This window comes from Setaria viridis, chromosome 5, assembly GCF_005286985.2.
Source record: "Setaria viridis chromosome 5, Setaria_viridis_v4.0, whole genome shotgun sequence".
Taxonomy (NCBI): domain Eukaryota; kingdom Viridiplantae; phylum Streptophyta; class Magnoliopsida; order Poales; family Poaceae; genus Setaria; species Setaria viridis.
In genome coordinates, this window is record NC_048267.2 from 7,615,558 (window position 1) to 7,755,539 (window position 139,982).

Consider the following 139,982-nt stretch of genomic DNA (forward strand, 5'->3'; position numbering starts at 1 on the left):
ATTTACTCTTTCCGGCAGGTTATGGCACCCATGCAATGCAAGTGCTCTCTCTCTCAAGTGGCCCGGGATAGTTTGTCCTGGCTACCGTGTGGGGACCAGGCACCCCGTCTGTGCCGTCGTACTGGGAGTAATATTTTGGTTCACATCGGGGCATGCATGTCTACGTAATCTATTATCATCCCTCTTGCATTGGTGTGATATGGAGGGGGTGTTTGGTTCCACCTTTAAACTTTAGTAGCAACTTTTAGCTGCTAAACTGTCAAACACCCTTGCTAAAATTTGCTAAAGTTGAGTTGCTAAAGTTTAGCACTTTAGCAAGTTTTTGGTTGCTAAAACTTGCTAAAAGGTGGGCTGGACAACCTATACCCCTCATTTATTGCTTGTCTCCCCCTCCTGCGCACCTTTAATAAAGGTAGATAGGTCTTTTTACAGCTCATTAAATGCCTTTTAGCAAGAGTATCCAAACAACTTTTTGCTAAAGTTTAGCAACTAAAGTTTAGCAAATTTTAGCTGCTAAACTTTAGCAAGAGTAACCAAACAGGGTCGACGTCTCGTAGACGTTAATTTGTCTGATCCGCAGTGACACGGCTGCAGGACATAAGGCAGTTAGTTTGATAGGGCTCCAGCTCCGACTTATCCTGCGGCTTCAATTGAAGCTTTACTAAAAACGGCTCCACTCCTTAAGTATTAGAGGAGCCGGAGCCATTTATATGGAGAAACTGCAGCAAAAAAAAAAAAAACTCCTCCAGCTCCTTCTCACTATCAAGCTGGCCGTTTCTAGCCACCGTATATGTAATTGATTTCCTCGGTTTATTTCTCCTTAAATATTTCCTTGGCAGCTTGCTGCCATGGTTGCTCGGATATATTTTTACGTCATGCAGTAGAAACTGGTACACCGTACTTCTTCACTATGGTTGTTCAGTCATCGTTCAGTCAAGTTGACGAACCCTACACCGTAGTTTACCATGCAGACTAGTCAAATTAACACGATAAAATTGAATTACAACCCACATAGATCGAACTGGTAGCCTTACACAAGATTCACCAAGTTCCCTATAGGAACCACTACTCATGGCAGTGGAAAATTGGCGAGCTCGGTAGGTTGTGTTCCTTGTAGGTGGAACCTTCCAATCTGGATTTGAATCTCCAACTCAGCTTAAGTGCTTTCATTTATACCTAATTATTCATTCAGTCGCAGGTGATGCCTATTATTGATAGTGAGATAGTTTTGGCGACTTTGTCAATCTCAATATGTGTCAGACTATAGTCTTTGGTATCGCATAAAAAAAGTGATAGTACTAGTGTTGAGGCATGTGGATATGACTTAAAGCACACAACGCAAAATGGTCTAAAAGCCTAAAGAGGAATATGTATGAAAAAGGAGGAAGAAGATATACTCCACGAAACCAAGATACAAATGCAACCGAAAATAACTGCAGATACATGTACTGGAATTTGAGCAAGTACCAAGTGGCATCCAAACATCAACATCAACGCTGATGAAACGAAACCTCACAACATTAATGTACAGATGCCAAACTGAAGGTCCTAATGAGCATGAAATAACAGTCCCTGCGTTTCTGTGTAAATAATGCAACACAGGCAGCAACATAAATAAACACAAGCAAACAAAGGTACAGTTCAAAACGGAAACATTAATCTATTCAATATAAGCATACACAACCACCAAGGACGTCATTCATACCAGAGGAGCAAGCAAAATAGTAGAACAAGCCGCATCATCCCAGTATAACCTTTCTATTGGAACTCCGCCGCCGCGACGTTGATCGCCAACACGATGGAGTCCGCCGGCACCGCGGTGGCGTTCGCCGCCTCAAACTCGTCACAGGAATCAGGCGCCGACGAGCTGGCGGCGCTGCAGCTGCTGTCGCGCCAACCCTCTCGGTTCAAGGGCGTCGTGCCGCAGCCGAAGGGGCGCTGGGGCGCGCAGATCTATGACCGCCACGCCCGGGTGTGGCTCGGCACGTTCCCCGACGAGGCGATCGCCGCGCGCGCCTTCGACGTGGCCGCCATCCGCTACCGCGGCCGCGACGCCGTCACCAACTTCCCGGAGGAGCGCGCGTCCGCCGGCGAGCTCGCGTTCCTGGCGGCGCACTCCAAGGCGGAGATCGTGGACATGCTCCGGAAGCACACCTACGCCGCTGATCTGCGCCAGGGCCTGAAGTGCGCCGCGGCCGCGGCATGGGCGCGCGCGCGCAGCCGACGCCGCCGTGGGCTCGGAAGCCGCTCTTCGAGAAGGTCGTGACGCCGAGCGACGTCGGCAAGCTCAACCGCCTCGTCGTGCCCAAGCAGCACGCCGAAAAACACTTCCCGCTGAAGCGCGCGCCGGAGACGGCCGCCGGCAAGGGCGTGCTCCTCAACTTCGAGGACGGCGAGGGCAAGGTGTGGCGGTTCCGGTACTCGTACTGGAACATCAGCCAGAGCTACGTGCTCACCAAGGGCTGGAGCCGCTTCGTCCGGGAGAAGGGCCTCCGGGCCGGCGACACTGTAGCCTTCTCCCAGTCAGTGTATGGGCAGGACAATCAGCTGCTCATCAACTACAGGAAGACGCCAAGCTGGGAGCAGGATGAAGCTGCGGCCCACGCGATTGCCGTTGAGGCCCGTAGCATCAAGCTGTTCGGCGTCGACATTGCCGGTGGAGGGCGAGAGGCCGGTGAAGGGCATGTCGAGGTCTTGGAGAGATAGCACATGAATTTGACAACATCAGCCTTCATCATCTTCCTTAAGCTAGCTAGTGCGTGATCGTGTACATATGGTACCTTCTCCAACTTTTCTTGTTTGTTATCCATCTATTTGATGGCAACTACTTCAGATCTCGTTATTAGGTATCAAAATTAAGAGAGAGCTAAAGATTAGATTCCAACTCTGCAACGCTTACTTATCCTGCTGCTTAGATCAATTCCCATCTGGCGGATGATTGTGTTTTTGTTGTCCTCATAACTATGATTCTCTCAAGGTTGGTTCTGTTGCAAATGACTGTTTTGATGTTCCACAGTGCGCACAGTTCCAATCTTAGCAGCCGGGAACGTGGAACGTGGCCACGTTCCTCGTTCAGAGGAACGTTCCGAGAACGGAACAAATTTAGTGTAAAAATCTTTCATAAGTATCGTATCATGTTCTGATAACGTTCTGGGAATGGGAACGCGAACATGGCTGCTAAGGTTCCAATACCTATTGTGTTTGTTGTGAGTTCGATCTGAATCAAATCAATAACAGATCATGGAATATGAAGCGTATGTATGTCTTAGGCATATGCTACACATCAGTCCAAATGACTTCTTCTGACATTTTTGCTTCCAGCTGCAAGTGGGCTATTAATCCTGCCAGCTTGAGCAATATATATGGGAGCTAAGCAACCCAATGCCCGCACTAGTGGCGTAGCTAGGAATTTGCATATTGATATTCATTGGTATTCCCCTCCGCCTAACCCGCCTCCACGCCTCACTGTCGCTGGTTGCCTTACGCTGCTAGCCCTAGCCGCCTCCCCTCCACGGAGCGTAGCCGGGAGCAGGCACTTGTAGTGCCTGCACGCAAACCATGTAGCACTCGCGGCATGCACCAGATGATGCATGCGGCGGGTCGGGTGCTGAGTTGTCGAATATGCCAACGCGCTGCCGCCAGCTGCCGAACTGGGCTGCTGTTTGGTTGGCACAAATAAAGATAAGTACGAACTCCCTCCGTCTAATGAAAAGTGCAATCATATCGTTTGAAAAATAAAATCCCACAAAAAAGTTCAATCTTAGAAAATGGACCGCAACGACCCACCTAATTATTTGATTTGCATGTCAAAATTAACTTCTGGATAAATTTTAATTAGGAAGACTGCTTAGTTGCACATGACCAACAAATAAGGGCGTGTGATTTTTCTCACACTACCACTAATCTATACACTAATATATCTGAGATAAACTAGGATTGCACTCTTCATGAGATGGAGGAAGTAAGGGTGCGTTTGGTTTGAGGGACAAAGTGGGACAGGACGGGACGATCCCACTTCGTCCCATGTTTGGTTTGGAGACAGGTGGGACAGGGACATCACTACGAGGGAATATACCCTCCAGATGCGGGATGCCCCCATCCCACCAAAACGAGCGGACGGGGGCATCCCACTTCGCCCCCGTCACGCGCCGTCCATCCGCACCGGTGGAGGGGGCGAGGTTGGGCGGGGTGGAGCCGCCGGCGGAGGGGCCGGCGCGGGCGCGCGCGGCCGGCGCGGGTGAGCACGGCCGGCAGGCGCGGGCGAGCGGGGCCGGCGGGCGTGGGTGAGCGCGGCCGGCGGGCGCGAGCTCCACCGCGGCCGGCGCGCGCGAGCTCCCCCACGGCCCCTGAGATTCGGCGGGCGGCGGCTCGAGGCCGGCGAGGCCCGATTCACAGGCGGCGCGCCCGAGGCAAGCTCCCCCGGCGGCGCAACGGCGAGCCCAAGAATAGTGCCAAGAGTGGAACCGGGGTGGAGGAAGAAGATACCTGTTAGTATGACAGGTGGGCCCCACGAACGGTGTTAACAGAAGAAGAAAACGGTGCTCGTCCCGTCTATAGCAATCTCTCCAACCAAACAAAAAATTAGGACGGACCCATCCCATTCAACCAAATAAGAAATGGGATCATCCCATCCCGAAAAACTAGGACAGGACCGTCCCGTTCTACATTGTCTCCCAACCAAACGCACCCTAAGTATATGAGTGTTGTGTTAGAATATTTAATAAATGAGAGAACAAATAATTTTGATCATGATTAAGCTACTAATCCATTATTTGTGCTACCGCAAGCCCATGGTCCAATAATTTTGGACATAAGTATTAGAAATGTTTGAAAATAATTAGGACCCATAGATAATAATGAAAATTACTACTTTAATATCTCTCTCATTTGATAAATATTATATGATAATACCCATATAGATGCGCACTATACACTTTTCTATCCATTTTCTTAGTTTTTAATGTATATTAGGATATTCTTTGTAATGGCAAATATGGATAATTTGTATGTATATTTAGGATCACTATATATTTTGTGTAATTCAATAATTGTATATGGGTAATTTATATGTAAAATTGATTTATATTATTTTTATAATGACACAGGTGGGTAATCTAGATAAAGACTATGAGGTTACTTTATGTTATTCTTCATAATGATAGTGATGGGTAATTTAGACGTAAACTTGGGGTTTACTTTAGAGTATTTTTATTAGGTAGCTGTGGATAATATTTTATAAAAAATATAATAGATCTAGTGTCTATGATAATTAGAGCTTACTAGATTGATGGTTTGATATTTCTGATTTTTATAAAATTTCTTTTAGAATTTATCTTTATTTTAGCACTCTCGTGAGAATTAACCTTGATGCTTAAAAGGAGTCTCCAATTAATATAGTAAGACGTGCCCTATTTTTATGAATTTTTAATACTTATGCCTATATAAATCATTACTTCGTGTGGGAGTATGGGTTAACGACTAGTTACACAAAATTGAGGAAGAAGTATCGGGTGTAGTTCTACGAACGGTGATGGAATTTCTATCACCGGCATATATCCGTGGAAGAAAATGATTTGATCACTTGATCTATAATAATCCACTTTCTTTCGGTGTTCAAAACCACGATACATTGGACTAACAAACCGTGAGAGATGAGCCTTTTTGTTGTGTTTTTTGTAGCAGGGAATGTTGCGCGGCCAAGAAGAGCCTCTGTTGTGTTTTGATTCCGCGAAGGACAAAATCCACGAATCAATCATGGCGGCTTGCGCACGCAGCTACCATCCCCTTTCGTTGTTGGGCGTACAACCATCGTGATTTCTGCCGGCAGCTTGCCCTGGGTGTGTAGGAAGATGGGCCGTGCCCGTGAGACGAGTTGGTGGTGGACTGGTGGTGTTGGGCCGGCGCAAGGACAAGTCAAACCACCAGAGTGATGGACAAGACAGTGCAAGAAGTTCATGCGCCGAATAGAGTGATACCACTACCAACAAGATTACTGCCGTACTGGGAATTATACCACCAACTTTGTTGAGACCCATATAGACATTGGAGTAGACACAGCTATGGTAATTCTTGTTGGAGTGATTTTTTTTCCTTAGATTTGTTTGTTGCTACCAAAGTGTGCATACCGCACACACAGACAGAGCCACGTCAACACGGGCTGGGTTTGGTGTGCCTAAGAGGCACTCTTGTTGGAGTGCTTTGCCTGATGCATGACACACATCAATGACTGCTTTGATGTTGTAGCCATAAGCATGCATCAGGATCTCTTGATTATTCTCCATCTTTTGTGGGTAGATTAAGAGCTGTTCGTCCTTTGGAAATCTATATCCTTATTATCGGTTATTGCTCGGTGGTTAGGGCTACTGCAAGTTGAGACCCACATACACAACCCTGTGGATGGTGTCAGCTGTCAAAGATTTGTATAACAACATCATATATGGAGACACTTTGGAGTAGGGACACCTGGGACCGATCTACCACCTACTAGTAGGCTACTATACCTGAAGACGTACAAGCATGAATGTTGCTGAAACACATTGACACATTGTGGTGCTACCATGGCAGCTTTTCTGTTTTAAATCAGATACTAGGTGCGAAATTCCTTGATCAGACAAAGAAAGGGGTATCCGATGCTAGTATCCGGACTAGACGTCCATGCACTAGACCCTAGGAAAAAAGAGAGAGACAGAGAAAGTTTCCACAGAGAATTAAAGGAATGCGCATGGAGTGTTCAGACTATCTGTGAGCCCCATGATTATCGTGCACGTCCCACATATAATGCTCCGAAAGTGGTGAATAATAATCAATTTCAGATACCAGAGGGTGGTTAGCAGTGGCTAGTCTCAGCTGCGCCGGCTCGTGTGTCATCAACTCATCAATAATAATCCAACTTGCCACGACCGAGCAAACCATGCATGCCCTGACGAATTTCGACTGAAAAACAGTAGGCGTTGCAGTTGTTAAACGAAACCCGGACGTACGTTGGCCGCTGTTCCAAACAACTGACCGACGACTGCGGTCGTTTCGTGGAACAACGACCAGGGTCAATCGGGATTCTCCGCAGCTAGCGCATGCATGGCCGCCTCGCCGTGTCTTCAAACCGCGTGCGCGCACGCCGAGACGACGACGAGTTCGCGTCAAGCACAAGCAGCGCTTGGCGTGGCTGTTGAATCGACCCTGGTCGAGGTTCCAAACAACGACCGCATGCACAGTAATTAGAGTATCTTCTATTTTGCTCTGCGTTTGTTGGAATGAAGTTTGGTTTTCATCATCAGTAAGAAAGGGACCGCACGCACACGGGACATACAAATCAATCGCTAGCTGCGAGCGCTGGCGACGTCGACGGCCGCACGCACGCAGCTGGCCGGATGATGAGCTGAACGGGAGCGCGACCCGCCGAACAGAGACCAGGTCGTGGCACCTGATCACCTCGCTGAAAGCTCGACCTCGCGGCAGTCTGAAGAGATCGACGACGGGCGACCTGGGCACGCGGCCCAGGGGACCTCAGGTAGCTGCGTGCTCGACGTCGCGCATTCATGGGCGTCCGTTCTGCTGTGCCCGCTCTCGACCAGGCCCAGCTTTAGCTGCAGGGCAGGCGCAGTGACATGGACGCCGGCGATCGACCCGGCGTCTCCAGATTGGTTCCTTCAGTTAGCTCGCACTAACTAACCGTGACCATCTACATAAATATCAGCCATCATTGTGGCGCGAGCGAGATCGAGAGCTGCAACGCTATAATTGGGCTTGGAGGGATCGCCGTCCGTCCTCGGTCCCGTCCATCCCCTCCTACTAACTCTTCTGTTGGAGACATGTCGAGCGTGCACGGATGGCTCCGTAGACTTCCCGGCACCTAGCTGTGTAGTGTGCACTGCATGTACACACACACACCCTGCTCTCTCACATTGCTCTCTCAAAACAAAGATCAATCAGTAATAACCAGCTACTACTAATCTACTATAACACGAGTATCGCATAACACTAGCAGCAGTATGTTGTATAATACTTGTATATATACAAGTCTGAAGTTTAGCACACACGATCTGCACGAACAGATCGGATGAACATAAAAGAGGGCTACAATTTGTATGCACAGCTGCCGATTGAATTCGCAATGGTCCAGGAACAGCTTAATACTGTCGTGAACCTGGACCTCAAGGCATTGCTCCCTCCCTCTCGATCTCATCAGATCAGGGGGTGCTCATGTGTGTGTTTAACACCCACCGATGCATGTATACCAATGGTCCTTGAAGCAGGCATGTGCCATGGCAACGCCGGTTTTATGGCGCGAGGGACCGCCGCCGTTGGCACGTCGATCTTGCTTCAATTCCTATTGCCAGGGTCAATTTTGTTTGGTGTATGCAGATGATCTTCTTGGTTCTTCCGGTCCTCCGTTTCAACCAAAGGACAATCTTCAGTTAAATGGCAAATTAAATTTCGACAGTTGCCGAGAAGTCGCGTAGATTCGGACCAGCCAGCATTGGGGTTAGGTTACTCCACAGCATCGTATTACTGCATATTAAACCGGCGATTGAAGCAAGATTTTGCTGGCATAGAGTTGAGGAGAAGAGGGGAAAAAACTTATATATTCGTGGTGATATGTCAGTTTCATTTTGTGTGAACTATGGATATGTCAGTTTCATTTTGTTTTCGAAACTTCAGAGTGTGTTTCAGATAAATTTCCCGTTTTCACAATTTATCCTGTTTCCATCACAGATGCAAGAGAAGGGGTGACTTACCAGATGCTGATGCATGTGGCAAAGTTTGGTGACAAGGTTACAAGGATGCTACTTTTGATGCTGTACCAAACGCGGTTTGGCCTGGGGATACAGTAGTTAACAACCTTAACAGTTTGAGGACGCTAGCAAAAACCCAAATCGCACCACTCAGTTTAGTTTCCTGTACTCACAGATAAGAAAGGAGATACGAATAACAGAAGTGCTAGCTGGAGCATCCAGCAAACTGCGGCTAGTCTAACGACGCCGGCCTCGTTCCGACAACGCTGACCCTCCGCAGACAGAGTGTGATGCCGCGCGCCTGGAAATGGATTGGCTATCGGACACGGCCGACCTGATATCCACTTCAGGGTACCTTTAAATGCGACCTGCATGACTGCTGCTCACCATGATCCACCTCAAACACTGTTCTTGCATGGCGTCTCTTGGACGGTGTGTTTGCTCAGTGGAAGCTACGTCAGCACCATATCTTCTCAGTGGCCTCACTACGGGAAAGCTAGAAATTGCCAAGTGTATCTTTTTTGCCGAGTGTTTTTTTTCGAGCACTCGGCAAACAAGCTCTTCGCCGAGTGCCAAGCTAAAAACACTCGGTAAAAAAAATACACTCGGCAAATCGGGGTTTTGCCGAGTGTCAAAAAAACACTCGGCAAAGAAGGGGGTTTGCCGAGTGTTTTTTTTAACACTCGGCAAAAAAATATTTTTTTCCTCTTTTCACCATGAAATTTTTTCTACTCCCCACATACAACATGTGGAACTCCATGTTAAAATTTGGTATATTTTTGGATTTATTTGCTATATTTATTTAATTAATTGCATTTCAAGGAAATTTTTGGTATAAGTCAAATTTGAACTGCAAGTGATTCAAATTATGGAACAAAATGAGTAGAAATTTGATATTCATATTATTCGGCCCAATTTGAGACCTGACCCATGAAATGACAAGAAATTTCGAACATCTTGTTCAGGAAACACGATCACGAACGTGTGGCAGTGGTATTTTTAAATTATAAAAAAAACAAGCAAAGTCTGAAAATCATGAGATTTGTCATGATGTGATGATATCATAGGTGGAGGCTGTGGAAAAAAATTGAGAATATTTTGCACATTTCGTCACGTACGATGTTTACAAACCGAAGCATCTCAGAAGAAGAATAGTAACGTTGAGAAGGATTACATAAGATTTGGAGTCAAAATGACGGTCGAGTTTTGATTTGACTACAAAACTTTTTGTATAGTCAATAGAGAACATATATTGGTTCATGTGAAAATTTGGTATTTTTTTGAAACGGTTGGATATTTTTTTAAATTTTTTTCAAAAAAAGTTTGCCGAGTGTCCTACGTTGGACACTCGGCAAAGAAACCCTTTAGGACACTCGGCAAACCAGACGGCCCCCCACTAAACAACACCCCCCACCCCCACGCGCAGACTCCCGGCCCCCACTCTCTTTCCCCACCCTCCACGCGCAGACCGCTTCCCTCCTCCTGCCGCCGCCGCCGCCGCACGCGCGCCCCCCCGGCCCCCTCCCCTCCCTCTCCTTCGGCGGACCCAGGGCGGCCCCGGCCCGCTCCCCTCTCCTCCGGCGGACCCCTCCCCTCCCTCCCTCCGCCGCCGGTCAGATCCGGGCGGCTCGAGGGGAGGGGGCTCCGGACGGGGCCAGATCCGGGCGGTGGCCGCGGATCGAGGGGAGGGGTCTTGGCGGCGGCGCGCCCCTGCCCCTCCCCCACCCCTCTCCGGCGGATCCGGCGACGCCGACCCTCCCCTCACCGGATCCGGCGGCCGTGGGCCTCGGCAGCTGGAGCGCGTCGGCGGCGTAGACGAGGCAGGATAGTTCGTCCACCTCCACCACCGCCGGCGACGGGTTACAGGTACCCCTACTACTCCGAGCTGGGTTCGGTCGTCGACGGCGTCATGATGGTCGACGCGGACAACTTTTGGAATGTCGTCGACAACTTCTGGGTGCTGGCGGTGGTGGCTGCCGTGGCGGCCGGTGGTGGCGGAGCTGGCGGCCGGTGCTGGCGGCGGCGGCGTAACAGGGATTTTTTTATTTTTTAAAAAAATTGGATGCCGAGTGTTTTCTGGCCACTCGACAACTACTTTGCCGAGTGTGCGATACAAAACACTCGGCAAATCCAGGTTTGCCGACTCGAAATTTGCCGTGTGCCGTTTGCCGAGTGTTACACTCGGCAAACGGTTCGCCGAGGGTATTTTGCCCTTCGCCGAGTGCCCCTGGCACTCGGCAATTTTTCTGTCTCCCGTAGTGCCTGTTCGCACTAGACACGATAGGTATTCATGGTATACAGACTGGCGAAGCCAGCATCAAAATGATGGTGGTGCACGACGCAAACTACATGAGAAATTTCCTTGTGGTCTATGGTGAAAATTAGTCAACTTAATAGCAAAAGTTTGATGCACCCTGGTGCCTGCGCACCATGGTAGCATAACGTGGCTCCACCGTTGTAACAGTTAGGTCAGTCTCAGTGCACATTTTCATGTGCACTGTTATCAAGATTGAATACTTGGTAATTGAGCTAGATAGATTTTATGGGGATGAAACTTCCCTCTCATCTGATGAAACTCCCCATCCTATCTCCTCATAATGACCCTGCCAAGTCAATAAAATTGCTGACGTGGCATAAAATTTAATACTCATGAAACTCCATAAAACTCTCCATTGAGACTGGCCTTATATAGACCACACATGAAGTATCGTGCATTCCACCAACTAGATTTTTTCAATACACTAAACTACTCCCTCTATTTCAAATTATAGGCCGTTTAGCTTTACTTGGTTCATAGATATTCTTATGCATCTAAATATACACTATATCTATATGCATAGCAAAACATATGCACCTAGAAAAATCAAAACGACCTGCAATTTGGGACAAGCTAATTGCATACACAATAATTCATACAGCACATGCACGCAAAACCTTTAGTGATACTGGGCAGATGGATCTTAATATTGGCAAGGTCATCACAGACATGACATTTTGCTATCGGCAGCCATGTCGCCTACGTAGGTGTAAATGTGAACGCAGTCGTAGACTTTTTTTTGAAATAAAAAAATAAACATCCAAATGGCATTAGTTGACTCCAACCTGACAAATTCCACCATAATGGGATGGATATTGAGGAAAGAAGGAACTCGACAGCCATCATACTTGCGGTTGCGGCTATGTGGGCTTCCAAATGTGCCCCCCAGAGTGATGTGAGGGAACAAAGGGAGAGATCTTGGGCACGTTTGGTTTCAGAAGCAATCTTTCCTCGCCTTGCTTGCCTGAGAAAGCTTGCATTGCCGGCGCCGGCGAGCCAAATTTGCTCGCCTGGAGAAGCAAGCAAAATCCTTGCTAGCGCAAGCCCCAAGGAAGACTTGCTGACCATCCAAACGTCTACTGTTGTCCAATTTCTAGCAAGCAAGGCTACACAGTGCATAGCAAAGCTTCCAAATGGACCCCTTGTCATCAATGGGTTGTGCTCCCTTCTTGATAGACAAGATATAAGACTGGGTTTATCATAATAATATTTTCATCTGTTTGGCTACAATCACCAGCTATTTGCTCTATTTTGTGCATGCAAGCATTTATTATTCTCATTTTTCTTTTCTATACCAATCCATTAACTCTTGTTTGTTTGGAGAAGTCGTGCTCTATAAACTGCATAGGTTGTAGACTATGCGCCTTTGACTATCACCTTCGAACACCTCAACTATCTTGAACAACATGTTTCAAGACCAGTTTAACACCTACATCACATTGCATTAGTTCACTCTGACGTCGATGGTTTCTTCGGCATTCCTTGTCATTGCTAGAGGTTACATCATCACCATCATCAATCAACGAGCTTTATATTGCTCCGCGACCTGTCTTAAGGGCATGTTTGGATACACCCTCATAAACTTTAGGACACTCATAAAGTTTAGGAGCTAGAAATTGATATTCCTAAAATTTATGAGTGGGCTGTTTGGATGGAATCATAATCTTTAGGATGTTAGAGGGGAAATGACTTTTGTACCCCTAATTACTCCATCCCTGCTCCGTTTCTAGCGTCGTGGAGAGAGAAGGGAGGGGCAAGAGGGGTAAATGATGGGTTGGGGACCACTTTTAGGAGAAAAATAAACCATTATGATGGTTTGGTCCTCCTAATGAAAAGAGCACTCCTAAACATTATGAATGCACTTTTATGACATATGTTTGGATGCACAAGTCATAAAAGTGGACTAAAAGTGAAATCCTAAAGATTATGAGTGTGTATCCAAACAGGCCCTAAGCCGCAAGCTAAACCTACGGGTTCCTAACATGGTGGAGTAAGAAACATGTGTATACTCCCCTAATGACACTTATCTCCATCAACTTTTGCTTCCATAATACGGGTTACAGGGCCTCTCTTTTTTGTTGCAACCACTTCGGTCATAACAATCTGCTGGCTTTCTCTTTTTCGTTGCACTACTGCCTTCCAACATCGTGACCTGGACTTGCATGTTTCAAACATACTGCAACATCTGCATTTTCTTGTACCATTTTCACTACTTTGTCCCTAGAAGACTAGTGCAATGGCAAGACTAGAAGCTCGTTGGATGGTCAAGTGCAGCGGTGTTGGCGATGATCCTTACCCTGGTGCAGCAACAAGGTGTGGCTCCCGTGGTGGCTGGTGTTAGTAGGTGAGAGGTGGCTCTTATGGGCTGGAACGGCGATGACAGATCATGCATGCATGTGGCCTTGTTAGTACGGCAGCGATCTCCTATTGGCGACGACTCACCGTGATATTACCTCCACTGTTGGTCTAGATATGCGATAGCCAGCTCGGTGCGGCAATGGTTGCCCTCGGCGTGATGAGGGTTTGTGGATCGTTGGGGGTCTTTCGGGCGAAAACCATTGGATCCTTGTGGTGTCACGTGCCTTGTTGGAGGTATTACTATGAGTTCCCTCTAGATTGGTGGCATCTTTGGATGTCGCATCCCTCCCTAGAGGCATCGCTGTGGAAAACCACCCTTCCTATTGTGTTTGTTCATGCCATGGGAGGTCTTCGTCTATCGGTGCTTTAGTGGTTCGATGGAGTTTGTGTTGTAGTGGTGGTTGATCAATCCTCTCATATAAGATATTATCACCTTTTTCATTTTCTTTTACATTTAATTATGTTTCTTTATATTTTTCCTTTTTTCCTTTGATTTCCATAAGTTAAATGGTTAGATCTCACCTCCCCAATGATGACCATTATGTGTTACACCCTAAGCATCAATACCCCCTCTTGTGGTCGACATCGCACCTACTTTAGAATGAGCAACGGTGTTGGCTAATTGAAATGACATCCCTTTGCCATCTAAGAACTAAGACCGATGGTTGCCCTCCCCCTCACACCCCTCGCCACCTATCCATGCTTGCTTATTTTCCTTCACCTGAATAGTCCAATTATGATCTTGTATGGGTTCTTATATCTTTCTTTCTTTTTAATCATAACTATATTTCCCCTTATTTATTATATTTTCCATGAAAATGCTATTTGGATTGCATCTTTGGTCTCTATTGTACATAAAGTGTGTAATGAACTTATGAACTAATTAAATTATGTTCTATCTTTTATAATTGGCTATTTTTTAGTAATGGTAAATGAGATTAACGGAGAAGCAAGTACGATGACATTTTGGTTAAATTTTTTTTCGTAGTGGTACAAATGGGGAATTTATAAGTAACTATATGGGCCTTTTTTAAAAAAAAATTCATGGATGGCAACGGTAAGTAATCTCTAATAGGAATAGGGATATTTTATTAATACTTTGTAATGGCGGCGATGGATAATCTGTACTCCCTCCGTTCCAAATTTTAAGTCATTCTAACTTTCTTGGAAAGTCAAAGCATCTCAAGTTTGACCAAATTTATACAATAAAGTGCCAAATAAATACTATCAGTTTCTTCATTAAATATATTTTCATAGTGTATCTATTCGGTGCCATAAATCTTTGTGATCCTCTCTATACTTTTGGTCAAATATAAAATGGTTTGACTCCAAGAAAGTTGAAATGATTTATAATTTGGAACGGAGGGAGTACATCTTTTTCTCTAAATATGTGGTATTTTATAGGCTTGGAGAGCAAACATAGATGAGAGTTGAGAGGCTTCTCTTAGCTAACCAATTATACTAAAATAACTGACGAAGGACCAAATTCACTGGAAACTTGTGTACAAATCTAAAAAGGACCTGCAATCAGAGGGATGGGAGGTAATAATTATTGACCTGTAAAACGTACATGGCGAATAACACGGACGCATATGTCCTCTAGTGCCGACACACCAAGAGACAAGAGCAAGCCAGCGGCCCCATGGCCGATCAGCCTGCTGCCTGCCTGCTGCAGCCTGCAGCCACATTTGTCAGCTACCTCTGTTGGCTGTTGCTATACGCACGTCTACTGCCCAACAATGCTCAGCATCAGCTAGCTAGCTCCTCGTTGTGGGATCTAGCACATTACCTTTCTCAAGCACAGTACGGAACAATGCATGGCTAAAGAAGCCAAGGCTCTACGAGTACCAAAACTAGCAACAGTCTTTGTGGTGAAGGAGATCGATCGGGTACATTTTGCCCTATCTTGGCAGCACCGGCAGCGTCGCATTGGTTGACACTATTCTCGTTTTGGTATCTGTGTGGCTATCGGCATTGGTGCCTGCAGTTCATGCACGCTTCCAGTGGCAGGCACGCCCTGCTTCACTTTGTACGAGCGCCTGGTCTCCGTTGATCTTTCGTTCATCATAGGCCGGCCTGCGTACGTCCCTTGTCGTTAGCTTCAGGCTTTGGTATACCATGTGGGTACTCTCTCTCTTTTCTCGGACCACCATTTTTGGCTGCATTCCATATACCTGCAGCTCGTACTACCCTGGCCTGCTGCATGCGGCATTTTTTCGTGAGATATAATGAATTGTACTGCATGTGGTCTTTGGCGCATGAATGTACTGCATGTGCATGTGGTGCCACTGCCACCCTGACTGTTTATCGGTCAAGAGGCCATTGCCCCTTCGAGTGCGCAGCGACCTTAACTCCAAGCCCAACCTAGGCCAGCACGTTGTCGACAGGAGAATGTAGATCCCCAACGGTTAAGGTGTTACGGACGGTTACAAGTTAACCTCTGTCGAATGACCAGCGTTACTAATAAGTACTAACCTGTGTCAAATTGACCTTTTACTCAAATTTTGGCCAACAATGTTTATTTAATCAGTTACGAACCAAAGAGACGGAGAGAGTAATAGTTAAGCTAAAATCTTTGCGTTGGATCCTATGTCAGTGGCACTAGCCACCTTGTCCTATACTCCTATACAAAGCTCCACCACCCCTAGCTTAGATGCCGACCAGTTGGATTTGGACACTATTGGTTCAGAGCAAACTCTTCACCGAACACTTAAAGAAAGCACATATGAATGGGAAACAAAACTCTCTTAGGATTTGTATTTCTCCAAAAATGTGTCCCCTTCTACAGTAGGGGTGCCTTCCCTTTTATAAGGAAGCCAACCGACTTTTACATATCAAATTTACCCTTATTCAACCACTACATTTCAGGAATATGTTGTACATTTTGGTAAAGAAAAAATCCAAATCCAACTTGTACACCCCAAACAGGTCATGCGTTACATGCCACCCTGATCATGTTTTCAACGTGACTCTTTTCTTCTACACCTTCACCTGGACGACCCCTAAGCGTGTGTTGGATTCTTGATTGAGAAGGTGCCCAAGACCTTCGCATCTTTCCTCTGAGTTTGCCTATTACCTTCGCTCCGCTTGACTAGATCCATGCTTCCTGCAATCAAACAAAGACAGCGAATTCCACACCCTAGCTGATGACCCGTCGAAGGTCACCGGCAAGCGAATGATGTTAAAATAGTCAAGGGTGAAACTTGATTCGATAAATCTAGTGGCGGCGGCGGCAGTGGCGCAGGAGTAGAAGCGGCGACGCGGGAGCGGTACGGGCTGCGGCGACCTACGGACCTGCGGCAGGAGTGGACGGGTTGCGGCTGTGCATGCTTTTTTTAATCGAAAAATCAACTGTGCTGGCGGGTCATGTAAGGGCCCGCCAACATAAATGGAATGTGTGCTGGCAGGTGGTTATGCCACCCGCCAGTACATAGCGGTATGTGCTGTCAGGCGAGCACCCGCCAGCACAGACTTGCTAGCGGGTTCTTGGCCCTCCAGCACATAGCCTTTTTAGCCGCCAACACAAATCTTTTGTGGCCTGGTGTATCTCAAGGATAACAACACTTACTGTAATAAAATCATATGAAATTCAAAATTACCGCACATGTGTTGATTGATACTGTCGTTTGCGGAGACCAATTAGACCGAGATAATTAATATAATGTAATAATTAACTTTTGGCCCAAGGGGCCCGTCCAGGCTGCTATATATAATCCTAGCAGAACATTTTGATCCCCCTCAAAAAAAAAAGCAGAACATTTTAATGCTGACCGGTCTGTAACGATGTGCACCCGGTCGAAAACGGAAAGGGTTAGTTTTAATCATATCCGCTGGTGGCATGCTAAAAACGCCATGGTATATGATCCCTAGCCGCCTCTGTAGTTAATCATATATCTCCGGCTGCATGCATGAACGACAGAAAGTTCTAGACGTTATCATCATACACATGGTATTATAGAAATGATCAAATGAAGCAAAAGTTTGGCAGGGAGCGTGTGGCGAGCTGGACTCTTGACCTTGAACTCTCCAGCCGCGGCGTGGGAATTTTGACACGAGCTAGAAAAAGCGACCGCTTCAACGCTGGGATTTTTTTTTTCTTTTTGATTCCAAGTCCAATCAAGAGAAGAAAGGACGCCAGGAACCTGTGCACACATATGCATGCATCTGGAGAAAGTTACAGCGTCAGCTAGCTGCAACATACCATATCTATAGCTCATCGCTCTGACGCTCCTAACTTTGGGATTGACAGTTACCCATAAAATAAACAGAAAATACATGCATGATTCGGCACATGGATGGATGGATGGATACATGAACGTAGTGGCCTAGTGGGAGAGGTCGTCCGTCTAGAAAGTCATCTCTGCATCCATGTCCATGCCCATCTGAAATGGACCCGTTTCGTGGACACCAAAAACACAAGGCATTCATTCCGGTGGACGAGCCGAGACCATCTCTTTTGTCCATGGTGCTACTGTAGTACTGTGGACCACTCATCCACTCACAAAATTATGCAGCAGCTTCTTGCAGCTGTTTTTCAACACCCGGGTTGTGCGGCGTTAATTTTTCTTAAGCTGTATGTTCCATTTGTTTAATATATTACTGCTCGTGCTGCAGTAAATTCAGGACATACAAATATAATGCATGCAGACAAAAGCAAGAAATTAGTTAGATTTATTTCACCATGCTTATATTATTACAACAGCTCATAAAATAGTAACAGAGAGAACTCTACTAGCTAGCAGTACTAGATTGTACATGAAGTACACGGCTAAGTGCATGCGTTAACTATTTCAGAACGTTTGACTCGAATCACATATGTAGACACAGGATTACGCATCGTACATGTATAGTATACATGGTCATGAATTTTCTTTCTCCAAATAATCATAACATCGACATGTAACAGAGAACAGTTTTTAAACAGAAAACATGCATGCATGTAACAGAAACAGCTGCTGCATGCCGACTTGTTGCTCTCATCAGCAGCGCAGAGAGAGAGAGAGAGAGAGAGAGAGAAGGAGGGAGGGAGGGAGGGAGAGGGAGAAGGAGAATGGACGACCTGTTTCGTTTTCTAGCTTGTTGCCAACAGGGACAAGTTGCATCGCAAGAGGGGCCGAGTACTACGGAAAGGGGCACTCCCTTTCGCATTCAGGGAGGCTCGCAGCAGCTTGCGTGCCGTGCCCCAGAGGTGGCGACAAAACCATGCTCTTGCAGCTTGCATTGCTTGGGGACCTCCAATTCATCCTCCCCAGCGCGCTTGTACGCTGATTCGATCCATTGCGGCGTAGCGCCTGCACACGGTTTGTCAAAGGGAATATAAAGCACGTTACGTCTTTTCAGAAAAAAACGAGAGCGACACTGTAGACGCAGACACAAAAACGGCATGCAGCGGTGGTTTTGTGTTTGCATTGCTTTGCCAGAGATTTCAGTGAAGGGCTTGGGAGGGATCAGAGAGGCTGCATGCATTGCCGTTGTTTTGTCCAAGTTGCTCGGTCGAGCATATGGTTTTCTGCTGCGTGCTTTCAGAGTGTACGTTGATAGCTAGCAAAACATGAAAACAGTACTGCAGTTCATCGCAACTTGACTAGATGAACATGCCTAAGCCTCTTTTCGGATAATACATCTAGCAAAAAAATAGTGCAGTGTCATGATACAACACTTATGCATGATTCTATATGATACAACGTTTTACAGCAGAGAAATAGAATAGGACTGTCGGTCTGTCATAATAAATCAGTCCTGATCCTTCCTGGTAGCTTCTCAGCGTGAAAAGTCAAAAGCTCAAACAAACAGCAAACTATTGGTGCAGCTTCCGAAAAGCCAGAAGCTCAGAAAAGCTGAGTTTATATGGGAAGCTGAAAAGCTCAGCTTCCTGAGCTTTTCGTAGAGTTTTAAGCACAGAAAGCTAAACACATCTTGTAAAAGCTAGTGATGGCTTTTCAGAAGAAAACGCCAGCAGCATCTTTCAAAAAAAACTCAAAAGCTGCAACTCAAACAAACAGGCCCTAGATATCTATAATTTTATCACATCCCTTATACTTTCTTCATTGTTCTATGTTCACTAACGGACTAGGTTCTACTATCGTGTGATGCCCTCGGCATCTTACCGTGTATATGGCAAGAAAATGCCAAATATCACCACTTGTTCTTACAGCCCAACCTCGTACTACAGTCCAGCTGCATATGCATAATATCTTTTTATACTTTTGTACTTTCTCCATATAAATGGTTAACCAGGAGATGATACTTTAGTTTGCAAAAGCTCGTAAGATTGTCTAGAAGAGCCAATAATAGCTTTTAAAGATATGTTTGGCTTTCTGGGCTTGAAAAGCTACGAAAACTAAGCTTTCCAGCTTTCCATATAAACTCAGCTTTTCTGAACTTCTAACTTTCTGGAAGCTATATGAGAAGTTCGTTGTTTGTTTGAGTTTCTAACTTTTCACGTCGAGAAGCTGCCTAGCTCAAACAAACAGGGCCTCTAGCTTTATGAGCTCAGAAAGTTATGAAAAGCTCACAAAATTGAGCTTTCTAGCTTTCCATATAAACTCATATTTTTTGGATTTCTAGCTTTCCAAAAGCTGCACGAGAAGTTCTTTGTTTGCTTGAGTTTCTAGCTTTTAACATTGAGAAGCTACCAAGAAACCGAAACAAACAAGCCTTAAATGTATCTAGACTATTAAGGTGGTATCAGTGTGTACTACCTGAAAAAAAATCAACGAAAGCCAGTTAGTTAGGTTCGTTATGGTGCAATATATTAGCCAACACAAAAGAAAATAATTAGCTCAAGCTACTTTTCTTGTGGTAGGGGATATGCCCATCAACGACGAGATGCTTGTGGTTCATCAATCTCAAGATTAATCTACTCTCTTGAAGGTGTTCATTGCGATGTATTCTTTTTTTTTACCAAAGTTAGCAGGGAAGCCCAACATATTTTTTATAATTTTATTTTATTTCAGACCCATTTAATTCACTCCCACTGGAAGTCAAGCCTGTACCTACTAGGTGCTACTCAGGTGAAGTGTACTCCCTCCGTCCCTAAATAACTGTCGCTTTTGGTTTCCGTGCTGCAAGTTTGACTGGATTTGTAGAAAATAATTGCACCATTTGTATCTTCAAATAAATTTATTAAAAAACTAGATTCAAATATCTATCTAATGATATTAATTTTGTATCATAAATATTAATATTTTTTATATATATTTAGTCAAAGTTGTTTCTCGGGAGGAAAATGACAGTTATTTAGGGATGGAGGGAGGGAGTATTACGTTTTCAAAAGAAAACTAAGACCGCGCATGAAGGGTAATATTCCACTAGAGAAACGCAAATGGTAAATTTTAAATCAAGGAGGGGTTTAGAGAGAGATGGGTATATACTCTACCCAGCGTAATACTAAAAAAAAAAGGCTCATTCACGCATGCATGGATTAGTGGAAACTTCCAAGGAGCTTGCCTTTTTTTTTCCACAGAAAACGTCTCAGAAGCAAAGGAGCCGTCCATGTGTGCGCAGCGCACGACGTGAGGACCCGAAACGATAAGCATCAGAAAATAGCAGCAAAGGGTAGACGACAAGACGCCCAAATGGGCACGAGGCGACAAAGCAATGCTATAGAGGGAGGTAGGGAGCAGTGGGCCCGGCCGCCTTTACAGGGGAGCTCAAGTAGCAACCCTCTCTCTCTCTCTGAGAGGCTTCTGTCACCTCATGTGATTGCTGGGATGGCTCCTCCCCCACCACTCTCCCTCTCTCTCTCTTTCTCCCACTTGGCCATGTTGCTCCGTCAAATGCTGGGCGCACACGCCCTACGCACCAAGGCAAATCCTATTATCGTGTAGTACTGCAGTCGTTAGTTTAATTTGAAGCATTTTTGACAGTATGAAATAGGAAATATCTAACAGAGCTATCGTAGTAAATATTTCAACAGGACAATAACTATCAAATTCTACGGCATAAAAACATCAAACAGACCCTAATATTGTTGATCCCACCTAACTGATATCAAATCAACGGTTCAGACAAATGTAATCGAGACATCAAGATTAGAAGTTCGGATATCGCGCCTCGTACTTATCAAATAATATCCACACATGTTAATAATTTACCAAAATACAATTATTTTATCAGCATCTACCCCATGTTATAAAAAATAATCTAAGGATTTAGAAGTTCATTTACTTTATTGATATTACTGTGACACGTGGGCTCACATAACTTAAGGCCATGCACGACACGAGCTCCTTATCCTCCAGCTTCCTGAGAAATTTCCTGTTGGATAGGAGTAATTGATAAGTACAAAAAGAAGCCCGGTTGCCAAAATACTTGGTGCACCCTTGTTTCTAAGAATCTTCTTCTCTGTCACCCACCGAATTAGTCAGTTGACCTATGTCGCGTCTTTCTTCCATTCGCCGAATCCAGCGTGACCACACAAATTTTTTCTAATGTTTTTCTCTCTTGTTTTTGATGAGTCACGATGACCATATATACCTAACTTGTATTTCCCCTAAAATCCCAGTTGGATTTAATTACCGCGGTATCCAACAAATATATTTGGTTTTTTGTGAGCCCGGCGTCATAATCAAGTTGCAATTTGATCAACTTGTACAGAGACAAAGGATGACGTTGCGCGTGTATTTCCACAATGACGACACATCATGACTTCGTTCATGCACGTGCAAGTCAACAACGATTACACTACACAATCGTAGTACTTGTTTACGTCACTGTACTGGCTCTTGATTTTTAGGCTAATGATGACTTTACTGCAAAATAATCACAAAAGCATACTACTTTGCTACCAAAAAAATAATATTTACTCCTACAAGATGGAGATCATGGCAAGCAAGGTTGTTTTGTTTTTTTTTTTTGCTTTGCTTTGTTTGAGTGGCCGGGCAAAGATGACCACATGACAGTTCTTGTCTCTCTGTCATGCACGTATAGCAGGATCACATCCATTCCCACCCACTCTTCAACCAAGTGGGAATTTACTGCATCGAGGCAGGCAAGCACCCCCTGTGGCCTAGGGCTGCTGTAAATACTCTCATTTTAACATTAACTTAATATTTATTTCATTGCAGACACAAGTTAACTGCAGAATTTTCTTCTTTTTTTCGGAAGTTGCTGTGCATGGCCGCTCTCGAAATTTAAAGTTTTAGTATCTAGTATGTGCTCACTGTAGCTCTCAGCTGAATTTGGTGGCGAGTGCCTTCACGAAAAGAAGCTTGGTCTGAAGAAAAGTCCGCACTCTTTTCTTCCTCTTGGTACCTTGTACTAATGTGAAAGCATGCCGCACCAAGACTTGCTGAAAGATTGAAAGTCCTAGCTTGATGGACAGAAGAGAGCATGACTGAAGACCGAAACAGAGAAAGAAATTAAACTGTGGTTTATCGAATATATCTCAGAACAGCTTCGCAAAAAATTTAAAAATAACACAGACTAAATTAAAATGCCAAATAAATATATATAAATATACTTTTTTAGGGAAAGTTGCGAAAACACCACCTAGTACAAGTCAGGAGGGGTTTCCAAATAGACACGTACACATCTCAATTTCTTACCATTCTAGTAGTACTCCTACAGCTTTATATATTTTCATATTTCCCTTCTACACCTTAGACATGGTAATAATTTATTTCTTTTTTAAAAAAAAATAGCGGACGACAGTAAAGAGTATGTATTGATGCACAAGAGGGGGTTAGTACTGTAGGTATAGTTTGACTGCACCAACACCTGACTCGTCGTGCACAACATGAGGATGAGGAGATACTAGAGATTTTCAGTGCATGAGTAATAATTGTACAAAAGCCAAATCACCCGTGAGACTATGCTACAACTACCTCGGTTTGGCATCGTCAACGGGCACAAGGAGGGCATTTTGAAACACTTGAAACTTACAGGTGCTAGACTGTAAGGAACCCCAAACCTGCAAGTGGGGTATTTGCAATTTTCACTACTTTTTTTTTTATGTAAATACATGGATATATACCAACTGTGGTAGCTTTTACTCTTTGATTTCTGATGTGCGTGTGATACAGCACGATATGCATGCACATCAAGTACATTGCACCAGTCGTACACGTCCACATCCGCATCCAAGTTGAGAAAATAACAATAGACAAAAAATCCCCCAACCACATGTGTGCCGTACAAAAAAAACACATGTAATATACGGAGCATTTTCTGTTTTTTTGCAGGGTAACGTAATAACATGGGAGACAAGCAAAATCCACACACACCCAACCCGACTTTTTTATTTGCAAGGAGCATAAATTGAATTAGCCAACTACCTAGCCTCGTGCCCTCACAAAGATGTATGTGTGTGTGTGTGTATACATGTATCCGCACACATGTGCATGCATCCAAAATAGAAACATACCGTTCGCTATATATATAGACCGACGCGCGCTCCCCACGCCCCACTCAGCTAGCATCCTCCATCATCCATCTATCCAAGCAGCATCTACATCATCACAATTCACAGCACACACCCAGCCCTAGCAAAGCCTAGAACACACAGTAAAGTCTTATCAATAATTCCTCACTGTTTCTAGCTAGCGGCGAAGCGATTACTACCACAGAGGCCGCAGAGGCTGCCTGCAGGGGAGGAGTACACAGTACAGAAGCAAGCACACACGCCAAGAAACCAAAGCGAGGAAAGCAGCCAAAGACACCGGGGAAGCATCGAAGCTGTAGCTCATCATGGGGATGGAGAGCATGTGCCCCACGGCGGCGGAGGGCTCCTCCTCCGCCGCCTCCTCCTCCTCGCGCTCCACCGGCGCGTCCACGGCCACCACGGAGTCCGGCGCCGCGCAGCAGCAGCAGCAGCAGCAGCAGCCCCAGGCGGCTGCGGCGGCGGGCGGCGGGGAGGCCTCGCCGGCGGACGAGCAGGCCGTGACGTCGGCGGCGGCGGCGGTGGCGCAGGGGTCCTCGCGGTACAAGGGCGTCGTGCCGCAGCCCAACGGGCGCTGGGGCGCGCAGATCTACGAGCGCCACGCGCGGGTGTGGCTCGGCACCTTCCCCAACGAGGAGGCCGCCGCGCGCGCCTACGACGTCGCCGCGCTCCGCTACCGCGGCCGCGAGGCGGCCACCAACTTCCCGGGCGCCGGGGCGTCGGCGCCCGAGCTCGCCTTCCTCGCCGCGCACTCCAAGGCGGAGATCGTCGACATGCTCCGCAAGCACACCTACGCCGACGAGCTCCGCCAGGGCCTGCGCCGCGGCCGGGGCATGGGCGCCCGCGCCCAGCCCACGCCGGCCTGGGCGCGCGCGCTGCTCTTCGAGAAGGCCGTCACCCCCAGCGACGTCGGCAAGCTCAACCGCCTCGTCGTCCCCAAGCAGCACGCCGAGAAGCACTTCCCGCTCAAGCGCGCGCCGGAGGCCACCACCGGCGAGGGCGTGCTCCTCAACTTCGAGGACGGCGAGGGAAAGGTGTGGCGGTTCCGGTACTCCTACTGGAACAGCAGCCAGAGCTACGTCCTCACCAAGGGCTGGAGCCGCTTCGTCCGGGAGAAGGGCCTCCGAGCCGGCGACACCATCGTCTTCTCGCACTCCACGTACGGCCAGGAGAAGCAGCTCTTCATCGACTGCAGGAAGACCAAGACGGCCACCACCGACGCGGCGCCGGCGCCGGCCGCCGCGCCGGCGGAGAAGCCAAAGGAAGCCCGTGTAGTAGTCCGGTTGTTCGGCGTGGACATCACCGGAGACGGGTGCCAGAAGAGAGCACGGCCGGTGGAGATGGCGTTCGAGCAAGGCCAGGAGTTCTTGAAGAAGCAATGCGTGGCTCATCATCGCTCTCCTGCCCTAGGTGCCTTCTTGTTATAGCAGCGATCATATACATAGTATTGATCTAGTCCTCCCCCTTTGTTCTTTCTTCGCCAGTTTGATCTCGAATCCGGTTTCTAGTGTCTGTTCTTCGTCTTTGCAAAGAACTTGTTATGTCAGACTGCAAGACGAGTTGTATGTACACCATTAGGAAGCCTTGGAGATGGTAGTAGTAAATTAGTAATCCTACAAAATCATGCAAGTTTCTGCCCATCATCGAGAGTACAGGAATAATAAGTTAATTCGATATGATGCACTGTTGGCAAAGATGTGATTTCTTCCTGTTTTGCTGATAGATTTCACTCTTGGCAAACAAATCTAGCATGGTTAGCTTTGCTGTGCATGAAGTTGATGTTGCACATTTGTATACATATTAACTAATTAAGCAATAATCAAAGTTAAAGATGCAAAAATCTCATTTGCATAATGGAGCAAATTATGTAGTAGGAACTCAGAGTTTTACATAGCAACATTGGAATCTCTACTTGATGTTTTTGCGCCAGTTCCACTTATAATTGTGATAATTGTGCGAGATTGATGTGCGTGCTTTCAGTCAAAGTGAGTACTAATAGATCGCTGCTCGGCTGCTGTTTTGTTGATTCAAAAGGATGAAGAGTCTTGGTATGATTCGTAGTTGGGTATGATCGAACTAAATATCACCCTATCAAGTTTTTTTCAACTCCATTTTCTTTCATGATCATAGTTTGAACTCCAAAAGGATACATCAGCTGTTCCTACGTACCGAAGTATATAGTTCAAAACTCAAATGTTGTTGATTGTTTTCTTTCTTCGAATATGACTTTCTTGATTTTTCTTGTATCGTATGTCAGCTATCCTTTTGTTTCGATTTGTTTTAGAGACTCCTTTAAGATTTCAACATATATCTGTGTGCAAAATCATGTACTATTTGTTCATAGTTCATACATCGTTAGTACTTAGTAAACCCCCCAGGAAACGCAAACCTACAGTAATGTTTTGAGTTATGCTCCATTGTCTATTTATTACACTATCTATTGCACTAGTGTGGTTAATTTGAATTATCTGATATTATGATCTCTATATCTCATTTTGATTCCATATATTTGCAAAGAGGATATATCTTGGGGGACCACGGTGAAATGCTTATGGTATAAAAGGGGGAAGTCTATGAGGGTGAACTGTATAGGTTTATTCGTGGATGTGTCTATCTAAGTGATAAATGAAAGAAAGAGATATTCTTCCCTCTTCCTTTTTTTTTAAAAAATGTTTGGGGAAGTAATTTGCTCTTCACTTGTGTTTGTGCAAGAGATGTAGATGATTTAGCCTTGCATCACTATATAGACTTATTGGCCTCAACATACTGAAAATAAACTATTTACACTAAAGCCTCTCCCTAAAAATAAAGTGACTGCCTTTAATTAATTTTACGGGCAGTCGAGTCGTATTCTCAAGACCTAGTTACAAGTTATGAAGTATGGTATACACTATTTAAGCTATGCTTTTGAAGTTATATACTTTATGCATAGTAATGCTTGATGCGGGCTTCTGTTCTGATGGTACCTACAGAATCTATTTTGCATTCCTTCTTAAGTTAAACAGGCAGGAAGAAACAAAAAAAAACTGCTCATAGTTATCGTTCATCAGAGATGGACTTATCTTCTTATTCTGAACTCACCAAAACATAATTCTACTAATTTTCTGTACGTGTATCATTCCATTCAGAATATTAAAATTTTGAGAAACTAATCTTTTTAATATTTACCCTTTTCGATTGGCTATTCCTGCAGTCTACATGGGAAAACATTTCTTCAGTTTTGCTGACAAAATTTTCTGCGTCTACACTTTGTAAAATCAAGAAATTTTTACTTATGTTATCCTCATCGTTGTGGCACCAAGCCTCTTAGCTTTGTCGTGCTAGTGCAGATGCATACATACACATATAGGTGCATATGACAGTCACGGCAACATGGGTGAGGAGCCAATAATATACTACTAAAATTTTTCACTCTCTCTTAAAAACAACTGTCAAATACTCAATTTCCATGTAAGGCCATGTCTAAAGTTTAACCCCTCTTCTATTAATAGTAGCTATGGTCAGTTTAATTTCCTCTTGACATGCAAAACCACAGTATAAGTTCAAGCAAAACTTGAGATTATGTGGAAGACCCCACAAATCTAAATGTAGACAGATAATTCCCCGGTAGATCTTTTTGTGCTCTCCTGGTCAGAGGTTTAATCTCAACATTGTGATCCTTCGTTTATTTTTATAAGGCATATTTCGACAACTATCCAAGCCATGCTTTGACTAATAATTAATCTAAAACTTTTTAGTTATGTGGCACGAAATTGGTATTATTGGATTCGGATTTAAGACCACTTTCTAGTTATTATGATTTTTTTTTAACTAATAGTGTTTGTTTGGCAAAGCTCTTCTTGCAAGTGATTCTTTGAGAGAAGTGATTCTCTACAACTCTCTAATCTATAGGTTTAATTTTACAGAGGAAGTGATCATGTGCAAGAAGTGAATCAGAAGAAGCTAATTTTTTAGCTCTTAAACCCTTTCATTTCAGAGAATCACTTTAAAAATTTATCATAGAATTACTTCTTTATAAAATATCATTTGGCAGAGCTCCTCTTGCAACCAGCCTGGAATCTACTATAGGATCCCTACCAAACATATCGTTAATAGAACATTATAGAAAGAATTTGTAGCAAAAAATCATTTTTGCTCGGTCAAAACTATGGCCTATAAAAACAATGAGGCGGGCAAGGGGGTAATACCAGCTTTAATTTGCAGAAATTTTCTTTAATAAATTGAATAGACTGGATAGAGATCGATATAAATCATATTGATTAATGCCTTGCTTATCAGCTCAACGTCCAGGGTTGTCCAATATCTCAGCAAAGACAAAATGAGGGCAAAACGACAAGGTCCACTACTCACATCTAAAAATGGACATCTAATTGTAAGTATCAATATATTATAGCAGGAGGTGTGTTTTATGCATTTATGCAGGAGCTAGCACGCTTTGGCATTTCAAGTTTCTTTTTTTATATAAGAAAAAACAAGGGCACACATGCACACAAAGAGTGAGCACATTGTATTATATCATGATTCACAAAATCTCAATTCTTACATGGGGTTTTATGGCTAGCAGGTTGGTATTACGATTATAGGCAATAAAATCTGCAATTAATTTTATTCCCCTAGTAGTTATAATTCCATGGTTTCGATCTTGCCCATCAGGCTCCGATCAGAATTACTAGAATCTGCCGTCTGGGGAACCACAAACCAGCTGTCATGATAGCTTCAGTTGACCAGCAGTAGGTTGCAGAATCGGGAGTGTTCTGGTCCAAAAAGCTCGTCAAAATTGGCAGAGAGAGGCCGGGCACCTGTTCATCATTACATTGCTGAGACACACAGACACCAGCTAGTGTATCACTTGCTAGTATAAAATTAGTCACTCAATCGATGTATTCAACGTTAGCTTTCTTGCTTTAATCGTATTAAATCCTGTAAAGCGAAAAATCGAAGCATATGTTCATCATCGTCGAGTGAATCGATCGACAAACAGTAGCATTTCACATTCATATCACTCCTTGCAAGTGTGATGCCACTTGCATCCACTATATATCCTGCAGGCCAACTTGCACAAAGAGCACGACATGGCTGGGTAGCTAGGTTCATCGCACTGATCGATCAAGTACATTGAATATTTCAATCCTGTTAAGCTGGGCAACAACTGCTAGCTTCCTGCAGTATTTGTACGGAGTATTTGCTATCTCTAGCTCTGTACGAGTCGCATCAACTTTAAACTCCTTGTCTGGAAACATTAAGATTAATACATGGTCCAGATTATGATATTTCCTCTCTACTAATACGCACTTCGAGGGAGAACACATACAGCCATCTGCTTGTCATCTTTCAAACAAAGCAGCTTGCTTGCGACAATAGTTTACTGTGCATGCACATGTTGCACATTTTGAAATAATCCATCTCTTGTTTTTTTTGTTTGCATTATTGCGGCATATCATATAGTTGTCCAAGCAGGGAAGCACCTACCGATTGATACTCCATGCATGTTGAAAAGTCCAAGGATCTAGAAGACGCGTGGCGACCATCTCAGAAACATTCCTCAGGTGACCTAGGCCCCAGCTGACGAAGAAGCATAGATTCCGACGACCAAATGTGCTTTATATATACCAGCATGGAATTAAACACAATGTAGAATCAAACCAATACGTATATATACGCGTACATGTCCAAATAAACACTAGATATCGGTCTGCGTGTATCTATATGCAGCTAGCTTGCTGTTGTCGATCGTGTACTGACAAAATTATTAATGACGAACTGATCGTCAGCTAAGTGCCTGCACCTGAACTGCAAGCCCATGCATCATGCATGTGTGTGCAGTCAGTGTCAGTGCATCTGGACATGCACTCTCGCTTGCTCGCCATCCATGGCCGGCCATGGCCGTCTGCAAGTGCGTACGGCTGGAGCTTTTTTTCCACACACACACTTGAAGTCACCTCACCTCCGAGCAAACGACAACGCTGCAAATGTAGGGCAACGCATGTGTCCTTTCGCTTCTTGTTTTTTGGTATCGCCAGTGCCAGCAATGGCAACTAGCTCACCAAGTTGGGACGGAGGAAGATGGCGAGACTTTTCCTTCACCGTCGTCGCTGCGTCTGTGTTGTTGTTGCGTTCTTCTTTCTTCTTCGTCGTCGTCGTCCTGCCCCTGTTTGCAAGTTGATCGAGAGCACGCGAGCGAATGGCGCCGTCCACGCGTTCTTCTGTTCATTCAGCCACCATCACATTCCTGGTGCAGTCAATGGTCAATGTTCATAGGAATGGCATGTGCCTACCATTGCTACCAAAATGCTTGCAATTTTTTTTTCAATTACAAGATCACAGCGCACAGGCACATCCATCACTACACAAGATCACCACAATTTAACCACTCTCGTGAGTAAATTATGGCACTAAGATTTGGGACCTTAGTGATCATCAGTAGAGCCGTACCCTCACGTCTCCACCACTATGTTTCTCCTAAGAAAATGCCAAAGGTTAGTCCGTTCAAGCTTTATGTGCTTTCAGTTCGCTATTTCTGGTCTTAATTAGCTTTTACGTAACAATTGCATTATAAAAGTGTAGCTTCTAGAAAAGGGGATAAAGCAACTAACTCTTATATGCTCACAAAACTGTGATCAAGCATGGATGATGTGTGCAGATGCCCCCATAAACTGTAATAAACTGTAATGCTCGATCAACATCTGACTCGTCAAAGACGGCTACCATGAACACGAGGCGGGATGAACATTAGATCATTTTGTAGATAATTATATGTATATGAACTCAGAAAACAAGTATTTTTCCCAATGTTGGTATGTGTTTGTTAATTTCAATATTTAGGTTGTACCTAACTTAGACCAATCTAGATTAAAATTAATTCTATAGATTATTAGTTGATCAAGCTGTTGGAAATCGAACTCGAAAACTATTTAGCACTACTGCTACGAGCTGACATTCTCTTATTTGTACTGCCAAACTCAGTTTAGTCTTGAAATTACTATGCCTCTACTTTTCGGTAGTTGCTAGCTCGTTCCGTTTGAAATTAAAAACGCTTATTTTGTCGTTAGGAAAAACTTGTGACCAACAGTTACTCTACATCAATTTCATGGCATAAGGTTGATGTCATTAATTAATCAGGTTTGTATTCAAAAATATTTCCTTACGAGCATAGTTTTTATCACAGAAAATTAAGAAAATAATAATAGAGTAATTCTTGGTCAATGTCTTGTCGCAACGAAATAAAATACGCCTTGTAACAAAACATAGCGAGATTGACCCGACAACGGATTTATGGCCCGCTTGAAGCTCCGGCAACAGGGAACACTCAACTAGCACCCCAACTACGACCACACCCCCTACCTTGTCCACAATACCGCGGCCTGACCACGAGGGAATGGATGGATCAACCAATGGAATCCACATCAGAAATTCGAATTTGGACTAGGTAATCTGAAATTCAGAATGCATGCATGGCTAGCTGAATCGAAGAGACAGTCAAAGGCAATGTGGATTGTGGATAACCACACACAATAAGCCAGCCAGCCGGCCGGTGTTGCAACTTGTGCGTGCCTTTCCAAGGGCGAAAAGAGACCCTAGAGCAGCACATAGCTGATTCGGCCCGGCAGGACACCCCCCAGAACACACGGTTTCCGACCGGCGGCCGGAGCTTGTGCCAACAAGTGGCCAAGTGACCGGCCGGCGGCGGCGGCGGCGGCTCAAGTTTCCATTCCGGACAGCCAGCCCTCTTGCTGTTGCTGAGCCTTGCAACTCAGCATGCAACTTGGACTGAGAAGGGCTGCTACTGGGCAGTGGGCACGCCTAGCCTAGCTATCTTGTCCCTAAGCTGCTGCGCACCGCCTTGTTGCATAAAGTTGCATGGTTTAAAGAACGCAGGATGCCACTTGCACATAGTATATGAGTACGCCTTTGTTTCTTTATCTTGATCCCAAGTGTGCAAAGTTTTACAAGGTTCATCGGATCCGGCTCGTGGCTGGACCTGATCCACGTCAGGGTGCGTACATGTATGTCATTTCTGTCGTCGATGGCGTACGCAATGGGATCGATCGACGACCGGTCGCTCCTCCTGCGTCTCATTCCTTACTACATGTACTGAGTAGTTATATATGTGTCAAAAAAAATTTACAAAAAATTACTTGTGCCTGCATGCATGCAGGCATGAGTGTCAGAGAGGAAAACTCTGCTGTTCATGCATTGGTTGGTCAGGAAGCTCCATGCATGCATATGCAGATGGATCATGGATGTGGTAGTGGTCCAGTGCACGGTCGTGGTGTCTCGCCAGGCACCAGAGAGAGGAGAGGACAGTGGGTTGTAAGATTTCCGTTTTGGAAGTGACTTCTCTTGGGCTTGTCTTTGTCTTGCGCACATGTACCTCGTGCATTTGTTTTTGTCTATTTGAATATATACGTATGCATATATGTAAATGTACATTTCTCGGTGATGCGTGCGTGAGAGCGATCACAGGAGACCGACGGGCAGTACTACGTACGTAGTAGTTGCTTGGAGCCTTGGTGGAAAACACTATCATGCACACGTCGTCGTTGGTGAGCTTCATCGACCTCTGCGATTTGTTTATCGTACACCAATCTGGAGCGTGCCATTGGCTGGCGGCTGAGCCTATTTTTGGCACGTTGTGGAAGAATTTGCACGATGGAGAAAAGAATAAGAGTACGTGGAAAGTCCGGATGTTTTCCACGATACAAGACTTGGCACTTGTTTGTTAGTAGGTTTAAGACCTAGCTACTTAATTAGTTTCTGCCGAAGATGAAGTCTGGAAAGATGCATGACCACCAACTGCAATATAATAGATGATCGCCTTTTTAAAAACGAGTCAGGTGACAAGGATGCAATCGCTCTACATCTCCCCCGGCCGGCACCAACTTGGTGATCAAGGTGCATGAATGCACTTGCTGGTGCACACGCTGCCAGTTTCAGTCCGTCTCCTTTCCATTGATTTTTTAAAAGAATTCAAAACGTATAATTACGTGTGAGATATTGAGATGTACTACTAGATTTTGCTGGACCTACGTACGGACGGACACGCAGGTGCACAGTTGGTCAGGCACACAATATGCATGCGTGAAAGCATCGACGACGGTCGACGCCTACCCAGACTGAACCTGCTTTAGGGTGTCATCAGACCAAAGAGGGGGGGGAAAATCAAGACACTGAGCAGGCTAGGCAACGGCCGGCCGGTTCTGTGTGCCGCGTGCGTGCTGCTAGTAGTAGTTGTGTAGTACGCTGTACGCGGCTAGCTAGTGCCGTCAGAGAACGTAACTGGCGTACATGTGAGGTGTGTTACACAGCCTGATCTTTCTCTGTTCACGCCCGTACGTATCGTACTATACCTGGAAGCAAAGGACATATAGATGGCGTCCGTCCGATTACCCGTACCAAAGTTCACATGACGGATCCATCGTTTTCTAGCTGCTCTGCTGCTCCCTGACACCATGTGTGCAAGGCTTTTATTCGTCCTCTGAGCTCTCTGATTCTGGGAGCCGAAGACCAAGCTCAGCTTGCGTCTCTGCGTACAGCGTACAGTCTTACAACTGCATCATCACGGACACCGATGTATCCAGCCAAGTGTCGGCAATACACGCAGGATGCCAACAATTTTTCACCGGATCTCGTTACAGCCACGGCGACTCAGCGTTGCCCGCATGAGCAATGTTTCTTTCTCTTTTTTTTTCTTTTTTTTCTTTCTTTTTTTTTTTTTGCGAATCACGCATGTACAATGTTTCAGAAGATAGAAAACCACTCACTCTCGAACCCGCAGCAAAAGATGCATCTTCAGCAAGAAAATCTGTTGGTTTCAAGACACAATTGTGCAGTGGTAGCAAAGATCAGATAGAGACCCAGATAACTCAAAAAGAAACACTGATGAAGTTCCTGTGAATAGAAGTATCACTTTTCAAGCCATGGCAAATAAGTGAACTCATTTGAAGGTCCTTTTAGCCTGTGCTAGTGTGCTGTGTGCCTGTGACAAGTTTAGGAAAAGGCAACAGCGCCAAAGCATTCTAACGATATGAGAAAGGAAGCATGGTTTGGCCTTTGGCGTCATTAATTGGTGTATTCAGGGAGCGAGGGAGTCAGCAAGCAAGTTTAGGCTGTTTGTGCACGCGCTACATACATGATCACGAGCAACTATGCATCCAGCCAGTGCTGACAGTAACCCATGAAACAACAATTTGTCACCAGATTTCATTACAACCACAGCAACTCGCATAATTGTGTAGCATCATGGGGGCATACAATGTTTCAGAACACAGCACTTCTCTAAACGTTACATGTACTATGCTCAAAACAAGCCTAATGATTCCAGATTCCAGTTGCAGAACTTTGGTACACCAACCCAGTCTTCCTGGATGTAAACATTTTAAAATGAAGAAATAGAACACCCATCTTCCTCTCAGAAAAAAAGAAAGAAAGGAAGGAACTATGGTAGCAATCAGATCAGGTAAAAAGATTCAAGACCATTCAAAACTGCTGAAGTTTGGGTAGTAAAAAATATACAATCATGCGAGCCATGCCTGGGATGTGCAGATTCAAGCTGTGCTAGATGCCTCAAATAAAACGCCAGAGAATTTTTTAAAAAACTCGCCTTTAGTTTATACCTCTAATAAAATGGCCCAGTAGGTAAAATCAAACTAGCACAAGAGAAACTCGAGGAAAATAAGAAAACATCTATACATTACAGGCTGCACCACAAGGACTCCACGTTAAGAATTATTATTCCTTAATACACCTGTGGAAATATTCCAAGTATGTGTAAAATTGAAATAAGTTGACAACAGAGGCACATCCATAGCCCAACACAAGATAAAGCCACGGCCATGATCAACCTTTGTTGGGCTACCGAATGTACAATCCTGTGAATCGAACTTGCATCCAGAACAATCAAAGTCATAAACAATATACATTTCTGTGGTGCAGCTGTGCATGGGTGAGTGTCCGCACACGATGTATCAGCCCTCCTCGCCAAACTCCTTGGTGAACCTCTCGTGCACCTCCAGGTCCTTCTTGCTAACCGTTGGCCTCTGCCTGGAGAGGACCTTCTCAAAGTCCGTCCTGGAGATTGGTGGTGGAAGAATCTACGTCCGAAACACAGCAACTTAAACCCAATAAAACTGGGAGGGCCTATCTATTCTCTAACACGACAATGGAAGAATCGGCAGCTTTTATTACCTTTGCAGCAAGGCCTTTGGATGCAAGCTCCTGCATGGTGGTCTGGACGGCACCCGGTTGCTTTGGTCCACAGGGCATCCACATGTCACCGTCAGCCTTAAAGAAGAACATGGCATCCTGTGTTTTGCGCACAGGTTCAAATAACACATCCTTCACCTGTTGATGAAATGCAAGCATAAGATTCCATCGCATGATACAGTATTGACGGATGTGAGATAGATACTTACACAAACAGCAATATCTGAACCAGAAAATCCGTCTGTTCGACGGGCCAAGCCCTCGAAATCACTTTCTGTTAAGCTGTGGGGTGTGTCCCCGAGATGGACCTGTATGAATTGAAGGTTCCAAATGTTAGCCAAGGATAGTCATCGCCCCTATAACAGGACAAATTTAGTTACATGGCATTGGACAACTGTCTGTTAACCTTGAACATATGCTGCCTTGCTTTCATGTCAGGTAGCGGAATGTAGATACGCTTGTCAAATCTTCGCCGCACAGCCTGAAGCAATGAATGTGTGTTAAAGAACCAAACAGTGCCTTACAAGATACTGGTTTTTTTTCCCCTTTTCTGATGTATAAAGCTGTAAATAGCCAAATTTGTATTTGCTACGTTTTTCGGTTACCTGGTCCAGAGCATATGGCGTATTCGTAGCAGCAAGAACAAGAACTTTATCATCATTATGGCCAACACCCTGGAATTTAATAGACACAAGTCAGTTTGACATTAAAATGGCATACCATCAAGTTCAGAGATTAAGAAAACAATTCCCTAAAGAAACAGAGAGGCAGCATGTTAAATGATTTTAGTTCTACTTTTTTGTTACATTTAAAAATCTATAGTCTACATTAGAAGGCTACCAAATGCACTGCATATGGTGGTCAGATAGTGTATTAATAACAGAAAAATATTTAGAGTTTCATTAAGACGTCGTAAACACTCATTGGATACACTATCATATATTTTATTGAAAAATGACAATGTGGCAATGACATCTACAAGTGCTAGAATCCAATTTAAAGACACAGTATGTGAGTATACAGCATTCAATCAAGCAAAATAATGTGCGTTTGAATCTGGGAGACAGAAAAGGTAGCTTATATTCATTTCGAAGTGTGATTTTGGGTCCAGCTGACAGTATCAAAATCATTTGCACCCCCCTACTTCGCACATACTACTCAGTGTTTAGGACCAGTTATCCCCCACTGTTAAAACTTGAAAGGTGGTAGCTGACTAGCAAAATCTTGACCCAATAAGCTTTTGGTAAGAAATCTCGAGAACCAACAACTTGGCCCAAAAAAAGAGAAACTTTCTTCTTTTCCTTTAATTTTTCCATGTAACAGTGAAGGTAAACTGCAATATCAATATATCATTGCTCACTCATAACTCTAGAAAATGGCAATAAATGCAGTGGCAGATCTTGATCCCAAATTGAGGGGGGCCGAACACACAATGGAGGGTGAATAACACAAATAAGAGGGGGCAGTTTCAGGCAATTAGACCTAATATCTAAGGGGGCATGTCCCCTATTGGCCATCACTGAGCTCCGCCCCTGAGTAAATGCCTCGTAATAATAATTTATATACAGCTCCCACAGACTTGGCCGATTGCTTGCAAAACATTCTCTTTTTTCCTCCTTTCATTTAAATATTACAGCATTTCTATAGTCAAACCAGTTTGCAATATTAAGAACTCACCTGCATTTGCACAAGAAGTTCAGTCTTGATTCTCCTAGAAGCTTCGCTTTCATTGCCTTCTCCACGTTGACCGCATAAAGAATCAATTTCATCGATGAAAATAATTGAAGGGGCATTCTCACGAGCCATTTGGAAAAGGTTCGCAACTAATTTCTCACTTTCACCCATCCACTTTGAAACCAGATCTGATGAAGATATACTGCAAGTAGAGCAACAAAGTGTGAAATATCATAATGATGAAAAACAAATTTATAGTAAGAAATCAGTATTGTTAACATCCATAGATCAATCAAGTACAAGAAACAAAAATGCAAGTTCGGTCAGACTTATTAACATCGTATTTGTAACATGCAAACAAACATTACACTTCCTTTTTAATAAATTTGAATGTGTTACTAATATACTGCCTTTTTTTACAAATATAGGGCATATAGGCTTTTTCTCCAATCTTCAATCAAATATAAATATTTATCTCTTTTGCCCATTTGTCCTCCCTTTCTTCTCAAGGTGTATTAATAACCATTCATAATAACAATCTACCATTATCCAAGGTCTTAACACCAGGGATATATAGTCTTTTACCTCCATCAAAATACCTGTGTTACATCAAAATACATCTTATACAAAAAATGGAGGGAGCAAAAACATTTTTCAGTCCAGTACCAGTAACAAACTAATGTGTGTCTGGTTACGGTAAATACTACAAATGTTGTTCCTTGTACAAGGAACATATCTCCAACTACACAATAGGAAGATGATAACTACGAGTTTCTGTACATTCCATATCACTAATAAAGTGATAATAAAAAAGCATTATATTTAAAAGATGTGGGGCATGCCTTCAATGTTCAAGCATCATGGTGCATGACATATTGGTCACCGATGATCACATGCCATATTTTGGCTACAATGTTCAAGATTGAGCTACAGTACCTATATGTCACCAAGAAAGATAGCCAGCAGGTATAGACCAAGATAATTTAACAGTATGGGTTTATTCAGATAACCCATGCTACAAATGGTATTATTAAAGTACCCAAAAAGGATACATAAGCATGAAAGCAGGACATCAATACAACCAATTCTAACGTAACTCCGTAAGACAAGCACTGGCAGTATATCAAAGAAACCACAAGTGGATAGTATAGAGCTGTAACTCATTTATTCCCTTTCAAACGATCATATGTCATTGCACCTGTCAAATTGTAGACCTTTGAGCATACCATAAAATGAATATTCTACACATCAAGCATATGCACGAAAAGTGAAAGCTCTCTTGAACTTCGGGATGCTGATGAAGGTACTCAATCTACATATGAAAGTTAAACTCAAACCAAATACATGAGCTGCTATCATAGGGCACACCTTTCAAGAGACAACTTTCCTAGTTTTGCAAAAGTTATTTGTTTTTGAGCTAGAAGCTCTCTTGCCTGCATCAAGCATCAACATGCAATTTTCAGGAATAAGGCATCTGCCTTGAAACAATCTCATATATACACGGTGTTAATTTAACAACTGGGCAACAATTGTCTCATAACAGAGCTGATGCCATAATGTAGTAGAGATTTATGAGTCAAATTATTTAATAATCATCACTATCTAAAAATGTCATGTGCGCAAGAGTATAACAAATGAGAATTTGAGCCAAGAAAAAATCATCACAATAAATTGTAAGGCGTGATATAGTTCTTCAAATTGGTTGCAGGTGATAAACTACTTCAAAGATACATGCTGGCAACCTTTTAGACACCCCAAAATAAAAGATGCAGAATTGCATATTCTATTTTCTTTATTCCTTTATTATTAGGTTGGAGCTGCATGATCTTGTTCACATATTAAGCACTTTATATTTTTGACAGTTTTATCGATATGGTGACAAAATCTTATGTTGTACCATTATCCTCCATGATGGAGCTAACAGACAAGAAGGATTGTGTCATCACCACAAAAGATGTAAAACCAAATACATTACAATGCAAACCACAAGCTTATACGGTCTATATAGTATTGCATTGTGAAACTATAGCAAGTTGCAATAAAAGGCTCTGTACCCAACTTCTTTCAGGTAAAATAAAATAATTAGCAATCTTTTTCTTTGTGAATGCCTATACAAATTAAAAGTTTGTATAGTTCATGCGAAACATCGCACTCTTCTCAAACAAAATAAATATCGATTCTCTATCCCCTACAAGCTAAGAAAAAACACTTATATGCTGATGACTATAGGTACTCAAGAAATAGGTAAAGAATGCCTAAATTATTAATTTAGGCACAGACACTCTACTAGGGATGCAAACAGTAGTGCTGAGCTATAAGGTAAAAGTCAGTTGGAGTTCAAGAGGGGTCAAAATTCCGTTGTCACTGACACACTATGTAGGTGAAACATGTAAGATAAAGATAGAAAATAGTTGAAGGAAGCATAGCAAGAGATGCACCAAAAGTCTCCAATGGTTTGAAAATTTCAACTCGGAAAATATGAAAATAGCATGCCTCACAAAGAACAAAATAAAGGGAACCAGCAGGCAATTATGAATTATCTACCTGAAAAACGTTGAATCAGCTTCCGTTGCGACAGCTTTTGCCAAATAAGACTTTCCTGTTCCAGGGGGGCCATACAAAAGAAAAGCCCTCCAAGGCCTCCGCTTGCCTACAGAATAGCATTCTGCATTAGTATATACTAGTTGACAACACAGATGTCTATACTACCTATGAGTTCATACTTCATGCATACGATATTTTTTCATCGTCGTGTATCATAAAAAACAAGGACACACCAGTTAACAGTAATTGAGAGAACAGATACCGAGAAAATGCAAAGAAAGAAGCATGAACAAAGGCAAATGACACATAAGCAAACAAACAGTTCACAATTGAAACTAAATTTATCAGAACATGCATTTCTAGAATCGAGTAGTCTGAACAATTATGAATCAGAACTCTGCTGCAAAAATAGTAGGATAATCGTAGGAATGCATATTGTCCAAATAACATATTTCATCCCTCTTGAATTGAAAACCATCTTTCAATGCACACTTTTAATATCAAAAGGGTTGTGGTTTTACTCCTAACTGATTGTGGTGTAGACGATTGAGGAAGATTGAGCAACCAAAAAATTAATGATGGAATTTGTCAAACTTTGCTACAGAGACATAGCCTCTAGAAGTGGTCTCTGAAAAATGTTTGACAGCCTAAATCATCATCTAAAAATGAAAACCATAAACTGTAGAACCCTTATCAATCGACATCCAATAATCTATATCGAGTTATCGACGCCAGCTAACGATATTAACTACCTAACAATGCATAATTGGATCAACCCTAGATCACCCAATCCATTTTAATCAGGATAAAGATCTGAAAAGCCTATGCGGCACCATAGTGATTGACACCTCCAAATTTTTATCAGGATCAAAGATAAAGATAACGCTTTTAGGTGCAGCCGCTCACCTGTGAAGAACTGCGGGAACTTGACAGGCAATATGACGGCCTCCTGCAGCGCCTGCTTGGCGCTCTCGAGGCCGGCGACGTCGTTCCACTTGACGTTGGGCTTCTCGGTGATGATGGCGGAGTTGAGCCCCGCCCTCAGCTTGGACTGCTCGGAGTCGTCCCCGCCGTTGCCGCCGTCCCCGTCCTTGCCCTTGGTTTTGGGGCGCGTGGCGACGGCCGCATCGCTGCCGTTGGCCCCGGGTCCCGCGCCGCCCTCATCAAGGACGGCCCGGATCTCCTCGGCGCGGCGGAGGTACTCGGTGAACTTGGCGGTGATTGCCTCCCTGATCTTGGGGTTCTTCTCGTACTTGAGGTGGGTCTTGAAGTACTCGAGCGCGTTCATGTAGAGCGGGAACGCCTTGACGTAGTTGCCGGCATTGTCCTCCTGGACCGCCTGCTTGACGTACTCGATCGCCTGCTCCTTGAAGTTGCTATACATCGGGGGAGGGCCAAAAGGCGCCGCCTTGCGGCGGGCACCCGCGGATCGGAGGGGGGATCGGCCGGATTAGGCACCGCGGCGGCCGATTCGGAAGGGAAGGGGAGGGGCGGCGGGCGGTTGCTTGGTGCTGGGGTTTGACGCGGTGAGGGGAAGACGGGATGCGGAGGGAGGAGGAAAGGGGAACGAAGACGAGACGAGTTGGGCAAAGGAAAAGAAGGGAGAAGCGTGTTTTGGCTGCGATTTTTGTTTTATTTAATTTTTTCTAGCTCATTGTGGAGGAAAAAGAAAGCTGCTGATATTTTGCACATAGGTCCCTTCATTATTCGGCTTTATGAGATGACTCCTTTCTAGGTTGTAACTTCTGTTAGTGCCAACAATTTATTTATTTCTTAAAATAAATGGATATTCGGTTTGATGCAAAAAATAAATGGATATTCGGTTTGATGCAAAAAATAAATGGATATTCAGTTTAACTAAACTCAAATAAATGGATATAGCAGCATCTTAACAAAAAGGAACAGGTGCATCCTAATAATTTTTTTAAAAAAATAGTCATTGCAACCTTACGTTTATCATTTTTTTAAATAGTTTTACGGTATCATCATTGATTAGTATGGGTAGTGTGGCAAAAGTTGTCCCTTGTATAAGACGGGTTACCATAAAAATTACCATATGCAATTATACTAACGCCCCTAAATATTCTTCTTGTGTATTTCTAAGCGATCATAGCCCAAGATTTTAAGTTCACACATTGAAAATGAAGATTAGCAATCCAGCTCCAATCCTAGGTGAATAACAATACAAAGAAAGCTAAAGATAGTACGAGTGTGGCCATCCATGGGAGTTCTTACCTTGTTTTTAAGATGGCTCGTCGGTTTTTTTTTTGGCGAAAGGGGTCAGAAGCCATTTGGTTAAGTCGTAGCACAGAACAAATCTCTCGGTTTTACATTAGACACCCTAGAGAAGAAAGAAATTACAATGAGGTGCGGACCCACTACTTCTCCATTGGTAAACTTTGCAAACAAAACCCTAACAAACAAAGAAATCACTTTCTTGCTTCTCAGGATCCGCTGCAGCGTCCTGGTGTGCTCGTCACTCCTCTACTCGACGGAGAAGAAGATGAAGAGCCCAACCTAGAGAACGGAAGCCACCACCAAGTAATCCAAGGAGACAAACTTTGAGTCGCAAATCTTCTCCCCTCTGGCGCACATCGACCGTCATCCTTGACTCCCCGGCGAGGCACAGCACCAGCGCTACCGACGAAATCAGTAGCACAGGAAGCAAATCCACCAAGGGATAGGAAGGACTTCCTTTCATAGAAGAGAAGAAGGATACAAAACTCTGAGGTGGATCCATGGACCGGTCGACGCCACCGACGACGCCGTCCTCCACATCACCTCCGGGAGGAAAACTAACCTCCATGGACCGCCGCCAAAGAAGAAGCTGGCGCAGCCGCCACCAACTCCGATGCCGCTCCAGAGGAACAAAAGACCCGGCGCATATCTCACCCGTGGCACTAGGAGAAGATGAAAACTCACTCGGTCGTCGCCGGCGATGTTGAAGAAGCACTTCCTCCGACCGCCACCGAAGCACCACGCCTCGCAGTCGCCGAAGCAGAAGACATCCAAACCGTCGCCGGATTCAAAGCCGAGGAGATAAAAGGGCCCATCCAGCGGCGACACTGAAGAGAAGATCGATCTTACTCTTTCTAAACCTAACCTAGACCTAGAAAGCCGGAAGCTGTACATCGGCCGCTAGATCCGCAGCTCTCCATCACCTCCGACGCCTAAAAGGCATCCGGACGCGGTGGAGAGCTGGCGATATCGGCACCGGACGGCGAGCCGCCTCTGTTTCGCCTTTTTTACTGTAGCAAGGGGAAAGGTTGAGAGACAAGATAAGGACGGGCGATGGCTCGTGAGTTTGTAGCATGTTTTTAGCGAAATCGTGAAATATGCCACATTTGTTCGCACTTTTTGCTACAGCTTTTGTGAAAAGACCTAAAAGCTTGGACAAACACCATACAGTTGGACCTAATTTATCCAAAAGCAGGGGCATCATTGGAATACTAGACAACGGGAGGTGTCAGCATGCAAAGCACACTGATAGGGAAAGGGCCTTCAGTACCGGTTCCTAACCCCACTTTCGTACCGGTTGTGCAACTGGCATTGCTACTTCGGTACTAAGGGGGGGCCTTTAGTACTGGATCAAATACTAAAGAGGTATTAAAAAATAAAAAAAATGAAATCCGGCCGAGCGCCCGATTCCTCCCCCGGCCGTTGACATCCGCGGCCCTGTTGGAGAGGGAGAGGGAGGGGCGAGCAAATATGTGTCCCGCGCGCCGCCGCACCCCGCCTGCGCCCCGCCACCTCCGGGTGGCTGCCGCTCCCCCACGCGCCCAAGCACTGCCCTGCCCCTTGCCCCGCTGCCACTCCTTACTACCAGTGAGGGGCAAGCATAGGGGGAAGGGGAGGGGCAACAGAGGGGAAGGGGGAGGGGGCGGGGGCGGCGGGAGAGGGAGGGAGCGGCGGGCAAAGAAGAGAAGTGTGAGAGAGGAAGATAAGGTTGGGAGAGAAGAGATAAGCAGGACGGGAGCAGGTACGGGGGAGATGGATAAGATTGGGAAGTCTTTGGTATCGATTGTGAGTTCCAACCGGTACTAAAAGGTGTCACGGGAGCTCCTGAGGTAGATCCGATATCAATACTCACATTAATACCGGGTCAAAAATCAATTGGTACCCATGTTCAGTTTTACGTAGCGGCAGAAAACAATCCTCCCAACGGTGGACGTACGTGCCCATTCCGGTGGCGTGCTCCAATAATTTAGACCCGTCGAATTAAGACTTGGCATGGGCCCCGCTTGCCGTGTCAGCGAGCGACGACGCTTCGGAGGAAGAACGGCGGCGGCCGCGTGACAGCGACGGTGGCCACGGACCCGGCCGCGCCACTGGTCTGGGGCGGGTCACCCTAGTACTCGGTGCTCACTGCGGTAAACACTGGGTGGTGTTTGGTTGGGTCAATTTTGGGTGCGATCCGATCACACTGTTAATGAATCGTGTTATATTTTGTTTGGTTAGACTGGTCCGGTATCAGGTCTTATGTAAACGAATAGCAGCCTAGAACAATCGCGATTACGATCCTTATCCAGCGACATAGGATGCTGTTACCGCTGCATATATAGGATTCTCTCGCGTCGTTGCCTTCTAACACGTACGAGATCCCCTTCCTCGTGCTAGACTAGTACCCATGTGAATGACGAAGATAGAGGCGGCGGCGGCTTCAAAAGCGGCAGCCCTCGTTGATGCCACAAACAGCGGCCACCGGCAGCGCTCATCAAGGACTAGAAACAGCGGGGCTTCAACAGCGCTCTGCAGGGTCGACGTTGTATCCTGCGGCGTCACTTACCCATGAGCAAGCGGTGGAGAGGACGACGAGCACGGAGTGCACTAAGACGCGGAGCTGAGGTGGCCATGGCGATGCTAGATTCGTGGTGGTGGCTGTGGATGATGCAGTGTCCAGTGCGGCCTCAAGCAGAGGTTGATTCTTGCGTCCAGGGCGGCTGAGGCGTCGGACCGCGTTGGGTGGCGGGAGCATGCGGCGGGGTTGCTGGGAGCCGCTGGCAGGCAGCACTACCGGAGACGAAAACGACGAGGTCGCTGTCGCACTTTAACACACTCCTATTCAATACCGTTACATTAACGAAGCCAAACAAAGCAAAGCAAGTAATCATCCATGTCTTTTCCGATACCGCCGTGACCTGAGCCCGTTAAACGTTTGCGCTAACAGTCATTGAAACAAACGGCACCTAAGGGCTGTCCATTACCTTTATATGGACGAGAGGGAGTGTGTTTCCGTGATTGCTAAAAGAATGTTGGTAATAGAGATGGAATTGGTAATCTGCTGGAGCACTCCAATTACTTAGAGCGTGCTTGGTTGTGGACAACACCCAGCCACGCCATATGTAGCGACTCCACAGACTTGTGGCAGACTTTTTGGCATCACAACCACGACGAGATTCCCTCCTCTGCGGCACTCATTTCACTGTAGTGCGTCTGATCTTATTAATCGACCAAATGCATAGATCTCGGTGGCAACCACAGCTGTGGCGTGGCAAGTGATGGCTGCAAGCCAAACACGCTCTTAAACGATAGTTTTCTGGTATTGGTGATGGATATGAATAATTTTTTGGAGATACTCTAAACACCTCTCTTAGACCAAAGAAAATACGAACATATGAACTTGAGAATACCGTATATTGTTTGATCAGCATGTGCAAAAGCATCCCTAGACAATACTACAAACACCCGTGTGAAGCAAATTTTATCGAAGGCATGCATACCAGTGAGGAGGCCGATGCAATTTAAGATTTCGTTATGGGTGCCTAATACCCAGACACGGAATGTCATTTTCTCGATGGCTCTACGCTTCGTTCCAACTCCAGTGATTGATGGGGGTGCGGAATGCCTTCGCTAATGGAGGGAAGAAAGGTTTTGTGCCGCTGGTTAGCTAAGGTAGCTACACCCACCCTGTTGATGCTATTCATCTTTGGACTTGGCTCATAGCATTAAGTACTAATCGGTACTAAAATACTAAGCATTAGTACATGATCAAATTTATGTCTAAATTTGACCGATATATATATGGGGATGGAATGTCGTTTCTCCAGTAATGCCTTTCCTCCCTGGAGAATTGCCACTTTATACAATTCATATAATATCTCGAAGTCACTGCTTCTTCTTTTTTGTTAAACATATAATATTTCGAAATCCTATGAGCATTTCAGAAATATTAAACCGGCACGCTCAAAGTCACTGCCTCTATTGCGATAGGCTTAAGGATTATTACTTCCCACAAATCTCACGACCATAGACTCTCCTCCACGAACAATTGCATGACTTTGGCAATTCGGCTATCTAATGACCTACCAACAGGAATCATGGAATTAGTACGATCGATTTGCATCATAGAGTTCAAAATCATAACATAGAACTGAGAGTCTAACTACCATGCAATGCTCCTCCCGATAAATGGAGCTGCTACTGGAATGTAGTACGAAGGGAGGAATTAGAGTTCCACGACGCGAATCCTAACAAATGATACGATATATGTGCTAGAGTAATTCGAATGCTTGCATGGTCAATCATCTTCTCAGTACTCCCACTTGCGCAGATCCATGCCTTCCGGCGGGCTGGGCTCGATCTTCTTGGAGCCGACGTCCTTCCAGTTGGTGGACAGCACCGTGCCATTGGACTCTTGGAACGACTTGGTCATGGCCCGCCGCATGTCCTCGTCCGCGTTGCTGAAGATGTCCTGGAAGAACCTGTTGGCCGCCGCGTCGCCGTCCAGCTTCTCCTCCTTCTCCGCCTTCTTTACCTCGGCCTCGATCTTGTCCCAGTCCTTCCTGCCCTTGGACGACGGGTACGACGGCCTCCGGGCGCCGCCGGCGGCGGCGGGGCTGCTCCCGCTCGGCGGCGCCGCGGCGATGAACCTGGGCTTGTCGATGAACTCCAGCGACGTCCACGTCGTCCCCGGCTCCGCCTTAGCGAGCCGGACCTCGATCTTGGTGGAGAGGACGGCGAACCGGCACTTGTCGGGGATGATCTTGCCGAACAGGCGGGGCTGCAGGTGGTACGGCACCTCGCCGGGGACCTCGACGGAGACGCTCAGCAGCTGCTCGCCGAACTCCACCGCGACGTGCTCGGGGGCCACGCCCTTGGCGAAAACGGTCACCACAACCTCCGCCGCGCTGTTGTAGTAGTCGTGCCTGTACTTGGGCTTTTCAGCAGGAGCGGTGGCGGGCACGGGCGTGGCGGCGGCAGCGGGGCTCGCATCGGTCTCCATCGGCTTGGGCGCCTTGGAGTCGATCTCCTTCATCAGCTGGGCGAACCGCGCGTCGTTGGGGGCCAGGGCGGCGCCGGCCTCGACGGCGGCCCGGGCGGCGTCGTACTGCTCCAGCTTGACGCAGGCGTGGGCCCTGCGGAGGTGCGCCCGGGGCATGGCGGGGTCGAGCTCGGCGGCGCGGGCGGCGTCCGCGGCGGCCGCGGCGAAATCTCCCATCTTGATGTAGGCCTGGGCGCGATCGGCGTAGAGCGCGGCGGCGGGGGCCCCCGCAGCGATGGCCTGCGTGTAGAGCGCGGCGGCGAGGGCGAAGTCGTCGTCGAAGAAGGCCTCCTTCGCCTTGTGCTCCAGCTCGGAGGGTGTCGTCGCCGCCATGGGTGCGGGGTGCGGCGGCGAAGTCGGCGAGGCTTGATCGAGGTAGGATTCGATGGATCGCGTGTTTGCCGAGATATTGTTGGTCGCTGTGGTGGGTTCGTGACCACGACGTCGCTTACTTGTAGCCTGCAGGCGCCCACGGTTTGGTTCGTGCACGATAGGAACACGAGTCCGGGTATATTCGACTTGAAGTCTTGCCAACTTCAGCTTATTCATCGCAAATTCCTTTCCTTCTTTTCCCTGCAAATTTAATTTGTAAATAGTAACTAAGAAAAGAGAAAGATTTTGATTTACGGAAAAAAGATTATAACGAGAGAAAAAATCCAGCTCTCCGGTGGATGCTTTTTTTTTGAATATGTAGCAGAGCTGCGTATTTTTTATTAAAAAGAGTGAGGAATAAAACTTAGTACAACGCGGGTCTTTCGCACGCACACACACGATTAATAGTTCGTTAGCTATTACATAAATGATTAACAAACGATTAGGCAAAGTCGAAGCTCACTATCAGACTAGACCGTTCCTTGAGCTTCTGATGGCACCGGCCAGCCTAGGGTGGACAGATGCTTGGCGCCTGGTAGACCGTTCCGGCTCTCTGGTGGTTGCCAACCTTTGCACCACCGGACTGTGAGATGAGCCTATCCAGGTATCCGTCCCATCCACCCTCAGACCTCAGTACAGGCCCTCTCGTGGCGCCCGTACGCCGGAGCATGCTCTCCGCACCCGCCGCCGGTGGGCCCTTCCGCGGAGGAGCTCTCACCAGGAGGCTCCGTCCGCGTTCCAGCCTGGCGTCGCCGCCGGCCTCCAGCGGCGGCGAGCCTGAGTATGTTTCTGAATTTCGCCGCTCTTATCCTGAATCTTTTTACGGCTATTTTTTTATTCCTTTTAGTGAAGGAAATGTGTGTTCTACTGCAGAAAGGAGAGACTTTTGCTTGTGGAGAGGTACCGGGACGGCGTCACCAAGAGGTTTTCACTTCTGAATTCTAGATTTTGAGAATGCCATCTGATTTCCCTATTGTACACCCGAACTCGCAAATACATTGTCAAGTGCATTTTGTTTTTTGGAGACAATGAGTTGATCAATTAAGCCAAATTTCTCATGTTTTGATCGATGTGGTGGGTAGGTATATGTCGGATGGCAATTCTAAGCTACAAATTCGTTCGGAGAAGCATGAATCTCCGGTGAATGCAGTGGAAGATGAGAATGCAGATTCTTTGATCCCCCAGGTTATTAGGGACTTTGTACTTCCAGCAGGGTTTCCAGGTGATCCTTGACATCTCTATGTGCTCTGTATTCTCATCCATATACTTGACAGTTACTCTAGCCAATTGTTTCATTGTGAAAAATTCAGCTTTAAAAGCTAGAGGAACTAGCCAATGGAGTGAATCTGTCAGTTTTGTATACCGTTTTGGTTGAGAGGTTTGGATATCAGTTTTGTCAATTCAGTGCATTATGAGAGTATGATACATCACCATTGTAGTCCAAGTAAGAAGCATAATAGCAAACGCTGGTATTTTGGTACTGTGGTACATCAGAGAGGAGGAAGGAGGGAGGGGGAGGGGGGTGGCGCTGACTTTTGACCCCTTAATCCTTTAATCATAAACGGGTAAACAGATTGTCTATTTATAGAGAGGACAACTTGATAATTTAGTGAACTATAAATGTGATCCTATATTCCTATCCTTCCTAACTTACAAGAGACAGCTGCTTTAATAAAATGTATACTTCCTAATCTAAAAGGTAACTTGACTTGAATTCAAGGCGACCATGCAAGCATGATGGCGCCTGCATGCTAGGGTTTGGGGTGGCAACAGCAGCCTGCCAACCCTAATGAGCCAATGTTATGTGCCTGCTGCTCCTGGCCCATACATAAACTATGTCTGACACCGACAGATATGAAATTATATACCAGCTGGTAAATTGACACCTTTTGGTTTTTTGTTTCTTTATTTTAGGGTCTGTTACGGTGGACTACCTGGAGTACATGCTATTGCAGTTCCCAACAAATGTGACAGGATGGATCTGTAATGTACTGGTTACATCAAGTCTTCTGAAGGTACTCTTTAATTTGTTAGCCAAATAGTCCAATTATGTGAATAATATTTTTTCACTGAAGCGTGTTATCAAAGAATGGAGAAAATTTAACTTACTACAGGTATCTTTTTCACATGTGACAATCAGATTTCATTATTAGTGTAAATAACACTGTCCCTTGCCCCTACAGTTTTTGCTAAAAAAAGATTTCATTGTTAGATAGTTAGGGTTAAGCATATGCTCCTGAGTCCTGACCAAGGGGGGCTGTACTCCAGTTTCAAAATGGCCTTACTTCCCATTTAGCTTTTAAGGCCCCCTTTGGCAGGGCTTCAGCTGCGGCTTCTCCACCAGCAGAAGCCGAAGCTCTGCCAAAGGGCCATCTGCAAAGTGGCTTCAGGGAAGAAGCCTCCCGAAATCCGCTCTCTGGAGCCATTTGAGGGAGGGGGAGCTGAAAAAACTAGCTCCCCGCAGCTCCCGCCCCAACCCACATCCCCAGCAGACCAAAATACCCCTGAAGTTGGACGCAAGTACAGGGAAATTGCCACTGCCTCACCTGGACGGTTGGACGCCGCAGCCATCGGTGTGGCCCCGCCCAACCTCGCCGCTGCAAGAGGTCCCACGTGCTTGCCGCAACATGGGCGGTCGGCGATGGGCGCTGCGGCATGGGGTGGAGGCGGCCGGCGCTGCGACGCGAGGTGGAGGCGGCCAGCGCTAGGAGCGAGGTGGAAGCGGTGCAGGGGAGGAGGTGCGGCCGGAAGGTGCCGGCGGCGCGGGGGAAGGAGGCGAGGCGGGGGATTGAGCAGAGGGCGACGGCGAGGTGGGGGATCAAGCGAGAGCCGAGCAACGGGGAAAAGGAGGGCAGGAGGCGGCGGAGAGAGGAGAAAAAATAAGGGAAGAAAAGAGAAAAACGAAAAATAAAAATAAAAAGGATAAGAGAGCACTGTAGATATTTCATTGTTTTTATCCATGTTACACAGCTAGGAGAAGCCGTTTTGCCAAAAGTTTTTCCATCCAGACAAGCCGAGCCAAAAACAGCTGCTTCACCAAAGAAGTCACAGCCGCAGCCGTTTCAACCACAGCTGCAGCCCTGCCAAACGGGCCCTAATTATAGCGTCACACTTGTTTTTCAACTCGTGTTTCGACCAATATCTTACTTATCTAGTTTTTGAAGTATACTCTTCAATCATAGCCTTATGTCACCATCACTGATTAGCTAATTGTAGATTGGTACAGGCTGTAGGTGTGGGGTCCTTTACAGGAACTTCAGCAGCTGCATCTGCTGCTGCTATCAGGTCATAATCCTATTTGCTACTTATATAGTTATGTGTGTTATTCAAAAGTAGAAACGTTGGAGCCATTTGTTTGGAGAAAAAAAACTTTATTGTCTTTAGCTGCATTTTGTTCTATTCTTGTTTGGTTATGTTAATTATACTCCTATAGACCAGCAGAATGAGTTTATCTGCGTATGACCACATATGATAGGCATATAAGCACATGAAAACAAATGCAAGTAGATCATTTCATCTTATGAGAATAACTAACTTTAGTCCTGTTGATTCAAACCTTAGATGGGTATCAAAGGATGGCATAGGAGCCTTTGGGCGTCTTCTCATTGGTACTGTTATTACGCTTTACCATCATTTCAGAATGTACTGTCCTGGAAGACTTATGGATGACAATATTTAGGTGGACGCTTTGGAACACTTTTTGATGATGACCCAAAGAAGTGGCGGATGTATGCCGATTTCATTGGAAGTGCTGGAAGGTTGCCACTATGTTGCTTAAAATAATAAAAGCAGATCTTCAAAACTGTGTTCAAATAGTCTAATAAAGAAATGAAATTCACTCATAATATTATCTGTAATTTTCTTCTTAATATATTGATGCGCAGCTCTCCTGCGTGTTCAAGAAAAAAATAATATTATCTGTAACATTTTGCAGCATCTTTGAGCTCATGACTCCGCTCTATCCAGGTTACTTCCTCCCACTTGCATCATTGGGGAATCTTGCGAAGGTAGTCTGAAAATACATTACTCTCTTGATTTAGTTGGGCAGTAGCAGACATTTAGTGATCCTATTGGCCTATAAGATCATTGACCCCAGATTTTTAAGCAGGCCGTAGCAAGAGGATTTAAAGATCCTTCCTTTCGTGTGATCCAAAATCACTTTGCACAATCTGGAAATTTAGGAGAGGTTGCTGCAAAGGTACCTGCTGCATTACAATACTTTTCTGATAGTTAGCTGTGTCCTAATATCTTCTGAAATGCAGCATTGATGCTGTCACACCTTTTCATCTGATTTAATCAATTTTGTATAATGTTACTTTCTCTATCGAAAACAGAAAGAATAATAGAATCACTAAAAAGTTCCTTTAGACCTGATGATAAAGATGCCTTAAAACTCTTTTTTGTTATGTACATCTTTTCCTGTTCAGGATATCTGTATAAGAGATCTTGCAAATATTTATGCGAAATTTCTTTTTAAGAAACGATGTTGTACTTTCAGGAGGAAGTATGGGAAGTAGGAGCTCAGCTGTTAGGCCTTTCGATCGGTGTACTTATTATGGTATATAGATCATTTAAGTTATATTTGTTATTTATACTGAAATACCTTTCAGTATGCCAACCTTATCATCAGTTCTGTTATTGCACCAAAGGAGACATTTGCCATTATTCTTTTTATCCATTTACAGTTGCTGTTTTATGCCAGGATACAGCAGGTGTAAAGTCATCATACTTAACTCTTACTTCAACATGGCTGATTATTCGTCTTCTACATCTTTGGCTGCGCTATCAGTCCCTATCAGTTCTCAAGTTCCGCACAGTAAGGTGCTTGACCCAAATTGTATTTTTCTTGATGAAATGAAACAATTTAGATAGCTGTTGAAGATTTTCATGTTTTACTGCATTTTCCATATACATTAATGCATTATAGAGACGGTAGCACCTGTGAGTATTTTATTGATCACCTTTCTTCCTCTTCATGGTAATATTGGTAGATAAACCTAAAACGTGGTCGGATTCTTGTGAGATCACATGTTGCACAACATACAGTTCCTGGTGATATTTTCTTCTCTTGATTATTATGACATTTTCTTGATCATTTTTTAAGCAGTTCTAGTAACTTATTAATACTTGATGTATTTTGTCTTGCTATCTTAGGTTATGTTGTTTGCAATGAGGAAGAAAACATTTTAACATGGGAGAGATTCTTGCATCCACAAATTTTTTTTGGTGTGCCCATGGAAAGAATGCTTGGTGGCAAGGGATCCAGTGACAAGGTATGGATAAATAATAATTGGTTCTGTTAATTTTGTAGATTCACTTTTTCCAGCCTTGGCTTTACAATCCATAGTTGGGCTTCCTTGGGAAGGAGTTAATTAATGGGGATGACAAGAAATTATGTCTGATTGAATGTGTGTTCAGTCGTAGCTAATGTTTTAGGACTCACTTTAGAGCTCAGTTTGCAATCGGCCAATGCATGGTATCCTCGTTTCTTTTCTTATTTAAAGAATAGGTGTTTTCCACCCCCAGCCTCGTCCTGATTGACATTATTTTCCAGATGGTTTATATTACTTTTTTGCTTTCCGTGCATTGCAGATTTCATTGATCTAACCTTGAATCAACTAGAAATTGGTCAGAACATCACCACCTTTTGATGAAAATGTGTGGTTTGTTCAGTTAGTGACCTTTCGTCATTGGATCATGCCTTGTAATCCACTGAAGTAATCTGTTTCTGTGAAAGAATAATTTTACTGGTGGTGAGTACCAACAAGAACCAGTAACTTGTCTGTAACTTAGTTGAAATCAGTAGTTGTAACTGGTAAGCCATAAGCTATCCAGAAATTTATAGCTACAACCTGTTTCATAATCCAACTAATGGATTTTTGGTATCACTTGCTCATGCATTTTTCAAACCTGCACACTCTTGAATCTGCAATGATGTGTTCACCATGTTATTTAAATTATTCGGTACAAATCTTTTGAACTCATGGACAGGTGAATAGACTATTGAAGTTGTACAAGAATGAGAAGTATGTTCTCTTTGTTGAGCAGTTTGGATCAAGAGAGCCAACATTTCTTGTTGCATTCAAGGTGATTTACTGCTGAAAATGCCATATAAATAGTTGTCCATCAGATCAACAAATGCATATCATGTATCTGCTTCACTTATTTTCAGGAGGCGGCAAACAGCATGTCTGTCCTGAGAAGCCTCTGGCAGGCACATTGGCTTCAAAAAAATTGGAAAAACCAGGATGAGATTTTCTCTTGGCTAGAGGATAGCATTCTAGCATTGGAGCATGGATTTACTGACTTCCTCGAGCAAATGGAAAGAGCTGGCTGGGATCAGAACCAAATCATTCTGAAAGTGCCAAAAGAACCTGTCTTGGTATTGCAACACCTGGACCAAGAGGTTTAAGATGCTACTGTGGCCTAGCAATTCCTCACTGACATACACTTCAGATGGCCCCAATGATTGCTAACCATCCACTCCAGTAGTTGTTCAGTTCTTAGTCGACAGTTTGTTCCTTTTAGTGGTTTTAGGGTTCAGCCCGTGCTAATCTAGGGACGATATTGAAGTTTCCTTTCCAAAGCATGATCTTGACCTGCTGAATCAATTGCAACTGAATATTGGCCGAGATTCTCATGCGGCTGATGCTTAGTGATCTAGCAATTCATATTGTAAAAAACTATGTCTGGCACATGACCAGATGTTTACACTTCACACTGTCAAAATTGGAAATACCATCACAAATGCATCAGCTGCTTTTGTTATTCCCTAGGAGCTAGCAGCTCCGGTCAATTGTGCCATGTTATGCAAAGGCTCTTCCACATCGCCTATCCCCATGACTATTCGATCTGATGCATCGGTTATCCTGTCATACACGACATGATCCTATAAGTTCCGTCTTTTAGAGAAGCAATGAAAGTGTTGTTACCTATCACTTTGCACCTATCACTTTGCTTAAAATTCTATTTATGTACTCTATAGTTTCTCTGCGCGCACATGGGTAAAATAGGCACTCAAGAAAAAAAGTAAGTTCTTCGCTTGTCAGCATGGATGATTAGTGGACAGACATTTTTTTTAAAAAAAATAGTGCACCGATAAGTATTTTATGAACATAAACTGCATTCAGCCAACTGTACAGGAGCATTTATATATTGGATGAACCGTTAAAAGCCAACATTGACCAGTGACCATAAGCATGTCAGAATCCAAAAGCAACAGAAACCTACTTATAGAGCTAACTCCTTGGGGGCTCCTTATCAAAAACTCCTTGGGTGCATGCAGTAGATAACTATGGGTCTTCAGCATCTTAGCTAGGGGCCAAGATGGTACAAAAGATGAAACGAAGGTTCAACAACGGCTGGTAAGTGGCCGATTTCTTGTCAAAATTACTGAAGCATGAAGTACACCAAGTATCAGACTTTGGATTTGCCTTTTCCTTTTGCGGTGTGAGTGAAACGAGTCTTCTTTGCTTTCTTGTTCTTTCTGCCAGAATCGCCATCTGAGTCGTCATCACTACTATTGTCAGGCTTGCCATTTGATTTCTTCCGGGAACCTGATCCATATACATATTCCTTGGCCTTCTGTTTGGTCCTTTCTTCTGTAAATTCATCTTCAATCTTTGGTTTCCAAATGAAAATGGACCTGCAAGGACCATCTTGTGAATTGTGGGAGGGAAAAAATGATCTAGCACTGGATAGTGATATTGGGCACTAATACATCGATAGGCCTACCTTGAGCTTCCTGTTGCCAGGATGTCATCTTGCGGGTGTAGCTTGTTCACTGGGCTGATTGTTGTTATGTCAGGGTCCATCACCTCAGCCAGAAGCTTCCCAGAACTGGTATCTATGAAATCGATGGGATGCAGAGCAACACCGTTGTAGTTCTCACTTATGTAACGGCCAATGACTGCAACTGTTTCTGTGTAATCCTGCAGAGCATTACCATTCCATTCAAAATTGTGCACAGCTCTTGCGAGATAATAATAAATTTCAAAATATAAGGAAGTTTAGTTATAGCTGAAACCTTTGGATCCCACTCAGCTTTGAAGGGTGTCAGGTGACGATTGAAATCATGACTGTGCACAATTTCTCTACTTGGGGATTGAAGATCACCGAAAATATAGTCCCATACACGAATACGGTTGTCCTGACATGTTGTCAAGATCTTATTCCCACTTTGTGGAGAAAAATAACCTGAATTAACCACCCGTCCATGAGCAAGGCTGGCAAGGGGCGAGTTCGCTTCAAGCTTCCTTGTATCCCAAATACGGGCCTAATAATCACATAGATGTGGAAATATTAAATATGAAATAAGAAAGGGGGATATGTACATACAACACACTCACATAGTGATCATTCCCACTGCTCAGAAGAACTTCAGGTCGTGCAGGGTTGCAATGAAGGCTGGTTACCTTGCTACCCTTTTTATGTATAAGAGTTGGATGCCCAATTCTAGTCTTTGATCGTCTATCCAGGCTGCAAGGATTAAAAAGCTTACAACAGAATGTCAAGGCACATTTCATACATGCAAGTGTGATAGTTTGCAACAATATCTCTGAATTCAAATATAAAATAATCACTGATCACAAACTTTTTGGAATTGAGCTGCCAAACAAATGCATCAAATGGATCACAGCAACAACTCGAATAATTATTTTAAAGGAAGCTGCATGTATAGCCATATTCTGCACTGTAAGGTATAAATCTCAGAAAGGTACCACCCACTTCCTAGAGATACTCACAAGTAAAGAAAACCAAAGTTATCTGCCACCAAAAGAAGACCTTTGTCAGTGTTTAAGTCCATCCCATATATCATGCGCCAAGAGCTTGGACCCTGTTGAGAGCAACAAACAAGGATCAGTGTTTATTAAAAACAAGCGCACAATGGATGCAAATTAATTCAGATAAATGCTATCTAATGACTGTGTAACTACAGTACAAAATGTAGTATATAAACTGAAAAATAACATCTTTATAACTTCTTTTGAACAATGTATAATCCATAAAATCTTGACTCAAAAGTAAACTTACATTCCAACCATTCGGGTTGAGATTTAACAAGGAGGAGCCAATGCCAGTATCCAAGTCTGTGCAACTGATAGTACCATCAGAGGAAGCTGTATATAGTATTCCATCGTTGGAGGTATCAATCCTGAATAAGAACAAATCATGTTGCAACTTTTTGCCCTTGCAAGAGAAAGACTGATAACAACTATCAAGGAATACTCTTACTTCATACTGTTCAGAATGCAGGAGTGCACAGAATCATATGTAATCTTCTCGTGCAACTTAACATAATCCCAAATACCCAGAAGCCCTTTCTGTGTGGAAAGAACAAAGATCCATTAGTACTTGGCTACATGTTCCTGCAATATAGGAATTTTTGCACACTCGCAACGCTGAGATACTTGTAAAGAATTTAAGAGGGTAATGAGGTTCAACAGTAGGAGCGCACTGCGCAATACCTTATCTCCTGATAAAAGAACATTGTTCTTAGTTGGATGAAATTCCAAGCAAGTCACACGTCTCTGATGAAATTTTATGTTTCCACACTCTAGTTGATTGGGTATCAGAAACTTGGGCTTAACCTAGCATTGCGAAAAAGGGGAAAACTGACAAATCCGGTACTAGCAAAAAAGAGTAATATGAAATGTTGCAATTGACAACAATAAGAACACAGAAGATTAGGCATTAGTCAAATCTCACTCTGTACCATGGAAATCTTGCCCTTGACTTGGCTCTGAAAGACATAATCTAATGAAGTGTTTGTATTCCTTCTAGGGGCTGGGATAACTCCATGCTCCATTGCTACTCTATGTGGGCAAGTCAAAGTTGTATGACCTGTTCATAGTGCAAGTGACACAGATAGAAAACCAACACCCATGTCATTTTCATCTAAGTATACATGATCCCTAACAAATGCTGTGGACTCATACTCCAAGATTCATTTGGTAATGTTGATAAAGCTTCTGAATCATAAGTAAAACATGTAAACTTCTATGAGATATTCGAAGGAAGAAGCTTCAAATTTCCTGCCTGCAGAAACACAAGGAAATAGGACTATGTGCTGGTTCATCAGTGCAACTTCTTTAAGATTTTTTTGAAACAAATAGTTAGCCTAAGCTACTTTCATGACATGAGCACGAGTTACTTAAACAAGAATCGTTTAACAATGATAATTAGCATGTAGCACGGATGCTAATTCATAAACAAGTCCTTGAACAGCCCCATCCACACTGAAAAAACTGTTTGTCCATCCAAAATTAGTGACTCTTGTACTCCAAAAGCAGAAAGAGATAATCACAGCACACATAGATATGAGAACCTGGCATTTTGCATAGGAAGCAAGGCTTCATGGGGCAGTCGATGTACACGGCCCCCTTGAACCCTGCCTCGTGCCCTGTCCTTTTGCACACCTGCAACCAGACACAAAAAAGAATAAATGAATTGAAATGAATAAAAAAGGGTATCACAGACACCATATAAAAGGAAATATTTCCAACAAAGAAGCACGAATCATTTCCGAAATTCAACAGAAAAGAAAACACCTTTATACATGCCAAAACCATAAATAAATTAGTTTAAAAAAACGATTGCAAAATGTAGCGGCCATTTTCCATTATTAGACACCAAGTAGTCCAAGTCCAACAGGTTATCAACGAACTAGCAGATTTTCGTACTCCAAACTAAGAATTAGGCGGAATCCCCAAATCCCATTTTGCGTCGAGAATGAGAGGCAACTTGCGCTCTACAAGACGGCCACAGCGAGCACAAGAAAGAATTCTCTCTCTCAAAACTTCAAATTAGACTCCAAGCATCAGCAAGGATCCTCTTTCTGAAACAAATGGAGATGACATAGCAAAAATACGAGGGGAAAGAGCAAGAAAATCTTGAGATTCGTTGCACCGGCCAGTACCTTGCACACTTTCTTGAGGCTGATGGTGATCGGGCCCTTCCTCCCGCCCCTCTTCTCGGGACGCTCCTTAGCCGCGGGCTCGGCAGCCGCCGCCTCCTCTTCGACCTCCTCCACGTCGTCGTCATCGACTTCTTCTCCGGACGCTTCCGCTTCTTCTTCCTCGTCTCCTTCGTCGTCGGAGGATGAGGAGGAGGTGTCTTGCCGCTGCTCCTCTTCGTCGGAGGCCTCCTCGACGGCGCGCCGCCCGCCGCTGCGGCGGCGGCGGCGGCGGTTGTAGACGAACTGGGTGCGGGTTGTGGGGCCCATGCGTCGGCGACAGAGGCGAAGCCTCGGGAGGCGGGAATGGGGAGATGTGGCGAGCAACGGGGAGACGAGGCGGTTGGGTTGGGTCTGGGTCTTTGGGACTTTGGGGTTTATGGGTTGGCGAGCAAAACAACCAACCCGTGCAACTTTGTAAACTACGAATCAGGATTACAAGATGTCAATCTAATGAATGAGATGAAAGGTAGGATTATTTGCGCTTAAACCCTTCACTGTCGGCCATTTTGCCAATACCCTTGTTGCCCGCGTCTGTTCCCCCATCACCAGACCCTTCCGTCATCGAGTTTGGTGGCATCGCGAATCGTCCCATAGGCCGCCGCCACGCCCGTGCTCCTTGGCGTCCCGTCGGATTCCACCACCCCCACCTGATCCCCATCAGATTCCGCCGCCCCCGACCTGATCTGGTCAATCCCGTGCGTCCGGCCTGGTGCCTATCACCCCTGCCCGCTTCCTGCCGAGCCTGTGCTTCTCCGCGGCAGCGCCGCTCACTCGGGGCCAGGAGGAGAGCCTCTGCCTGCCGGCGGGCAGCGGACGAACGGGACCCAGAAGGTGCTATTGACTGGCCATCCATTTTCCCTTGGGATGCAGCTTCACTCGTTCGTTCTGGGTCCCGTTCGTCCGCTGCCCGCCGACAGGCAGAGGCTCTCCTCCTGGCCCCGAGCGAGCGGCGCCGCCGCGGAGAAGCACAGGCCTCGCAGGAAGCGGGCGGGGATGACGGGCACTAGGCCGGGTGCACGGGACGGACCAGATCAGGCTAGGGGTAGCGGAATCCGACGGGGATAGGGCTGGGGTGGCGGAATCCGACGGGACGCCAGGAAGCACGAGCGTGGCGGCGACTTATGGGGCGACTCACAATGCCCCAGACTCGGCGACGGAAGGGCCTGGCGATGGGGAACAGCCAGGTATTGGCAAAATGGCCGGCGGGTGGGAGGGCTTAAGCGCAAAATAGTCTCATCTCTCATCTCATCCATTGGATTGGCATCCTATGTTCCTAATTCGTAGTTTCCAAGATTGCACGGGTTAGTTGGTACCTTATGGGTTGGCCAGAGATTGCTACTTTGCTTTGATGTTGGTGCGATCAAATGGAAATGAAGCAAGGAAAGAAAAAAAAATCAGATTTTTCCTTTCTTTTTTTTTCCTGCGAGAGTTTTGTTTATGATCAAAGCCAATAGAATAATTTCATATACTACAAATTTGCATACTCTAGATACGCATATTCGATCTTAAGAACTACTACATGCATATTCTCTTAGTCTTTAATATCTTTTTCTCATAATATTTGATTCATCTTATTCAATAATTTATTTAAATGTATGAAAAGATAAATCGTGTTACTTTTGATGATAAAGTAAGTTACAAATAAAAAATATGATACTTACATAATTTTTTAAATAAATAAAATCAATGGTTTATCAATTAACTACATTCATTTATCATATAGGAGTAGATGTCTTATTTTCATGCGGATTTCAACTGAGCAAGCCAGGCATCCATCAATTAATAGAAATATATATATTAGAAATGGCTAAATAAGGCTGAGATAGTCATTTGTAGGAATGCAAGTTATATATATTTTGGGTCATTGGATCGACCAAAAAGTTAATAAAATGAACTAAAATAGCATTCTGCGTAAATAATTTTGGGAGGAGAAATAAATGACATGCTATCGTAATTACTCAGCTGACCAGAAAACACTATTGGGTACCCACATGCATCCTTAGTCATTTGTAAACTTCTTAGTTTATGTTGCAACTCTAACAACATATTCTATTTCGAACCAGAGTATTCGAATTGAGCCATCGGACAGAAAACTGTTTTAATGCAGCGTTGAAAGTTAAAGACGTACTCCAGTGATCTGACTGGTGCAACTCATTGCCACGACCAGCTGCTGCGCACCGCAGGAATGAACGCCTGCACTGCAAGACTGCAATTCTGGTGGTCAAGAATCGTGACCCGTATTGATGTTGTGGTCAGCTTAATGCTGCTTGTAAGGGACGTGTCACGTGACATTGTGGCCTACAATGGCCTAAAGAAGTACTCCACTTTTCTATTGCGCCTTTTTAAAGGACGATGCAATTCGGTGGGTATGTGCTCCGGCGGGCATCTTTCCCCTATCGACACGTATGGGGGATGGGTATTGTTTTAAGGCTAATGACGAGAGACCATCTGTGTTGTATTAAAGCAAGGGACCAAGGTACTTGCGCACGATTTCTTCCAACTTTGTTTTATATTAAAAAAAGTATTTCGTGTTTTTCTTTCTCATAAAGAACTCACAGAGTTAACATTTTTGCATTTATCAATTGCTAAAAATCTTTCATCCATCATCACCATTTTCAGGGGAAATATTTTTCTCTTACATTTTTAAACAAGTAACAATTTTACATCATAATTCTTAGAAATTATAAATTCATATTTTTCTAGAAAAAACATGCATGCATGTGAACTAGTTCAAACAAATATCAAGCACTATCAAGCATGTTCATGCATACACCAAAAAATTGCAAGCCACTACAACAAATCACCAAAAAAGTTGAAGCATGTTCATGCATGCACCAAAAAATTGCAAGTCAGTGCTAGTATCCCACACTTTAACTTATCTTTTTATGGATAGGTTTGCCATAGCAGTTCAGCAAGCAAAACTTAGCGCATAAGATAAAAGGCTCTGCTCTCACAACTCACAAGTTCACACAGCAAGCAGCAAGGCATAAATAGCAGTCTCACAGTTGATAGTTCATAACAGCTAGCAATAGCTTAGATTTTTGAAATGACAGCAGCAGCCAACACGTCTTCACTCTCAACAGCCTGAAAAAAATATTGTAGCAACTCAGGAAACAATATAGTTGATCAAAATTCAGAACAATGATTACAGACAATGAGAAGTAGTTCAACTTGAGAGTAAAATGATATAATTAAAAATCTGAAAGGAAAAGGGAGTCACCTAGTTATCTGACAAATCCACCCTGCCACTTTGATGTCCAGCATCAGCAGGAGCACCTGCAACACAATGATTATCAATGTAAATGAATCTGAGCATCTAAAACTAACTAGATGATGTCTAACTAACTAGCTAATATACCTTCTTCTCCAGCTATATCATCAACACCAAGGCCAACAAAATCATCAAGAATTGAAGATACATTACTTTGATCTGAAATAAACAGAAAAAAAACATGGGGACATGGGTATTAGCAGTAACTAATCTCAACCAGACATACAAATGTACAGTATACAATATAGCAGTGACATTACCAATTCGTGCCGCTCTTATCCAATCTTTGCTGCAGATTAGTGCCTCCATGTCAAGGGCGTCGAGCCCCCGACTGGCCGGACCGCGACTACGCAACTCGTAGCCGGCGGCCGTCTTCTCCGGTGAGGTTATACCCCTCAACCGTAGGCTTAACAGAGAAGGGAGGATTAGGAATATAATTCTTGCTTGCTCTTTGTCCCGCGATTACAGGAATATATATATGGCCAATGGTCCAAACTAAATGGAGAAGGTTCTCCTTGATTGTAAGTTTCCTAATCTAAGTTTCTATCTTTAGCCGCTAGAGTTGGAGCCTGGCATAGCCTGCCCGGCGTGCTCAGCTGCCCGGCGTACGTCGCGGGCGCGTCTGCGTCTGGCGTATGTGCGGCCGTACATGACACTCCACAGCTTGAGGGTCCAAACGACTACAATATTTATGAACAATTCTTCCTCCAGAACAAAAGGCTGATTCAGATGCTACTGTGGTTGCAGGAATAGCCAAACACATCCCTTGCAACTCGAGCAAGGATAGGATATTTTACACCATGTGTCTTCCACCAGCTCAAGATGTCAAAGTGATCAGCTTCTTTCAGTGAAATGCTTCCACACTTGCGAAGTTTTCAGCTTCCTGGATCTGACTTTGGGGGTTTGGGTGTCTGGAGTTCTTGTAGTTGGAGACTTGGTCCCGATCTCAGCATAACAAGCACAAATAGACACAAATAGACCAATGTCATGGCTATCTGACAGTAATCCTAGTATAGAACAACCACAAATATGACTTGCAAAATAAATATGAGACCTTAGAAAGCTATGTACCACAGTTGCAGAGTTGCAAACGAGCGCCTCCATCCTGGATAGATCCATCACATGCTGCAGCACCACACACAAGTATGCATGTAAGCTTCCATTCCCTTGCTGCCTAGATTTCAACAGACTTGAGTGAATCGAATGGAAAAGGAATCGAGGGCATGCTTACCAAGTTGCAGACTTGCAGATCTTAACTGCCTCCGTGGGAAGAACCGTTGCTGTGGGAGTGGAGCTGCTGCCGCCGCCTGCAGTCGTGGCCCTGGGAGTGGGAGGTGGAGCTTCGCAGTGCTGACCGGCGACCGCCGAGTAGAGCGACGATAGGAGCAGCAGCAACGGGGCACCGTCGCGCCGCCGCCGCCGATATGGTGCGGTGCGGGGGGCCTGTCTCGCCCGTGGGCAATTTTGGATGGAGAGGAATGGAGAATGGGCAGGCTGCGGCGCTGCGCTATAGATAAGACGCGCGGGGGATCGATTTTGGCGCGCGCGGGGGCTGATTTGGATTCGCGGGGAGCCGGGGACTGATTTTCGCGCGCGGGAAGTCACGGAGGCGCGGGCGGCCTGGCTGATTTGGAAGTCGACGAGACATTTTGACATTTGATATCCAGTTCGTAAGCTTTCAAGATTTTGACACTCATATTACAATGATATATGGAGTCACTATCTCGATTATTATGAGTTCAAAAACCCTACATGAATGTGCATAAATCTATCTCGATTATTATGATAATTTACGAACGTGCCCTATTCAACCCTCTGTTTTTGTTCTGGCTTTAAATTACAGAGGAATGATATGACCTGTTCTATAAATTTTGATGATAAAAATTACAAAATGGTACGGGGTGAATGAGAGCCACAAAATATTAGACAATGTTGGGACTAATTAACATACAAAATAAAACTGAGATAAGATCCCCGATAAAATGGGTAGGAATGTATCACTATAACAACTAGGGAAAGCATGCATATGAAAGGTTGCCATTTAGCTTGCTGCCGCTTTATAAAAATTGCAGCTCCTCACCAACAGGCAAGGATCAGATGCTGATAGCTACTGCTACTGAGCTTAAGACCAGCAACCTGACACAAACTAAATAGAATCTATAATCCGCACAAACTAAATAGAGAACGTGCTACTATCGAGTAGCAACTACCAACTGAAGTAGAACACAAGCTGTTGCTGTTGTTTCCTGCCATCAAGAATTATAACGGATGTTGCTCACTGGAATAAAAACACAACGTCGGATGACAGAGGTAAGAGAAGAAACAAAACGCTTCAACGACGGCAGCAGGCAGGCTGCAGAGCCGGAAGGTCCTTCATACCACCATATCGTATCCATATCCTCTCTAATGGCGACCAGCACCCTGTCCTCTACGATGAAGGATCCTGTGTTCGCAAAACGAGACACCTACGGACGGATTTGGTCTCCTGCTACCTCGACGGAAGTACCCACGCAGTGTTGAGAACATCACGCGTAGGATATTCCTTGTAAACATAGGATGATTCAGTGGTCACGTTTTCTTGAACACCAGATTATCCTGTATCAAATATAATTATCCGATGTGTGTATTTTAATCAACTTGGACTCTATGAACAGCTTGTTAAGAGCTCTTCAAAGATGAGTTTCCTAAAACTACACATCGCTAGGCATATGCAATCTGCACATTCCATCTCTGAAAAAGTATGCACCTATCTGACAAAACCGTAGCAGGACTGCAACAAGTTCAGGGAGGATGAAATGGAGCAGAGCACGGATCCAAGCCTGCAATGCAAATTTGATAAAGAAAAGTTAGAGAGAGAGAGAGAGAGAGAGAGAGAGAGAGAGAGATTACGGGGAATCACACTCCCCCTGCAAGGCACGAACAAATGTCATGAGAAATGCATCCTGTGCGTACCAAATCGAGATAGAGGAATGGGTATTAGGGAAATCACTTGCCTTTTCACCAGCGCACAGCGGCAATCGTTTGCCCACTGCACAGCGGCATGCTTCTTTCCGACGGATAGCTGAAGCACGCACTGATCTTTGTTTCTGAAGCGTATTCCCCTTCACATCACATAAGAAGCTCAAAAACTTCAGTGATATCGCAGCCCATAAGCATGGCATGCAGCGGCCGGAAAGATGCTGGACGATCGTGTTAGAATGCATTGGTCCTTCACAGAACACGGACTACTCCTTCCTCACAGCGTGCCGCATCACATGCGAGCAGCATTTCCTGAGCAGGACTGAGTATATTCTAGAATGCAATGATAGGGAAGGGTCGAAACTTAGAGCAATGGCCCCATCGCCTCATGAGGTGGTTATAAATTGGAGGACGGAGCTGTTTCTGGAAAGAGGAAACCGGCAGGGAAGACAATCCGGTGTTTTTATCGTTTGTGAGAGTAAAAATACAATCGGAGGATAATCCGGTGTTCTATCCTTTTAGTGTTAAAATACACTTAAAGGATAATTTGGTGTTATATCCTCTTAGTGCAAAAATACCCCCATTGCACTATGGATCACGTACAAATATGCTAACCATCTGAACCGTTCAAACCTTAATTTGAATCAATTAATTAGCGGACTGAGTTCAAACGTACGAGGTAAACAAACACAAAGCTGCCACAATAGGGTCCATATATGATTGGGTCCAAAATCATTGTTTCGATGAAACATAATTAGGCCAGCAATAGGCTCTGTTGTAACAAATATTGGATATTGTTGTTGGGCCAAAAGATTTGTTGGGTGAAAAGGGGCTAGGATGATGCGCTGGGCTCTCATTCAATTGGGCCTAAAAATGGTTAGTTCCAAATATATTTTGGGCTAAAAATAACCCAACAAAATTAGGCTCATAAAGTCTCTTACATGGAAGTGGTTTCAATTTGTGATGAACCAAAATCATTGTAACAACGCTGCCACGTCGGAGCCACGTTAGATTCTTGTCCAACGTGGTGCAACCTGGGAACAGTTTTATGACAACTTGTGCGACGAATTTCCATTCATCATTATCTCAGTGACACACCGAAATAAGGAACGTCACTAGTCACGATTTATGACGAAAAAACACGTTTATGACACTTTTTGGTCGTCATATGTCGGCAGATTTCTTGTAGTGCTTACATAAGAATGATTAGAAAATGTGTCCCCATAAATAAGATTTTCTGTTACAGTTTTCATCAAAAGCTAACATACATGCACATAGACTCACATCTACAAATCACAGACAAACTTTACGCCAAGAGTGTAACAGCTGCCATTTGAGGCATTAAAGTGACTTTGAGAAATTGGAAGCAATTCAAGAAGAAAAGAAAAAGAAATTGGCCAAAAATCAAATTCGGGTCAAATTTGGCCGAAATTTGAATTTTGAATTTGAAATTCAGAAAAAATTCGACAAAAATATGAAATAGAAGTGTAAGAGTGACTAGAACTTAGGGACCAAAAATTTGGAACAAGATTTGATCCTAAATACTCAGAAGAATTGGAGAAAGAAAATGAAAACTGCCCTTACTGTTCACCGTCCCAAAAATAGAAGTTCAGAAAAACAGCAGCAGAGTCTGTTTTCAAAATTAAATTCTGAGGAAATCTGCAAATAAATGCATCAGGACAACTACACCCTATTGAAGTATGAACTTTGGGCTACACTATTCGGGTGTTGTTGGCCAGGAACAGTGAAGGGAAGGAATTCAAATTCAAGCTCAAAGTCGGCACTTTGTCACTGCAAGAGACATCACTGAAATTGGTTAAGTCTGAAAACAGCCGCATAGTGTCAACTTTGGACTTGAATTCAGAGCAATGTAGATCAAAAGGGGTACTTGTTCATGAGCAAAATGGAACCTTGGGATGTTGTAGAACACCTTTAGGAAGAAGTTGGACGGAAGAACAAGAATTGGGTCATTAAATTGGTTCCCCAAGTGAGATCGACACCACTGTCAGTAACTGACGAACTGAAACTCGAAATTTAGTGAAATTCAGTTGAAGCCGAGGAAAGGATCCAAATTGCACTGTGTTGAATGTTTATCTCGGGGTAGAACCAAAATAAAAGTTGGAGAATTCAAGATTATCTACAACATTGGTTAAAACACCTATGCACCGTTGGATTGAGAATCGGCCGCGGTGGAACTCTGAAGATTACGGGCGTTAGAGAAGAAAAGAGGAGCGGTGACAGAGCAGCAAGACGTGTCGCCGCCGCCGTCGTCGGTCGCTCGCCAGCGCGCTTAGCTAGGCCACCTCCTCACCACATAAGCCTACGGGTAGGCCACGGTGTCGCCCATGCGCGCGGTGAACGCTTGAATATCTACCGCTCCCGCGCCGCCGTTTTCACCGCCGTTCTTTTTACCGCCGCCAGCGTCTCCTCTGTCAAGCACCGCCGCCGAGCAAAATTCCACCGCCACGTCTCACCTCCCGTCGATTCCTCTCGCCCACTTCTCCACAAACACCCCAGCTACACCCCAGCCAAGTTGCCATCCAACATCCATGCCAGAGTAACCGTGCTCGCCGTTGTTTCTGTCCGCCGTCGTCGCGCCGCCCGCTCACAGTGAGCACCACCTTGCGCTGCTCCCCTTCCTTCTTGAGTAGTCGTAGGCAAGTCCTTAGGGTCCTAGGATGGTGTAAGGGTAGTTGTTTGAGTGGTTTGTGCCGTTGTCGTGAGTAGCCACGACCGGCCGAGGGAGTCGCCGCCCGTCGCCGTGGAGGGGATGGCTCCGGCCATCTCCCGGGGAGCTGTCGCTGCGCACGGGTGCGTGAAGGTGTAGGGGTGATGTCCTTGTCTAGCTTCGCCGCCGGTGGGGCGCCGGCCGGCGAGTCGCGCCGCCCCTGTCGTGGGCGCGTTTTAGGCGGGAGGAGGAAGAAGCGCCTGGGCGCTCGGGCCCGCGCAGCAGTGAGAAGGGAGAGGGGGAGAAGGAGGCCAGGAAGGCGCGGCCGGTTGCTGGGCCGCGGCTTGGAGGCCCAGTAGCACGCGCGCGGTCGGCCGAAAACGGAAAGAGGCCGGGGGCCCAGAGCAGCTAGCAGGCCGGTCTCGCGGGAGAAGAAGAAAAAAAGAAGAGTAGGCCGTGGGCCGGTGGCGGGCCAGAGAAAGGGAAAGGAGAAGAGAAATGGCCCACGGGGCCCGTCAGGGGGAAAGGGGCCGGCGGGTAGGAGAAATAGGAGAAAGGTGGGGTCCGCGCCGTGGGGCCCAGTGCGCGTGAGAGAGGGTAGAGCGGGGCTGAGTAAGAAAAGTATTTCCGGGTGATTTTCGGGAAAAATTAGATTCCTTTAGAAAAGTAATTAGTTTAAATCCGTTTTACACCATTTTAATCACAGAAATTTCTAGGAGTGTCCAAAATTAGTGAAACCAATTTTGTTAGGCTTGTTTTATTTTCCTTTATGCATTAAAATTTTTACACCCTAGAAAAATAATAAAAATTCGGGTATTTATTTAATGCCTTCCTTTAAGGTAATTAAATAGATACTTAATATTTATAAAATGTATAAAATATAATATTTTATTAATCACAAATTATCCTTAACTCATAAGAAATTAGATTTTCAAGTTAGAAAATAATTATAACTTTTTTCTAAAGATAAAAGAAAAAGCTATAAGGAGGGTTAAATAAGAAAAATAAAATTGTGGGTTAATCTTTTTGGGTTTATGTGTGTCGGCTTGCAACTTTATCACGATAGGTTGTATAGTCCTTGTTGGCTTGCAACTTTATCATGAAGGAAAGTTGTATAGTCTGTATTCAAAATGTTGCATTTCTAACCCCTGCATGTATTATGCCATAGATCCCGAAGCACCAGAAGGAGAATATTGGGAATTTTCAGAAGGACCTTCGGAATCCGAAGAAGTTTTTGAGTTAATCCCCTGTGAAGCCCACCCGTCAGAGATTACTAACGTTTTTAACGAACAAGGCAAGCCCCGGTGCATTTATACCTATCTATTTTGGAGTCGTTATTTCATGTGTCTAATTATCGGTTATTTGATATATGTATGCACTAAGTCTAGGAGTTGCTTGAAACCTATTCTTGTGTATGATCATGCCTTGTTTTAAGGACATCTTTGCCACTTGTTCAAACCTTAGAAGATACCCAAGTCTAGAATTGCTTACTTGCTTACATGCTTGGTTTACCAACCTTAAGGAAAACTTTTAAGTCATACATTTTGCTTATGGAAGATAATTTTTGAAAGTAAAAGCGGACAGAGGCTAGAGATGTAGTTCTGTCTGCTAGATTAATTTGGTTAAGGCCCGATTCGTTGTCTTAACCTTTGATCAAGTGATAAGCATCTGATCACTTACTGGGTATGGGACCAGTAAAGCCCAGTAGGTTAGTAAACTCTATGATCAGGAATACTTCGTACCCGCGCTTGGCGTGCTGGAGATTGGCAGGGGTGTAGCCTGAAACTCACATGGTGATCGGGCCAGACGTGGGGTCTCATGTGGGGGTGCATCCCTGGGTCTGGGTAGTCGTATTCCTAATCATTGATTTTGCTAATCAAGAGGTTGTTAGATACGACCTGGACAGTCGTATACCACTGGTGATCAGGGTATTCTCCTGCAGGATGTAATTAGATCCGGATCGCCGCAATTCTCGGTTATGAATGCACTTGATCACTGTTGAGCATTGTAGTATCAATTCATGCAATATATATATATCCTTCTGTTAACATTTGATGTATGACTTAACAGCTATGGTTGTTTTTACTTCCATTATTATTTAGAATGGTTAGGTAATAACTTAACCTAAATAAAAGATAAAACTAAGGCATTACTCGTAGTAAGTTTTTTTTTTCGGCAAAAGTTATGTTAGCCAAACACACTCAAAAGCTAGCATGCATTCCAAAGAAAACTATTATATTGGTTAGTCGGGTAAGACTTGCTGAGTACCCCGTACTCAGGGTTTTTCCCTTGTGGCTATCTTTCAGAAGCTCCACAAGAGTCTACAGAGGAGGAGATCCCGAAGCCCTAGGGTATTGACCTGAGTCTCACAATGCCCTAGAGAAAAAGTTTTACTTGCGCATCTTCTCCCGAACTGTTTGTGTTTAAATCTTAGAACTCTGTCTAACACTGCACTGTTAAGCTTATTTCAACCTATGTTCTGTAATAACTCGTACCTTTTATATTTATGTAAAAATGTAATATTTGTTGATATTATCCCATCGCGGATATTATCCTGTTGTATGGCTATGAGACTCGTCGTGGATCCTTCGAGGCGTCCTAGGGACACTCGACGGACTACCGGACTTGTGCTGTTTTAGGTGCGTTTCGGATAATCGCTGTTCCGACAGCGATTAGGCGCACTTAAACCAGCTTAAGTTGGGCGGTTCCGCCATAAAGAGATTGATATGGCATATCTTAAAAAGAAATTGATAAAGTTACTAAAGAGACGTCTCATGTTAATAGACACCTCGTGCTGCTAAAAGAATAACGTCGTTAATTTAAAATAAATTAAAAAAATTCGAGCACATGTTCTAAAATAAATTTAAAAAATATGAGCACATGTTCTAAGTGGAGGACTTGAACCTGGATAAATAGGTTCCACGTGGAACCTTGAGCTACGTTTAGTTTGCACTTGTATGACTCCTTTACAAGCGCAACCAAGAATGTGCATTACAAGAACCATTTACGGTGACGGATACATGGTACCTCAAAAGGGGCTCATATTCTCCCTTGTCTCTTATCATATCTCTCCTTTATTCATGACTAAAAAAATTGTGAGGATGGTGCAGTGGACCCACCCCTATATTTATGTAATCTAAGTAGTCAAAAAACATATGAATTTTTTTAGATTCATGGTTCGTGAAAAAAAAAGCATGAACATGAAACATGGGATTGAACTATTGGTACGGCAATACACTCGGTTGTCTGTTAGGTGTTTGGATGCTTTATAAAAAACAAACGCGTGCGTTCGTACGCGCACACACAAGAATGATAGATGTAGACGTAATAAGAAAGGAGATAGAGTGGGGCTGTTCGCTTTAGCTTATAAGCCGGCTGAAAAGCTGAAACGGCTGATTTATTGTGAGGGAAAAATACTGTTTGGTCGGCTGATAAGCCAACTGAATAAGCTGAAGCGAACAGGCCCAAAAGAAGATACATAGTAGCACTCGGATAAATATTGTAAACACTCCTTCATAATTTCTGTGTTGTTAAGGGAGCCTCATTGTCCTATCTCGCGTACAACTAACTAACCTAAAAAAACTCTTTTTAGAATTTAAAAAAATCACCTAGAGCGTAGAGGAATATGGGTACATGTTTGAATGGAATGGGCTAGAACTAAATTTTAGCTAGTCTAAACTTTAGCTTTAGCCCATACATGTTTGGAGGCATCACTAATGGATATAGCTAAAGTCTACAAAGCGTCATTTTTATCCTTACTTTTCTCTTTCCCTCCATAAAGTTAGGGGTATTTTAGCGGTTTCCCAATATACTAGTTCCACCCATTAGCTCCTCTTTCCTAGCTATTTCTTTTTTCACTTTTTGGGTTTTGGCTAAAATTTAGCCCGTCCAGTAGCCCTCCTATTTGGATGGGATGTTGCTAAACTTTAGCTCTTAGGCCATGTTTAGTTTCCCCCAAAATCCCAACTTTGACACTATGCAAAAAGAAGATTCCCCATCACATCAAACTTGCGGTACATGTATGGAGTACTAAATGTAGACGAAATCAAAAACTAATTGCACAGTTTTGTTGTACTTTGCGAGACGAATCTTTTGAGCCTAATTAGTCAATGTTTGGACAATAATTCACAAATACAAACAAAATGCTACAGTTGCGCATTTATGTCAAACTCCCAACTTTAGTACTCCCAGATTGGGAACTAAACAAGGCCTTAGATTCAAACATGGCTTATATCCTTTGCCCTTTAGATTTTTTTGGTGCCCACTTTTTTACACAAAGTGTGAGTGCAGTTATCTCTAAGTTATATTGCAAACGTGACGTGTGTGCTCTTAAGCGTGAGTATGAGATGTAGTGATGAATTGATGACATTTTTATGTGCAATTATGAATGTGCCTCTATACATGTAAAATCAAGGAAAAATGGCCCGAAAACATAACGATATGAAATTCAAAATTTGAAACTAGTGTCAGAATTCGAAAACAACAGTTCACCAGCCATTACAAATCTCCGTGACAATTGGATAACACTTACCCTCATCGACAGAGCCAAGTAGGGGTGGAACCGTGGCAGGGGGGCATGGCCCCCATATGCTCAAAACACTTGCACTAAAAATGTATAACTTGTATAGAAAATTAATCGAGTTTGTATTGTTTTGGTCTTCATATCTTAGAACCTTGCTTGATCTGGCTTGCTTGGTCTCCCTATCAAGACAACTTATTCATTTAGGTGTCTGTGATGCATGACCAGGTCAGCACATATCACCTCGAATTCACAACCATCCAATTACGGATAGCCGTATGACTTTTATTTTTAAAAAAACCTTTGTACTTTAGCGAGATCAATCGTTGTCCGAGCAGCAATTGACCTTGTTTGTTTTATACGTACAACCCTAAGATCCAAAACATTCCAATCCAAAGAAGAGAAATTCTAAAATCGTGTCGTTCTTTCATAAATAAACCCCCCGTCTGTAATATTTACGGAAACCCCCCTTCACCAATCACCACCCGAGCCGTGCCGTTACAGTAATCCTGGCACCGTCCCGGCTCGTGCGTACCCTTGAGCCTGACGGTACCAAAATACAGGACGTCGCCAGGTGCACATCGCGCAGGACCAGACGTACCCTATCCACGGACGGTGGACCATCCGGCTGCTCTCGAACCGGTACAGCAAGTTGAGCGGCCCAGGTGAAGGTGGTGGCGTCACGGGTGGGCCCACCCCGCGTTTTCCTGTCGCCTCGTCAGCTCGGCTGCTTTGCCTTCCTGACGGAGCGACGGGAAGGGAGGCGAGGCGACACGTGAGCGCCGCTGGTTGGGTGAGTCCGGACCCACGCATCAGTGGGTGGATGGATGGATTGTAGCTGCATGCCTGCGTGTCAGTGTAGCATTTTCCCGCTGGCGTTGATGGGACTGGAACTCCGTTCGACGAGGGCGGAGGGGGAGAAAGGGGATCGAATTCTCTTCGCGCACGCGCTGACGTCCAGCCTTGTTGCCGATTTGGCTGCACGTCGTTTTCTGCTCGATTTTTTTTTTTGCTGGAACGATGGACATATAGTTGCAGAGTATATGCGGATGTTATCTTATATTTGCTGGAACGATGGATCTATTTTGTTTCGTGTTAAAATACCCAGACCTGACATATAAAAAAATAACCTTAAACCAACACTTATTCTGTGAATGTGAGTATGTCCCTACGCAAGTTATTCTATCCATTAATATTTATTTGGAAAACTTCACTCTTTCTTGTTCTCTCCAAGTATATTACCAGTGTCAGTACTGCTAGCAATGTAGTAGTACTTTTTCTTACTGTGTACTAGTAACTCAAGAACACCAACTACAACAATAAATGTGTGCAACATTTTTTGTTAACAAGTACAATGAACCATACACGTTAACAAAAGAGTTATCTCGCATGATTGGCTGCATCGTCTCATGTAGGATAAGTTTTCCGTACTAATCTGGTTCCTTTTAGGTTCTCCTGCAATGCAAGAAAGGACCTCATCCTATATGAGACAGGAAAATGAGGTAGTACAGAATACGGGGAACTTCTGGAGTTCTGGCTAACTGGGACTTGGAAACCATCAGGTGTTGATTGGAGCAAAATCATTGCGTTCTTGCCGCCTTCATCCCCGGAACTTCAGCAGTTGTAACCACCATTTGCATAGTTTATTAATGATTAGAAATTCTTCATTGTCCAGTCAATGCATATTCAAGCATAACGAAAGAACACATAAATAGACGTTGTATATTTGTATGACTCGAATTCAGCACAATACCTTCGGCCGTCGCATTTCATAAAGTAAGGGATACACCTAGAATTCACACGCGAAATCACCAAGTCAAAGGACCAGCTACACTTTCTTCCTAAAAATGGAATAGTTTTTCTGCTACCACACATTGTACTCAAACAGTTTTTGTGCATACTGCATTTACCTTATCTGATATCTACCAACTAGATTATTTGTTGTGGAAGGGATAAATAATTCAGCACATGGTTTCCCATGAAGAGAAACAAAGGAATGCTTCGAGTATGAATAATTCAACTATGAAACGTCGTTGTTACTTAAAGCTCCTTTGGAATTGAAGAGAAACACATGAATTTTGGAGGATTAGATTACTACAGGAAATTTCCTATGATGCCCTTAGGAACAAAGGAATGCTTCCAATAGTTCCTTTGAAATTCCTACGAATTGTGCTATTCTAAATGAATTTTGGAGGAACCTAAACATGGATCCAACCTCATTGTTTCTCTACGTTTTCTATGCGTTGCCTCTAAGAGTTTTTTTTTAAACTTTCATGTATTTTACAATTTTGCAGGATTTGAAGTGACAGGATATTATGATCCTACACTTTTCTTATTTCTACCTTTTAGGATTCCTCGATTCCAAATGATGCCTTAAAGGGCTGTTTGGATTGCGTCGTTGCTAATCCCACAAATTGTTGGCGCGAACTATAACAGTTTGTCCGCGTATCAGCAAGAAAGCTATTGGATAAGAGGGTATTAGTTTGGACTTGCCAAACTAGAATCAATCCCAACAACGCATCAAAGGAGGCCCCACATAAATAAAAAAAGATCCGCGCATAAAAAAGCTCGGATGTGTCCACTACACATGTAGCTTTAGCATTTACACCTATATGATAAATCATTTATTATTTCTCATTCGAGCTAAAATTAACTCAATACATAGATCTCTGAACCACCTCACACATTATTAAGAAACTCTGTTGTTATTTAAGTGACTATATGAATTGTGCTGCTTTTAGTCCCGTCAAATCGTTGTGTGAGCAATAACGGTTTGCCTGCTAATCAGCTAGAAAAACGACGTGATAATGGTTTCTTGGTTGCGGCCAAAAACTACAATCAATTCAAATAGATGCCAAAGAAGGTGACGTAGCCCAGTATTTTTAGCCTCGCGACACTCAAAAGATTGGGAGACAGTTTTGCATACCAAAAGCTCAGCCGTGTCCACTACGCCTGTATCCATAGCATTTATGCCTATATCACACGGCATTTATTAACACTCTACCTCAGCCCACAATAAAAAAACAAGAGCGCACAGAGACAGAGACAGACATCACTACATCAGTCCTCCTCCCCCAAATCTCCCATCCGCAGTTCAAAATTCCACCCCAATTCCAATTTCAAACCTCAATCCCCCTTCCTGAGTTCCTTCCCCGTCACAGCTCCGTGTCCATCCTCCATTCCTCCTCCAATCTCCATCGCCATCCCCAATCCTGAGCTGAAAGCAAGGCCAAGAGCATCATAGCAGTGAGCAGTCTCGCACCACGCGAGAGGAGTCCAGGCCACCACCACGAGACAGGGACACGGGCGCCATCCCCATCCACCACCACCCTCCCCAGCTTCCGTTTGCTTCACTCCCACTGCTGCTCCTCACTCGGCCGCTGCACCGCCCGCCAGCGACAGATCTCGCCCGCCGGAACCCTAATGCCGTCGCCGGCCGCGCCGGGGGAGTGACGCCGACGATGCAGCGCCGGGCGGGCATTTCGGACGGCGAGGCCAGGGGGCGCACGCTGGGCGCCGTCATCAAGGAGAAGGATGAGGAGCTCGCGCTCTTCCTCGAGATGCGCCGCCGCGAGAAGGAGCGCGGTGCCGCGGCGGACCAGCTCCTGCTCTCCGGCGGCGCCGCGGCGGGGGACGGGGTACTGCAACTCGACGCGCTGCCACCCGCCGGTGAGAGCTACATTTCGGCCCTCTTCGTCGGGCCTCCCGCGGCCGTTCCTTTTGCATTTTGTTCCTGCTTTGACGGAAACCCTAGCTTGCTCTGATTTGAACTTGTGGTTCCGCGTGGCCGTAGAACCCAAGCCGGCGGCGTACAAGGTGGCTGGTGTTGGATTCAGGAGGGCGCCCGGCGGAGCGGATGACTTCCTCAATGCGGACGCCGGCGACAAGAACGATTACGACTGGTGGGTGCAAAGTTCCGAGCTTTTACTCGTATTACCTAGTAAATTCTAAATTTCTGTTGTTTCCTCTGCGGTAGATAATTCTGTGTTGTGTTGTATGCAAATCTGCTCTGTTGTGTTGTACCCACGGGAATGAGAAAACAGCGACCTTTAGGGGGTTGAGAAATTACAAGTTAATTGTATTTGGGTTCTAGCATTCTGGGCTTCTGGCTGATCTCATCCGATGCTTCATTCTTCAACGACTGATGATTGTCGTAGTGCCAAACTCCATATTTCCTCTAATTTTGCCTTTGGTTTCATCCATCTCAATCTGCTGCCTGTGCATTTTATCTGTTAAATTGTTGACAGCGTACCCACCATAAAGTTTGTCTTTCATGAAAATTTAGTGATGTTAGTTAGAATTCAGTTGTTGTTGCTTGGAAGGTTGGGTCATGGTGGTTGTTGGAGGTAACAGTTGGATCTCTTGTCATCCCTGGTTGCTGCTCCTTTCTTTGATTGCTTGCCTAGTTAATGCACGCTCATAAAGTTGTGCTATCTGTTTCTGGAGTTATGAATCGATCGATTAAGTTTCAATTGGTTTAGTTCCTTCTCTTTGCTTTCTGGTTGGTTAGCTAGCTAATGTGTCTCTAGCTTGCTGTGTTTCTTGTGAATTTGGTGCTTTTTTGGTACATGCAATAGTTCTGTATTGGACATATTTCGGCATTGGATACCTTAAATCCTGTGACCTACGGGCTGCCTCTCTTGATCCTAGCTGATTTAAATTTATTTGGTTGGTGTGGTTTGGCTTGCATGCTAAATATCTGTCGTTACTATGGGTTCTATTAGCAGTAGCAGGTGTGAGAAATTTAGATGGCTTGGGGATAATGACACATATTACTTTTGTGTTGGTTTAAGAATTTTTTTCTAGTTAATAGGGTATAGGATTTCTAAGTATTTAAATCATAGGTGGCCATGTTAACACATGAAGACAATTTCCTTTTGTCAAGAGTTTGACTATTGGATTGCTTGCTGATGTGTGGTTGGTAGGGGGCAGGTAGACTATGTAATAGTAAGTTCACGAGACGGGATATTTTCTTTTTCTTTTTTGTTCTTGTGTGGTTTGTAGAAGTGCTGGTTGTTACTTGATTTGGTTAGGGTGAAGTTAATCTAAGTGGGTAGGGAAATGAGTTAAAGCGACTGATTAAATGGGCTTGTGTTTGTGCTGATTAAGTCAGCTCTCAGATGTACAATGACTTATTCCATCTAGAGTTCACATTATCGGACTATGTACGGGATAAATAATTCTTTTGCGACATGAAAGTATCTTTGGATCAGTAAAAGTGATGTCTTATTTTTGTCATCTACTATATCTTGATCTCACTCTTATGCTATGTTCATCAAACACCACTGGAGATCTCTGATCTCTTATACTAATATTTTAATACTTACTGCTGCATCCTAAATTTTATTGGAGGTCACTTCTGATCTGCAGTTTCGGAGTTATTATATAACCGTCTCACAATGAAGTTGTTTGCTTTCAGGCTTCTGACACCACCAGGAACTCCACTTTTCCCTTCTCTAGATGTTGAGTCGAAAAGGTCCCCAGTGAGCCAAGTTGGAACGCCAAAGACTCGCCCAACTGCCTTAAAATCAAGGGTGGGTTATCTGAACATAAGCTACACCTTGGTTCTTAGGAGTACAAGATTATTGCATTCAATACTTCTAAGTAGCACATGTAAATTCAGCGAGATTTCACCTCTTGGTGGATATGAAATGATACTTTCTAGAGAGTAACGTCACAGGATATTTTTTAGGTCATTTCAGATTCTGTATGGCACGTAAGCTCCCCAAAAATGACACATTGTCTTCTGGGCCTACCATAACAGTAACCTCAAAGATACCATTTTATTATTTTTGTTGTTATCTGACATGAAGCCTTTATGGTGACCACTGTTGTCTAAAAAGGTCTTTTATTTGGAAAGTTCAGTGATGAATACTATCTGCGTTGGTAATTTATGTCTTACTAGAAATTCTTCCAGTAACCTACCTATGTTGTTACATTACTTTCCTTAAGTATGATAACAAGTAAATCATCATATTCATTACTTCCTGGTATATCTTCTCATAGTATGTTATTTCAGTTGGCCAATCATCCAGATCCTCCAACAAGAACCAACCTCCCATTAAGAACAGCGTCATCGAACAGCTTGAACTCAGCTGCTACAACACGCCGACCATCATCGTCTGGGGGGCTTACTTCGAATTCATCAAGGCCTTCAACACCAACTGGACGCCCTGCACTGACAACTAGTACCAAAGGTTCAAGACCTTCAACCCCCACTTCCCGGGCAACTGTACCTGCCAAAACTGGAGCTTCTGTCCCGAGATCATCAACACCAACTTCAAGGTCAACACTTCCTTCAGCCAGGTCAACGACCCCTTCAAGCAGGGCAGCTGGTCCTGCTAGCAGGAATCCAGCTCCTCCAGGCAGAGCATCTGCGCCTGCTAGTAGATCATCAACACCTACTTCAAGATCATCAATACCTGCTACCAGGTCAACAACGCCTTCATCCAGGCCCTCCATACCAGCACAAAGCAAGCCTACATCAAGGGCATCAACCCCAACAAGGCGACCTTCTGGCCCTTCGGCCCAACATGGTAACTCGGCTGCACCGGTTAGATCCTCCTCAATCTCCAAACCAGGTTCTACAATGCCTAAAGGTTCTCCAGCAAAAACAACAGCACCAACACCTTCAAGAGGCAGTTCACCTACTGTCAAATCAAGACCATGGAAACCATCTGAAATGCCTGGCTTCTCTCTTGATGCGCCTCCAAACCTAAGAACATCGCTACCAGAAAGACCGACCTCTGCCACCCGGGGAAGACCTGGGGCACCTAGTTCTAGATCTTCCTCTGTTGAGAGTGGGCCAGCTGCTCGACCAAGACGGCAATCTTGCTCTCCTTCCAGAGGAAGGACATTAAGTGGCAGTGTACCTTCAGGGAGCTCCATGCCTGCAGTAAGAAGATCACATCTCAATGGAGGTGACAGTGTGAACCCAGTTCAAATGGGTAACAAGATGGTTGAAAGGGTTGTGCACATGAGAAGGCTAGTTCCTCCAAAGCATGATGATCAAAGATCCAGCCTCAACAGCATATCTGGTAAATCGTCAAATTCTCCAGATAGCTCGGGCTTCGGTAGGACATTGTCAAAAAAATCACTGGATATGGCACTTCGGCATATGGTATGTTTCACTTTTCCTCAGATTAGTTAATAACAGTTTCTGTGTTCAGTTGATTGAACCTGAGGTTTAATTTGTTTCTACAGGACATAAGGCGCAGCATTCCAAATAATTTAAGGCCTCTTATGACAACCATCCCTGCATCATCTGTCCATAGTGCACGATCAGGATCCACAAGGAGCCGACCGATGAGCGTTTCAGACTCACCTCTTGCTACAAGCAGCAATGCCAGCTCGGAGCCGAGTGTCAACAACAACCTGATGTGCCTGGACAGTATTGATATTGATGATGAATTGTGCAGCGATAGAGCAGGACCCTATGGACGGTGATTCACTTACATTTCCAAAAAGCATAAAGGCATGATCCTGATGGAATTATTTGCATACAGAATATTCAGAGCGGCAGGGTAGTGATGTTCGCCAAGACTATCCGAGTATCCAACGAGCCCTATTATTCTATTATATGTAGGTTCTTTGAATGTCCAGTATTTATCCAGTTCATTCATGTCATGCCATACGCTGCTCCATGTGCAATTTCAACCCTGGACCTTTATATGCTAGTGAAAAGTGTCATTTATGTGATAATTTCTTGAGCACTTTACCGTCTTGAATATGCAATTTGTGCTTAATGACTTCACCCTGGTAGTGGAACATGTTCGACTGGTTAAACTGTTTTGTGTTCACCAACCTTTTTTTTGTGTCGGCAATGTAATTGTCTGTCAGATAGAGTATGTTGTTAACAGAGATTGAGTACTAGCACTGCCATAATTCTTAAGATCTATGGCACAATGCATTCCAGGTCTGCTCATAGCCAAAGTGCTGCAGAATCTTGCGTTTGAATATGATAACATACTTTGGCTAGGAACAGGAATCGAATATTGATAAGCCGTAACTAGAGAGATAACAGTTACAGCCAAAATAACATACTTTTATACTGTTCTACTCTGATCAACCTACTAAAACACAACTGGCAAACTACGGCAACAAAAGCTCCTGCTTTTATTTGCTACTACAAGAGCAACTGAGCAAAGATGGCACAACGGAATTCAGAGCCGAGGGTTACATCTCAGAGATACAATTGGAGGAAGAGAAGCCGGTGAGTAGCAACTATTTTTTTCATCCTTTTTTTTTTCAGAAGTCAAAATCAATATCGGTTAATTGTGACGGGTCAAAGGGGAATGGGTAGGGCAGGCATATCAGGAGCCCAAAGAGCAAAACAGCGATGCCGATGCCGATGTAGTTATTCTCAGGGTCTGTGATTTCCTCGGAGAGAGGAGCGATTGGACCCCTCTGCAGGAAGAAGATCAGCACCACCCAGTAGAAGGCCACATCATTGAAGAGTGCTGCGATCCCAAGCAATCCAATGGTGAGGCTGCTGAGCCGAGACGATATCTGGCACAAGTTTGGGTTTATCAGAAGCACCAACTATGAGCTAAAATGCAAGCCCTTCTCAGATACAAGCCTATGAGTAAGAAGGAAAAGCTTTTCATAGCAGCATGTTACCTTTCTTCCCCACATGGCAAATGCTATTCGGCCGCCATCAAGCTCTCCAGCAGGGATGCTATTGATAGCATTGATCAGGAGACCAGCCCACGCCCATAAAACAAGTGGGTTTATGGATAGCTGTGTTCCTTCTTTCAGAGCATCCCCAAGAAGAAGCTTTGCTGTACCAAGGAAATATTATCTCTTTAACAAAAGATTACACATAACCCAATATATTCTTGCAAAATAAAACGAGTGCAGGCAAGTACTACTGATTAATGAACATTCAAAAATAATTCCTTGTGTAGCTATGAGCTTAAGAATCATGATCAAATGCTTACCGAGGCCACCAACAAGAAATGATTCATGAAAGACAGTTGGATCTATTATGAGGCCAAGGCCATCACTTGGAGGTAAGATGAAGCCCAACAGCAAAAGAACAAATCCAAGGGAGAACCCTGCCAGTGGTCCAGCGGCTGCTAGCTTCAATAGGTCCTCACGGTTGCGGACAATGTTGATAATCCTGGTAATGGCACCAAAAGATCCTATCTACAACAACAGAACAACACAAGACTCGTTATGGCAAAATAAAGTACCGATCGACGTGACTAAGTAACAAAGCAAACATGGATGTTTTAGTCATGGCCGAAGGTCAGGTTATGCAGAAAAGCACACTCACAGAATAAAACTGCCTTAATAGCAATAATAACTCTGAAACAAAGCTAAATTAAAAGGTTCAACAATGCTCTCGTAATTTCTTCCTTGTAATTTCATGATACATTCACTTTGAAAGATGGAACTACTTTGTGATAATTAGATGATTCATTGCTTTGGTTCAGTTGTGGTCTTGTAGATGAGTTCTCTTTCTCTGAAATAATCTTGGAGACAGTTTCATAAAAAATTTGTAGACAAGCAATCTTTCTTTACCTGCCAGCTAGGAACAAAATATGGCACTCCAAGCTTGATTCCACTTTCCCTGGCAGCAAGGATATGCCCAATTTCATGGACCCCTATTATTAGTCCAGTTACCAGGGCACCAGATAGTCCATCTTTTAACAATTCAAGGTTGTCAAATGTTGATCTGGAAGATAAAGATTTATAAGCTGATGCCATAGATGAATGTTTGGATTAATATGACAAGGTATTTGGGAAATATATGTTTTCCTTCAAACAGGAAAAACCCACAGCAATCTGTGGCTAAAGGTATAGCAGTAAAAGCATACATTATTCACATGAATCACAATACAGAACTAATGCAATGGAAAATGTAAATGTCACATGCATTAACGAGTCAACACAGAGCACATGCTTCAGCATCCTGCTTAGTGTATGGAGGTGTGCACTATTTGGCCCCACATAAGCCTAAGCATATGTAGTAATTCAATGATGATGCAAGCTAGAAACATAGAATGAAGGAAAGTGGTTAAATGGAAGAGGAACCTCGTACAGCAAATTGTCCTGTAGAACAGGTACATTTCGAAGCAGCAGAGTGAAGATGGTAACTAATCCAAATGAAGCAGCAGCAAACCATTCTGGGACAGCTGAGCATTAAAACAAAGTATTAGGCCCATTCTAAGCACTACCAACTGCACTGAAGGTACAAATAATTTTTGCTACCTGTAGTTTCAGGTTGTAATGTCTGTCTGGGTATAACGACTGCAACGGGCTTCTCATCCTCTGGGTTGACGAGAAGAAAAAGCTTATATTGATCACCAAATTTGTTCTGTTGATAACCACGAGTCAACATAAGTAAGATACTAATAGACTTCGAGAAGCATGGATTTCCGAGGGCCAGCTTTGCAAGCATCTGATTACCTCTAGCCGATTTGTAATCTTCTCGTAACTCTTGGCAGGTTTACCACGCAAATTCCCCTTGAACAGTACTCCACCCTTACACAGACAAGTGAAGGTGGTAAATAACATTTACTCATTCCAAATAGGAGTGTTAATCAAATACACAATTACTTTAAAAGCTTAGGCATATTCTGCAGAGCACTTGGCTTAGTTAGCCCAAGTGCAGGCCTGCTGGTAGCAGTATGCATCAAAATTGAGTATAAATGTAGCTCAATAAACACAAGTGGGTAAGGAACTATTGATAAATTCGATTTATATAGAAGGAAAACCATGACATCCCAGCTGTTCACCTCATAAGGCTCCTGACTTGTCACAAAAAAAGTGTCAAAACCAAAAACTTGATCCTTCAGAATGTCTATTGTAGCCTTGGGAATCCTTTCAGCATCATCAAGCTGTTGCTGAAGATAATTCATATTAAAAAAGAAAGACTATATCAGCACCTCATCACACTGCAGAGTTCAGAGATATGAAATGGCAAAAGAGAATAATAGATATTTTATCTATTTATTATTGACTCTACCATCGAGCTAATGATGAAAAAGCAGGCAGCAGGATCCATCTCTCAGTTTCAGCTCCCACTCAACTGATGAACATGTACATCGATTAAATGATTACCTTCATTCCTGGCAATGGAGAGCCGCTAGCGACTTCAACAACTTCCACATTCTCCTATGTTTAACAGATTATTAGATATTCCACGATTACATTCTAAAATGTCCCATGAGATATTAAGTTGGTGGGCATAAATTTAAAGCATACCTGCATATCATTGGTGGTAGTGGCATCTCCATCAATGTTCTGAGCTGCATCACTGGAGCTCAGCAGTTCTGCATTCGTGGTTTCATCTTTCTTCTGGTGAGTCATGGGAAAGCTAAATATTATAGTTCAGTTACGCGTTCATAGCAAGGTCTAACAGTAACAGGTAATAGGGAAGTGACTGCGCTACTTTAAGTACAGGGCAACTGGAGCCCAGCACACAAGGGAAACCTACTTTGTCATAATACAAAATTAATTTGAACAACTGTAAGTAAGGAGCGTACATTGTCTATGTTGGAGTCACTTTTTGCAGGCTCATTGACTTCTGCAGCACTATCAGCCGAAGGTGATGAAGCATCATCTCCAAACACTTCTTTCTCCTGGAAAGAAAGGCCAAAAATATTAAATCCCTGAATTGCTGCAAAGTTTTGGCTTCGTCAGCAATTCTAGATTTTATCAAGAGGAGCTTCTTTGCTCTTAGTAAAACTAAACGGGCGGTTGAGAATCTGAGCCTCAGTGTGCTACAATCGAAATGCGATACATTGCTCATATGCGCCCGCTGAATTCGACAAGCGGAAAGGGGGAAAAGCTAGTATGTACCTCGTCGTCGCCATTGCCTTCGGGCTCGGTCTCCGTCATCGCTTGGCACGCAACCCTTCGACTCTTCAGCCTTCACAAATGGATTGGAAACAACCCGATTAGTCTAGCTCAGTCCAAGGTCCCCCCACCCACTGGCAAAACCAAGAAAGTTAGCGGACCTGTGCCCAGCAATCGGGAGGCAGCGGAGAGCCAGCGTGAGGCTGCGTGCGCGCCCAGCACAGCCGCTCGTCGCCGGCACGGTGGTAGAAGCGAGCAGGAGGCGGTGGCAGCACCCGTACGCCCTGGCGGCTGCCCGCGACGGCGGCGAGGAACTCATGGCGGACAGGCGGTGGTGAGAGTGGAGGAGAGGAGAGCGCGCGCGGCGTGGCCTTATCTCATTCCTTGTCGGAGGGAAATCGAAAGATTTTCTCAAATTCTTTTATGCGGCGAGGATGTCACGCCGCACGAATCTTAAAGCACAGGCCACTCATGTAGTTTTGCCCGTCGATAGGGGCGTTCTTGGTAATCGCCCCGTTAGCCGCTGAAACACGACGAGAAGAGTAGGGTTGCGCCGCCGCCGCCGCCGCCGCCCGCCGGAAGAAGAGACCACACGCTCCCAATCGCCGCAAGCGGGAGATGAAGAGCTTTCCGGTGGCCGGAGGCCGCAGTGTCTCCCTCGCCCTCTACTCCGACGTCTCCAACAGCCGGTACGGACACGCCTCCGCCGCTCCCCGTTCCTCTTGTCCTGTTTCGTCGCCACTTGTCCCGCTGTAACCATCAGCCGTGCCGTGTTCTTACTTTCATGTGTGAAATGCGCCTTTGCGAACTCGCTGAATATATCTGGTGTTGAACATCTCAGGGAGCTCCTCGACTTGATGCAGTCAGGGAAGCTGGAGCCGGAGGTCGCGTTCCTCAACGCATCACTGGTGCGTTACCATTTACGTACCAATTTCCTAGCTGGATTTTATCAGTAATGATGTTCGAGGCGCGTTCTTTATTTCATTCTGACCAATGGCAGGTGCCGGATGTGTTCCCTGTTCTTGCAGCGGCGCACAAGGCGCTGCTGTCAAAGGCGAGGGAGTCTCTGACCACAAGGACTCTGCACTCTGAGCTCGTCTACAACTACTCCGGGTCGAAGCATGTAATTGATCTAGCAGCTGTTTCTTGCTTTTGCATTGTGAGGTCGGTCCAATGCAGTATGTTGATGATTTGTCGGTGATTATTGGTTTCAGATTACGGAATCCCTGAAACGATGTGGGATCTCTGATGACACGATGTACATCCTTGCAGCTCGTTTTGATGCTTCAGATGAGGAGGTATGATTTAGGATGAAAGTCCAACTGAAGTCACTGAACTAGTTTACAAATTCGTAGATTGCATGCTGCTATGATATTTAGAATTTAGACCCCGCCATAGCAAATCCTGAAATAAACATGTAATAAATTGCGCTGACCATTTGTTTGGCTCATAAACTTGTGATCCTGTGCTGGCAAATTGGACTATAGTTGAACTGTTAATTGCTTTAATGTTCAGATTCTTCTCCAAATTAGATTTACATGGATTTGCAATATGTCAATCACCTTGCTTAAACGAGAAATTACAAATTACATTCTCATATGCTGTTGCTTATTGTAAAAAGTAAAAACATTGAAGTGTTTGAACCATGATTAAAATTTCTTCATCTAGAAACCCCGCACTTCTTTTCCCTCGATTTATTGTGCCTTCAATTGAGAGCTTCTGGTGTTGACTTGAAAGTTTTCGAACAACTTCAAATTCCATTGTCTTTGAAACTTCTTAGTACTGACTGTTACTGTAGCTGCAAAAACTGACATTTTCAGGAAGCGGAAATGTTGTAATGAGGTTAACCTATAACAAAACAACGCAACAGTATAAACATGTGCCCTTACTGTTTCCTTAAAGAGATTTGTTCATAATAACACCGAAATTACCTATCTTATTAGTAGTAATCCCTGTAAGCCATAGCAGTGCGGCAGAACTGCCGAAGCTATCTGCAAGCACTTTCTTAAAGAGCTGGAGCTGCACATGCCCCTCACCCTTCCAATTCATGCCACTCTAAATCTTTTGTAAATAGTATGTAAGGAATGGAACAACAGAGCAGTAATGTATGGTTTGTACAGTGTAGTGCTCTCTAAATAAGTGCTGCAGTATGCAATCCCCATGGTTCCTTATTTCCGTTCCAGTTCCTTTTTCTTATGCATTATCTGTGAATTAATTATTATCCTTCTGAATGGAGGAATACTTACTGAAGCAACAATCGCATCATGGCAGATGAAAGCAGTGGAGAAACTCATCAGCGGTGCAGAAATCGATTTAGGAGAACTGGAAAGTAGAGCGAACCAGCCACAGATCCTGAAGGTTTGTTAACGAACTTGATGCTACTTATGTACAGTATATTTCTTATAACAACTATCGATTCTGACTGAGATCATGTTGAATTTCCCTTTTTCTACTGGCAGCATTACAAGATACCTGCCCAAGAACTGTTGATATCTACACTGCCCGACGCCATTGTATGCAGGATTGCTGCTCGAGATGCTCTCTGAAGCCTCAACAATCATCATAATCACTGAAGATTAAGCTCAATCTCCTCCTTGGGGGTTCATAAGCTATGTAGTTTGGAGATGTAGCTCACAACCATATGTATGACAGCACGGTTAAAGTTTGTTACCTGCAATGCCATGTTATTCACATTCCTGAAAGCAACCTGGAAGCAAGTCGTGCTGTTGATTTCTCTGCCTCTTGTGAATTTGATGAAGCCTAGGGGTTGTTTGAATATGATTTTTGGGGAACCCTAATTTGTTTTGTTAAGTAACTCGAGGATAAGCAAGACAAGTTTTCAGTAAACCCAGAATTCTCAGTGACAAAAACGATTACGTGTAGTTTTTCACAAAGCTCTGGTTAACCACACAACATGCTTCCGAGTCGCCAGGAAAGTGAGAGGCAGCCACGTCTAATGTGGTGGGCTGACAAAGTTGGGTTTCGGCCCAAGCTTAGTCGTGGCTGAAAATTTCCGGACGTGGCACGTGCAGAGCTCTAATGTGTTGGGCCACGAGAGCAGTCTGGGTTGAATCGGGCCGAAATTTCCTATAAGCCAATCTCTTATATGACTTCCGGTGCTTTAAGATTCGTACGACGATTCTTGGACCGTCCGATTCACCGGGCCTGACTAGCTCCTCTTCCCCACCACTGCCTGACTGCCTCCCACATCACCACGCGCGCCGCCTCCACCGCGCCCGTGCTCCACGCCGCGCGCTGCCCTGCCGCCGCTGCCCACCCGCGCCTCCTTGCGCCACCGGGCCCCACCGCAGAGCCTCCTCGCCACCCGGCGCCTCCCGGCCCCGCCGCCGTCGGCCTCCGCGCGCGGCTCGGCCGGGGCGCCGCTCCCTTGCGCGGCCCTGCCGCCTCTCCCATCGCCACCGCGCGCCGCCTGTCCCGCATGCGGGCTCGGTGACCCACCCCCATGCGCCGCCGGACAAAACCCTGAGCTCCGGTGATCCCATACGGTGGGAGCTGAGCTGATCCCCCAAGATAAAAAAGATGGGGCAGGAGATGGAGGAGGAGGTCCTGCAGTCGGTGAGCGACCTCCCAGTGCAGAACCCGCCAGGGGAGGAGTTCTCCGCCGCCGACCTCACCTGGGTCAAATACGCCAGCTCCGAGCACCACCGGGACGATGTCGCGCTCATCCCCTACGACCGGATGGAGGCTTTCATCAGCGGCGAGAGCAACAACCCCGAGTGCCCCACCCGCTTCCACATCGAGCGCGGCCGCAAGCGTGAGATGGGCAGCCTCAGGGAGTACAGGAGCGACGAGTACCTTCTCTACAGGATGTATGTCTGCTTTGCTCAATGCATTTGTTTGAGGACTCCTCGATGGTTCTTTCTTACCTGTAGCAGTAGTTTCTACTTCCTTATATTGATGTGTTAAAGTTGATCCCAGGTATTGGTGCTCATTTGGCCCTGAGAATTATGGGGAGGGAGGGACAATTTTGCCTAGCAGAAGGTACAGGCTTAACACGAGGAACCGTGCTGCACGTCCGCAGTCGATGCGAGGCTGCACTTGCCATTTTGCCATCAAGAGGCTCTATGCCCGTCCTTCCCTGTTACTCATCATCTACCACGAAAGGCGCCATGTCAACAAGTCCGGCTTCATATGCCATGGGCCCCTTGACAGGGATGCCATCGGGCCTGGTGCTAGGAAAGTGCCATATATTGGGAGCGAAATCCAGCAGCAAACCATGTCATTGATCTATCTCGGTGTTCCAGAAGAGAACATACTGCAGACGCATATAGAAGGGATACAGCGGTACTGTAGCTCAGATGCCAAGGTTGATAGCCTTGCTTCACAGTATGTCCAGAAGCTAGGGATGATCATCAAGAGGTCTACACATGAGCTGGATCTAGATGATCAAGCTAGCATCAGAATGTGGGTTGACAGAAATAAGAAATCTGTATTCTTCCACCAGGATTCAACTGAGACAGATGCCTTCATTCTGGGGATTCAGACAGAATGGCAATTGCAGCAAATGATGCGCTTTGGTCATCAAAGTCTTTTGGCTTCTCATTCCTCATTTGGTGTAAGCAAGCTAAAGGTATCACACTACAGCCATGGCAAACAGTTATGTAATATGCTAATATGACTTCAGATCAATATTTTATATTTGGGAATGTCTAATTATGTCAGACATGTTTCATGCTTTGTTTGACTCTTTACTGGTTGCTGCAGTATCCGTTGCACACCCTCCTTGTATTTGACTCAAGGCAGCAGGCTCTTCCTGTTGCATGGATTATAACCCGCTCTGTTGCAAAGAAGGATACATTGAAATGGATGAGGGCACTTACCGATCGAATACATTCTATAGACTCCACCTGGAGAATTGGTGGGTTTATCATTGATGACCCGGCTTCAGAGCTGGACCCAATCAGGTATAACATTAACTCATAAATTTAGTAGTGACAAACAATTCCTAATCATTTGACCTGCCAACACCTGTGCATTCCTGTTAATGTAAATTGTTCGTTGCCCTTCTTCCAGGGATGTATTTGCCTGCCCGGTTTTGTTCTCTTTGTGGCACATCAGGAGAACCTGGCTTAAAAATGTAATCAAGAAATGCAGCAATGTTGAGGTACAGCGGGAAATTTTTATCCAACTAGGCAAGATTATATACAATATCTGGAGTGAGAAAAATCCCATGGATGCCCTAGGGCAGTTGTTTCAAGACTTTGTTGATCAAACAGCCTTCATAAAATATTTCAAGTCATTTTGGGTTCCCAAATTGGGTAAGAATTTTAATCAGTATTTTAGTAGTATTACCTTTGTCATGCATCCACCATGCAGATGCTAACAAAATTCCTCCTTTGATAGAGATGTGGATTGACTCAATTAGAAATCTACCATTAGCAAGTCAGGAATCATGTGGTGCCATTGAAGCTTACCATCTGAAGCTGAAGTTAAAAGCATACGATGATGTGCAGCTGGATGCTCTCCAACGGGTGGACTGGTTAGTGCACAAGCTCACCACAGAGCTCCATTCCAGCTATTGGATCAACCTATTCTCAGATGAGAGTGGATCATTTCCAGAGGTGAAAGCAGACTATATTGCATCCACATCATGGCAAAGGGCATTGCAGATTCCTGATGATGCTGTTATCTTTGACGACAAGGAGCCTCTTTTAGCAAAAGTAGTCAGCCAGAAGGATCCAAGTCAGATGCGAACCGTATGGAATCCTGGTTCTGAATTCTCTCTCTGCAATTGCTCATGGTCAATGCAGGGTAACCTATGCAAGCATGTGCTAAAGGTCAACATGATGTGCGGAACACGCAAGGATTTTCAGCCCTCTCTATCATTCCAGTCATTTCAGCATGTCCTACTTGGTCTGTGGCAAAAACCATTGGATGATTCGTTCTCGCTTGACTTGTCAGTAGCATGGGTCATGCAAATGCAGGAAAGGATCCAACACATAGCTGAGCTTGCCACCTCTGATGGTATCGCCCAAGTTGCAGGGAAGTTGCCGATTCAGTGGACGAAAAGGAGCGGGAGAAGAAGAGCTGCCAAGCGCACCAGCCCATTAGTTCTTCCTCATTCTAATGGCAGTTTGCAAAAGGACTTGACCCCAAAGAAGAGCACGAAGAGGAAGAGGTTGTCTTGCTTTCCGGGTTAATCTGTGCTGCCTGCTAGATAGTTAATTTTTTGGGCTCTCTCTCTGTAACTAGATGGCTAACTGTTTTTTTCCCTGTCGATTTATTTCTTTTTACCGTTGGGGTGAGTGAACTTGCTCAGCTACTTGTAATCCACCCCACTTCCGATGTCTCCGAGGAATAATATAATTGTTCAGGTAGTAATATAGGAACTTATGAAGCCTTTGTTCCAGTGTGATGATTCAGTTTCCTGGTGAAAATCTTCCTTTGAACTTCTGATGCAGGTTTACCTGGGACCAATTTACTAAGCATTGCAGTTTGCATGTGCTGAAGTTTAGTTAGGGCATTGCAGTATTCCTATCTACGGATTTTTAAATGGCCCTGTTTCCATACACTCTAGTTCCTGCTCTGCTATAACTGCAGTTTGTTTGTTTTTTTGGAAAGTTTTGATCTTTGCTACTGATAGCTGTTGAAAAGGGACGGGAGGATGAAGAGGGGGTAGGCATTTACCCATGGGATCGAACATCTCAGGGAGCTCTCGGACTTGATGCAATCAGGGAAGCTAACCACGAGCACTCAGGCACATTGTGCTCGTCTACTACCGATCCAAGCATGTGATTGATTTAGGATTCTGTTGTTGTTTTACCTTGAGGTTGGTCCAATGCAGTATGTTGACGGATTCTGTTGTTGTTTTAGCCTGAAGTGATGCGGGATTTGTGATGAAACGACCGACATACTTGCTGCTCTTTTTGAAGCTTCCGACGAGGATGTATTGTCATTTATGATGATATAATCTCACTGAATTATTGTATGAATCCTTCATTGCATGCTGTTCTGACAATTCATAATTTGGAACCCCATTGCAAGCTGTAGCGGTGTACCAGACCATGAATTTGTGTAGAGAATCTTATACCAATTGGTATTGACTGTGCGTTTGCTTTCACAGATAATTGCAACCTTGGGGTAGCTAGCAAGTAGATTGGACAATACCAAGCGTTTATTTCTCCAGAGAGCAGGCACTACTCATAATAAGAGTCACATGGATTTGAAATAACCTTGCTTGAATGAAAAAAAAACACCTTCCGATGTGCTACTGCTTACTCTAAAACAGAGCTTCTGGTCCGAAGACCTTGTGCAAGTACGTTGTACTATTTTTTTATTGTGCATGCAGTCCAGAGCTTCTGGTATTGACTTGAGATTTTGCAGCCAACTTTTTTTCGACGAATACTTTTTCAGCCAACTTGAAAGTTTTATAAGTTTCAAGTATTTATTACTAAGTAACTGTTAGCAAAACCGCAAAGACTGGCATGCTTAACAAATGAAATGTTCAGATAAGTTATCTGAACTATATTCTTGAAAATGGAAATAGCACAACTAAACAGTTTGAAGCATGTATCTGCTTGCTGTAATGCTGTTTTATATCAGAGATTTCTATTTTCTAAACAAAACGCTACGGTATATGACCTTGAACTTTGCTCCGCATGAGATGGGGTTTCTGCTTTCCATACGAGTCATTGTGGTCCTTCCACAGCAGCAACAAATTCTCCTGAATGGAGCTATCCAAACAACTACTGGAGCGAAAACTGCAACTTGGCAGATGAGAAGCAGTGGAGAAACTCATCAGCAGCACCGATATTGATTTGACGGCATTGGAAAAGCGAGTAAACTGTCACAGATACTGAAGGTTTGAACTTGATGCTTGTCGTCGTATATGTACTGATATACTCCTATATGGTTTTCATAATGGCTATCCAATTATCCATTCTGATCAAGATCATGTTGGTTTCTCTTTTGCTATTTTTCATAGTGGTTTTCTCTATATCTCCATAAATTGGTTGGAGTGAAAGGAGTATCGAGCATGTGAATTGTGAAATATGAATTGGTTGTTCCTATATATGTTGTGCTACATTTTGGTGTTTCGCAAGAATTATCAATTCAGGTAGATATAAATGTTTTATTAAAAGCATCTAGACCCCCTACCTAGATTTTGGATGACTAGTGAGTGGTGACAAATGATTAAAGGACTAATGCACTCAATGTGTTTGTGAAAAGTTGGATTCATTCCTAACGGTGCTATTGTTTCAATAATAGGCAACGTACCTATCTACAGAAATCTTAAGATCTATTTGCTCAATCCCTCGAAGATACTTATAAGGATGGGGTTGTGTGGATATATTCATATGGTTGAGAGTGGTTACATGTATACGAGAGTAGTGTTTGTATTGTGCTTAAAAAATGTTTGTGAACAAAATATAGTCCAATTAGAGAACAAGATGCAAAATGCGTGAGCTCAAAAGTGAATGAAAGAAAGAAGACATATATGGCATAACACAAGAGGGTTGCAACGTCTAATAATTTGTTCATCTTTGTGCTCAAAGGTTTTAATTTACTCGATTTCTGAGAAAATATTCGTGACGGGGATTGTCAACATCCATTTATTTCCAATCTAATTTCATACTAACCTGTTTGTCAAAATTCTTCAACCGCGTGGTAGAAAGATCTTCTCAAAGATGACTCGTACTACCTTTCCTTATCACGCATAGTAAGACCACTTACAATGAGGGTTTCAGCTTAGGTAGCATGTCATTTTTGATAATGTGATATGAAATCGATGAAGAGAAATAAAATAGGTTTTATCTAGATGAAACTGGATATATAGTATTTTCAAGATTGAAACTACCATTAGGGGTTAGAGGGTTTCCTTTTATCTGGCTTGTTCAATCCCATGCGCTAGAATTAGATATTGTATGTAACCTACGAGACTATGAAATAAAAGTGTGCATTGGAGACATGCATGTTTCATTCTTCAATTTAAACTTGTTTAGATGACTTTGCACACTTTTGTTAATTAAGAGTGAAACTCCCAGTTATGAATGGCTTAAAGAAGCAGATTACTCGGAGATGGCCGTTCGTAACAAAATAGAAATACGTCCATCGCCGAGAATAGTTCGAGCACATGGACAGCATGGCAACTGCACGACGTGGACGATGGAAAAAGTCTGTCCATTATGGGCCACGGTCACAGGATGCGGCGGGGAAAACTGTTAAAAGCTGTTGACGGGCCCCACGACCGAAACCCGGCTATGATGTACTACGCCCATCCATTTCTGGCTAGCCTCTTTTAGATTTTGCTTCCATAGGAAAAAAAAATAATAGTGGAATAACAAGAGAAACCTAGCAAAACTACCTGTTGTAGTGGTTGTCGTTGACAAGTCCTCTTAAGTTAATGTAACTAGAGGGCCCATAAGAAGGCATGCACCACTATAAACCTTCTTGATCGATTGCTATCCACATACTTATAGCAATAATGCTGCAGCCACACGGTTCATGGCCCACTAGGATTGGTACAATACGCTAACTTTTCTAAGTTTGCTTTGCATGACACTCATTGGTTCTATCTATATACGGGTTCAAAATAGGGATGGGTCATGGGATTTAGACAGGCCCTCATGTCTTGTGTCATATGTCATATCATATCATGCTTAGTCAACACATGGCTTTCATTCGTTGTACCATACCGAACCAGCCTGTGGCTCTGATGCTGATCGATCAGCAATTGACAAGGTGGAGTACGAATTGCATTTCGGAAAGATAAATGGACAGATGATGCATGACGGCAGATTAATTGGCTCGATCGGTTGTTTTCCCTTGGACAATTGTAGTGGCTCTGAGGTCTGAGCTACACCGATATCTCGCCATCATACAAGGACAGTCCCCTCTGCTTGATGACAGGCGCCATGGCTGTTTGGAGTGACTACTACTACTGCAGATCCATTTCCACATACACACACAGAACGTCTACGTCCTACGTAACAGAAAACAGTGCTAAACCGCATGGGAAGCATGGCAGCTACTCCATATGACACCATAGGTCACGTGGCAGTATGGGCACCATTTAATAAGTTTTTATGTATATTTTTGTGTATGTTGATGTTTCTAATAATGCTCCACACGCTCATGTAATATGTGTGCACGAACTACTTGGTTAAATTTGTCCTGGAACCTGGATCAAATATTTGGTTGGATCCCCTTCTAAACTTTGTAAACACTTGCTTGGTTCAGGACCTCACTGAACCTTGAATCGGTTGTTAATAGTGGAGAAATTGAGTCAAAAAAATCGCGGCCAGGAAATGGTTTCTTAGGGAAGTCAGAAAATGAAATATGAGCAGTCAGTGCCTCAGTGTGGCAGGAACGTTCTGGTCATGGGCGACAGGCGACAGCCGACAGCACACAAGGGCTCTTGACATAAACCCTCACGAGCTCTGGCTTGTCAACAACAGCTTGTCCGGCGCCTATGGGCTCCACGGTCCCACTCCATTTTTGTCTAGTCTGTTGCTTCCTTAATTGAACCAACCACTATTCCCTCCATCTGAAATACCCCCTCCATCTCAAAAATTAAAAATCATTTTAACTTTTCTATATACAAATTTTGCTCCCACGTAGATGCGTACATACATAGTAGTAAACAAAGCCAAAACAATCTATTTTGAAATCGAAATACAACAACGCTCAGTGAGGACCCACTTGACTGTGCATAGCATACCCTCCCCATACAGACGTGCAAATGAGATATCATTGGTTTTGGACATCATTGCTACTCTAGACCGGCCTATCACTGCTGGCCCTAAATCCAACATCACCATCGGTTTGACTTCTCATTGGATTTAGGTCGGAGGTCATAGAAGTTTCACCATTATTACCACCGGACCATTAACAGGCGGTGAAAAGATGGTTTCATCGCCGGCGGTGCTGATGGCCAATATCGCCGCCAGTTCATAACACAGTCCGATGGTGATAGTGGTAATATCACCCGCGGTTTGTGTCCCTAGCCGGTGGTGAAAACCTATTTCCGACTGGCTGTGAAACTGTTTTGTTACCACCGGTCCCTGTTCCAGACCGGTGGTGGTATGCATTTTCACAAGTTTTTTTATTTATATATTCAAATAAAAGCACAAATTTCATAGAAAAATAATTAATATTAGAAGAATCAAACATCTACATCAAATACACGATTTCTTACATCAAATAATTATTAAAAGTATATACATCAAGTTGAAACCATGAGTTCATACATCCAATCCGTTACATCAAATATGTTTCAATTTTTTCAAGAACATACGAGCTAGTTCTTACCCCCTAAACTATATAGAACTCTAAACCTGGTTTCACCATCACATTCTTCTCAATTTTGCAACAATCTAACTAAACATGCACGAAAGAGTGGCTAGATCCTAACCTTCAAGCAAGTGAGTGACGAGAAACCTTCAAAATTCGGGTGGCTCCATTGAATTTTGGTGAGAAATGGCCTCTAAAATGAAGAAAGAACCTCTCCATCAAATTAATTCCAAATTATAAAACCTAAACAAGCTAAGAATTAAAAGTGGGTGCTAGTTACCAGCATCAAAATAAGATGGTGATGTGCATCCTTAAAAAAATGGAGCTCTTGAGCAATTGGGGTGAAAAATGACCGCAACAATGATGAAAGGCGTGGAGGGCGTTGGGTTGAAGAAGAAGGGAGGAGGGGGAGGATCGGTGGGGTTTTTTTAACTATATAGGAACGTCACCACTAGACATTGGTTCATAGCATGGACCGGCAGATTCGTGTAACAAACCGGTGGTGAAGGTATCACTATTAGGTCAAATCACCGGCACGCGGTGATAACTTTTTTTAACCACTGGTTCTAATGGCCCACGGGTCCACCTGCTTTAGAACTGGCAGCGAAACTATATCACTGCTGGTTCGGCAGTGACATGCCATTGGTGATAAGTCGTTCTATAGTAATGCATGGTCATAGAATACAGTATAGACCACATGGCCGACATAGCTACTAGTAAGTTTGAAGCCCTGTGTGTTTCATGGCTCCCAGCAAATTTTTACACATTTGATACTTCCTTCGTTTCAAATTGGTCATTTTGACTTTTCTAAATCCATAGATATAATTATACATCTAGACATATACTATATCTAGATGCATAGTAAAAAAATATGCACCTAGGAAAGCTAAAACGACCTACAATTTAGGATGGAGGGAATACATCCCAATCAGGGACTCTTAGATGTATCTAATTACATGCGTGGGTAGTGGCCACGCTGTGATGTTGCACATTTACAGTCGTCATCGTCGGCAAGTGTACGTGCCGCCGGAAAATGAAGTATGTGATGAATAACGTGATGGAGAGAATATGTCCACAGGGGTCCGGGGCTGTGGCAAAATCACTCTCGGCGCTCGATATGGATGTTGACACACTATTTTGACCACCGGTATAATTTAAAATATGACAACGATTATGATACTAACTTTTATAGACGGATCGTGCTATTATTTGGATTAAAATAGTTAAAAGAAATTGCGGCCACAATTTAAACGTGTTGATTGCACGGAAATCAGAGGTCGCAGCACTATTTGATTTAGAATATACCCATTTCTTCCTTATCAAATTAAAGTAAGTACATTTGTAGTGTTCAAATTTTAATCATAAACAGTATATTTTAGCTTCTAGATCAGCTAGGTGGGTCCTATTTAATTTTAGCAATATCCGCACCAACACAAAGAAACCAGTATGGAGAAGTGTACAACACCAATTAAATTAAATGATTATTTGATGTTACTTTCTTAATTCCACCATATGCACATTTAATTGAAATATATAGGAGTATATATAACCGAAGAGACAGCAGTGCCACTATCATGGCAGGCAGCCGCAGCTCCCAAAGCAACTCTGACGCCATTGCCCAAAACGAAGTCACTGCTACAAAACATAGCTATTATAACGTACTCTTGTAACACTGTCATCAATGTGTTACAAAAAAGTTTCATAGGAACACAAAGTTATGTGTTACAAATGAAGGTTGTAACACGTCCACTTGTTTTGTAATTTTATGTTACAGATAATGATTCACTACGGAAACACTAAAGTTGCCGGGTGTAATTTGTTCGCCGAGTGCATTATTGCGGGCACTCGGCGAAGACTGCGTTTGCTGAGTGTATCCCTGACAACACTCGGCAAACATATTACACTCGGCGAAAATATGATTTGTCGAGTGCAAAAAAAAATCACTCGGCAAACTCACGGGAGACACTCGGCAAATAAAATACACTCGGCAAACCCTTAAGCACGTGACCAGCACGTGCGGCGTCCGGTAGGGGGTGTGACGGACATTAGCTGTTTGCCGAGTGTCCCCCGTCGACACTCGGCAAAGCTCAAGGTGTGCCGAGTGTTAGGTGCGACACTCGGCAAACCTTCATGTTTGCTGAGTGTTTTGATGTGACACTCGGCAAACATGACGGTTTGCCGAGTGTTTTTTGACACACTCGACAAAACTAAAATATTTTTTCCCTCCTCCACCCTCCAAACTTTTTATACTCCCCATGTATGATATTTGGCACTGCATGGTAGAAGGTGGACTATTTATTAACCTATTTGCTATATTTAATGAATTAATTTCATTTAGAGTAATTTGTTGATTTAAGTCAAATTTGAACTGCAGGTGATTGGAATAATGGAATAATATGAGTGGAAAAATCATATTCATGTTAGTGAGTCCAAATTGAGGTCTCATCCAGAAAATGAAAAGAAATTTCGAACATTTTGTTAAGGAAACACGACTACGAACGTGTGGCTGAATGATTTTTTAATTCTCAAAAATACAAACGAAGTTTGAAAATCACGAGATTTTCCAAGATGCTATGATTTCATATGCAGAGGCTGTGGTAAAAAGTTCAGAAGGTTTCGCACAAATTTTGACATATGATGCTTAGAATTTGAAGCATCTCCAGAAAGGATTCGTAGAACTTGGAAGGATCCGGTAAGATTTTGAGTCGAATCAATACTTGAATTTGTCATTGAGTTCAAATTTATTTTTATAGGCCATAGAGAACATAGATTGGTTCGTGTCAAATTTTGGGAATTTTTCGGATCCGTTTGATAATTTTTATTTATTAATTGCAAGTATATGAATTTAATAGATATAAATTCAATATGAGCTATAAATCCATGAAATAATGGAATAATATTACTTAAAAAATGAAATACGCAATGTTTAGTGAATTTGACTAGGTTTTTGCAAAGTTTACATACTTTTAATTACTAAAACTACTTTGCACATGCAATATAAGTACTTATTTGCTGAGTGTCGCAATGAGGCACTCGGCAAAGAATATGTTTGCCGAGTGTCATCCCTCGGACACTCGGCAAAGCTCGCCGTGGGTCCACGTGTCAGTGTCAATCCAAAATCCGGGGAAAAAAAATCCTTTGCCGAGTACCCCTGATCTAGCCTTTGCCGAGTGCTAGATCAGGGGTACTCGGCAAAGACTAGACATTAAGCCGGCCCTAAGTCACGCACGCGCACACACCCGCACACGCACACGCACACGCACCGCATGCGCCGCCCGCCCCGCGCTGCTCGCCGGCCCCGTGCCGCTCGCGCCGCCAGCCGGAACCCCGCCGCCCCCCGCGCCGGCCCCCGGCCGCCCCCGCGCCGCCGCCGACTCGCCCCGCGCCACCCCCAGCCGCCGCCGTGCCGGCCCCCGCAGCCGCCCCCGGCCGGCCCCCGGCGGCCCCCGGCCAGCCCCGACCCTCGACCGGCCCCCGGCTGGCCCCCGGCCTGCCCCCGGTGGCCCCCGGCCGGCCCCAACCCCCGACCGGCCCCCGGCTAGCCCCCGGCCGCCCCCGGCCGGCCCCGACCCCCGACCGGCCCCGACGCGCCGCCCCTGGTCCCGGCACTAAGGTGAGTTGATTAAACTGAATATTATCTGCAATACCTGAATATTTGAAATATTATCATGCTTGAAATATTGTCATGCATTATGTATCAGTGCTTGTTGTGGAGTCGGCCATCGTGCCGTTGTGTTGTTGTAGATGTGATTGTCGGCCATTGAGCCGTTTTATTTGATGCAGGTGTAGGAAACTTCCCCGTGCAGGGGAGGTGCTATCGAAATTTTAACTTGACAGTAGTATGTTCTTTTTTCCAGGAGAGCCTACGTTACCGTCCTCGAGTCGTCACTTTGCAGGATAGCAAGGTGAGGCATCAGACACCTCTCTTTCCATATAATGTTCGTATATCACGTAACCTAGTTAGGCGTCTCCTGTTCGAAAGAGATACGGTTGGAAATATACAGATCTTTGCATATCTATAACCGTATGTGTTTCGAATTGTCCACGTTTTTTGGATAGCCCGAGGATCTGTAGGTGGGTTTAGTATCCATGGTCTATTCCGGTCCGAGATAGAGTTTCAGCAGCACCTCCCTGTTGTTCTCCAGATACACAATCTCCTATCAAGGACGTGTATTTGGAGAATAGCGGGGAGGTGCTGCCGAAATTCTATCTCGAGTCGGAGTAGACCATGGATACTAAACCCACCTACACATCCTCGGGTAGGATTAGGACCTATCTTTACCTAATAGACAATATAGGAACGTGTATATGCAATGTGAATTTTGTATTACTCGCTTATATGCTAGAGGATGGAGAATCGTCAGTGGATGTACACGGGTCGCACTAGTCAGAATACATTGACCAATGAATGGATTGACAAGACGGATGATTTCTTGGAACGGGCGTTTGCAAGTGTCAAAGGAGCTAGATCGACTTGGTGTCCGTGTAGCAAATGTGGAAACATGCGTCGGCAAACCAAGCTAGATATGGGCAAACATCTGGTGAAGAACGGATTTACTACGTCAGACTACACCAGGTGGATCTACCATGGTGAATCTGATCGTGGGAGAGAGGAGGTCTTGAGACAACGCATCGAGGAATATGATGATGATGCCAGGGTGGGAGACATGTTAAATGACTATCATGAAGCACACTTCGAAGAAGCACGTAGGGAGGAGGAGCCAGAGGCTACCGCAAAGGCTTATTACGAAATGTTGTCTGCGGCACAGAAACCCCTTCACGGCCATACCAAGGTTTCTCAACTAAATGCCATTGCACGCCTAATGGCTGTAAAGTCTCAGTTTAGTTTGAGTCGAGACACGTTTCATATTATGTTGACAGTTTTTGGAAGCCTGCTCCTGGTTGGTCACATCTTGCCAAAGAGCATGTATGAGGCACAGAAACTCCTTCGTGCACTTAAGATGCCATACGAGCATATACATGCTTGCCCGAAGGGATGCATCTTATTTAGGAAAGAGTATGCGGAAGCAAAATACTGTGTGAAGTGCGAATCGTCTAGGTTTCTGGAGGTAGACCCTGGTGATGGTCAGAAAAAGCAGCTTGCAATTCCTGTGAAGGTTTTACAGTATCTTCCTTTCATACCAAGGATCCAACGACTTTTCATGACTGAAGAATCCGCGAAACAGATGACATGGCACAAAAACGGCCGTCGATATAATCCTGAGAAGCTGGTACACCCATCCGATGCTGAAGCTTGGAAAAGCTTTGATGCGATTTATCCTACAAAAGCTCTAGAGGCTCGTAACGTGCGCGTTGCGTTGGCAACAGATGGGTTCAATCCTTATGGAATGATGGCCGCCCCGTACACCTGTTAGCCCATTTTCGTTATCCCCCTGAATATATTCTTGGGATATGGCGAGCAACATGCTTGGACGCAGAAGTCGTGCTTGTGGAACCTTCCCTATTTTGATGACCTTCTTGTTCCACATAACATTGATGTAATGCACACGGAAAAAAATATCGCCGAGACAATTTTTGGTACAATCATGGACATTCCTGACAAGACAAAGGATAACGTTAAGGCTAGAGTGGATCAAGCGACGTTGTGCAATAGACCACAGCTAAACATGGTGCCTCCAAGAGCTGGCAAGCCGTGGAGGAAGCCTAAGGCCGCTTTCGTTCTGACGAGGGCCCAAAGGAGGGAGGTTCTAGAATGGTTCCAAACGTTAATATTCCCTGATGGCTATGCAGCAAACTTGAAGAGGGGAGTGAATTTAGCAACTATGCGAATCAACGGGCTCAAGAGTCATGATTACCATATATGGCTTGAGCGCCTACTTCCGGTGATGGTTCGAGGCTATGTCCCTGAGCATGTGTGGCAGGTGCTAGCGGAGTTGAGCAATTTCTTCCGCCGGCTTTGTGCGAAGGAGTTATCTCGTACCGTGGTTGCAGAAATGGAAACAATGGTGCCTGTGTTGCTCTGTAAGTTGGAGAAGATCTTTCCACCAGGCTTTTTCAATCCAATGCAGCATATGATTCTACACCTTCCGTATGAAGCACGAATGGGAGGGCCTGTGCAGGGTTGTTGGTGCTATTCAATTGAGAGATGTCAAAAGGTTCTTCGAACTAAATGTAAGAATAAGTGCAAAATTGAAGCATCCATTGCAGAGGCATACATTTTGGAGGAGGCGCGCTGATCCGTCTGGTCATGGCCGACGACTAGGCGAGGCGGGGCTCGTCGGGGAGGTTAAGCCACGCGGCGGAGAAACTCTGAAGCAGGGCGCACGCTTGCTCTGGCGCGCTTGACCCAAGAGATCCGTGGGATCTAGTTGTGGGTCCAACTTCCAGACTCTGGCTCTCCCACAGCTCCAAAGTTTGGAGGAACACTGGCTTTCGGGATTTAGAGAGAAACAGCGGGTTGTTGGGTTTCAGGGGTCGGGGCTGATTAGAACTGCAGATTTGGGAACTTATCTTAAGGTTAACTCGGCTGATGAACCTGATTCGTTACAAGTGGATTCTCGATGAGAGCCCCTACCTTGCGCGCCAGATGTCGGTGTTTAGACCCAGCAACCTAGCGAGGGGGCTGCTCGAGGTAGTGTTTAGGGCGTGGGGCTTGACGAGATCTGGAACTCGAAGGTGAACTTAGATACATGATTTAGACAAGTTCGGGCTGCTAGATTGCGTAATACCCTACGTCTTGTATGTTGGTTGTATTGAATTACTTTGGAGGGGGTCCCTGCCTCGCCTTATATTGCTGGGGGCATGGTTATAGGTTGGTTGTTTACAAGAATACTTGTCGGATTCGACTAGTGAGTCCTTCTCTAATTGCTACAAGTACTTTCCTAATTCTTGACTAGTTCCTATCTTGCCACGTAGACCACGCCGTCCTGCATCGTAGCCTCCATATCTAACACGTCTCGGTGTACAACCCTGTATCTAGGACCGTCCAAACCTTCTAGTGGGCCCATAGATGTGTGTACGACACTTGGATTGCCTGTTGATAGGTGGCGTCTGCATTCTTCAGCCCGAAGGATATTGTAGTGTAGCAGAAAGCTCCGTATGGGGTGATGAACGCAGTCTTGATTTGGTCTTCTTCCTTGAGAGCTATCTGGTGATACCTCGAGTAGCAATCGAGGAAGCAGAGTAGAGCGCATCCAGCTATCGAGTCAATGACTCAATCAATCCTAGGAAGTTCGAAGGGATTCTTGGGACAGTGCTTGTTGAGGTCCGTGTAGTTGACACATATCCTACACTTGTTATTGTTTTTGTTTCGCACCAAGAAGGGATTGGCTAGTCACTTTGGATGATGGAACTCTTTTATGATGCCAATCGCGAGTAGTTTGGCCAGCTCTTTCTTGATAGCTTCCCTTCTGTCTTGGGCGAAATGGCGTAAGCATTGTCTTTTTGGTGTAGCTTTTGGGTCCACATTCAGAGAGTGTTCAATCAACTTCCTGGGCACCCCCGGCATATCCGATGGCTTCCACGCGAAGATCTTATGGTTGGCTCAGAAGAAGCTAACGAGCGCGTTTTGCTATTTAGGATCCAGCCCAAAGCCAATCAGGGTAGTCTTGGAGCTATCACCAGTCTCAAGGTCAATTGCTTTGATGTCTACTTCACTCACCGACTTGACCTTGGTTGCCCCCGACTTCTTTTTTGGGATCTCGAGTTCTGACAGGGATAGTTTCTTGAAAGTGGCGAAAACTTGCATCATTGAATTTGGCACTTGAGTAGTCGCTGCCAGCTCCACGGCTTCTGTGTCGCAGTTGTATGATCTCTTCAAGTCTCCGCGCAGGGAGAGTAGTCCCTTGGGTCCCGGTATCTTGAGTACTAGGTACACATAGTGCAAGATGGCCATGAATTTGGCTAATGCAGGTCTTCCGAGGATAGCGTGATATGATGTTTCGTAGTCTACCACCTTGAACCAGATGTACTCTGTTCGGTAGTGTTCTTTGGTCCCGAAGGTAACTGGAAAAACCACCTGTCCAAGGGGTACAACCGCGTTTCCTGGGACAATTCCGTAGACTGGAGAGTTCATTACAGTAAGCATGTCAATAATGTCGAGGCCCATCTTCCTCAGAGTCTTGGCGAAGAGTACGTTGAGACCGCTACCGCCATCAATGAGTACTTATGTGAGTTTGGAGCCAGCGACTACTGGGTCTAGGACGAGTGGATATCATCCTGGGTCTAAGAAACTAGTCCAGTGGTCCTTTCTGGAGAAAGTGATTGGCACCTCGGACTACTTGAGGAATGTAGGTGTTGCTAGTTCTGGAACTTGCTGTTGTCCCCATCGTTTTCATCTTCTTTGGCATTGCCCTTGTCTTTCTTTCCAGAAGGTTCCGACATGTATTTCATGACTCTGCGTAGACTGTAGCAATCCATCATAGAGTGCTTATGGTACGGGTGCTATGGGCATTGCTTTTTTAGGAGCTCGCTGAATGGAGTCCTGTCATGATTCCTACCACCTTTCTTGGATGATTGAGGCATTGCCGCGACAGTGTTGTCTGGCTTCCTCTTGCGATTTTTAACCTTACGAGTAGTTATTTTGGTTGTCATTGTTTGAGCAATCATTACAGTTCTTTTAGTTGCGCTGGCCATTATTCTGATTGTTGTTGTTCTGACTCTTATTGTGACTAGACTCAAACCTCTTGATCTTCTTGTCTTCTTCATCTGCCCATGCTTGTATAAGAGATTTGATATCTTTGGGGTGTCTCCTGCCAAAATCTTGGAACATCCAGCGGTCATAGAGACCGTTCTGGAAGCAATCTATAGCGTCGTGCTTTGTGATGTCCATGATTGTAGCCTTCTTGTCGAAGAAACGACGTAGGTAACTGCACAGGGTCTCGCCTTGTTGTTGTTTGACTTAAGACAAGTTGATCTTGTTGCCAGGACACTGCATTGCCCCTGCGAAGTTGTTGGTGAATGCTACCTTGAGATCCTTCCACGTGTTGATGGAGTTCTTGTCTAATGACTCGAGCCATGTAAGTAATGTTGCCTCCATGCAGATAGGGAAGTAGATAACCTTGGTGTCGTCGTTCCCTCCTGCCGCCTGTACTGATAGTGAGTAGCACCGCAGCCATTGGACTGGATCCTGCTTGCCATCGTGCTTGGTGATACCCGGAGGCTTGAATTTCTCAGGCATAACTGTCCTACTTACTCGTCTTGAGAAGGCGGGGAACCCATTGGAATTCTCTCCTGGGTACTCGACTTCTTGATCACACTCGCAACGGCGTCCATCAATGACTGTACGAGCGTCGCGGCCGGCGTTGATCTTGTGACGAAGATTCTGTACAGGGCATTCAGGCTCTGGGTTGGTCCCACGGTGGCCACGGCCTCTCGAGGGTCTCGCCCGACTACCCTCTGCTCTAGCTTGGTTTGGTCTGGCACCTTCGATTTGACTTGGTCTGGATGGAGTGCGCCTATGGCTACTGCCATGCTGGGATGGGGTGTGTGGAACTGAGTGTATTGGGTTTTGTTGATTGAGTTGTTCGTACGCGCGCTCCGCCAGTTCAACCAGTTACCTAGTGTACTTGTCCTATGGCATTGCCTGAGTAATCAGATCAATGGATGCGATGGTGGCAAGAGGAGTACGATGTTAACGCGATTGAACTGCTTCAAACACGTGATCCAAATTCATGATTGGCAAGTTTTCTGCAAGGCCGCGGTGACACTTTGCTTTTGCAGTGTTTCTTGCTATTTGTTGAGTTCTTTGAGCTTCAGTTTCCTCTCTGACAATGTTGGCGGTGAGCTCATCCTGCGAGACATCATCCGGGTGATGTTCATGCAGCGAATTTCTCTCTGGTTGCTCTTTCTCCTCGCCTTCTTGTGCGGCAACGAGAGCGAAGAGTTCTCGTTACGGAGAATAGCTTCCCGAACTTGATGTGATGACCTCCGTGGAGCCGTCTTCTTCATAGATGGACTACAGAGGAGTTCCCTCCTAGTGCGGGAGGGTATCAAGGTAGGCAATAAGGCGCGAGTCGTCGTTCTTGGTGAGAGTAGGTGAATTCATGTTGGGCTAGTAGACGAATATACCTTGTGGAGTTGATGTGATTACCAAGCCCTGCTGCGGACCTAATAAAAGGGTCTCCTCATCCAGGTCCGAGTAGTTGTCGGGGCACTCAATCATATCCATATCGAATTGTAATCTGGACAGAATAGTTTGGTAGATAGCACTCGTGTTTCGGGATCCGAGCGAGAATCGACTTGTGTCGTAGTCTGATTCGCACGATGGCTTAAGTGCCGGTTCGTGAAAACCAGTCCGACTAGCGGGAGAAGTCGAGTTGTACTCGGACTCATCCCGTTAGCCTCTGACTAAGTCAAAAATTGAAAATTCATCGAATTCCTCGACGAGATCCTCCAGAGCTTGACGCTAGAGCTTCATGGCGTGCTGCTTCTTCTCCAGGGCTGGCGCAATGTGGCGGTGAAAATTTCTAGCGCTGTCTGCGACGCATACCCAGGAGCCAAAGATGAATGTCGCGCCTGCTTCAAACGCGACGATCGGATTGATAATGACTTGGGCCATCGAGTTCGCTAGTGGATTCTCAGCGAGATCCCCTATCTGGCGCGCCAGCTGTCAATGTTTAGACCCGGTAACCTACCGAGGGGGGGTGCCTAGGGTAGTGTTTAGTGCGTGGGGCTCGCCGAGATCAAAAACTCAAAGGTGAACTTAGACACACGATTTAGACAGGTTCGAGCCGCTGAATAGCGTAATACCCTACGTCCTGTGTGTTGGTTGTATTGAATTGCTTTGAAGGGGTCCTGCCTCGCCTTATATTACTGGGGATAGGGTTATAGGTCGGTTGTTTATAAAAATACTAGTCAGATTCGACTAGATAAGTCCTACTCTAATTGCTACGAGTAGTTTTCTAATCCTCGACAAGTGTCCTCCACGTAGACCACGCCATCATGCACCGTATCCTCCATGTCTGACACGTCTCGGTATCCAGCCCTGTATCTAGAACCTTCCAAACCTTCTGATGGCCCATCGATGTATGTACGACACACCCATTCGCGCCGCTCCCTTTGCTCGCGGGGCCACACTGCTGCAATCCGGCCTCGAGGTCCCGGCCACCGCCTTGTCGTCCGCACGCTCAGCTCGTGCACCTCCGTCGGTCACCACGCCTCCTGCGGTCCCATCGTTGAGGCCGTTCCCTATAATCTCATCGTGTGGACCAAGCAGCTGGGTCGTGGTGGATGCTGTTGATCCATGCGGTGACAGAACTTTGGCTGCCCAGACTCACGCATGGTGTTCGACTATATGCCTCAACAGATGAATAAAAAGCTCAGATTGCACGGAGAAAGATCAAGATTGAGAGATAGCATCACACTACTCAAAGAGACTGGTGTAGTTCTTTGCAACTAATTTTAGCGCATTCTTTAATTTGTTTTCAATTTATTTCTTAGCTCATGATCCTGTCTCCCTTGTACTAGGTTTTGGTTCCGGGGCACATCCATTCCACGCCAACCTTGACCTTGAAGGCAATCTGAATCACCACCAGCGCTGCTCAAAGGTGATTGCCCTTCAATGACTGCTAGTTAGTTCTTGGTTGGACAGAGCACATAAATATGTTGCACTCTATATTTACTATTAGTTGCCTTTCAAAGTCACTCTTATAGCATTACTGGAATTTTTGATATCTTGGCACCGCTGCACATTGTTGATGCATATATTTACTGAAAACTGAGCAAGTACAGTAGAATGGCACATCGCACCCCTCAGTCACCCTCCACCAATCTCCCCTTTCGGTATGCAACTCCTACCCTTGGGTAATTAGTTCGAAATTCAGATTAGATACTTGCTGTAGCCAGTCTTATATTTCGAACACCTGATTACTCAATGTGTTTTGTTAAGTCGATGATATCATAATCAGATGTAGATGCTGTGATGAATGATAATGTCGATTATACTGATTTGTATGATCGTGAACCCTGCAAGGATTTATCATTTATACATGTTAGTAGCATCAATTGTTTGCTTAGTTCAATTTTCATTTTCATTACATGACAAGTCGCCTGGACGTATTGCTATGTCCACTATTTTAAATGATTTGATGACTTTAATTTCTAAAGATGAGTACTTGTCAGAATTCAGATATGCAACCTGTCTTTGTTCAGAGTTGTAAATGTACCTATGTGCATGCTACTTGCATTGCTGCTAGAATTCACATATCTAATATCTCAGATGTGAGTATACTACACTGTAGCCTTTCTACAATTTCTGAGTAAATTCATCTTATAGACTCCCACCTATTAGTGAAAGTTAAATTTAAAATAAAGATCATCTGATAGTCCTCCCTTGTCTTTTGTGTAGTCAAACCATCAAAGTCATGTAATGGTAGGTTTCCATATACTACGTATATGCCATGCTTTTCACTTTGGTTATTTTAGTCATCGATTCAGATTTAATTTTTCAGGTATTTAGCGAATCTGGAGATTGAGAAGTTCAAGCAGTGAGTGGACAGAGAGAAAGAAGGGGCAAAAAGAGATAAGTAGCTTGGGTTTCACTATTTTCTTTTGTGCCTGGTTACTATCCCTTGTTCTACTACATATGCATTGTTGTAACAAACTATTTTGGTCTAACTTGTGGATGTTGTAGCACAAGAATCCAGCTATTATTTTTAATAATTGCATATGTGATAATATAGATGCAAATTTAAGAGGTTACTTTAAATTATTTTTTAAATTATTTTTTAAGTATTACTGGTGGGCAATTTAGTTAGAAATTTAGGATTATTTTAAAATTATTTTTACAATGACATAAGTGGGTAATTTGATGAAGCTTAGGGGTTACTTTAGTTTATTTTATATAATGGCAAATATGGGTAATTTAGATATAGATTTAGGGGGTTATTTTAGGTTATTTTCATAATGGTATAGGTGGGTAATTTTTTAGAAAACATAATAGATCCAATGGCTATGATGATTTGAGTCTACCGATTGATGGCTAGATGTTTTGCTTTTTTAGGAGAATTTCTAGAATTTCTCTCTTTTTCTAGAGTGTCCACCTAAGATTCTAGGTGGCTTCACCTCAAGACTTGAGCTTCCAATTAGTAATAGTAAATTGGTAAACACATATTTGCACACGTATCCAACAGCTATCTGTTTGTGACTGCGAAACCGGAGAAAAATATGAAAACAACCAGTCGACAATATTCGTTTGTGTCCTGCTATCCGATTCCATGCTTACCCGGTGTCATGATTCCTGAACATCATAGGACGTGAATCCAAAGCTGCCTCGTACTCGTACAGTCGCAGTTCGCACTAGGTTTATGCCTTTACTGTACAAACACTTAAACAGAGGGACCTATTTTACTGTGACATTACGTAGATTACTCGGAGTAATAGATCGCCGTCGAAGGAAAAAAGGTGTCTCCATGACTCCATCTCGCCAAGAACAGTTAGAGCACATGGGACAGCAACGGCACCACGTGTGCGTCAGTAGTGTGATGCGCTGCCGGAAGATGTGGGACGACGATGGAAAATTTTTGTCCATTGGGCCATGGGCTACAGGATGCGGCGCACGGAAAATTGTTAAATCCTGTTGTTGACGGCCGGGGCGCCACGACGAAAGAAGCCCTTTAGAGAGCGACTGTAGACCAGCCCATCTCTTACATTTTACTTACATGGGAAAAGTGCGGTACTAATCCACGGCATTGTGCACTTAGGATTTTAGATGATGCATGTAAATAAGCGTGAGGGAGACGAAAGAAATAGGTTGTTATCTCCTTAAAGAATTGTCTAATAAGCCTAAACTTAGCTCTATGAGACAACTTTCACACGACCTGTTGTAGCAGTTGTCATTGATCAGTCGCCTTAAGATTATGATAGCGTTTGGTTCAATGAAATGTAACGCAATCACTTTACGGACGGTAACAAATCACGATACTACTGTTCAAGTCATCCGTAATTAATTAACCCTGTAATCAGATAACAGGCTTATACAATTCCAATACTCCTCCTTCCCCACTGTAATCAGAATACCACCCCCGATGTGAACAACGCTGCCCAAGGTACACCTTTGTGCCCATGCCTCCGCCACCGCCGTCGCCTCCCGTGGCTGCACCGCCGCCAACTCCCGTGGCTGCGCCGCCGCTGCCGCCGTCGACTCCCGTGGCTGTGCCGCTGCCGTTGCCGTGGTCGGCTCCTGTGGCTCCGCTGCTGACGCCGCTGCAGTGTAATCAAACAGTCACTCCTCAACCCTGTACTTGCTACTCTTTGCTCCTGTCGTCATGGAGGTCGGCGTAGCGGAGTTCACAGAGGATTTCGGATTCAGAACCTTGGCAACGATACTTCAACTTTTTGTGCAAGATTCAGGGAATCGCTCGATTGTGGTTAGAGTTTATGGCCGATCGCTCAATTTGAGGGAAACCGAACTCCGCTGACAGGGAGCTTGATTTGGAAACAAAGTTCGAACCGAGCTCGATTTAATGGTGACAGGAGGAGGGAGAGATTACCTCATCGTCGTTGTCGGGGGCTCGAGTGGATTGACGCTTGAATGGCCAACCTTGCCCCGTTGCTGATGCAGGCCTTCGATACTTCCAGTTTGTCTGTCAGTCCAAACTGCTGTTCATTTCCTTCTAATAAGTGATACCGTTACATCTTGTAACCAAACAAAGGACGCAATCGTTCATTTCAAAATGGAAACCGCTGCGATCTGATTACGTTTACATTTACGTTACCATTTCTCCAACCAAACAGCATCTATGGGTGGACGAGTAGAGTCCACAAGAAGGCACCACTATATTCTTACTATCGATTGCTATAAAACCACTTAGCAATAATGTTGCGGTGACAGGGTTATGGACCACGAGGACATGTACAACATTATCATTGGCTTTATCTATATACGGATTATTCAAATTAGAGCTGGGACTCGGACCGTCACTAGCCCTCATAATGTCTCGTGATTAGTCGTCGACATATGGCTTTCATGGTGCCGTACTGTATCAACCCGACAAATCTCCGGCTAGCACGACGTGCCGTCATTACTGCTGGAAAACGGAATTTCTCTGTGTGTGCAATTTTCCTGTGAGTTTTTTTCGAGTACACACAAGAAAATTTTCCTATCTCGGTTTCCATCATCCACAGGGAATTCGAGCTTCCAGTAGTGCATGCCAGCCTAAGAACAAAACTTTATAAAATGGCATGCTCCAAAATCACTAGTATAAAATATAAATATATATATATATGTAGAATATATAAAAGGTGTAGCAACATAACTAAAACTAATTCCAAGAGATAAATCTTGCTATACCGTTTGCAAAATGTTCAAAAGGCTATCGGTGGTAAAAGTTTAAACGTGTCGATTCTTGATTGCACCGAACATGTCGTTACTCTCTTGTGACGGAGCATCATCAACCCTATACATATACATGAAGGTGGCCGCCATCTCTCGATGTGGCACTACTAGCACCAGCACGTAGAGTACACAATGGATGAGCTCGCCTGCCCGGCGTCCTCCGGCGTCCCTCCTTTCCCGGTATCCTTCTCCGCCGTCAGCCATGACCAGCACCCACCAGCGCTCGAGTTCATGTCATGTGATGAAATCCTGGAGCAGTGGTTGCTGGGCAAGCAAGACGAGGAGGAGCCCCGGGATGGTCGTCGTGCCATCCAGCCGCCGCCGCCGGCACCATTCGTGGAGAGGAGCCGGCCGGGGGCATGGAAGCCCGGCCCTCGAACCTGTGCCCCCGCCATGAGCCACGTGGAGGCCGAGCGGCAGCGGCGGGACAGGCTCAACCGCCGGTTCTGCGACCTCCGGGCCGCCGTGCCCAGGGTGTCCCGGATGGACAGGGCGTCCCTCCTCTCCGACGCCGTCGCCTACATCGCCGAGCTGCGTGGCCGCGTTGAGCAGCTCGAGAAGGAGGCCTCCAGGCGTGCCTCCCTCGGCCATTGCTCTTTGCCTGGCGCGCCCGAGCAGGAGGACATGGCATTGGAGGCGTGGATGATCGGGCCGGAGGCGGCGGCGCTGCGCCTGAGGACGGCCGCCGAGCGCCACGCCCCCGCGCGCCTCATGGCCGCGCTCCGCGCGCTGGACCTGCCGGTGCACCACGTCTGCGTGTGCCGCGTGGGCGGCGTCACCGTGCAGGACGTCGTCGTGGACGTGCCGTCGGCCGGGCTGCGGCGAGAGGGCCAGCTTCGCGCGGCGCTTCGCGGATTGTTACTGCAGGAGAGCGGCTAGCTAGATCGGCTGCGTCGTACCCTCACTCACTACTGATGATGCTCTGTAGCTTGTGCCGTACGTTATACATTCATGTATATGTAGCTTGTGCCGGACGTTAAACATGGTGTGTTGGCTGGATTTGTACTACGTCTATCCCAAATTTTAGGTCACTTTAACTTTTCTAGGTGCTATCACTACTACAAAATCAGCTATCCCAGCCGAGCTATCACTGCCGGTTTAAGAGAATCCGTAGTGAAACCCGGATTGGATGCCAATCATGTAAAAAAGTCATGGTACAGCACAAACCGGCGGTGAAACCTATCACCACCGGGTCCTCCAACTGTCCAATGGAAAAGAGAAGTCTAGATCCAAAATTTTTGTACAAACGAGTTTTGAAGCACACCTTGTGTCCGTCCAGCACCTTATCCACCACCAACCCCTATCTCTCTCCAGTCTTCCACCCACCCCTTCCTCTCCCTTTGCCCGGCACCTTATCCAACCGGCCCTCTCCCTCCCTCCGCCGGCCACCTCCCCTCCCCCTCCCTCCCTCTCCTTCCTTCCCCGACCAAATCTCCTCCTCCCTCTGCCACCCCTCCCGTCCCCCCCTGCGCGCGGCGGGGTGAGGAGAGGGTGTGGCGGCTACGGCTCGGGTGGCGAGGCGGTGGTGTGGCAGCTTTTTTTTTGAATTTTTTAATAGGCTTCACGACCGGTTTCCATCCGGCGGTGATAGGCTGATTTATCACCGCCGACTAAAATCTGAAGATTTTGTAAACCGGTTGTGATGATGGTTTTGGGACCGGCGGTGATGAAGAGATTTGTAGTAGTGTATGCACCTAGATATATATTATGTCTAGGTACATAGCAAAAGTTATGTATCTAAGAAAATCAAAATGACCTACATTTTGAAACAGGATAGCCGGCCTTAGAACCTTATTAGATTAATCGACGCCTTAGATCATTATTAGATTATTAGTCGACTATTGGTGACAGAAAGCTTCTTTTTTAGAAAACGGCATCCATTAGCAAAGCTAAATAAGAGTACATAGTACAAAAATTTTCTCAAGAGGCCAATCCAATTGGGGTAGTACTTCAATATTATGTTTCCAGACAGCCAGCGCATAAGCAAAATAGCATATTGCAAAATGAAACTCTCATCTCCAGTGCATTGTTTCATGATATTATTTCATAGGCATGTGGTGATATTTAGGCTTCTTTTGGCAGGGCTTCAGCAGCGGCTTCTCCATCAGGAGAAGCCGAAGCCCCGCCAAAGGGCCATCTAAGCCCTGCCAAAGGGCCATATGCAAAACGGCTTCGGGGAAGAAACCCCCGAAATCCGCTCTCTAGAGCCATTTGAGGGATGGGGAGTCGAAAAAACTAGCTCCCCGCGGCTCCCTCCCCAACCTACATCCCCAGCAGATCAAAATACCCCTGAAGTTGGATCGGCATATAATATCGTTGATAATTAATAATATATAGTTGATCAAAAAATAAAAATAAGCTCATAATTAACTTATGGTACTTTTTTGAAAAGTTGCACAGCACAAGTAATGTTCCCAGTTCAATGCTCTCTTACTGGACTGATATTAACATTCTAGAAATCAGTAAATCACCTTCATATGCAAACTGGAACTTAAAAATGGAAAATATTCAGAATACTAAAGATCTTACAAATGAAAAAACCAAGCCAATGTGTATTACCAATTCTCGTGTACGCAATCTCAATGATCAGGAAGAAAGTGTGATATAATTTCTACAAATTGTTGAAAGAACAAAGTGGTGGCAAATAGATTATTTGTAACTTTCCATCTCCTAAGAACATTCTATCAAACACCCGGTGGGCACGTAAGAATTCATCCATCTTGGCAGAGCATTTTCACGAACAGTGATGTGGCGTTTAGATTATTATTTACTGATCTAAGTATCTAACAAAGCAAGCAGGAAGAGGAGGAGGTAGGATAGTGTTTTGTATCGCTAGCAGACTGCGACATTCCCAGAGAACTGGATGCAGTACCTCACGATGCTCGCGTTTGAAGGGGATATAGAGGCCTTGGGCAGGCTGCTGGGCATCGCACGCCTGGGCAGGTTGCAGGGCATCGCAGCCACACAGGCCGGAGCTAAGGACTTGCCCGTCGCCATGCGTCCTGCAGCTGCAGGCCGTCTCCTCTGCCGGCGAGAAGACACGGAGTGGAGAGGCGAGGGTCGCTGCTCTGCTGGTGCTGGATGAGGTTGAGCTGTAGCTGGGCTGGGGTTGCCGGGTGCTGGCCATTTGCACGGACAAGCGAACGACGCCACCGCGGAGCCACCGGCGGCACGGCGAGGACCAACCGAGACGAGGCCGAATGCAGATGCAGACGGACCCGCACGGATACGTTGTTTCCTGTTCTGCCCTTTACCTTGGATGCGCTGTGTTGAGTGCTGACTGCCGAGGAACGAGGGGCAAACGCAAAAGCCGTCCGGTTCCTTTATAAACCGGCCGCTCCACCGGTTTCGCAAAAAATTGGCCGGTTCATCCGGTTAACCTACTTTCCATCTCTGTCCTTGGGGGACTTGCGGCTGGCGGCTCGAAGGAAGACGGGGTGCCGCCGCAGAGAGACGATGGTGCAAAGCAGGCTGTCGGCGGCGTGGCCGCGCGGGATGCACGAGCGGCAGAGCGGAGGCGCAGAAGGTGCTGCAGAGGGACCAGGCGTGAGGGCAAGGGCATGCATGAGGAGCGGCAGGCTGGCAGCCATTGCGACCGCAAGGAAAGAGCGGACGAGCGGTGTTTTTTTTTGGCGGAGGAAAAGAGCGGTGGTTGGGAGGAGTCGATGGATAAGGCAGAAATAGGAAGGGAGAGAAAAAAGAAAAAAAATAAAAAGAAAGGATTAAAAAAAAGGAAATGGAAAGGAAAAAAATTAAAAATAAGGGTATGATAGACATTTGACTTCCTCCATCCATTCTAAACTATTTGAAGAAGCTATTTTACCAAACATTTTTCTAACAAGACAAACTAGAGCCAAAAAAATCAAATCACCAGAAAAACCAAAACTAAAACCATTTTACAAAAGGCCCTTAATCGCCACATGGTGATTGGCTCATGATCATATTCACGTGAATGAAATCTCATGGCTAAATGGAGAATGGACCCAACTGGTTTCTCAAAATGAAACAGGTTTCTTATCTTTCTTTATTAATTGCTGACACATCATCACTTTTACTTATGGATGTTCATTAAATGAAAATGAAACTCTCATAGCTCAAAATGAAACAACATTTGTACATACCTTGCTATATTGCAAACTAGTGCAACTCCAACAATTACCATACTGGTGGGAGTCAAAAATGGATATCCACATATATCGAAATAGTACCAAAAGACTTTGATTAATTTCAAGACATGACAAAGTGGGATATCAAGATACTAGCTAGCTGATCCCCGTATTACCAGATCATAGACTGATATAGATATAAAGTTTTCATGTAAGTCATCAAAATGAACTCTAATAGAAACTCTAATAGAAACTCTAATAGCGACATGGGAAACGGACGAGTATCTGAACAAGCGCTTCCCCGGTTTTCTATCTCATCAAGGAGGTAAAAACGGCACCTTGCTTTTGATGTCCGGATCTCGGGACGAGATTCTTTTTAAGAGGGGTAGGCTGTGACGACCGACCCCTAATCTTCCGAGTTAGCCTTAATCGGAGCCCTTGATCATAGTCATCTGTCTTGTTTACCGTGCCTGAGTGCTCAGCCTTCCGCCCGGTCCCGACCCCGGAGACCCGACCCCTCCCCGTTTCGCTCCTCTCCCGACCCCGGCAAGCTCGGCCCGCAGTCGGATCCTTCTACATCTTCCTCAAACGTCCGTTCTATCCGCCGATGGACCCACGAGATCCTTTCCCCAGATCCTCCGCGACAGGCGCACTCGAGTTGCATGCCCGCTTCAGAGTCTCCCTGCCGCGTGGCTCGTCTTCTCCGACGCCGCCGCGCAGTTTTGTCTCTGGCTTGCGACCAAGTGGATTCTCGCGCCCCCTTCCCCAATAGCAGCGGAAGCCCCTCTGCAACTTTTCTGCAGAGCCTCGCCTCCCGCGCCCATCATCACGCCGCCAGATCCCGGCCCCAGAGCCCGATGTCGCCCGTCTTTCCGTCACTTCGACCACAGTCGCGCCGCCTGGTCTCCGCTACACGACGATCCCTCCATCGCCAACCCCGACCACGGCAGCGACAGCTCCTTTCCCCACCCTGTCAGAAGCCGCCCGACAATCTGTTGCTCCGCGCTCGCCCGCGCGCCCGCGGCTGCCTGACTTCTCACCTGTGCGCCCTCGATTCTAGCGCCGTTAAACAGGTCGCTTCCATCAAATCTTCCGCACGACGACGCCCGCCTTCCGCCAAATCTCAACCACCGGTCTACCCGCTCCTACGCCGCCCTGACGGCAGAGCCCAATGCCCGCTGGCGTCACCCCCGGAGTTCTGCCCCACCGCCCTCTTCGCTCAATCGCCGCCCCGGCAGAGCACTCCACTGCTTCACCCCGGCCTTCGCGCCGCTCCCCTTCTCTCTCTCCCGCGCCGCTTCCTTTCTCAGTTCCAGCAGCTATAAAAGGAATGCACCAGCCGCCGGAGTTCCCTCCGCCATTGTTGCCTTCAGCCATTCTCTTGCTCCCTGCTCAAGCTCCTAGCGCCATCCACCAAGTTCTTGAGGAACTCTTCCCTCAGCTTCCCTCAGTTTTCTCCAGGTCACCCAGCCGCTTGCTCCTCCGTGCTGCGTAAAAGCTCTCTTGTGATCTGCGAGAAGCACCGCCGCCACCGTAGCATTCCCAGTCTTAGCCCTTGTTCAAAGCTTTAGTTCCTCCGCCCAAGTCTGCCTCCTTCCGACCCCCAAGCGTTCCTTTCAGGAAGAAGGTGAGTTGCCGACCCCAGTCCGCTTCGCCCGACCCCTCCTATCCGCCCGACCCCGGTTCCGTCTCGCCCGACCCTGTCTGTTCCGCCGACCCTTATCCACCTCGCCCGAGGGTTCGGCTGTGATCTTTTTCTTCAACCCGAGGGTGTATGTGTAAAATTTAGGAACCCTTCAGCGCTTGCGTCTGAGGATTCCTAATATATCACATCCTCTAGTTCAAGGATCAGATCATAAGTTCCTTTCCGATCCTTACCTCTTGATCATCACCAGCTCTCTCGAACCTCCCCACCCTCCTGCTCCTTGTCGCGAGTTTCTGGGCTCAGGCGAGCCAGCGTTGCTTTTGAAATAACCGTCTATGCTAACTTTTGCATTGCACTCGTGTAGAGCTGCACCTCGCCGACGGCTTCTACGAGCTACACCCGGCGCCAGAAGAAGAAGGTGTAGCCGAGCTCCTGCCCGCTGAAGCTGAAGTTGCCCCCGAAGTCGAGCAGTTTCATCCCTCCTTGCTCGAAGGCAAGCCCCGGTCGCATGAAAACCCTGCGTGTTTTACCAAACTTGCGCATGCCTTCTGTAACATGCTTGTGCATTTACGTATAGGAGTTGTTTGAAGCCCTAGATGCATAACTTAGTTACCCCCATGATCTGAGCACTAGCTGTTGGACCGAGTAGAGGCATTGCTTAACTAGGAGACGGTAAAAGCCGAGTGATTCCCTGTCACTCGCGAGTTGTAGGAGTTGCATGTCTACCCTTTCTGTTATAACTATAAGGACGATGGACGGGGCAGGGTTTTGGTAACTCTTTGGTGGTCGGATGGTTGCCCCGTCTGTCTATGAAATCTGCTAAGGCCCGACAGTGGTGGTGTTCGTGATCAAGTGTTTGAAAGTACTAGCCTCATACTTAGTATGGGATGAGGAAGCCTAGTACCGGATTGAACCTAGACGTGAGCGGTCGCCCCATTGTTCTTGGAACGGAGTTTCCCCTGCTGGTTGTCGCACGTGGTGGCAAGCGTGGTCACAGGACGGCAGAGGCCGGGTCTGTGGAACCTTGCACCAAAGGAAATAGGCCCGACACGGGTTAGGGGATTGATGGGGAAGGCCGACACAGGAAGCGACCTCCGGGTGCGCGGATGTCGTGAGGCTAGGTTCACCATGCATGGTTAAAGAACTCGAATCGATTCGTCTGCCTCTCACAGTTTGAGATTGCTTGATCGCTATGTCACCCTGAGTAAATGAGGAATCTGATGATGACATGTTTGTTGATATATCTACACAGCTTATTTGGCTCCATGATTGCTTAGAATAGGTTGCAAAACCTAGACCGGCTAATGAACTTAGAACCGGAGCTAAAACTTGAAAATAGGGTTTTTACTTAGTGCTTTTGGCTAACAAACCCCTCAGCCAAAGAGCCCTGCATGTCTAGAAGGAGGAGTAGTTTTTACTCCTATCGGTTAAGTCTTGTTGAGCTTAGTAGCTCAGCCTTGTTGTGGCTCCTGTTTTGCAGGTGAAGTTGCTGCTCCCGACCCCTCTCTTGCTGGCGCTTGGCCGCCCCAGCTCCCGCCGGGCTGGACGGTTGAGTGGGATCCCTCCTCGGACGGCGAGGAGAGGAATCAGTGATGTCTCGACTGGCCCCACCAGGACATCCGACCCCGACGATTGCTTCCGCTAGTGTTTACCTCTGTTGTTCCTTTGAAACCCTGTAAAACTCTGATGTTGGTTTTTATGGCCGAACCAAATGGGTAAATCTGCCTAACTCATTGGACTCGTTATATTCTCTGGAACCACTCACCCTCGTGTGGGTTTGCTAAACTCGATCCTATTTAAGTGGTTAAATCGGATGAAATCCGACAGCACTTCGTGTTAACTCGGTTTAGGCAGGAGTGTCGCACGTTAGGCGGCTTAACCCTGCTTAATCAAGCTAATCCGAAGTGGATCCGCCACAGCTGGTATCAGAGCGAGGTTTAGCATTACAGAGAACACAACAAGCCCTAAACACTTCTTTGAAAAGCTAAAAGTTGCAAGAAAACTTTTTGAAAAATCTCGTACGATCGTTAAGGATGGCTTTAGTGCGAGAGGCCCTAGGGGATTTTGGGATTTTTTTAGGTGACTAATAATTACTTGGTTATCCTGCTAACCTTCCAGCACTTCGCCACGTCTATCATACGTGTGCCGAGTTCCGCATCGCGAGCATGCGAAGGTTGATAGGGAGTTCTATTCAAGGGACCCTATCCTCGTGGTTGTTTTCGCCCACGTCTATCACACGTGCGCAGGTTCCGTATGTATTCCATACGAAGGTTGGTACGGTTCGATTCCAACGAACCTATCAGCACAGTTGGTTCGCCACGTTTATCATACGTGTGTTGATCCCGCATCACGAGTATGCGAAGGGTTATATGGTTCCATTCAAAGAGAACCTATTTCCACGGTTGAGTGCTGTCCATGCAGCCTTAAACGCATGGGTGCCGTTCCTATAGTGAGCGGTAATGTTTGGGAACGCTTTCGTGGGTGCTGGCACGAAAGGTTCGTGTGTTGGTGCTTTCTGCAGGTACGCTAACCGCGTCCGTTTAGGAGACGTTGTAGAACCGACTAGTTATTATAGGGAGAGACGTAATTGTTGCCTTGTCACCGGCACTGACCGCATAAGACCCGAAGTTTCGGGCAGTTGTTTTTGGTTAAGTGTAAGGTAGGCCGTGCATGCGTCATAACCAGGAAAGTTGTAAGGTTTCCTTCTCAACAGCAACCTTGTTCGGAAGAGTTCTTTTTGGATCTAAGGATCTCTAGTTCTTTCGGTTGCCCTCGGTTACAACCGAATGCTTCTCTGTCCGACCCCTGATCCTTGGAGTCTATCTCACGTGGTTTCGGTTTCTTGGTTCCAGATGACTGTTCCCGAGCATGTTCTTTTTGGAGCGGACGGTACTTTCCAGTCGACATGTCTGCATTTCGAGGGTTTTCCCGCGATTCTATGGGACACGTTGAAGTGGTTTGGGTACCAGTCCCCACCCTTGTACGCCGGACGGTTATATCTGGAGCAGGGTATCCAGACGTGCCAAGTGCAGGCGGTGGTATCTCCTCCCCCTGTACGGCCCGACTGGCCCTCTTTCGGCATAATAGCCTATGGTCTTGCTCCTGAGGATACATGGGAGTCTGCTGCCCTCCAGCTTCTCACCCAGTTCTGCCAGCTGCATCCCTTGGAGATCACGCTCGACTCGATCGGCCTTTTCCCCGTCAGGAACCGGCTGGACCCGGCATGGCTCGACCGCGTCGGGAACATTGAGGTGCTAGCCACCACATGCGCCATGGTCACCATCTCCACCAATATCAGGTGCATGGCAGCTCTTTACCGGCTGATAGAGCTTCAAGGGAGAGCCATGACCCTCTTCGCCCGGACAGCAGCGGATGCTCACGAGTACCTCCAATCTGCCCGAAGAGATATGGTAGGCCAAACCTACCAGCTGATTCAACGGGGTATCGAGATCCACGACATGCAAGACCAGATCTCCAAGCTTGAGGGAGAAGTCACCGACCTAGTGGACGGCATGATAGAGCTATCGGAGGAGAAGATGGAGATAGAAATGGAGTTGGCAGTTGCCAATGCCCATTTGGAGGAGCATCAAGCTGAGCTTGATGATATGCATGCCCTCAACATGCAGCTCGAAGCTCAAGAGGACCCTGAGGAAGACGAAGGACGTCCAGCATGGATATCGAGGAAGATGGCGCCCCTTCTCCTACTCATAGTGTCCATTGGTAGGTTGAGGGTTCTCAGGGAATCATTCTTTTGTTGTACTCCTCGGCAGCCTAAGTTTTGGAAAGGTTGTAATAGGTTAGCCTTGAGTCGAGTACTCCCTGTGATTGGAACACCGTTGTATATAAAGTTAATTCTGGTGTCTGGCCTTTTAATCCTTGCACAGCGTTGGATGCTAGTCTAAGTGAGTTGCACCATGACAATATGCTGTTTTCGGGGAGCCTGATCAGTTGGCCGACCCCAGTTTGCGAGACAGAGTGCGCCGACCCTCGAGGCAGTTTCCGTCTCGTCCGACCCTTCTTAAGTATAGATCGATGCCGACCCCTTTTTCTCGGTAGGATCGCCTAACCCGACCCTTGGCTTGAGTTGGATCATAGGAGTCTGCATGTGACATGTTTTGCCTGAAGTTGAGAACCAGGTCAAGATAAATGTTATCTACGCTGAGAATGGGAAAAGTGTGTTTTCCCTATGAGGACGTGTGTGGCACCATTGGCAAGAGTTGCATTGGAGAATTTAATTTATGCGATCCATTTGTTGGAGTACGCCTAAGGTTATGAAATTAATGGAGCGTTAACTCTTGCAGATGGCGCACCGCACCAGGTCTGGTTCTGTGCCCGGCAGTAGCGAACAGCGATCGGATCTTCCCTCACCCCCGCCCTCATCGCCACTGGAGGCAATCCTAGCAACTCAAACTGAGCTGCTAAGGCATCTGGTACAAGGGCAACAGCAACAGCCACATGGTGGAAGAGCTCAACAGCAACCGCATATCGCTCGGTATGAGGACTTTCTGGGGACACAGCCCCCTTTGTTCCAAAAGACACAAGAACCGCTCGATGCTGACGCCTGGGTTCGTACGATCGAATCCAAGTTTGAGCTTCTCACCGCCCCATGCCCCGACAACAACAAGGCTCGGTTTGCAGCTCAACAGCTGCGTGGCTCCGCACGGCTTTGGTGGGATCACTACCATGCCATGCTACCGGCTGGCCACGTGGTCAGTTGGAATGAGTTCAAGACGGCGTTCAAGGCGCATCACATTCCAGAAGGTCTCTTGGAGCGCAAGCTCAACGAGTTTCTAGCCCTCACCCAAGGAACCCGAGATGTGCTGCACTACGCTCAAGCTTTCAAAGACCTGTGCCGTTATGCTGGCTACCATGCGGACACAGACGAGAAGAAGCGGGACAGATTCCGCCGAGGACTGAGCCTGGAGCTCAGGGAAAGGTTGAACCCCATCAAGGTGGACACCTACAATGAGTTGGTCAATCTGGCCATCTCTCAAGAGGATTGCATGCAAGCTCTCAAGGCCGAACAGAAGAGGAAAGCCTCTGTGGCATTTCTGAGTTCGCCGACTCGAAGGTTCCGGATGGTTCCTCCACAAGCCCCTGGCCGACCCCAGCAGTCAGGAAGGTGGATTGCCCGACCCCCGCCAGTAACAGCGCCTCGTTTTCCAGGCTTCCAACCGCAGGTGCCCCGGCCGACCCTGCCAACACCACCCCGCCTAGCAGCCAGTAGCCGTTGTTTTACCTGCGGCAATGAAGGGCACTTTGCAAAGGACTGCCCCAGGAACAAGAATCAACAGCAAGGTCAGAACCCCATGGCAGCCAGAGGAAGAAGGCCCAAGGTGCAAGTCCGACAAGGCCGACTCAACTACACCAGCTTGACCGAGCTCCCCGAAGGTGCGCCAGTAATGACGGGTACTTTCTTCGTTTTAAATCAAGCTGTTGTTGTGTTGTTTGATTCAGGAGCCTCTCATAGCTTTATCGGGAGTAAGGCTAGGGAAAGATGTGGGCTGGATGTCGGTCACACTAAGGAACCTTATGTGATCGCCACTCCTGGAGGAAGGATAACGTCGGATCAGATTGTTATTCTTGTACCTCTCCAGCTAGGCCCCACCCTCTTCAAGGAAAACCTTATCATCCTTGACCTAGAAGGCATAGATGTCATCCTTGGTATGGATTGGATGGCCCGACATCATGTGGTTCTAGATACAGCAGTCCGATCCCTCTACATCAGCTCACCCTCCCATGGCAGTTCTACCCTATCCTTGACACCTCCTGAGTCTGCGCTCCCTTGTGCCTACCCCCTATCGGGAGCCCGTCTAGAAGACCTCCCTGTTATCTGTGAGTACCCTGACGTGTTTCCGGAAAACTTGCCGGGTATGCCACCTGATAGAGAAGTGGAGTTTTCCATAGAGTTGATTCCTGTCACAGCCCCAATATCTAAGAGACCCTATCGGATGCCACCCGCTGAGTTAGCCGAGTTGAAAATCCAGTTGCATGATCTGTTGGAAAAAGGCTTCATCCGACCCAGCACATCATCTTGGGTTGCCCTGCCCTGTTTGTGAAGAAAAAGGATGGCAGTCTACGTATGTGTGTGGATTACCGACCCCTCAATGCTGTAACCGTCAAGAACAAGTACCCTCTGCCACACATTGATGTCTTGTTTGATCAGTTAGCCGGAGCAAAAGTGTTCTCAAAGATCGATCTTCGTTCTGGTTATCACCAAATCAAGATCTGACCCTGAGACATACCCAAGACAGCTTTCTCTACCAGATATGGGCTGTACGAGTACCTAGTCATGTCCTTTGGACTCACCAATGCACCCGCCTATTTCATGTACCTCATGAACTCGGTATTCATGCCCGAGCTGGACAAGTTCGTAGTGGTGTTCATTGATGATATCCTAGTATACTCGAAGAGCGAAGAAGACCATGCCGACCATCTTCATATAGTTCTCTGACGGCTAAGAGATCACCAACTCTATGCCAAGTTCTCCAAGTGTGAGTTCTGGTTAGATAGTGTCAAGTTTTTGGGACACACTATCTCCAAGGATGGTATCGCCGTTGACCCCAGTAAGGTGCAGGAAGTCGTGGAATGGAAGCCTCCTGCCTCAGTGCACCAGATCAGAAGTTTCCTTGGACTGGCCGGCTACTATCGGCGTTTCATACCGGATTTCTCTAAGATAGCTAAGCCAATGACCGAGTTGTTGAAGAAAGAGGTCAAATTTGTGTGGGACCACAAGTGTAAAGAGGCCTTCAAGACCCTGAAGCACTTGCTGACCACAGCCCCAGTTTTGGCTCAGCCCGACCCCTCTAGGCCGTATGACATATACTGTGACGCCTCTGGCACTGGACTTGGGTGTGTTCTTATACAAGACAATCGAGTCATTGCCTATGCCTCACGGGCGTTACGACCTCATGAGCTAAGCTACCCAACCCATGACCTTGAGCTAGCGGCAGTAATACATGCCTTGAAGATATGGAGACACTACCTGATGGGAACCCACTGCAACATCTACACCGACCACAAGAGCCTCAAGTACATCTTCACTCAAGCCGACCTCAACATGCGCCAAAGAAGATGGTTGGAGCTGATAAAGGATTATGAATTGGAAGTGCACTATCATCCCTGCAAGGTCAATGTGGTAGCCGATGCCCTTAGTCGCAAGCACCATTGCAACTGCTTGTTGTCAACAGCCTTCACAAAGACTCTGTGTCACGAGATGGGAAAACTCGGTTTGAAGATTATTTCTCAAAGAACCCTTGTTCACATCAACCTGGACTCAGTTCTGGAAGACCACATCCGGTCAGCACAAGTAAGAGATGAGGAAATACAACGGATCATCGGGAAGATCTCAGTAAAGGATGAGGGATATAAGCAATTCCGGCAGGACAAAACCGGAGGTGTGCATTATAAAAACCGGCTAGTTGTACCCGCCGACCCCGAGCTGAAGAAGCAAATCCTAGATGAAGCTCATCTCTCTAAGTTCTCAATCCATCCTGGCAGCAATAAGATGTACCATGATCTCCGTCAAACCTTTTGGTGGAGTGGAATGAAGCCGGAAATTGCCCGGTATGTTTCAGAATGTGACACCTGTCAGCGTGTCAAGGCCAGCCATTTAAAGGTAGCAGGTACCCTGCAACCGCTACCTATTCCCTCTTGGAAATGGGAAGACATCAGCATGGATTTCATAGTTGGATTGCCCCTTACATCACAACGATATGATTCCATCTGGGTTATAGTGGACCGTTTGACCAAGACCGCACACTTCCTTCCTGTTCGCACCACCTACCCAGTCAAGCAGTATGCAGAGTTGTACCTCGACCGCATAGTCTCCCTACACGGTGTACCCAAGACCATCGTCTCTGATCGAGGAGTTCAGTTTGTGGCACGCTTTTGGGAGCAACTACAAGCATCCATGGGCACCAAGCTCATCCGAAGCTCAACATATCATCCTCAAACCGATGGCCAAACCGAGAGAATCAATCAGATCCTCGAAGACATGTTAAGAGCTTGTGTTATCCACTATGACAAGAATTGGGACAAGTGTCTGCCCGTAGCAGAATTCTCCTACAATAACAGCTACCAGGCCAGTTTGAAGATGGCACCGTTCGAAGCCCTGTATGGCCGGAGATGCCGGACACCCTTGAACTGGTCCCAACCAGGAGAAAGACAGGTCTATGGCCCTGACTTGGTGGCAGAAGCCGAAGAGCAAGTAAAGGTAATTCAAGCTAATCTTAAGGCTGCCCAATCTTAGCTAAGAAAAGTAAAGGCTGCCTAATCACAGAAGAGTTACTCCGACCAGCGAAGAAGACCCCTGCAGTTCGACCTTGGTGATCATGTGTACCTTCAAGTCTCCCCGACCAAAGGAGTACAACGGTTTGGAGTAAAAGGCAAGTTAGCTCCTCGTTATATTGGCCCTTATGAGATTGTGGAGATATGTGGACCTGTCGCTTACAGGATCCAACTCCCAGAACAGCTATCGGCCGTACACGATGTCTTCCATGTGTCTCAACTGAAGAAATGTGTCCGAGTTCCAGCAGAAATCTTAGAGTGAGAACAGCTTCAGGTAGAATCCGACCTGACCTACGCCGAGTACCCAGATCGAGTTCTTGACCAGAAGGAAAGGCACACCCGACGCCAAGTGATAAAGATGTATAAGATCCTCTGGAGAAACCACACTGAAGATGAAGCGACATGGGAAACGGACGAGTATCTGAACAAGCGCTTCCCCGGTTTTCTATCTCATCAAGGAGGTAAAAACGGCACCTTGCTTTCGATGTCCGAATCTCGGGACAAGATTCTTTTTAAGAGGGGTAGGCTGTGACGACCGACCCCTAATCTTCCGAGTTAGCCTTAATCGGAGCCCTTGATCATAGTCATCTGTCTTGTTTACCGTGCCTGAGTGCTCAGCCTTCCGCCCGGTCCCGACCCCGGAGACCCGACCCCTCCCCGTTTCGCTCCTCTCCCGACCCCGGCAAGCTCGGCCCACAGTCGGATCCTTCTACATCTTCCTCAAACGTCCGTTCTATCCGCCGGTGGACCCACGAGATCCTTTCCCCAGATCCTCCGCGACAGGCGCACTCGAGTTGCATGCCCGCTTCAGAGTCTCCCTGCCGCGTGGCTCGTCTTCTCCGACGCCGCAGCGCAGTTTTATCTCTGGCTCGCGACCAAGTGGATTCTCGCGCCCCCTTCCCCAATAGCAGCGGAAGCCCCTCTGCAACTTTTCTGCAGAGCCTCGCCTCCCGCGCCCATCATCACACCGCCAGATCCCGGCCCCAGAGCCCGATGTCGCCCGTCTTTCCGTCACTTCGACCACAGTCGCGCCGCCTGGTCTCCGCTACACGACGATCCCTCCATCGCCAACCCCGACCACGGCAGCGACAGCTCCTTTCCCCGCCCTGTCAGAAGCCGCCCGACAATCTGTTGCTCCGCGCTCACCCGCGCGCCCGCGGCTGCCTGACTTCTCACCTGTGCGCCCTCGATTCTAGCGCCGTTAAACAGGTCGCTTCCATCAAATCTTCCGCACGACGACGCCCGTCTTCCGCCAAATCTCAACCACCGGTCTACCCGCTCCTACGCCGCCCTGACGGCAGAGCCCAATGCTCGCTGGCGTCACCCCCGGAGTTCTGCCCCACCGCCCTCTTCGCTCAATCGCCGCCCCGGCAGAGCACTCCACTGCTTCACCCCGGCCTTCGCGCCGCTCCCCTTCTCTCTCTCCCGCGCCGCTTCCTTTCTCAGTTCCAGCAGCTATAAAAGGAATGCACCAGCCGCCGGAGTTCCCTCCGCCATTGTTGCCTTCAGCCATTCTCTTGCTCCCTGCTCAAGCTCCTAGCGCCATCCACCAAGTTCTTGAGGAACTCTTCCCTCAGCTTCCCTCAGTTTTCTCCAGGTCACCCAGCCGCTTGCTCCTCCGTGCTGCGTAAAAGCTCTCTTGTGATCTGCGAGAAGCACCGCCGCCACCGTAGCATTCCCAGTCTTAGCCCTTGTTCAAAGCTTTAGTTCCTCCGCCCAAGTCTGCCTCCTTCCGACCCCCAAGCGTTCCTTTCAGGAAGAAGGTGAGTTGCCGACCCCAGTCCGCTTCGCCCGACCCCTCCTATCCGCCCGACCCCGGTTCCGTCTCGCCCGACCCTGTCTGTTCCGCCGACCCTTATCCGCCTCGCCCGAGGGTTTGGCTGTGATCTTTTTCTTCAACCCGAGGGTGTATGTGTAAAATTTAGGAACCCTTCAGCGCTTGCGTCTGAGGATTCCTAATATATCACATCCTCTAGTTCAAGGATCAGATCATAAGTTCCTTTCCGATCCTTACCTCTTGATCATCACCAGCTCTCTCGAACCTCCCCACCCTCCTGCTCCTTGTCGCGAGTTTCTGGGCTCAGGCGAGCCAGCGTTGCTGTTGAAATAACCGTCTATGCTAACTTTTGCATTGCACTCGTGTAGAGCTGCACCTCGCCGACGGCTTCTACGAGCTACACCCGGCGCCAGAAGAAGAAGGTGTAGCCGAGCTCCTGCCCGCTGAAGCCGAAGTTGCCCCCGAAGTCGAGCAGTTTCATCCCTCCTTGCTCGAAGGCAAGCCCCGGTCGCATGAAAACCCTGCGTGTTTTACCAAACTTGCGCATGCCTTCTGTAACATGCTTGTGCATTTACGTATAGGAGTTGTTTGAAGCCCTAGATGCATAACTTAGTTACCCCCATGATCTGAGCACTAGCTGTTGGACCGAGTAGAGGCATTGCTTAACTAGGAGACGGTAAAAGCCGAGTGATTCCCTGTCACTCGCGAGTTGTAGGAGTTGCATGTCTACCCTTTCTGTTATAACTATAAGGACGATGGACGGGGCAGGGTTTTGGTAACTCTTTGGTGGTCGGATGGTTGCCCCATCTGTCTATGAAATCTGCTAAGGCCCGACAGTGGTGGTGTTCGTGATCAAGTGTTTGAAAGTACTAGCCTCATACTTAGTATGGGATGAGGAAGCCTAGTACCGGATTGAACCTAGACGTGAGCGGTCGCCCCATTGTTCTTGGAACGGAGTTTCCCCTGCTGGTTGTCGCACGTGGTGGCAAGCGTGGTCACAGGACGGCAGAGGCCGGGTCTGTGGAACCTTGCACCAAAGGAAATAGGCCCGACACGGGTTAGGGGATTGATGGGGAAGGCCGACACAGGAAGCGACCTCCGGGTGCGCGGATGTCGTGAGGCTAGGTTCACCATGCATGGTTAAAGAACTCGAATCGATTCGTCTGCCTCTCACAGTTTGAGATTGCTTGATCGCTATGTCACCCTGAGTAAATGAGGAATCTGATGATGACATGTTTGTTGATATATCTACACAGCTTATTTGGCTCCATGATTGCTTAGAATAGGTTGCAAAACCTAGACCGGCTAATGAACTTAGAACCGGAGCTAAAACTTGAAAATAGGGTTTTTACTTAGTGCTTTTGGCTAACAAACCCCTCAGCCAAAGAGCCCTGCATGTCTAGAAGGAGGAGTAGTTTTTACTCCTATCGGTTAAGTCTTGTTGAGCTTAGTAGCTCAGCCTTGTTGTGGCTCCTGTTTTGCAGGTGAAGTTGCTGCTCCCGACCCCTCTCTTGCTGGCGCTTGGCCGCCCCAGCTCCCGCCGGGCTGGACGGTTGAGTGGGATCCCTCCTCGGACGGCGAGGAGAGGAATCAGTGATGTCCCGGCTGGCCCCACCAGGACATCCGACCCCGACGATTGCTTCCGCTAGTGTTTACCTCTGTTGTTCCTTTGAAACCCTGTAAAACTCTGATGTTGGTTTTTATGGCCGAACCAAATGGGTAAATCTGCCTAACTCATTGGACTCGTTATATTCTCTGGAACCACTCACCCTCGTGTGGGTTTGCTAAACTCGATCCTATTTAAGTGGTTAAATCGGATGAAATCCGACAGCACTTCGTGTTAACTCGGTTTAGGCAGGAGTGTCGCACGTTAGGCGGCTTAACCCTGCTTAATCAAGCTAATCCGAAGTGGATCCGCCACAATATTACATGTCATATCTTATGTTTTCTCTACAAAAGTTTTTAAGGAGGTATAAAAGATATACAATTCTCATATTTTCTAATTGGGTTTTGGGGAAGGTTATTCAAATATGATTGTCAGATCATAATATTATTGATCTCCAAACTCATTTATGAGTTTTCCTTTTCAAGGTTTTTCTCATATGAGTTTACAATGAGACAATAATCTAAATACGCTATATCATTTTCTCCTTATATTTTCCCACTGGGTTTTAATGGAGTTTTAATGGATATGGGCATACAAGTTGGTTTCTCCTCAATATTTTTCTTGTAGAATTTTTAGAGGATTTTTTCCCATATGATAATCAAAGATGATTGAACAAGAATTACATGAAACTTACAAGGAGCTAATTGATCAAGAGGGAGTGTTGTGAAACACATTATTAGTGATCAATTAACATTATAGATAATTATAGAGGACCTTTCATGAAAGGGTGTGGACCTTTCATGAAGGGGTCAACTCCCAAGGGATATGATGCCCTTTGGGCAAGTCCTTTCCCCTTGTATAAATATGTAACCAGACCATTCGTTCAATCAATGGAGAGAATCCTTAGATTCATTCTTTCAGTCCATCTTTCTACTTTTAACCCTATCCTAATAACTTTTAGGAATGCACTGCCACATTATGCCTATTCATGAGTCCTACTGCTTGTGAAACGAAAGTGGTTGCCACTCAATTAACAAAATGGTGCTGGGGAATTCTAAAAAAAGGAATAAACAGATGCTTGCATATGCGGGCTGCAACCCGCTTACCATGCATCTTGTCTATGGTTAATTAATGCCGCTTACAAAAATAATTAATTAGTATATAGTTACTGAGAAATAGTCTAATAAAAAAACTATTTTATAACAAACTATGAATATTAAACAAAGTGACATAACCCAATGCTAATTCTACCATCGTCCGTAGAATTGAAACAAGCGGTCGATCTATCTAGCTGTGCTCCAAGGTGCTTAGAGCCCACAAACCTTATTTCTATCCTCCCCTTCCTCCTCCCATTCATTTCCTTTCCCTTCCTCATTCCCGGCCCCTTCTTCTGCATCCAGCACGCAGGGAGCAGCGCCCATTTCCTTTCCCTTTCCTCATTCCCGGCCCCTTCTTCTGCATCCAGCACGCAGGGAGCAGCGGCGTTGGGGCTCCCCATAGTGACTGGCGGCAACAGGCTCTTCCCGCGGGAGGAGCGCGCGGAGGCGGGCACCCTGGCAAGCAATCGCCAGGAGAAGCGGCATCACGGAGTGGGCTCCCTAGCGAGCGGCCGCCCGCACGAGAGCAGCGGCACGTGGCGAGCTGCCACCCACAATGGCCTCTAGTGAGGACAGGCAAACCCCTGACATGTAGTCATTTTGTTTTTTATTTTTTATGATTTTTATTGCACAAATTTGTTAGAGAGAATTTTTATAAAGATTGGTATATTTTTTGGTTCAAAACTTTTTATTCTTAAATTTTTGGAACTTTTTCTAAATTTTTGTTTCAAACCGTAGGGTTCCAAAATTTTCCGCATAAGTTTTTTCGTAAAATAGTTTGTTGATAAATTTTGCAAGCATTTTTTCTGTACAATGTATTTTGAAAAAACTTAAATGTTTCTTGAAAATTTATTTCAAAACTTTTTCTATTGTGCAAATAATTTGCTTTGAAAACTTTGTATTGAAAAAATATTATACACATAAAGTTTATTAAAAAATTAAGCAAATATTTTTTAATAAATTATATAAAAGGAAAGTTGGAAAGGGGATCACGTGAGATTTTGTTCTAACTGGCTTGTCGGGAATTAGCTGGCAGGACGTCTACTGCCGGTCGCCTGTAAATTAGCTTTACCCCATGACATGACACCATCTATCATGTGACAGCAAAGAAGCATCTGATAAGAAGGAAATAATCCAATTTCGCCTTGCAGATCAAATTCTTCAAATTCAGAACAATGCTTGACATAATTAGCACGAGCGGATCAGAGCGTATTACAGCGTTTGGGAGGGCAGCGGATACGCCATGGCAATGTCACAGGAGTCTCGTTCACTCGGGTCAAGGAAAACAGCAAGGCACCATGAGGTAGCTAAGCGTAGTAAGCAATCATCATATGATTGACAAAGAAAACGATAAGATCAAGGCCTCTTGGTCTTGGACAATAAAAGGAACCGAGCGCTTGTTCTATCAACTAGCAAACGAAAAAAGAAAAAGGCGTTTCCGTTTTGTCATAAACTGGGCTAAAAATGAACAGGCCTCCTGTGAAGCATATTCATTCAGCCTACTCAATTGTACTTTTAGAACGTGGGCTCTGATGGGCTGTACTCACTTCCACTTGGAACCCTCTCTGTTTTCTTATTCTTTTTTTGAGGTTTTTGTGTGCCACAAGGTGGGTTTGAACGAGACTTGGAAGGTACCTCTACAGCTTAAAAAAACAAAACCGAGGCAAAATGTTGTACGTCGTTTGCCTTTCGGTCTGTCGGTCCGCCCCCTCCTTCCCCTATTTTTTCGGTCTGTCCCCGCTCCTCCTCCCACCCATTTTTTTTTCTTAGCCGCCGCCGCCTCTACTCCTCCCTCCGTCCGCGCCTCGCCTCCTCCCCACGGCCACGCCTCCCCCATCCGCCACCACACCTCGCCGACTCCGGGCGCCCATCCCCTCCCCCATCACATCTCCCCGCCGGATCCGCCCTGTTGCGTCCTCCCCCACCTCTGCCGCTATCGTACCCGGCACAGGCCGGGAGCGGCGTCGAAAGGGGAAGCTGGATGCCTGCGAAGGGGACGGGCTTGGCGAGGGGTACCTCGGGGACCGTGGCTTCGGCGACGGCTGCGGCCTCTCCTTCCTCGCTCCGCTCCAATGGCAGTGGCGAGCGTCCAAGATATAAAGGCAGCCAATCCTGACGCCGTCCATCCAGGGATTCTGCCGTCCAAGGTTTCGCCGCCGTCCAGGGAACCCCGACGTTGCCACCGTCCAAGGAATCAGAGGATCCATCGCAACACTGATGTCGCCACCATCAAGGGTTGGGGGCGTCTCCGCTCGCACCGCGCCGCCACGGGTGCACGGCACAACTCACAGTCCAAGCCGCGGCAAGGAGCTCGCCTGGATTTGATGGCCGGCCCCTCCCTCCCATCGTGAAGATCTACTGCGCCTCTGGTGGTGGCTTGTGCTTTACCGTGCCCTATGATCAGGCAATACGAGGATCAGCTAGCTTGATATCCCACTTTGTCATGTCTTGAAATTAATCAAGATCTTTAGGTACCATTTCGATATCTGTGGATATCTATTTTTGACTCCCACCAGTATGGTGTTGTTGGAGTTGCACTAATTTGCACTATAGCAAGGCATATCGGATGGCTTCCACACGAATATGTTCGAGTTTTCTCGGAGGAAACCGGTGAGCGCAAGTTTCTATTTGGCGGAGAGGTCGGACCCTACGAGGGCCATCTTGTCAGGTCTTCCAGATCTTCTTGACCTTCGGGTCGGGCTGTAGCGCTGTGGGCGTCGGTTCCGTCTTTAGGATCGTGAGCTGGGTCTAGTCCACCTTCTGAGCCTCGGCGAGCATGGCGGTGGTCTTGGCCGAGTACTCCTTATGCTCATGGCTGATGAAAAAAAACACAGTTATGTTTACAATTGTCTAACAATCGAAGTGATCTGCTAAATAGTTTGCTTTGGCAACATTGCTTTCTGAGAAATGTGCACAGACTGGAGGTCTAAAGCCACTCTGTTAAGTGTTAACCGCCTCAATACATGCAGGAGATAAGAATGTTTTAGCAGTAAACAATAACTTGATAAGAATACTGTTAACATGAGTTAAATTTGTCAGACTGCATTACTTATCAATTTTTTTATTTAATTATGCATCACTCTACCTCAGAACAAAACAAGCTAATTAGTTCATTTCTATCTTGTGGAGCAGTTAGTTTGTTTGGTGTAATTGTATCAGGTAGAAATTACTGGATTTTCTGTTGCTCAAGTGCAGCTTAGTGTCCATCAACCTCGAGAGGCACGAGACTGCCATGTCCAAGTGGTCAGAGGCAAATAACTTGCGTTGTCAAGGTATCAAATTTACCATTTGCAAATTCTACTTCTAGAACTATTTGGCAGCTTATGGTTCTTAGATTACATGATTGGATTAGGAATTCTAAAAGGGATTGGGTGTCATTCAGGTTAGAAAGGGAATGCTCAAGGATGGCGGGTTCTTAGAAGCTTGCATTGCAGCACTGTTTGAAGCAACGAGCATATTCATATTCAGTTATACTGCAAATGTTCAGGTTTACTGAATTTCAATTATTCAGTTATGCTGCAAATGTTCAGGTTTACTGAATTTCAATTAGGCAATGTGCTATTGCGTATTGGAATTGTCTTTTGAGCTATTTCTTTATCATTGTTTTACTGACTGGTTTTCAGTCTGCATTCATATGGAATCTGTTTCTTAAGTCCTCAGATGGAGAAGGTTGATGGGCAATTAGATTCTTTTAGGTTTCCATACTTTTTCTTTAAAAGATGTAACTGACCGGTTCTTATAATAAATTGCATTGTCGGTACCAAGGCACGGGCATTATATATGCATAGGCTTTTTCAAAGGTTGAAAGGTTCAACATACTAAATGGATGGTTCTAATTTGTACCATGAAATTTATGCAGTGTCATTGACTTGGAGTAAACAGTACTTGCTACTTGCACACACGGAGCAATGATAAGTGACACACAGAGAGCACACGCAGAGAAAATTGATATATGGAGGATTGAACTAATGGCTTGAGATAATCTATCTTAATCTTATATGTAGTTTCCCATCCTCGCCTTTATTCCAGACGGTCATGGAGGGTTGAGCTTCTTCTAAAGTTTCTGTGATTGCGAAACATATCATGGAGACTTGTTACTCATGTCATTTCTTAATTAGTTGTACTTAATTCTGTTGAATGATGCTCTGATTTTAGGCAGTTAATGAAATGGATCAATATTGAACACAATATTATTCTAATTGTTTGAACACACTGTTGCATTCCGATTTGGTTTCCTTTTTTCTTTTTTTAGCTGCCATACCCAGAGCTCAGCTTCTTGTTTGACCTTTAAAAGAGCTCTATATTGGTTGCATCTACTCTGAACACCCTTGCGTTCCTCTTCTAGAATATTTGTGCATATTTGTGCCAATGTGTACCTTATAGCAGGGTGATACGAATTTGTGCATGTGCCAACATGATGGATTTATATATTTGTTTTGCTCGTAGCAATGCACGGGCATAGACCTAGCTAGAAAAGACTAAATATAAATTTAATATTTATACTTATTTTTGTATTAGTTATTGTCTTGTTGAATGCTATGTGTATTGCAATACAAATATTTTATTGCCCGTAGCAACCCACGGGCACAATCCTAGTCGAGAGATAATTCCAAATTATAACAAGAGGAGAGATGTACCGAGTTTTATTATCTACATAGATTGAATATAATTTAGGGGGTGTTTGGTTCCCACCCCTAAACTTTAGCACCCGTCACATCGAATGTTTAGATACTAATTAGAAGTATGAAACATAGATTATTTATAAAACCCATTACAGATAGTGGCTAAACGGCGAGGGTGGACTAATTAGGCTTAATAGATTCGTCTCGCCATTTAACTTTCAATCTGTGCAATTAGTTTTATAATTAACTTATATTTAGTCCTCCTAATTAGTCTACGAAGATTCGATGTGACACGACTTAAACTTTACCTAAGAAACCAAACACCCGTACCTCTACCTCTCTACTTAAAAGATCGTGAAATCAGCCTTGTGGTTGTCGTTATGTCTGATAGACTACAGAATCCAAGCTTGCAAGATAGTACGAAGTACAGATATACAAGCCACCTTCGTTTCTGCTGTTGACTTTGTTTTCACATGTAAGCAGTACAAGCACAGAATTTTTTGTCAAGACATATATTTGAATACTACTTGGGATCCAAGACATCCTGGGAATATACCCACCTAATCAACACACGCACACCACAGAAATAAACAAAAACATTTTTAGCAACATTCTTCTCCCCTGGGACGATAAAAAAGACGCAATGATGAGCTCTCAACCATGCCGATTCACTAAAAATCACGATCTTGTACGAGCATTATATAAATGATACTTCAGCATTAGGTGCATTCTGTAAATAATTTCTTACAACATTTTTGTTCCACTGTCACCTCACATCGAGTCCGAACTTGTGCATCCTTGGTTGTAACGGCGGCCACGATCAATTTTATTATTACTTTCGTTCTTAATATATTGCATAATTGATTTTGTTCATCCGTTTAACTTTTTGTATTTTCTACAAACATTTATGCAAAATAGATAAATATACAAGTTAAGGTTAAGGTAGTTTTGGTGTTAGATCTAACTAAGCTCATTTCACTTTACCTGATTAAATATATTTTGTTGGTCAAAGTGAGTAAAAGGTTTAACAGTATCATATATATTTGGGAAGTTTTACCGTGTTTAATCTTCATAATACAGAATTGTGGTACAGATCAAATTAAGAATTTACCAGTTATTTTTCTTTCAGTATTCCAATTCTCCTCCTTCAGTGGCTATAGAAATTGCCTATCTAAGAGCATCTTTAGCAATTTTCCAATAAATATTTTTCAATAACTAGTTAATAGGGATATCTTAATATCACTTTCACCGTTATTGAGAGTAGTTAATAGGGATATCTCAATATCACTTTCACCGTTATCGGGAGAGTTGCTTTTACAGTCTCCCAATAAATATTTTCCAATCCAACTACCATACTGGGAGAATCACAACTCCTTTATTTAGGGAGAGTTAGGGTGAATTATTGGGCTGTCCGGGAAAAGGGAAAGTTAAAAGGAGACTATTTTAACACTATTTTCTTACCAATTCTTCCAATATAGTAGTAGGACTGGGCGAAGGGAGATTGCTGGATCCAGCAATCTTTTCATTCCACCCGTACCTTTTTGGCAAAACCGTTGGATCACTGCCAACAAAGAGTTCTCGCGGCTTCCAGACACAATAAAACTTCTCTTATTACTATTCCCTCATCATCTCATCCAGCCTTTTATTGAGTTCTTACATATCTCATTGCATTCTCTCTTTTTTTTTTTCGTTCGGGTTGAACAATGTTTTCTCTACCAATATTCAATGGCAGCCTCATATTTGCAGGACAGAGTATGATGCTATTGCAGAATGCAGAGGAATGGCACTGACCTTATCTTTCTGCTCTTCCTATATTTAGCAATCTGGGCAGTATTAAACCTGGCACAGACTCAGCTGCACTGCACACTTGCACATCACTGAAGATTGCGTATGGAAGAGCTCAAAGATCCCCTGATCCGCCCCTTCCCCCCAATTATTGCAAAAGAAAATTGCAATTTGGCCGCCGGAAACCACTCGCTCATCAAGGCGACGAGGAGATGAGATCTTGCACCAGAGAGCATATGCCTCGCAAAGGTCCCGGCCCAGCCGGTTCCCTCCAATATTCCCCTCCGCCGATGGAATATCCCCGCAATTCCTACCCAGACCCGTCTTCTTCGTCTTCATTTACTCCTTCTCCCGCTTATATACGCAGCGGCGAGCTCGCCTTCTCCCACGCTCCGACGCAACGTACGCAGCTGGGAGCGAGAGAACACGCGCGACGTGCACGCTTGCGCAAACTGAAGGATTGCCGCTCTGTTCTTGGTCTCTCCTCCTCGGGTGGTGGCGGCGGGAGCAATGGCGATTGGCGGGAAGGAGATCAAGGAGGACCTGGAGGAGGCGCCGCCTCTGCTCCTCGATGAGGCCGCGCGCCCGCGCCGCGTCGCGCTCTTCGTCGAGCCGTCGCCGTTCGCGTAAGTCCCCCTCGCCGAGTCCTGCTCTGTTACTACAGTATGGGGGGTTGGTTCTTGACCCTGTTCTATTGGCTGGATCCATGAGATTGTCCCCAGAAACGGTGAAAGACTTCACTTTGAGTAAGCTCTGACGCTATGTCCTTCCAGCTCTCTTGGTTTGGGGAAAAAGTTTGGGTCTTTCTTGGGGTTTGTGAAGACAGTGTTTTAGTGGATTATAAGATTTTAGTTAATTTAATGTCACGATTAAGAAAGAAATTAGTTGAGTTTAGTGGGATTCATGAAAAACGGCAAAGGAAACATCTGTGGGTCTGTCAGAAAAGGAATTTGAGACATTTATACTGAATTTTCTTGAAAATGTTCTCATTATTGGAACTAACTCTGCGTCTTTCATGTCTGCAGCTATATCTCTGGGTATAAGAACCGGTTCCAGAACTTCATCAAACACTTGCGTGAAATGGGGGATGAGGTACAGTTTTGTATTCCCCGGTCATATGGTGGGGTAGAAATGAAGTCATAATTGTGGTTTTTAGGACAAAATTAGAAGCGTTAAGGATAGCAGATTAGTATGTGTAGCTTATTTTGGTTTTCTTGTGGGTTGTGTAGGTCATTGTTGTGACCAATCATGAAGGAGTTCCTGAAGAATTTCATGGCGCCAAGGTTATTGGCTCATGGAGGTATGTTTTTGAGGATATTTGTATGAACTTCTCTTTTAACTATCAGTAGCAATTAAGTCAAATAAGCTACTGAGGCTGAGTTTTCTTGCTGATGTTCAAAAAATGAAATGGGAACATCTACCGAAGCTACACTACGAAACATGATCATCTATATGAAGTAGAGAGTTCAAATCATTGAGCATTTATAGTGCTAGACCTTTCCTTAAAAAATATATGCCTGGGAACCATTTTTTATACTACTGCATTCAAATTGTGTGGTTTTGGACATATTCTGTTAGTTATAACTGAACCAATAAGTGAGAACAGGTACATGTACAAGTACAATAACTCACTTATTGGTTACACAATAAACTGTTTTTAAAAGCAAACCTGAACTTGTTGAGTTATTGAACAATGATACTCAATCATGCATTCATGCTGCCATGGTGGTTAGATTGGAAGGACTGTATTCTTTTTTATCGAAAACATGATTTGTAGTGCCTTTTAGTGGCAGAACCTTATGCTTACAGCTGTGTTCTCATCCTTTACAGCTTCCCATGTCCCATGTATGGAAAAGTTCCGCTTTCTCTGGCACTCAGTCCTAGGATCATTTCAGAGGTTGCAAAGTTCAAACCTGACATTATTCATGCATCTTCACCTGGAATTATGGTAAATTATTTTAACAATCAGATCATTGATTATCTAGCCTTTCCAGTTATCTGCTACTGAATATGACTGAAATCCATTGCTGTTTCAGGTTTTTGGGGCTCTAGCTATTGCCAAGCTGCTTAGCGTGCCCCTAGTCATGTCCTACCACACACATGTCCCAGTGTAAGCTAACTATGAACTTTACTACTTACAGACAGAGGTCCAGATTTTTCATTGCCCCTAAATCATATTTAAGTTTTTCACCTGCAGATACATACCGAGATATACATTTAGCTGGCTTGTAGAGCCAATGTGGCAAGTCATAAGTAAGCATTCTTGTGCCACGTCACCTCTGCTTTCCTAACTTGTATGTCAGCATGCGAAAGAACACTGATTTGTCATGTTATTCCCAAACAGGGTTCCTTCACAGAGCTGCTGATTTAACCTTGGTGCCATCTGCTGCTATCAGCAAGGATTTTGAAACCGCCCATGTTATATCAGGTTGGTCGCTGTCTGTATAGTCATATTTGGTGTTCATATGTTTGTATTCCTTCTCATGTTATGTTGCTAACGCTTTCCTCTCCAAATCCAGCTAACAGAATACGCCTTTGGAACAAAGGTGTTGATTCTGCTAGTTTCCATCCCAGGTTTCGCAGTCATGAGATGCGAGTTAGGCTCAGGTGATCCCCTGTTTCATTCCTTCCTGAACTTTGTTTGAACCGTACATTTCTTCCTGAATGTTATATATACAGCAGGTCGATATTAAATTGTTGACGCTTATGTTTATATGCTGTATTCTTTCAGTGATGGTGAACCTGAAAAACCATTGATAATTCACGTCGGACGTTTTGGGCGTGAGAAAAATTTAGATTTTCTGAAGATGTAAGCTATTGTATTACTTTGTTCCTTTAGATTGCTTTGATATTTGGTTGTTAACAAAACATGATGCATCTGAGTTAGCCGATACAAATACCACATTTGTTCTATTTCGCCTTGCATCATGTTCATTGGCTACTAGTTGGAACTAATTCTGCTTTATGTTTGATCAGTGTAATGGACAGGTTGCCTGGAGTCAGAATTGCATTTATCGGAGATGGACCATACAGGTATGACCAATGCGATGTATATTCTTACTTTTATTCCTCTATTACGTTTTTGTCCAGTTCATGTATCTCAACCTCAGTGAGCATGCGTGCTAGAGTCCATGTCATACTATAAGTCTATAACTGGCTCTGAACCTCAGTCTTTAACCTGATTTACATTGGTAAGGCTTTAAGGCAAGTTTGCTGATATGTTTTCTGCAATTACTCGACAGGACGGAGCTAGAGAAGATGTTTGAGGGAATGCCCGCAGTGTTCACCGGAATGATGCAAGGTGAAGAGCTCTCTCAGGCATACGCCAGCGGCGACGTCTTCGTCATGCCATCAGAGTCTGAAACGCTCGGCCAGGTGGTCCTTGAGTCCATGTCATCCGGAGTCCCCGTCGTCGCAGCCCGCGCCGGCGGGATCCCCGACATTATCCCAGAGGACCAGGAGGGCAAGACCAGCTTCCTCTTCACCCCGGGCGACCTGGACGACTGCGTGGGCAAGGTCCAGCTGCTGCTGACGAACAGGGAGTTCAGGGACAACATGGGGCGGACGGCGAGGGCCGAGATGGAGAAGTGCGACTGGCGGGCGGCGTCGAAGACGATCCGCAATGAGTTCTACAACGCCGCCATCTGGTACTGGAGGAAGAAGCGCGCGGAGCTGGTGCAGCCACTGCAGTGGCTGGCGCAGATGTTCCTGCCGGCGCCGGAGGTCCGCAGCATCACGAAGTGCTGAGCTGAGGCCTCCTGTCGTGGGATGCTGTTTGCAGCCATGATCCAGACAAAGTGAAGGAAGGACAAATGCGTATGCATCCCTTGTAAATTTCTGATATATATAGTGCAGTGTCGATAGGTGAGATAGTTCCTCGTTTTTGTGTGGAAATTGGTTGGATTGTGAATTGTTATTGGTGTGGCAAGGCCATCGATTGCATGTATTTGTGTAGTAGCAAAACTAAAATTGGAAATGTGCTATCTTGATGTACATTGTACTGCACATGTAGATGCTGTTCAGCTGTTGTGCTCGGAGAGGACTGATTGTGTTTCGGCACATGTGTATTCTGTCGAATGCATTCCATTTACAAGGTGAAAGCACAGCAACAAAATTAACATGAGTAGCAAATAGCCATCAGATTTTGTTCTACTTGGTGAGCAAGGGTTGATTTAATTTCTTTTTTTTTTATGGTCAACGGAAGGGGAGAGAATCCCCCACCTGATTTTCATTCATTCATCGTTGGCCCCAACCGGCCCGGGTGATGGGTAGAATTTTGTTTCTACATGTTACATTGCGCCCGAGAACAAGCGGCACCATGCATTAGCAACGTCCACCAAGCACCTTGGCAGCCTGCACCGCCATAGCTGCTGTTGATCAGCACAGTCCTTCCCATCGGGTTCAGTAGTGTTGCCTGCCAGCCGGCCAGGTATCTGTCACTGCGACAGATGTACGGGTCGAATGCAGCCAGTTTGAGGTTCTCGCACGACAGGGGAGGCCTAACGGCGTGTTTGATACGAGGTGCTAAACTTTAACAGTGTCACATTGGATGTTCGGATGCTAATTAGGAGGAATAAATATGAGCTAATTATAAAACTAATTGCAGAATCCTGTGCTAATTCGCGAGACGAATCTATTAAGCCTAATTAATCAATCATTAACAAATAGTTACTGTAGCACCACATTGTCAAATCATGGAGTAATTAGGCTTAATAGATTCATCTCGCGAATTATACTCCATCTATGCAATTAGTTTTGCAATTAGCCTATATTTAATACTCCTAATTAGCATCCAAACATCCGATGTGACTTTAACAGGATGTTCCCAAACACCCCCCTTAAGTATGTTTGAGGGAAGCCTTCCCGGCGGCAGCCCAGAGCGGCGAGGCAGGCTGTAAGGACATCATCAGGCATATGCATTGGCATAGCCGGGCTCTTGTCGAAGTTAATCCGCAGACCAGTGGCGTTGGAGAAGAGATCCAGCAGTTGTTTCAGCCGTTGCACATCTTGCAGCTCGCCCCGGAGCAGGATGAGGGTGTCGTCCGCGTAATGCAAGATGGGGCAGGCGCAGGCAGCATCGATTGGGTGCCGCACTCCACCATCCTTCTTGATCAACGTCTGCAGCACATCCTCATGATGCGAGCTCGGAGCGGGTGTTTCATGACGGTGGTGAATGCTCGGTCTCCTCCATGTCGACGGCCTTCCCGTCCGCCGCCGGCAGCCACCCGAGCTCGCTCACCATCCTCGCCACGAAGTACTCGGCGTGGTGCGTCCCCAGCGCGTACCCGGCCAGGGCACATACTCCGGCCGGCGCCGAAGGGCATCATCTTGATCTCCCTGCTCCCCGTGATGTCGACGCCGCACCCCTCGCCGCCGTCCAGGAACCTCTCCGGCCGGAACTCGTCGCGGCCGATCTCCGCCACCATGAAGTTCACCTCCGCACCTCTGGGCACCGTGTAGCCGCCGACCTCCGCGTCGCCCCGCACGC

General features: G+C 45.4%; 11 protein-coding genes, 1 long non-coding RNA gene and 2 pseudogenes across 17 annotated transcripts; 8 read left to right on the plus strand and 6 right to left on the minus strand.

Annotated features, from left to right (window-relative positions):
• The first annotated feature begins 1,740 nt into the window (after nt 1–1,740).
• On the plus strand, nt 1,741–2,787 carry LOC117858941 (AP2/ERF and B3 domain-containing protein Os01g0141000-like; annotated as a pseudogene).
• Nucleotides 2,788–23,730: 20,943 nt separating this feature from the next.
• Nucleotides 23,731–25,464, plus strand: LOC117854645 (AP2/ERF and B3 domain-containing protein Os01g0141000). Its single transcript, XM_034736876.2, has one exon. It carries the CDS (start codon nt 24,097–24,099, stop codon nt 25,213–25,215), a length of 1,119 nt encoding a protein of 372 aa, XP_034592767.1. The 5' UTR covers nt 23,731–24,096; the 3' UTR covers nt 25,216–25,464.
• An 8,996-nt stretch (nt 25,465–34,460) lies between these two features.
• Nucleotides 34,461–40,811, minus strand: LOC117857445 (protein SUPPRESSOR OF K(+) TRANSPORT GROWTH DEFECT 1). The gene is made up of 8 exons (XM_034740102.2): nt 40,115–40,811; nt 39,209–39,314; nt 36,668–36,866; nt 35,596–35,664; nt 35,397–35,471; nt 35,200–35,298; nt 34,973–35,128; nt 34,461–34,878 (listed from the first exon to the last, which is right to left on the minus strand). Exons 1-8 carry the CDS (start codon nt 40,590–40,592, stop codon nt 34,753–34,755), a joined length of 1,308 nt encoding a protein of 435 aa, XP_034595993.1. The 5' UTR covers nt 40,593–40,811; the 3' UTR covers nt 34,461–34,752.
• A 4,712-nt stretch (nt 40,812–45,523) lies between these two features.
• On the minus strand, nt 45,524–47,039 carry LOC117856090 (protein SGT1 homolog). Its single transcript, XM_034738522.2, has one exon. The coding sequence runs from the start codon at nt 47,016–47,018 to the stop codon at nt 45,738–45,740; it is 1,281 nt and encodes a 426-aa protein (XP_034594413.1). The 5' UTR covers nt 47,019–47,039; the 3' UTR covers nt 45,524–45,737.
• Nucleotides 47,024–53,609, plus strand: LOC117856089 (protein root UVB sensitive 5). Of its 5 annotated transcripts, XR_004640609.2 has the most exons (16): nt 47,024–47,622; nt 47,694–47,765; nt 47,924–48,063; nt 48,756–48,856; nt 50,068–50,126; nt 50,403–50,449; nt 50,521–50,599; nt 50,776–50,848; nt 50,950–51,039; nt 51,340–51,399; nt 51,544–51,657; nt 51,833–51,893; nt 51,996–52,114; nt 52,434–52,594; nt 52,833–52,928; nt 53,014–53,035. XR_004640609.2 is itself a non-coding variant. In XM_034738518.2 (15 exons), the coding sequence occupies exons 1-15, from the start codon at nt 47,432–47,434 to the stop codon at nt 53,251–53,253; spliced, it is 1,542 nt and encodes a 513-aa protein (XP_034594409.1). In that variant the 5' UTR covers nt 47,024–47,431; the 3' UTR covers nt 53,254–53,609. The 5 variants fall into 5 exon arrangements, 4 of the variants coding, with proteins under 4 accessions (XP_034594409.1, XP_034594410.1, XP_034594411.1 ...); XM_034738518.2 differs by lacking the exon at nt 52,434–52,594 and having other exon boundaries at nt 53,014–53,609; XM_034738519.2 differs by lacking the exon at nt 52,434–52,594 and having other exon boundaries at nt 47,715–47,765; nt 53,014–53,609.
• Nucleotides 53,610–53,966: 357 nt separating this feature from the next.
• LOC117856088 (DNA damage-binding protein 2) lies at nt 53,967–58,168 on the minus strand. Its single transcript, XM_034738517.2, has 11 exons — nt 57,760–58,168; nt 57,169–57,259; nt 56,557–56,684; nt 56,309–56,431; nt 56,076–56,164; nt 55,875–55,995; nt 55,586–55,677; nt 55,190–55,319; nt 54,868–55,116; nt 54,576–54,772; nt 53,967–54,486 (listed from the first exon to the last, which is right to left on the minus strand). The coding sequence occupies exons 1-11, from the start codon at nt 58,063–58,065 to the stop codon at nt 54,258–54,260; spliced, it is 1,755 nt and encodes a 584-aa protein (XP_034594408.1). The 5' UTR covers nt 58,066–58,168; the 3' UTR covers nt 53,967–54,257.
• A 2,430-nt stretch (nt 58,169–60,598) lies between these two features.
• LOC117854548 (uncharacterized) lies at nt 60,599–62,694 on the minus strand. The gene is made up of 5 exons (XR_004640327.2): nt 62,301–62,694; nt 61,330–62,194; nt 61,157–61,228; nt 61,019–61,074; nt 60,599–60,882 (listed from the first exon to the last, which is right to left on the minus strand). It is a non-coding gene; the product is annotated as an uncharacterized lncRNA (long non-coding RNA).
• Nucleotides 62,695–74,246: 11,552 nt separating this feature from the next.
• On the plus strand, nt 74,247–78,915 carry LOC117856865 (uncharacterized). The gene is made up of 5 exons (XM_034739298.2): nt 74,247–74,883; nt 75,008–75,116; nt 76,634–76,748; nt 77,234–78,334; nt 78,418–78,915. The coding sequence occupies exons 1-5, from the start codon at nt 74,676–74,678 to the stop codon at nt 78,658–78,660; spliced, it is 1,776 nt and encodes a 591-aa protein (XP_034595189.1). The 5' UTR covers nt 74,247–74,675; the 3' UTR covers nt 78,661–78,915.
• Nucleotides 78,916–79,183: 268 nt separating this feature from the next.
• LOC117856866 (probable zinc metalloprotease EGY2, chloroplastic) lies at nt 79,184–83,374 on the minus strand. 2 transcript variants are annotated; one of them, XM_034739299.2, is made up of 13 exons: nt 83,181–83,374; nt 83,023–83,092; nt 82,707–82,802; nt 82,426–82,518; nt 82,282–82,335; nt 81,957–82,064; nt 81,628–81,702; nt 81,430–81,535; nt 81,260–81,353; nt 80,740–80,893; nt 80,154–80,361; nt 79,834–79,994; nt 79,184–79,722 (listed from the first exon to the last, which is right to left on the minus strand). In XM_034739299.2, exons 1-13 carry the CDS (start codon nt 83,336–83,338, stop codon nt 79,462–79,464), a joined length of 1,638 nt encoding a protein of 545 aa, XP_034595190.1. In that variant the 5' UTR covers nt 83,339–83,374; the 3' UTR covers nt 79,184–79,461. The 2 variants fall into 2 exon arrangements, with proteins under 2 accessions (XP_034595190.1, XP_034595191.1); XM_034739300.2 differs by lacking the exon at nt 83,181–83,374 and having other exon boundaries at nt 82,426–82,537; nt 83,023–83,041.
• A 132-nt stretch (nt 83,375–83,506) lies between these two features.
• On the plus strand, nt 83,507–85,753 carry LOC117856869 (uncharacterized). The gene is made up of 6 exons (XM_034739303.2): nt 83,507–83,708; nt 83,861–83,927; nt 84,020–84,142; nt 84,234–84,317; nt 85,291–85,377; nt 85,479–85,753. Exons 1-6 carry the CDS (start codon nt 83,638–83,640, stop codon nt 85,563–85,565), a joined length of 519 nt encoding a protein of 172 aa, XP_034595194.1. The 5' UTR covers nt 83,507–83,637; the 3' UTR covers nt 85,566–85,753.
• Nucleotides 85,754–86,249: 496 nt separating this feature from the next.
• On the plus strand, nt 86,250–89,389 carry LOC117856864 (uncharacterized). The gene is made up of 5 exons (XM_034739296.2): nt 86,250–86,849; nt 86,959–87,610; nt 87,745–87,944; nt 88,054–88,298; nt 88,384–89,389. The coding sequence occupies exons 1-5, from the start codon at nt 86,560–86,562 to the stop codon at nt 89,178–89,180; spliced, it is 2,184 nt and encodes a 727-aa protein (XP_034595187.1). The 5' UTR covers nt 86,250–86,559; the 3' UTR covers nt 89,181–89,389.
• Nucleotides 89,390–109,683: 20,294 nt separating this feature from the next.
• On the plus strand, nt 109,684–110,685 carry LOC117856868 (transcription factor bHLH14). The gene has a single exon (XM_034739302.2). It carries the CDS (start codon nt 109,700–109,702, stop codon nt 110,444–110,446), a length of 747 nt encoding a protein of 248 aa, XP_034595193.1. The 5' UTR covers nt 109,684–109,699; the 3' UTR covers nt 110,447–110,685.
• Nucleotides 110,686–134,702: 24,017 nt separating this feature from the next.
• LOC117856867 (sulfoquinovosyl transferase SQD2) lies at nt 134,703–138,487 on the plus strand. Its single transcript, XM_034739301.2, has 11 exons — nt 134,703–135,120; nt 135,520–135,586; nt 135,724–135,794; nt 136,325–136,442; nt 136,531–136,604; nt 136,692–136,747; nt 136,839–136,922; nt 137,014–137,101; nt 137,226–137,303; nt 137,471–137,527; nt 137,737–138,487. Exons 1-11 carry the CDS (start codon nt 135,005–135,007, stop codon nt 138,239–138,241), a joined length of 1,314 nt encoding a protein of 437 aa, XP_034595192.1. The 5' UTR covers nt 134,703–135,004; the 3' UTR covers nt 138,242–138,487.
• Nucleotides 138,488–138,682: 195 nt separating this feature from the next.
• Nucleotides 138,683–139,982, minus strand: part of LOC117856175 (cytochrome P450 89A2-like) — a 2,490-nt pseudogene continuing 1,190 nt past the window's right edge.

What these genes read in the sequence shown, in the direction of transcription:
- LOC117854645 (XM_034736876.2), top strand. Translation starts at nt 24,097, where the DNA reads ATGGGGATGGAGAGCATGTGCCCCACGGCGGCGGAGGGCTCCTCCTCC.
- LOC117857445 (XM_034740102.2), bottom strand. Translation starts at nt 40,592, where the DNA reads ATGTATAGCAACTTCAAGGAGCAGGCGATCGAGTACGTCAAGCAGGCG. An exon ending in CGCCATATGCTCTGGACCAG is followed by an intron (nt 35,472 to 35,595) that starts GTAACCGAAAAA and finishes TCATTGCTTCAG; the next exon opens with GCTGTGCGGCGAAGATTTGA. An exon ending in CAAGGCAGCATATGTTCAAG is followed by an intron (nt 35,299 to 35,396) that starts GTTAACAGACAG and finishes CAATTCATACAG; the next exon opens with GTCCATCTCGGGGACACACC.
- LOC117856090 (XM_034738522.2), bottom strand. Translation starts at nt 47,018, where the DNA reads ATGAATAAGCTGAAGTTGGCAAGACTTCAAGTCGAATATACCCGGACT.
- LOC117856089 (XM_034738518.2), top strand. Translation starts at nt 47,432, where the DNA reads ATGAGCCTATCCAGGTATCCGTCCCATCCACCCTCAGACCTCAGTACA. An exon ending in TCCAGCGGCGGCGAGCCTGA is followed by an intron (nt 47,623 to 47,693) that starts GTATGTTTCTGA and finishes CTTTTAGTGAAG; the next exon opens with GAAATGTGTGTTCTACTGCA. An exon ending in CGGGACGGCGTCACCAAGAG is followed by an intron (nt 47,766 to 47,923) that starts GTTTTCACTTCT and finishes TGTGGTGGGTAG; the next exon opens with GTATATGTCGGATGGCAATT.
- LOC117856088 (XM_034738517.2), bottom strand. Translation starts at nt 58,065, where the DNA reads ATGGGCCCCACAACCCGCACCCAGTTCGTCTACAACCGCCGCCGCCGC. An exon ending in CTTCCTATGCAAAATGCCAG is followed by an intron (nt 56,685 to 57,168) that starts GTTCTCATATCT and finishes CACTATGAACAG; the next exon opens with GTCATACAACTTTGACTTGC. An exon ending in AAGCTGAGTGGGATCCAAAG is followed by an intron (nt 54,773 to 54,867) that starts GTTTCAGCTATA and finishes AATGCTCTGCAG; the next exon opens with GATTACACAGAAACAGTTGC.
- LOC117856865 (XM_034739298.2), top strand. Translation starts at nt 74,676, where the DNA reads ATGCAGCGCCGGGCGGGCATTTCGGACGGCGAGGCCAGGGGGCGCACG. An exon ending in CGACGCGCTGCCACCCGCCG is followed by an intron (nt 74,884 to 75,007) that starts GTGAGAGCTACA and finishes GCGTGGCCGTAG; the next exon opens with AACCCAAGCCGGCGGCGTAC. An exon ending in CAACTGCCTTAAAATCAAGG is followed by an intron (nt 76,749 to 77,233) that starts GTGGGTTATCTG and finishes ATGTTATTTCAG; the next exon opens with TTGGCCAATCATCCAGATCC.
- LOC117856866 (XM_034739299.2), bottom strand. Translation starts at nt 83,338, where the DNA reads ATGAGTTCCTCGCCGCCGTCGCGGGCAGCCGCCAGGGCGTACGGGTGC. An exon ending in CTACCACCAATGATATGCAG is followed by an intron (nt 82,336 to 82,425) that starts GTATGCTTTAAA and finishes TGTTAAACATAG; the next exon opens with GAGAATGTGGAAGTTGTTGA. An exon ending in CAAGTCAGGAGCCTTATGAG is followed by an intron (nt 81,703 to 81,956) that starts GTGAACAGCTGG and finishes TGTCTGTGTAAG; the next exon opens with GGTGGAGTACTGTTCAAGGG.
- LOC117856869 (XM_034739303.2), top strand. Translation starts at nt 83,638, where the DNA reads ATGAAGAGCTTTCCGGTGGCCGGAGGCCGCAGTGTCTCCCTCGCCCTC. An exon ending in TCCGACGTCTCCAACAGCCG is followed by an intron (nt 83,709 to 83,860) that starts GTACGGACACGC and finishes TGAACATCTCAG; the next exon opens with GGAGCTCCTCGACTTGATGC. An exon ending in ACTACTCCGGGTCGAAGCAT is followed by an intron (nt 84,143 to 84,233) that starts GTAATTGATCTA and finishes TATTGGTTTCAG; the next exon opens with ATTACGGAATCCCTGAAACG.
- LOC117856864 (XM_034739296.2), top strand. Translation starts at nt 86,560, where the DNA reads ATGGGGCAGGAGATGGAGGAGGAGGTCCTGCAGTCGGTGAGCGACCTC. An exon ending in TCAGAGCTGGACCCAATCAG is followed by an intron (nt 87,945 to 88,053) that starts GTATAACATTAA and finishes CCCTTCTTCCAG; the next exon opens with GGATGTATTTGCCTGCCCGG. An exon ending in ATTTTGGGTTCCCAAATTGG is followed by an intron (nt 88,299 to 88,383) that starts GTAAGAATTTTA and finishes CTCCTTTGATAG; the next exon opens with AGATGTGGATTGACTCAATT.
- LOC117856868 (XM_034739302.2), top strand. Translation starts at nt 109,700, where the DNA reads ATGGATGAGCTCGCCTGCCCGGCGTCCTCCGGCGTCCCTCCTTTCCCG.
- LOC117856867 (XM_034739301.2), top strand. Translation starts at nt 135,005, where the DNA reads ATGGCGATTGGCGGGAAGGAGATCAAGGAGGACCTGGAGGAGGCGCCG. An exon ending in AAGGTTATTGGCTCATGGAG is followed by an intron (nt 135,795 to 136,324) that starts GTATGTTTTTGA and finishes CATCCTTTACAG; the next exon opens with CTTCCCATGTCCCATGTATG. An exon ending in ATCGGAGATGGACCATACAG is followed by an intron (nt 137,528 to 137,736) that starts GTATGACCAATG and finishes ATTACTCGACAG; the next exon opens with GACGGAGCTAGAGAAGATGT.